The sequence below is a fragment of the Hyaena hyaena genome, unplaced genomic scaffold, assembly GCF_003009895.1.
Source record: "Hyaena hyaena isolate Hyena2069 unplaced genomic scaffold, ASM300989v1 scaffold_274, whole genome shotgun sequence".
In the NCBI taxonomy this organism is placed as follows: domain Eukaryota; kingdom Metazoa; phylum Chordata; class Mammalia; order Carnivora; family Hyaenidae; genus Hyaena; species Hyaena hyaena.
Window position 1 is genome coordinate 1,114,005 of NW_024080907.1, and position 144,179 is coordinate 1,258,183.

Sequence of the window (144,179 nt, forward strand, 5' to 3'; positions counted from 1 at the left end):
TGGCCAGCTTCCTGCTGAAAGCTGCGGCTTCCACACGCATTCCTACTCCTGTGAGAACCTCTGTGAGCTCCAGGTCACCATTTCCATGTGTCTCTGTTTCCTCCAGCACAAATGAAGGACCATTCTCTAGGGCTGTGCTGTCCAGAGCAGTGCCCACTAGCCACACACAGCTATTTAAATTTAAATGATTCTAAAATTAAATTTTAATTAAATTACAAATTAGGCTCTTCACTTGCAGGAACCACATTTCAAGTGTTCAATACCCACATGTGACTAACCGCTACCATACTGGACAGCACAGATAAACACCATTTAAGTCACAGCAGCAAGGCCTATTACACAGGACTGCTCTAGGGCACTCTGGGGTCAGGAAGCTTGAACTCCAGGGCCACCCTGGGACTGGGGGTAGTATTTAGCGAAATTTCAGTGGCCAATTAACACTCAAGTTCATAGACCTTTTCTACCTAGACTCCATCTTCTCTGTTTCTCCACCTCAGTTTTCTCTAGATCCAGGAGGTTCTTCAAGTCCTTCTGGTCATAATCAGGTCACAATCCTGCTGAGTTTCACTTAGTAAGTACAAATCATGGTAGTCAGTCATACCCATGGTTTGAGTGCCAGCTGCACGTGAGGGTTTAGGGGTGTTGAGAAGGCCCATCAAAGTAGATTGTGGAGCCTTTCTTTTTCTCTGCCCGGGACACTCTCCTGTCCCTTTCTTCTGGGACCAATATCCCTGTCCTGTCCTCTTGAAAAATCTACCCCATCTCCCTGTGGTCTAGGGGACCTGTCAATCACAGGGCACCTCCTGTGTTAGGAATGTGTTCAGCTGCAATTAACAGAAAATGCAACAGAGAGGCATTTACAGAAACAGAAATAGGGTTTTATTTGACGTTTGCCAGAGGTTTGGGAGCAGGTGCCATAGAAAGGCAGTGAGGCCAGCCTGCCTTCTCTTCCTGCTCACCATCTTCAGGGTGTTGGCTTTGGTCCCCATGCTGGTCACCTCAGGTGCCAGAGGCAGCCACACCTCCAAGTCTCACGTCTGTTGCCAGCAGAAGGCAGGTAAGTGGCTTGCCCAGGCCTCCCTGGGGACTTTCTGCTGGCATCTCATTGACCATAAGAGTGTCACATGGTCACCATCACCTACAAGGGAGGCTGGGGGCCAGAACAATGCTCTCTACAAGAGTGTGGCAAGGGTGAGAGCCTTCAGATGGTAAGGAGTGAGACCACCTACGTATTGGACCTGGCATCCTCCCTCTAGGCTGGATCACCCATGGCTCTACATCCTCACTGGTCTAAGGGAGGGCACATGCCGCAGGCCAGGGGAGCACCCTGTTGGCCTTACGAGGATCGGGTGTGATGGAGTGGCCCTTTCTTCTTCTGGATTACAAGCTAGGCCTGGTGTGCTAGTCAAGGCAAAGTTATGCAACAGAATCCAGTCCAGCTAGTTTAAGCATAGTAGATTTATTATAGGTGATGATAATAATCATTATTATTATTATCTGACCTGGCCACCTAGGTCACTGACACTGACAGTCTGAGTGAGGTTGCAGGGCACTGCTGCCCTAGTCCCCAAGCAGGGTCTTATGTGCTTGGGAGAGACACTGGGCACTGTAATCCTAAGACGGGCACTGCAAGCAGCCTGCAGGCCCCAGCCAGCCCCCCAGGCTTACATAACTGGCAGACCCAGTCCAACATCACTAGGAGACTTTGCTTTCCTGCGGTGGGACACAGTGAGAATTTGCAGTCTTTTAAAAAGACCTGCTCTATTTCTCCTCCCCAAACCTCATCTGAACAGCCTTCCCAGACCCTGTCCTCGATCAGGTTTTCTGCTTGGCTATAAAACTTATTCATTCTATTTTTGGTCTCTGATGGGCTTTACTCTGTATTTAACCTCAGCTAGCAAATAGCTTGTACATCACTGGGAAAGCCAAAAAGACTCTAGGTGAAGCTCTCAGGACTGACTCTCAAGAGACACACACCCAGAGAGCCAGGGCACTAAGGGGTTGTTACCTCTCCTACAATCGGAGAAGCAGTCGTTTTCATAAAGGTCACCATGATGAAGAAGCCACTCCAGGAAAATCAGACACACTCACTTGCCAGCAGTCGATAGCAGAAGCCTAGGTTCTACCTCCAATCTGCCTTTCAAATCTTGTCCAAGGGCATCTAACATGCAGAATCCACACCTCATCTGATTGGTAGCTGCAAGAGAGTCTGAGGAATATAGTTTTCAGCCTTTTAGGCTCTGCAGGACAGGACAGCCCTCTAGAAGGGGGGTGGATAGGTGCTGAGTGCCAGTCTACTGCCTGCAGGAGCAGCCAGGTGGTAATTGTCCTCCCTCCCTGCAGGAAGAGAGCAGAAAACCACTATGTAAAGGGAAGCAGAGGCAGGCTTGCCTTATTAGCCCAGCTGTGCTCCCCGAGCCTAGTGCCTGAAGTTCTTCCTCCAAATCTGGGAGCCTTCTCAGCTTTCTTCCTATGAGGGCAAGCCCATAATTTCCCCTTTTGTCTATGAACTGAGTTAGGTTATCCTGCAGTTGTAAAAATGTGACCTAACGTCCCTATACCTGGGGTAACTCCTTCCTTGCTCTCAGAGACCTGGAATGTCTTTTGTAGCAAGAGCAACTTCCATGGGAAAGTTCAGTCTTGGAAGGCAGACATCTCTGGGAGAAGGAGTACAATGACATATTCACACTAAAGTGTGAATGATCGGCAGTGGAACCTCTTCCAAGACCAGGTTCTGATGGAGCAGAAGGAGGGGAAAGCCTTGGTTCCTGGCAGATGGAGAAGGGAATCCTACTAATCAGATAAAGGCCACAGTAAAGGCCATTTGAGAACATCATGAATCCACCTTGCTGACTTTGGGCTTCAGAGGACTGAAGCTGAACGTATGCCCTGATACTCCTTTCCTTAAAAGACAAATTTCCGGAAGTACCTGGGTGGCTCAGTTGGTTAAGCATCTCTTTCTTTTTTTAATGTTTATTTATTTTTGAGAGAGAGACAGAGTGTGAGCAGGGGAGGGTCAAAGAGAGGGAGACAGAATCCAGAGCAGGCTGACAGCTCAGAGTCTGACGCAGGACTCGAACTCACAAACCACAAGATCATGACCTGAGCCTTAGTCGGATACTTAACCGACTAACCCACCCAGGCACCCCCAAGCATCTGACTCTTGATTTTGGCTCAGGTCATGATCTCATGGTTGTGAGTTTGAGCCCTGCATCAGGTTCCGTACAGAGCCTGCCTGGGATTCTCTCTCTTCCTCTGCCCTTCCCCTGCATGCTCTCTCTCAAAACAGAAAAAAAAAAAAAAAGTGAGAGACAGATTTTCAGTCATTCCCTGTTACATTTCTAACAAATGCTATCTTCAGCATTAACTTATGTGATGGGGCCTCGGCCAGCCCAACTTCTAATACTATTAACCAAATGCTCCAAGATGCACAAGAGTCTCTCAGTCAGTCTCCCTCTTCCATGTTCCAATTTTTCTAGATTCTCTCCTGAGCCTCCAGAGCCTGGGGCAAGAGGGTTGGAGGGAGATTTCTACCAGCTAGAGAGCACCTCTGTTTCAGAAACTGGGAACATTTGTCCCTCCACAGCCCACTTATCCTCACCTCACCCTCCCCAGTAAGGGATTTCCCTTTCCATTGTTAAAAGTCAAAATAATAAAAGGTGGGGAGGGATTATTATGGCAATTTTATTCTTTCTATACAAGCTAACAGGAATAATGCAAACGCACTGGAGGCAGAATCAAGCCTTCTAGCCCAGAGACATCTTAAGGCGCAGCTTTTTCCTGGGTGTCACAGCTCTGTAACCCCTTCCCCTGAGGGCATCAAAGCCCAGCTCCTCCCAAAGCCCAGTGTGGTGAGCACCCTGTCCTCTCTGCACCACGCTGGCCGGCCTGCAAGCAGACTCCAGGCTGGGCTCACATCCAGCTGTTCCACCACCAGTGTGATTTAGGAGCTTCACTCCTGCTGCAGAAACCAGATCCCAGTGGCCCCTTAAAGGCAGTGCTGACATAAGCCACCTGTTCACAGAAGGCATCTCATTCCCTGCTCCATCTCACCTACTGCACACCCAGGAAGCCAGTGACACAGGAAGGGGGAGCGACAAGAACTGCCCCCGAACTACGGAGGCTTCACTGGCCACCCTTAGCCACGGTTTGGCCTGCCCTCCTGTGTTGCACATCAGAAGGCTGGCTGGAGAAGGGAAGTGACTTGCCTAGGCCTCCTGGTTGTATGTGGGAGAAGCCTAGAATAGAAGCAGATCTGCCTCTGAGATGGGATTTTAGGACATCTCTCCCTCATTCACCACATACAGAAAAATAAGCTCCCCACCAGCTTCTTGGAAGCTGAGCATCAGTAAGACCACCTGCTCTATGGCCTTTGATAGAAACACGGGGCTCAGGTCCAGGCACCTTTTGTTGGGGGGTCCTTAAGACCACCCTCATATTCAATGAAGGACTCACAGTTGTGGCTTATTACAGAGAAAGGGCATAGATTAAAGTCAGCAAAGGGAAGAAGCAAAGACTAGGATCCTGGAGAAAGCAACTGCAAGTAGCCAGTGATCCATCCCAATGGGATCACACGGATGGCACTTATTCTCCCAGTAATGATGTGTGACATGTACAAAGTCTTGCCAGCAAGGGAAGCTCCCCTGAGCCTTGATGTCTAGGGTTTATATTGGGGGTGGGAGGTCAGTCACACAGCCATGGAACACCTGCATGACTGACTGTAGCTACTCGCTCTTCAGCCCCTCCAGAGATCAAACTCATGTAGCACTGGCCAGGGCTCTAGGTGAACAGACAGGTGTTCACCATGAATTGTATTGTGAGTGTACACTATCTGTCATAACACAAGGGCTCAGGTGTACAAGGACACTTCTATAAGGCAAGATCTTCCGACGGCTCAGATATTATTTCCCAAGAGCCAGTTCTTCAGTATGTGTATGGTGCAAGCACTCCAGGCCTACTGGTTGACCCTCTCCTGCACACTTCTGTGCTCACGCCCAGTTGCTCATTGATAGGCAGCCTCTGCCTCCCTGGGTCATGCCAGCAGAGGCCAGTGGCCAAAATGTGCAAGGAGAACAGTGGAAGCCGCTATTGGATCCATGCCTCTCCAAGCAGAATCAGCCCAGACCCCAGCCCCAAAGACTCTTTCTCCTGAACAGTGACCTGAGGGGCTGATGTGTTCTCCTTGGTGGTCATTCAAATTGTCCCCCTGTGTCCATCAGTGGTGACCTTCACTACGCTGTGGAAGCCTCACTATGTCTTGCTCCTTCTACCTGCTGATGCCCCACAGTGAGTGGGGGGCCAACACACATCTTATCCACGGCCACTGCTGACCCTCCTCCACTGTATCACTTTCACACAAATCTCATCTTCTACTCTCTTAGGGGCTAGGGATTCTCTCCCAACCAATGTTATAGTTCCTAAGAATGTCTTCAAAAGGGGCCTGGCTGACTCTTTTCCTATAGCCCTGTTGCTCAAGGAGCCAGGGACAAGCAGGGTCAAAGGGCACCCTTAGGGGACTACCTAGACTCCTACCCAAAAGTGCCTCACCCCACAGAATTACAAGGTTCAGCACAAAGACCTCCAATCTTTTCAACCTGGGGACTTCCTTCTCAACTCCCTGGTGGATAGGAGGGGGCGATCTCTACATCCACTTGGGGGATGTGTTCCAGGAGCCAAGCACCTACTCCAAAGGCCACAAGGCCTCCTGAGGGTCCCTGTACAATAATGGGCCAATACAGCCTGGGTCTGATAAAGCTATCAGGTAAGCAAAGGAGTCCCCCCAGGGAGGCAAATAAAGTGGGTTATAATAACCCCAAAAGACAACATATGTGAAAAAATAATGTCTACTATTAAAGGCCATATGAATAAAAATGATTAGTGTTTTTTGACTGACAAACTTTTTTCTCCACAATATGACTTAACATGTAACCAGGGAAAAACGAGATATTGTGGTTTCCACTTAGACTTCCATGCCAATAAGTGACTGATAACAGAAGTCTTGCAGAGGATGGTTTATGGCAAAGCTTAAGGAAGAAATAGTAGGCCTCACTGGTACCTTAAGGGGGTGGGGAGAGGGGCTTGTGGGGAGTTCACAAAAGCTGAGTAGCTTTATGGTTTGTCAGAAGCTCATAAGCCCCACCTCAAAGAGGATAGAGCAATCAGGGCAACACGCTCCATCAGGGGTGGGCCTGCTGAGGGGAACCCTGCCCCCTACCTCACATCTGTGAGAAACAGGCCCACTTGGTCTGATGGGGATCGGCTTGGGAACCAGGATGCTCCCCCAGAGCAGACCACCATCATGTGGGGAAGTTACACAGAGAATTTAGTCTCCAAAACAAAACCCACAGTGTAGACTCCCAAATCCTGCTGCCTGTTGACTCCCAGCCCTGTCTTTGACAATAACATCAGCTTGAGCCAGGGCTGGCCAGCACTGTTCTGGGGCAGCCTCTGACTTCTGGAATGAGGCCTCCTCTCTCTCTCCTCCTCTGAGACCTGCCATTCTGGTGATATTTGCTCTCAGCTTTTACACTCCACAGTAGGCACTGAGAAGGGTACAGTCTGCTGCTTAGTGGGGAAGGCAGGGCTAGGGGACATGGAAGGGAAGAAGGCCACCTGTCCCAGCATACAGCATCGTAGGACAGGTATGCTGGGGACATGGCCACACCTGTCCTGACTCCTCTGGGGACAACAAAAGAGGGGAGCAGTCATCTGGGGCTGACACTTGAGTCACCTAGGCCTGGAGAGGCCAGCTCCTCCTTCAGCCCCCACAGCAGACCCTCAGTCACGGCCAAGCCCACTCTACATTAATCTGCATTCACATAATTTCGGGGTCAGTGTACTGGCCAAACAACATCGTAAAAGTCAAGTTTTGGTGCCCACTTGGTACTGCATCGACTTTTAGAGTGTGGTGGGTTTTTCATTCAGACTGGTTTGGGTGAGGGTGTCATTAAGCAAATTCTGGAATCCTCTGAGCATCAAACACCTTGAAACGAGAAAACAAACCCACCTGACTACATACGTGGAAGGAATTGAAATGGCTATAAAGTGCCAAATGCAATGTCTAGCAAGGACAGAGACATACGATGGATATCGGTTCCCCTCCTCAATCTACAAGTTCTACTTTTCCTGTAGGAAAGGGGCCATCCATCCACCCATCCACTCACCCACCATGTATTTATATTACATCATGTATTGAACACCTTCCATGTACAAACCACTGCAAGTTGCTACAGAAATAAACGTAGGGATGTGCCGACTAGAGGCAAAAATTAAACATTAAGACCAGTCATAAATAACTTGGCAGAAAGGAAAGAGTGTCATGAGGGAGGTACAGAAAAAGTGCTGGGAGATGAAACATTCCCAGGCCTCTCTTCAAGCTCCAATAGAAAGCAATTGGCAGGATTACATATTATTTAATAAACAATTTCTTTCTCTAATGGAGACCACCAGGATGGGTTTTTTTTTTTCCCCTTCTACACAAGGAAGAAGCCTCCAATTCTAATTATCCTAGCCTGAGCAATGGCTTTGTCTCGCTTTTCATTCTACTCTCTTCAGCTCTTGAGTTGCTCGACTGAGGACAATGCACAGAGCCCAGATTCCTTCCAAGATTTTAATTGGACCCTCCATGAGGGATTTTGAAACCAGCAAATGAGCTAAATGAGAACATGATGGATACGTTAAAGACAGTTGCCTCGGGCCTGATGATCCCTCCACAGCAGCACGCAGGTGTGAGCGAGTGAAGGGTGGCTGGGGGTCAGCAGCCCACCTCCACTCCCTTAGACACCTCTCCCCAAAAAGGGAGTCTGGCCCATACCTAAGTCAACCCCAGGAAGAATTAGGGAGAAAGTCTCTTGCTATAAAAGTGCCTGGAGATGCATTTCTCAAACATGAAAGAGGAAAATGTGACAAATTTTGTTGCCACAGTGAGAAAGAAGGTCCCATCAACATGATAAATGAAACACACGGAAATCTCAGTAGACCACTACTCACCCTGCAGGCAGAATCTGACTGCAAGATCCCTACAGAGATGCTGAGGAGCCAATGTGGCTGCCCACCCTGCCAGCTGAGCAGGGCAAAGTCAAGTTTGGGCAAAGTCCTCCATCTCTGGAATCTCCATGTCCTGCTCGGTGCAGGGGGAGTGCAGCAGCTGGTTTCATTCTGACAGTGCTCTCTCAGTGAACAGTTCACAGGGCAGGAGGTATAGGGGGAAGCCATCCTTCCATCACTCAGCTCAGGGACCTCCAGCAAGTAACTTCCCTTTTCGGAGCCTCCATTTCTGCATCTGCATCGATTGCAGGCTTGTGTGCAGAGTACATGGTGCAGACTGGGTGCTCACTGGCTTTAGTTCCCTTCTCCCAGACCTTTGCTGTCCATGCTCAGTTACCCTCGGCCCAGGACAGGGTCTCCCTGGGTCCCCCAGCTAAAGCCTTGAGTAACACCTCTGAAGCCTTAGGCTGATTTCCACTTGGAAACCAACACAGGCTCAGTAGCTTTTGGCTTCTAGAAAGTGATTTTCCCAAACCTTTCCTCCTTTCACTACACTACCAGCCAGAAATTCACGGTCCCATTCAGCATTCCTTTACAAGATTTTAGAATCATTTTTCCAGCTCTGGCCTTTGTGAGTTCAGGGATTTTTGCACTTTGTGCCTCAACACAAAGACATCTTTTTTTCCCTTAGAGGCCATTGCTGCTCATACAGGGCCTTTGTGGGAATGAGAAGGAGGTGGCCCTCTGAGCAGACAAAGCCTGGGCCGGGGCACATGCAGCCAAGGCTGGCATACATCCCACTTGGCCACCAGCTGGCCACCCTGATGCAAGGCACAGAGCACAGCAGAGCCCTGTTCCTTCCTTTACCTCTTCCTCCTCACTTTCCTCCTCCTCCCCTTCACCACCACTGCCACCACCACTACCACCATCAGTCAGCAGCAGCTGAATCTTACTGAGGGCTGGGGAGCAGCAGACACTGCTCAGTGTTTTCCCTGATGTATCACTTTGAATCCTTGCCTTCTATAAGGAAGTGCATGGACATGCTGTCCTCAGCCCAGCACCCCTTCTTCACCCCTTTGGATCAACATGCTCCCCATTTTCTCTAGGGAACCTATCCTCCCCCAGGCAGGGAAAAGGGGTGAAGCCAGACATCAGGAGACAACCCAGGCAGAACTGAGAGCAGGAAGCTGCTAGGCCTGGGCACAAAGGGAAGATCAAATTGCTTGTGGTAAGGAGAACCTGCCTGAGACATTCAAAGTGGTGGAAATGCTCCAGGAACTCAGTCTTTCAGCTGCCTGGATGAGTAGGGAGCATTTGGGACCAGAACAGCAGAGCTCTGGGAGCTCCACGACAGGAACCAGAGAGGATAAAATCTCCATGTGGAGTGGAAGCAACTCAGCTTCAGGTCAAGGAGACTGGGGCTTTTCTTACTTGGCCCTTGGGGTGCCAGGGTCCAGGTGGGACATACGAGAGGACATCTTAAAGCTAATAAGAAGCTGAGTCCCCAGGGCTCCCAGGAGGCGGTACCCTCTCTGAGCTGTCACCTGGGACCTCACCAAGTGTGACTAGACTCTGGGCAGGAGTCACCATGGGACTAGCGCTGGGGGGGCCGTAATGCCCAAATAAGCTCGCCAAGTAGCTCACCATGTAGATGTGATTGCTCTCTAACCCCTGAGAGACTAGGAGGCAGCACTGCCTTTGAAACCAAGAGGCCAGCTGAGGACAAATAGGAGTCTACTTCATGTAAGAAGGAACCAAGAGACAGTCATGGATTGATTTCAAGCAATCTGAAAGATAATGTCCTCAAGAAAGTCACAAATATCAACTGAGAAAAGTCAGAAGAGAAAAGAAATCATCTCAAAAAACAAAACAAAACAAACAAACAAAACGTCTATGAGGTGACCCTGGGCTTCTGTCAGCGAGTTTCTGGGAAGGCAGGAAGTTGGCCAGTGACTGTGTAAATCCCGAACCGGCCATTCTTCCCCTGGAGTTTGCTCTCCTGTGAGGTGTCCTTGAAGCACGATTTCTTCCCCAAGGGGAGGACGGTATTTACAGCACTGCCCTTTAGAAATATGACACAACTCCTAGAAAAAAGAAACTGTTCTTTCTTCCAGCTCATTTATGTTCTGGCTTCTCAGTTCTCAACACCAAGGGAAAAACTGGTGGGTATGTAGGGGAGAGAAAAGGATCATCTTATTAAGTATTATTGTCTTCCAAAAGTCTATAAACAAGGTACAAAAACAGTAATTACCACTTAGACCTGGTGCTCAAAAAATCAGTTCAGGTGCATTATATCCAGCTAAGTTAATCCCAAGAGGGGAGGAGAGAAACAATTTCTGAACACATAAAAATTTATTATCCATTTCTGTTTTCTTAATGACCCCGCTGGGATGAGGCTTTGCCTTGAATTCAGTGTTTGATGGAGTTCTGTGGTGGGAGGAGGTGCCTGAGGGCCAGGAGGCCCACCATCCAGGAAGCTCTGCCATCAACCAGTGCTGAGACCCAGGCCCACCACCCCAACTCTGCATGCTGGCTTCAACACTCTCTGCAGGGTCACTTTGTTCCAGCCAAGCCCATGTCAAAGTCCTCCACAACTCTTCATGAGAGCCAGAGGGAGAGGTATATACACTGGGGCACACCAGTCCATCCTCAAAGGCGTCAATAATAATCCAGGTGCCCCCGTCCGTGCACAGCTGTTTCCGGAGAACGTACTCTATGCCTACTATGTTCAGAACTATGGACAAGACAGACAAGGACCTGAGTTTGTAGGTTAGTTGCATTCAGTGGAAACAGGATTACAGAACAGAGTGGAGTCCAAGGAAGTTATTACATGGGAAAGAGAAGAACTGAAGCCAAATGATGCTTTGAGAGGAAATACATATTCAAGGTGGGGCTTCAAAGATGGTGGGCAAAAGCAGAAACATAAACACCAAATTAAGAATCCCTTGCCATGTCCAAAATGCGCTTTACAAAATTAATTTTGCTCAATTGCCCGTGGGGGGGGGGGGGGAGATAGCTAAAAGACGGCATTTCCCAGTGCCCTCGGCGCGGGCATGTGACTCAGTTCCAGCCGAGAAGATGCAAGTGGAAGCAATGTGTACAACTTTCATGCTTCCTTGAAGCTAGGAACACCCCTGCAAACTCTTCCTTCCTGCAGCTTGAAACGTGGGTACACTGGTGGGAGCCCTGATCATCTCTTGGGCCATGAGGGGGCCTTGAGAAGAGAAGCCACACACAGTGGAGAAACAAGGGTCTCTGATGCTTCCAGAGCCACCTCCATTTACCCAGACTTCCTACCTCTGGATTTCTCTTACATGAAAGAAATAAATAGTTTTTAAAAATGAAATTGTATTATCATGAGGTTCATAATAGAAAACTGCAGTCCCTTTCTCAGTGCTGCCCTGCTCACTGTCCAGAGGTAGCCGCTCTCAGCTCTTGGAATCCTGTGGCATTTGTCTCCACACTTTATAACATGCTTATACTGCTACTTCTTTATTTTGCAACTTTAGACATTATCTTACAGAAAGTGTGGCAGATTTACTCTCTTAAAATGTTTTTTTTTTACTATTTTTCTTAAATTACTTGGTGTTTATTATAAGTGAGCAAAATTCATAGTTGAAGTGGGCAGTATTCTCGTATTTACTTTTTAAAAATTGTCTTGATGTCTCCAGAGTTAATAATCCAAGTCGCCTTTTTTCTTTTTCTTTGTAGCTATTATTAATCGAACCCCATATTCCACTACTATACTCAGACTCAGCAGGTCCGCCCTTCCAGAAATTCCTGTCGCTCAGCTGGTTGGTGTCTGGATTTGCTTCAAGCTACAATTTTTTTTCTTTTAATATTTATGTATGTATGGATGTACGTATGTATGTATTTACTTATTTTTGAGAGAGAGAGAGAGAGAGAGAGAGGCAGACATAGAATCCAAAGTGGGCTTCTTGCTGTCAGCACAGAGCCTGGTGTGGGGCTCAAACTCATGAACTGTGAGATCATGACCTGAGTGGAAGTCAAACGCTTCACCAACTGAGCCACCCACGCACATCTCAAGCTACTATTTTTCAATCATGAAGGTTACTTAAAAGTCAGAGCCAATTCCAAAGGTAACAGCCTGCTTTATCTCCTCACCCCCTCTTCCCCAAAACCTGGACTTAAGCTCATGGAGGCTTGGAAGTGCTGTTCTGATCCAACCACCTGGCCTTTCCTTTTGCAGGTAACCAGACATCCTCCCCCATTCTATCTGCTTGGAATTCACTGGGTCCTTTTTTTCATGTCCAATTCTAGGGAAGGGGTCTCCAGAAGGGTTTCAGGGAAAAGCATCATCAATGAACATTTCTCTTCGATATACTTGGATGTTAAGATCACAGCTAATCATAGAAAATAAGGCAGCCGAGTGTGCTGCTGCTGCTGCTGCTGTTGCTGGGAGCATGGCCAGCCAGACTGGAAGCATGGTGCTCGGAGAGAGAGGGACGAGGACCAGGTCCACCTCCGGGTAGCTATTCGGAGGCTGGCACAGACAAGCTGCAGCAGAGGCTTGAGTCCTTTTTTTTACCAGGTCTGCAAAAATCATTTCATATCATCAGAAAATATTAGACCACCCTAGAGGACACAAACTGGTGGCCCCTGGACAAAGTCAGACCTACATCCATGTTCTCTTGGCCAGCACTGTTTCTAAGCTTTTGAATGCTTTCAGGTTGGGCGTTCACCTTCACCCTGCTACCCTCCATACCGCCCGCACCTGCCTGGCCCTGAAGGTGTGGCATTTGACTCCAAGAATCCAACCCCTTTAAATTATAGAAGATGGGGGAGAAAAACCCAAGGAGAGGCAGCTTCAAGTCACGCAGCTAAGTGGCGAAGCAGGGACTAAGCCACCCAAACAGCCTTCCGGATATACCACATTGCCGCTCACTTTAACTCAGCCGTGTGTCCTGGCCTGTGCAGGCTTAGTCATCAGTTTACTCACTAGGAACATATTTAGAGCACAGCGATTGAGAGAGACTCCAGGGTTATTCCCCACAGGCGGGATAAAACATTCCTGGCTCAAGAAGGAACATACATAACCTCCAGGTCAAGTGATCAGAACATCTGAGGGCACCAGCTTCAGCGTCATGCTATAAAACACTGCTGACTTTTCAGTTCACCCTCCCATTTTGCAAGCTTCTGGCAGATCGTCTCTTTTCACTTAAACATCATCTTTTGTCCAGAATACAATGCAGTCACTTGATTAGAAGTATTTGGTGACTGGTAAACTTCTGAAAGAATGTAGCTTCTTAGCTGCTCGGCATCCTTTGGGTTAAGAAGCTCCCTGAGCCACCCTGTAGTAGCCAGAAACCAGGTGGGCAGCAGGGCCTGGGTGCTTGGGCACCTCGCACCGTGTCCGCAGCAGACCAGAGAGAAGCTTTCCATGGGAATGCCAGCTTCCGCAACACAATTATAAATACCTAACATCTGCACCACACCTCCCTCTATTTTCTTTCACTCCTGTTCCATTGCCTACACCACTCATTTTGACACTAAATAATATTTAGAAAGATTAAATTTATCACATGTATGCCTTTCAGATTCCTAACTATATTTTAAGGCTCTAAATGGAAAGGAAAAAAGTACAGATTCTGGAGACATGCTCCTGGGGTGCAAATCCCAGCTCTGCCACTTACTGGCTGTGTGACCCAGGCAAGTCACCAAACCTCCGAGCCTAGGTGTCATCTGTGAAACACAGATGGAAGTGTCTACCTTTAAGAGCTTTGGGAGGAACCCACCACAGTGCCTTGTCCTTTTCAGATACTCACCACGGATTTAACATGACCAAATTGTTCATCCATGTTGTAATATTAAGGATTAAAGATCCTTAATATTAATATTAATATAGTATTAAATATATAATATTAAAGATCCAATGTGGAAAGTCATTTTCATGGTTGATTAGGCTAAGCCACACAATGTTTAACAATAAAATACCACATGAAAATTGAATTAAAGAGGAAGCCCTGATCATTATGTGAAGAGAAGATGGATAAAATACATCTTGCTGGTTGGACGGTACATATTAAATTTCCAAATCACTGTCTTAGATTTAACTATGTTTAATTTGGTTTTAAGCTACTCCATTCAAGACTCTGTAAAATCTAACTGCTAGTTATGTGTCACCAAAATTCTAGGAAATAAACACAACAGTAATAGTATGATAATACAGGTTAATGGCTATGATTATATTTACTGGTTGGTTCTGAACACCAAGGAACTCACTGCCATTGTTCTCTCCTTAGAACTAATGAATCGTCTGCTGACAGAATTTTCCTTTCTTCAAAATGTAACCATTTAAAGGAGTTTATAATTTCTCTTTACCTCTTTTGAGGTGAAACAAAGGCAACAGCAGGTCTTCTATCTACTAAGTCTAGAAATAAGATCAGGATGGTCCAGTGAAGGCTGCCCAACATCTCATACTGTTCATGCCACTGCTGAATTTCCCACATAGCTGGATGAGAGATGTGTGTGGGCACTTCTGTTGGACAAACCACAAGCCAAAGCAAAAATACGCTAACATACATTGAATTTGGACCATGTTCTAAATGTTGTCTGACACCATGAAACACTGCTTCCAGGGATGCGGAGAAGCTGTTGTGTCAAAGGCAAGGCGAGGGCTCCCCATTTCCCTCGTTAGAGAAAGGAAGGCTTCGCTACCAGCAGAGATGTCTTCTACAAGTGACTACTTTCTCCCTGACACCCAAGCAGCAGAATTGTCACAGACATCTGAAGGCAAAATGGGTAAATTCTGAAGCAGAATTAAGAGAAAGCAGCAGCTCTATCAAGGAAAACTGGAGTGGGGAGAATATCAGCCAGAAAACTATTAATTTGGGCTCCACTTCCAGTTTTAGCCTAAAACTAAACGTACCACTCTGGGCATTTTCATCCCTGTCCCCAGTCACACCGTATCCCCTTATCCCAAACACACCACGCCTAGGAAGGCAATGATACATTTCCTTACAAAATTTTCTTTTACTCATTTCTTCTTCTTCATAAGCTGATTAACGGTGTTTAATTTATTTCAGATCAGGAACTGGTTTTTCTTCTGACTGTTCGGCGCACCATTTTGATCAACAGAATGTAGCTAACGAGCTTAAAGAGCCACTCAATACTGAATCAGCAGCTCATACCATATGCTGTGGGTAAAAACATACTTCCCAAAAAAGCTAAATGCAGAAAGACCAAGGATAGAAGATGCATTTAATACTTAAGGAGTCTAACAGGATGTGCTTAGTATGTGGAACATTGAGATTTTTAAGGGGAAAAAGTTATTCTTTAAATATATCTATCCTAAAACATCTTTCTTCTGTTCTGTTACAATTTTTATCCTCAAAACAGTATTTTAGGGAAAGAAATCAAATTAATTACAAAAACAATTGCATCTTGGATGGATTCTTAGTGCTAACTTTTAAAAAATGCAAAAATCACGGATTTTCTCAGAAATGTGGTTATGTGGCCAACAGATTTCATGGTAACAGTATGGCTGAGTTCTAAATCTTGGAAAATATATATTCGACTTTACTCGGGTTATTATCCAAGTTCATGTCTGAGTGAGGAAAAACCAAACCACATTACAATTAAAAATTTTAAATGCAACTCTCTTTTGCTTTACATCCACCATTCCAAAAGGAAGGGGACTCTAATTAAAGGCCTGGTTGCTTCATTAGCATATTCATGTAATAAGCGTGGCTTAGGTCTGAAATATCTTAAAGGGCTCTATTATGTGTTTTTCATTTTCAAAGACATCTTACAACTAAACACTAAATCTCTTTTAAAGAAATGAAAGCAGCCTGATTTATCAGAGCTCAATAGACTCCGTTTTAGAAGCATCAACACCCCTCCCCCCCATTTCTTGCAGGGCTAACAACTAAAGCCATGGGCTGATTTCCATTTCATGCCTGCTTCTGTGTAGCAACCTAAAAACACTTTCAGGGCTAACTAGGAGATGAAATATTTCACTGGAATCTTAAAATTGCTTTTGAATTATATAAAAGTCTTCCACTTGGAAGTGACTAAATGATTTTGTCACCAATAAAAATTTCCAGGTTAAAATTTTTCCTCTGTAAGTTCACCTTCTTTCCAAGTCCAGAAAAAAAACAAAAACAAAAACAAAAAAAACGGATATAACTCATTCTAAACTACTGATGATGAATGAGAGCATGGTAAATTAAAATGAGCATTTTAAAGGCCTACTCGCCTTAAATTTTCATTGTTCTCACACCAAACATAATGGCAGTTTAACAAGAACTACAAAGCAAGTACCTGTACAACCAACACCCAGGTCTCCAGAAACAACTATTCTCCTGACTTACATATTCAATATTCTCAGCCCCCATGAATTCACCACTAACAGTATTTTATCTATTCTTCAACTTCATGTGAATGGGAAAAAAACTATTATTCCTTATCTCTCTCTCTCTCTCTTTTTTTTCTTTGCTTACTGTTAAGATTCCATCCAGGTTATTTTGTAGAGCTGTAGCTTATTTCCATAGCTGCGTTGTTTCCAGTAAGGGTCTATCACCAGCATTCTTGTATGCTCTTCGTAGTACATGCATAAGCATTTCTAGAGTATGAATCTAGGAAGAGAACTACTGGGTCATACGCATATTCTCAGCCGTACAAGAGAATTATTCCCACCAAGTGTTGTCCCACATCCTCGCCAACAGCTAGACTGTTGATCCAGTAGAGAGGAAGGGGGAATACAGTTTTCATTTTTCTAAACGGTAATTGAAGACCTTTTCATGTATGGGCCACGTAGATTTCTCTTGGGTAAAGTGCCTGAATTTTTTTTAAACCAAGTTTTATGGAGGTAAAATTCACAAAGCATACAATGCATCCATTTGAAGTATATGATTCTTCAATGGCTTTTGGTATATTCAGGTAAGAGCAACCATCCCCAATTTTAGAACATTTTCATCTCAAAAGGAAACTATACCTCTTTAGCTATCATATCCCCTCCCTAGCTACCCATTTTCTGTGCACCACCCATATGTAACTGCTAACTCATCTTTCCGTGGTATTCTAGATTCACATGAATGGAATGATTTAATACATAAACTGTTGTGCCTGGCTTCATCAACCCATTATCCATCCATGCCTCATCCAAGTTGTAGCATGTATCACTCTTTCATTCCTCTTATGGCCAAATAATATTCCACTGTATAGCTATCCCACATTTTGTTCGTTCATTAATTCATCGACTGGCCTTGGCCAACTGGGGTGCTTCTACTTTTTGGCTATTATGAACAATCCCTGTTAATGAACTTTTGTGTACAAGTTTTTGTGTGGATATGTTTATTTCTATTGGATATATACCTAGGGATGGAAATGCTGAGTCACAGGTAACTGAGAAAATGCCAGACTGTTTTCCAAAGGGACTGCACCATTTACATTTCTCAGTGTGTGAGAATTCTACTTCCTCATCAATGTGTTGTATGCATGACTTTTAATTTTAGCTATCCTAATGGGTGTGTAGTGGTAACTCATTGTGACTTTGGTTTGCATTTTCCTGATGATATCCTGCATCTTTTCATGTGCTTATTGGCCATGTGCATATCTTAGTTGGTAAAATATCTCTTCAGATTCTTTGGCTTTTAACTGGATTATCTTTTTGTTATTAAGATATTAAGACTTTTTTAGGTGAAGACAGACCCATTCTGTCAATCTGGGTTTTCACCTTGGCTGTAGATTCTTGAGTATACCTTTACCCAGCCCAAAATGGTATCCTCTGACTTTCTAAGAAAACTTTTGCCCTCTTTCCCTAACTCATTCTCTGGTGTTTTAGCCTTTAACTCCTCTCATTATCCTTGCTCCCGTTTCTCTTTCATTCCAGTAGGCAAAAACATTACCTACCTAAAACCTGGCTTAGCAGGGAAGATCCAAAGGAAACCAAGGAGGACAAAGGGTAAGTTAAGAAACATATGCTACTTTCTTAAGCACCTACTAGAGAGGCAGGAGATTTGGCAGTGCCTTGATAGTCATGAAAACTACTACTAGGGAGAACTGTGAATAGAACTTGGTTGGGAAAGGAGGTAGTTCTGAGTTCTGCAGAAGCCCCCCTTTTCTCATGGGGGTTAGTAAGCACCACAAAAACCAAAGCTGAAAGGAAAAAAGAAAACTCCACCACCAGCCCTTCTCCGAGTGTGTCTCAGTGCCTGACATGTGAGGTGTCTAAATCCTTGAGGCATTCCCTTTGCAGGTGACAGTGTTTGTGCTATCCCTGTCACTTCGAGCAACTTAATCTGTACCTCCTGGATTGGGGATAGGATTCGGGTGAGCGTATCCACCAGTGCCTCCTTCAATTCTTGTGGCATTGGACCCAGCAGCCCAGGGACCCCACCAGCCACCTCTGCTGCTGCCACCTTTCTTCCCCTCAGCCTGCCAGCCCCAAGGCCAGACCTGTAAGAGTGACAGCTCCCACACGACCGACTCTGTAATAAGACTCTTAAGTGCTCATGTTTTAGGACTTTATGGCCTTTAAAGTATAGTAGTGCTTTATATATTCTGGTAATAAATCTTTGGTATCTTATGTAGTACCAACATATTCTCCCATCATGGATCTAAGTCTTTTCACTTAGTGATGACTTTTAATGAAAAGAAGTGCTCAGTTTCAATATAGCTGAGTGGGTGGTGTTGTGACTTAAGGAATCTTTCCCAAAGCCAAGATCATGAAAATATACTTCCCTGTTATTATTTGCTATAGAACTATAAAACTAAACACTAAAAGATTTGCAGTTTTGCTTGTACACTTAGATAAAAAATCCACTGTAGTTTACTTTTATATATGGACTAGAGATCCAATTTCACTTGGTTCTTTATATGGATACATCATCCCATCACTATTTATTGAAAAGATGGTCCCCCCTACCACCGACCATATTCAGCAGAGCTAGCCACTAACTCTTAACCACTCCATCTCTTTCCTGTAAAATAAGAGAAGTTCACTAAATCAGGGTTCCCTGGTTTATTAAAATCCAGATTTCTAAGTCTCCCCACAGACAGGGATGGAAGAATGGCAGAAGACCACACTGGGACTCTGGGTTCATAATAAATTCCTCGGCTAATACCTTGGCTCCTGCCAACAGACACTCTGGGGATCAATGGAAATAATTTCCATGGTTCCTTCTAGTTGTAAGACCCTTTACTTTTACAAAGACTTTGCTCCTTCCATACCATTTGGGAATAAACACATACAGAAGTCCTATTAGAGGGGAGCCTAGGTGGCTCTGCTGGTTAAACGTCCGACTCTTGATCTTGGCTCAGGTCATGGTCTCACAGTCTGTGAGTTCGAGCCAGGCTCTGCGCCGCCAGTGTGGAGCCTGCTTGGGTCTCTCTCTCAAAATAAATAAACGTTAAAAAAAGTCTTACAAAGAAATATAACACATATCAAATTCCACAAACTACATGATTTTATTTATAAAATTCCACACACTGACTACTATTGCCCATGTCCATTTAAGTATTCCTCAGTTATAGCTCCCATTCTTCAAAATAAAGATCTTTGAAAATGTACTCAAAGTATTACTAAATATTTTATTAAGGTGATATCCCATGGGCATCAAATTGCCAACACTATGAAAAAAGGGCTAATATAAAAACAATACAAAAGTATTACAGACAATAGCTTATCAATATTATCTTCGTTCCTTTGATGGGATTTCCTCATGTAGTAACTTTGATTCGTGAAATGATTTCATTTACAAAACTATTATTCTTTGCTATTACCTCAGCTTTCAGCTGTTTTAACTTTTTTGTGATGTTTTCTTCCGACATTTCAGTAAAAGGCACTTGCTTCACCTTGGATAAAAATTCTTGAATAATTTTTTCACCTTGCTGCAAGACATAGGAATACTCTATTAGTTTTTAAAATGTCTTTTTTAAAAACTCACATAAAATTGTAATGAACTGTTTCTTTTAATTTCAATCTAAGCACACCTCCCAATACTCAAAGAATATTCTTTGTAAGTGTGCACTATCTAGAATTTATACAAAGGCCTTAGTTGACCATATTTCTTCATAGCAAGTTATTAAAAGATATTTATAAATATCTTTTCAGCTGCTAATGAAAGAGGCTGACTATTTTAATAGTTTCAAACCCCTCACCTTTTATAAATGATATATAAACAGTTTTCTGGGAGAAAAAGAATGCAAGGTTTAGAAATACTATAAGGTTTAGGGGCGCCTGGGTGGCTTAGTCGGTTAAGCGTCCGACTTTCGCTTAGGTCATGATCTCGCGGTTTGTGGGTTCGAGCCCCGCATCGGGCTCTGTGCTGACTGCCAGCTCAGAGCCTGGAGCCTGTTTCAGTCTGTGACTCCCTCTCTCTGTGACCCTCCCCTGCTCACGCTGTCTCTCTCTCCTAGAAAGAAATAAAAACATTAAAAAAAAATTTAAAAAAAAATACTATAAGGCTTAAAGGGTCACTGAAAATTCAGTACTCATAATACACACAAAGAATTTTAAAATTAGTACTATCTTACTGGCCAGTTATTGCCATTCTAAAAAACATGGCTGTTACTTGCCATGTCACTTGTGGGCAAATCCTTTAACCCACATTTCTCATCCAAAAAACAGGATGATAATATTACCAACCTCCAGAGGGCTGCTGGGAGAACTGGAGAGTGAATATGTGTGCTTAGAAGTGCTGAGAACAATGCCTGGCAAAGGGTAAGTACTATGTAAATGTTTATCATCACATACGAAGCAGAACTAAAAAGTCTATTTTTATACAGGAATCTAGTTGGTGATAAGTACATTAAAGGTTGAAAGGTACATATTCAAACGGTAAGAAGAAATATTTCTCTATTATATAACAAGTACACTTTTTCAAATAAAGATAAAATCTAGACTGAGCATCTTCCTTAGCTTAAATGTTTTTCAAAATACAGTGTCTAATTAGTATTATCAAAAGTACATGGTTTCTGTTCTAACTGGAAACCAGTAATTACTGGAAACCAGTAATTACATAAAAGAGCCTGCGTAACCCCAGACCACCACTAGCTGTGATGGTGATACCAAGATCATTTCAGAGCAACCTTCCAAACTTAAAACTAGTAACAAGACGTAATACATTTCTCCTGCTAGTACAGGTACAACGGATGAAACTATACTTTTTCAGCTTAAAAGTCAAATACAATCATCTATTACTGTAATAATTATCTATCATTCAATAAAGAACAACATCAAAAACTCACTGATTAAAGCTAAAAACATGACATGAAGTTCACAATGTCCAACTACAGTAAATGTTTCCAGGACCCAGCAGTGAATTAAGATTCTTTTATTTTCATTACTGCAGAGAATAATCCTTTAACTTCTAAAAAATATACTGGGCATACGCTTGTACTTTTCTGTACCAATATCTATCTAAATTTCACGCATCACTTAAAGATAAGGACTAACTTAAGATGAACTTCTCCCATGAACACTGAAACATTCTGCCCACAAAGAACTTTCCAGAGTAAACATTTGTCATATACCACTTTATAGTCTCTATGACATATTTGTTATTCTTTTTTAAGATATAAAAATTTTTTTTTCATGTTGATTTTTGAGAGAGAGCGAGCGAGCAAGCATGAGTGGGGGAAGGGCAGAGAGAGAGGGAGACACAGAATCTGAAGGAGGCTCCAGGCTCCAAGCTGTCAGCACAGAGCCCAACACGGAGCTCAAACTCACAAACTGTGAGATCATGATCTGAGCTGAAGTCAATGCTCAACTGACTGAGCCACCTGGGCGCCCCTAAGATTTTATTTTTAAGTAATTTCCACACCCAACATAGGGTCTGAACTTACAACCCTGAGATCAAGACTCACATTCTCTACCAACTGAGCCAGCCAAGAACCCTATGACATATTCATTATTCTTATCTCCCCAATCAGATTCTAAACAATCGAAAGGCAGGAACTATGTTTATTTCTTTGTTATCATCGTAAGTAAGCACTGAGTAAATATGCAAAAAATTGGATTTGATCTATTTGTTTATGAAGTAATCAAAAAGTGCTTGGACATCTTTAACTCCTTTTAATAACTTTAAACCTAGACTAGGGGTGGCTCACTTGGTTAAGCCTCCAACTCTTGATCTCAACTCAGGTCTTGATCTCAGGGTCGTAAGTTCAAGCAAACACACACACACACACACACACACCCCCAAATAAAACAAAACAAACTAGAAAAAAAATGTTTTTAATTTCTTTCTTTTTTTTTTTTTTTTTAATTTCTGAGAGACAGAGACAGTGTGAGCAGGGAAGGGTCAGAGACAGAGGGAGACACAGAATGTGAAACAGGCTCCAGGCTCTGAGCTAGCTGTCAGCACAGAGCCTGACGCAGGGCTCAAACCCACAAACCGTGAGATCATGACCTGAGCCAAAGCCAGATGCTCAACCGACAGAGCCACCCAGGTGCCTCACAAAATGAACTTTTAAAGGGGATACCTGAGTCTTGTTAAGCATTCGACTCTTAATTTCTGCTCAGGTTATGATCTCATGGTCCTGAGATCCAGCCCATGTTGGGCTCCACACTGGGCTGGAGCCTGCTTGAGATTCTCTCCCTCCCTCTGCCCTACCCAAGCTCGTGCTTGCACATGCATGTGCACTCTCTCCCTCCAAAACACACACACACCTAGACTAATATTCCTATTGCCCTAGGTTTTAAATCTGGTACTTTGAAATGTTCTCTTTTAGTCATGTAAAGATGAAGTCTTTGCCATGCAAAGAAATCTAAGCGAAAGGCAACAATGAATGATCAACAAGTAAATATTAGAATCACACAGGTTAAGAAATAACTCATCTTGGTGACCTGATATACTACAGGATTAAGTAATTACAAAAACAATCTGACAAACCTCTCTTTCCAGATAGCACCTCTTTGCTGCTGGTTCCATTTCACCATAGTCTTGTGATTTTCCAATATTCTGAAACTCCTCTAGTTCCAGGGCCTTTTGTTTAGCACACTCTATTACATGCCTAGGGAAATTTGCAAGCTCTGCAACGTGAATCCCGAAACTTTGGTCACAGACACCTGTATGAAATTTGGTGGTTGTGAGGAACAGCGTAGAAAGAGACATCAATTTATGTAAACAGAACTTACCCATCTCACCTTATAATTAGGAAGCATAATTCTGTATTGCAGATATATTAGCCAAATGTTTCAGAGTAACTTAGATGAAGGAATTTTAATTAGGCCTTAATGGAAAGTAATTAGGACTTGGCACTGTTATATTCTATCCTTGACAAATGTAGTAGGAAAAATATCAGAAAAAAAAGGTTGACAGAGAACCCTCAAAGGTCTAGACAAATTATCAGATTCTGAAGAAAAATTAATCAATTCAATTATTCCTGAGGCCTTCTCATTTCATAAGGGAGGAACTAAATAAAGTACTAAGGGAAAAAAAAACCAAGATAAATGTGTGTCACTAATTAAAGAACATTTAATTCAAATTACACAGACTTATTACTCAATGGTCTATCCTCTAGCTCTGCCTACATAATTTTCTAGAGGTAGTGATTTCAGAAAATTGGCTAGATATAAATATTTACAATACTGGTCTTAGAAAAGTTACTTACCACTCTTACATAATCTTATTCTGATTCTAAACTAGTGCAAACACATGACAATGGAATTTCTGACCCAAATCACGAGTAACTTTATAGACCAGGTAGCTTATCTTCATCCCCATTTGCAGAAAATAAACACATTCCTTCCAGACGTTTAATACAAGTGACGCTCGCAGAAAGTTATCATGGTGCTTCCATTTTTGCCTCAACTATGTATCAAGAATAAAATTTTTCTGGCCTAGTTATGTATCTCTTGCATTCTGGGGCTGAATTCTTTGCACAACTGAGAGAAACAAACAAAAATAAACAGAAGCAATGTCTGACAAACATCCACAATGACGGATGGATTTATTCCTATCATCTCCTCCAATCATCTGGTCTTTTAAAATTCTGAACCCATTTCTTTATCACACAAAACAAAACCTCATCTTCATGCTAAATTCCAGGTCCAACTAAAAGTATCTTTATTTTATATTAATAATAACTCAAAAGGATTCCCACTGAAGCATAAGCAACAAAGAATGAAATAACCCAAAATAGTATCTCACTTATGTGCAACCCACTGATTCAGGAAAATGTGTTCATGGAAAATCAGAAAGCCATCTGAAAAAACTATCCCAATGATAGGTGAAATGTTTAGGCAACAAAAACTTTATAGCACATTAATCCCATCAACTCTGTAAGCTCATTAGCAGCCAGACCCACAAATGACAAACTTTTCTGAAGGGATGAAATGCTAACAAACAAGTCATTCTCTATGTAAGAACTACTAACGATTTCAGAATTTGTGGAACCCCTGTTTAAATGAACCTGTTAAAGGAACACACCTTTTAGGGGTGCCTGGGTGGCTCAGTTGGTTAAGCATCCAATGTCTAATCTTGGCTTAGGTCATGATCTCACAGTCGGTGAGACTGAGCCCCATATTGGGCTGTCAGCGCAGAGCCTGTTTGGGATTCTCTCTCCCTCTCTGTTCCTCCCCCTCACCTGTCTCTCAAAATGAATAAATAAACTTAAAAAAATACAATTAGATAATTATAATATAATAGTTTATTAAAAAGGAACAGTAATTTGTTAAAAAGCCTTGGAAATTCAAAGCTTATTACTGTTATTAGCCAGTAGGTAATCTGATAAGAAATCATGCTGCCATGCTAGAGATAGTACAAAACCCTCTGTGATAATGTTCAAGAGTTATTCTTTCTGCAACTGTGTTATAATGAATGGTCCCTACTATGAGACACAGAAATGTACCATATCCCTATTCCCAGATTATGAATTAAAAGGTAAATGTCTCAATAATTCATACTAGTTTAGAATAAGGCAATTACTGATGATGTCAAGGGTAGTAAATTTCTCATTGTCACACCTGAAATTATAGTACCCCAGCAGTAGACACTCACCTTTCTTCACCTGATACAGCATAGTTAAGGTCTCTTCAGTAGTTAGTGCTGTGACATGTAGATTATTAACAGTTGGTATCTGATTGGCCAAGGCAGTAAGTTCATGAAAATGTGTTGCAAACATGCAAAAAGCACCAATCTTTGTTGCAATGTACTCTGATATAGCCCATGCTAATCCAAATCCATCATATGTGGAGGTTCCTCTTCCCAGTTCATCTATGATTATTAAAGAATCTTTGGTTGCAGACCTGAAACACATAAGTTAAAAGAAAACTCCCCATTATATAATATGTGGCAATGCAAAAAAACAAAATTAAGGCAACAAAATAGGAAAGATGTGCCACAAACATAACAGATTAATTATCTTAGTATATAAAAAAATTCAAGAGTCAATAAAAAACACTGACACTTAGGAAAATGGGCATGGCCATAAATAAACAACTGAAAGAAAAGGAAACAAACAGTGAATAAATATTTTTTAATTACCAATCTCATTAGCAGTAATCAAAGAATTTCCAAATAAATAAACTATCATTCGTTTCTTGCCAATCAAATCAGCCAAAATTTTAGAGACTAATACCACAGAAGATGGGACAAGGCTGTCAGCATATGGACACCTGCGTGCACGCACAGCTGGTGATCATGTAAATTCCTGTGCCTGCTGCAGCCCTAGCAGACATTAGCATTCTTTCTTTTCTCATTTTGCACCAAATGTAAGGAGGGGAATTTTTTTTTTCTAATTAGAGAATGCAACAGTTCCTCATGTGCTTACTGGCCTTCTGTGAATTGCCACTGACATCTTCTGCTTATTTAATTTTTAAATTATGAATATTAGCTTCTTGACTAATTACTATACCAAATATTTGTACCACCTCTCTAATCATCAATACTAATTTACTAGGATACAGCATATGTGATGTATTTCAGAAGATACTAAGAAAAAGAAGGCACAGCTTCCCTACCTTTAAAGCAGCACCTAAAAGTGAAACAAAGATATTTTAGTAACCTCTACAATAAAAAAACTAATAAAACTACAGGCATGTCGAAGAGTTCACAGAAGAAATATCCATGACCCGAGACTTATGTGACAAGGAAAGACATCAGAGAAGTAGAATGTCTGTCACTAAGGCCTTTTAAGACTGAAAAGGACATGGGGAAACATTCCATGGAATCGTGAACAGTACAAGCAAAAGCATGGTACTGGCAGAGTTTATAAGATGAACTACGAGAAATCTTAAGAAGACAAATTTAAAAATCAAAGTAGCTTTCCCCAACTATTATCAATCACTCTTTAAGACAATATAAAGTACATAAAGTTCACAAGAAAACTATTAAACTAGATAAAGGTTCTCAGATGTTTTATAGATGAATCTGCAGATGCACTTCTCATTTTCATTTTGAGGGGACTGGGAAATTCACTTACCTGAGAATAGAAGCCGTTTCCAGCATTTCAGCCATGAATGTGGAGACTCCTTTCAACTGACTGTCGCCAGCCCCTACTCGAGCCAAGATGCAGTCCACAATGGACACTTCTGCTGACTCACATGGCACAAAACACCCAATCTGGGCCATGAGAACTATCACCCCAGTTTGGCGAATATATGTTGATTTACCTCCCATGTTAGGACCTATAAAGTAAATTACATCAAAAAGTGAGATCATTGAATTTATTTCTGCTACTAATACATGTTTTGTCCTCAACTGCACATTTGTGACTAAGTACCTAGGTCATATGATATGGCATATAAACAGCAGAACCACCAACTGCCTGAGTAATGGTATTTTCTCTTCAGGCAAACCTACACTGCACCCTTCATCAAGAGGACCCATGAAAAATATACCTTACCTGTAATTTGCCTAGAAAAGCCATAGATTTTCCCACAGCTCACAGAGCCACCCACATGATAATTTTACGTCTTCCAGAAAAGTAGTATACACCTAAATGATTAACTAACTAAACACTCTAACTCATTAATAAATGAGGCTATTAGTGAATGGGTCAGTATGGTCAAATATTTCAAATCATTTAAACTCCACACTAAAGCCCTAAGACACAATTATGTTTTCTGCAAAAGTACAATTTCTTCGTTTGGATTAGATTAGATGAACAACTTGAAAATCCATTTGGGGAACTAGAATATAATCACTGACTATTCCCCCAATACATTTGTCCAAAGACTGCCATCCACCCTCCATTTTTGCTTTCTAGAATCTGGTTAAAATCTAAAAGCACTTTAGTTTGAGACATGCTACATTAGTCTACAAGCAAACTTTTTTCAAATTTCACATAATATAGTCCCATGTCTTTAAAAGAACTGCTACCTTAACCTGAGATCATTCTAGCAGTCTACTCTACTTGACCTTCAATGACCTCACTATTCAAAGGTCTGGCTAAAGATAATCTTTGAGGCTGAAGGGATGTTGTTGTTTTTTAAAGAAGGCTTCATGCCCAGCACGGAACCTAAGGTGGGGCTTGAACTCCTGTGAGATCAAGACCTGAGGTGAGATCAAGAGTCAGATGCTTAACTGACTAATATACCCAGGCACCCCAGAAAATTCATTTTTAAATGCACTAATACACCCCCTCGACAGAAGTTTCATATAGAGATGACAGGCTCTCATAAGGGCCTCCCCCTCTTTCCAAATCTTCCCTCCAACCCAAATGTGAATATATTACTGACTAGTATGAATACCATGTTCTTTTTCTAACGTCAAGGACTAGAATTTGCTTCACCAGTTCTAAATATTTCCACTCCATAATAAAAAAAGGGAAACATTACCCCCCAAAAAAGCCCATATATTGTGTGTGTGTGTGTTTACCAGTAATGATGTGGAACATCTGTTTATCTTTTTCAAAGTGAACATCATTAGGAATAAATGCAACTTCATCTTGAACTTCAACACAAGCATGTCTGGATGCTTTCAATGTAATCCTTCCTTGTCCCTTCTCCAAAATGACCGGTCGTACATATGGAACAGGTGCTCCATTTGACACATGAGCAAAGCTGACAACAGCATCTAGCTGAGCTAACACATCGTTGAGTGTCTGCATTGGCTCTACATAACCTGTTTAAAAATAGAAAATGTGCATAGGAATACTGAAAAAAATACATATAAACAGCTATAGGAATAAGTTTAACTTCCCTATTTGGGAATTTAAAATCTATGTTCTAATTTATATACTTAAGATATTAACAGAAGTTTGCCATACCTAAACTTGAAAGGAACACCTAAAACCTCACAAGGTTAAAATGTATTACTGTATCTTCCCCTACTATGAAAAGATTTCAAAAACAGAAAGAGTGTGATGCCTTCCCTTAACAAAACCCATTAAAATTAAAAAGCATACAGCTGCTTATCTTAAGAAACACACAAATATTAGATTTTAAGATATAACAGTGAGACCATCAAGGCCTGTGCATGTACAAACTTGACCATACACTGTTATTTGAGTTTTTTCCCATCAGTACCACATGCAGTTGAAATTTAGCATAATTTAGATCCAGAACTATCACTTAAAATACTTTCAACGAGATTCTAGTCCGCAAAGAACATTAATACTAAAAGCTATTATGTACACTAAAAAAAGTCCCTGATACATGCCAGGCAATGCATGTTTAAGCAATAAATATGGTCAAAATTTATAGAATAGATTTTCAATTTTAATAGCTTGGAGGGGTTGGTGTAACACATATACACACATTACGTAGAACTATCACATGGGCATCAATATGTCAAAAGCTTCAAAGGACATTCAAGAAAATAGTGTTTTACAAAAATAGGTATGAATTTAATCAAATGGCAGGATATATGATTCATCTTTGATTCCCTTGTTCCCCATAAAAGTGATAAAATGTTTTGAAATAAAAGTTAACTGATGATAAACAACAGTGGTGAGAGTGGACATCCCTGTCGTGTTCCTGATCTCAGGCGGAAAGCTCTCAGTTTTTCCCCATTGAGGATGATGTTAGCTGAGGGCTTCTCATAGATGGCTTTTACGATGTTTACATAAGTTCCCTCTATCCTGACTTTCTCGAGGGTCTTAATGAAGAAGCGATGCTGTATTTTGTCAAATGCTTTTTCTGCATCTATCAACAGGATCATATGGTTTTTATCTTTTCTTTTGTTAATGTGATGTATCACACTGAATGATATGCGAGTATTGAGCCAGCCCTGCAACCCAGGAATGAATCCCACTTGAGCATGGTGTATAATTCTTTTTATGTGCTGTTGCATTCGATTTTCAAGTATCTTGTTGAGGATTTTTGCATCCATATTCATCAAGTATATTGGTCTGTAGTTCTCTTTATTTACCGGGTCTCTGTCTGGCTTGGGAATCAAAGTGATGCTGGTTTCGTAGAATGAGTTCAGAAGTTTTCATTCAATTTCTATTTTTTGGAATAGCTTGGGAAGAATGGGTATTAACTCTGATTTAAATGTCTGGTAGAATTCCTCAGGGAAGCCATCTGGCCCAGGGCTCTTATTTTTGGGAGATTTTTGATAACTGATTCAATTTCTTCACTAGTTATGGGTCTGTTCAGATTTTCTATCACATAAGCAGTACTGTGTTCTTCCCTCTACGTCACATCAGAAAGCATATATATGATGTCATATGTCCCATTACTGATGATGCCAACTTTGATAACTTGTTTGAAACAGTTCTTTGCTATCTTTTTGAAAGACATAATAAAGGTGTCCGTGATGACAGGCAAAGCCTTCCAGTTTAACACACCATCCCCACCCTGTGCTAGCCATAGCACATTCCGTGCTAAAGGCAATACCATAGTGTCAAGCCATGCAATCTTCTCAAGCAGTACCCTCAAGAATACACTCTGAAAATCTGCAAAATGGCACACAAAACCCAAAATAAGGCTTCTTGTCTCATGTGTAATTTCTTTTTTCAGTGATCTTTATTTCCAAAACTCAGAGCATGAACCCATAGATAATCTAACATTATTAGTACCTTGTAGCCCTCAGTGTTTCTTTTCCTTGTTACAACAAATTTGTGCTTCAGAAACAAAACAAAACAAACAAAACAATAAATTTGTGCTCTTATGCATGTCAGGCTGTTTGCATTCCACTCCTTCACCTGCACTAACTTAGCTTTCTACTTACGAGAGTAACTTCCAGGTACTTGTCCCACCACAATACCTATACAATACTTAAAGGTAGCCTACATAATAAACGGTCATAATGTTTAACAGCTTAAAAAAAAAAAAAAAAAAAAAAAGCACTTTTCAAACATCCGATGTTTCTATTACTAAAAACTAGGTTATATTAAGAACAGTTAATGTATTAGTCTGTTCAATTTACCTGAAGAAATATTGACTATTTCCTTAACAATAGCATCCTGGGCTTCCTCATACTCAGTTTTATTTTTGGTATACTCTTCATTGAGAGAAGTCAGTTTACTGTAAATCAAGATAATGATATTAATAAAAATATCAAAACATCTACTGGAGGTAATATGTACCACATAAAATATATATAGAATATCTATCCTCTAAAGAACCAAAACAACAATTAAAATGAAAATGTTGAGTAGAAGATAGGCAACTCATTAGGGGCAGAAGTGGCTAGAATTCACTATGTTAACATTTATGCTGTTTAGAAGAGCCCTTTCTTTTGATACTGAAGGCTTTCAAAGTAAGGAAAATGTTTTGAAAACCAAATCTTACAGAGTTAAGAAAAAATGAAACTATAGGTTGAAATAAAAAGTGAAGATAGTAAAGTGAAGAAAAAATATTCACTAATATCAAAGGAAGGGAAGGAAATTAAAAACGAAAAGACAATGGGGTGACTGGGGTCTCAGTCAGTTAAGCAATGGACTCTCAGTTTTGGCTCAGGTCATGACCTCATGGTTTCATGAGTTAGAGCCCTACATTGTCCTCTGCGCTGACAGTGCACAGCCTGCTTGGGATCCTCTCTCTCTCTCTCTCTCTCTCTCTCTGCCCCACCCCTACTCACGCTGCCTCTGTCTCTCTCAAATAAATACATAAACGTAAAAACAAAACGACAAGATGGGGGCACAGAGAAGACAAAGAAGGGGAACAATTCACTAGGTGGAGGAGGGCATCAACCAAGACAATAACTGTGAAGTTGATGGGTTAACCAACAGCATAATACACATACACAGCTCACGAACAGTGCATGGGCAAGGAGCAGCAGGTTATAGGTTACAATGTCCAGGTTACAATAAAGATTCCAATGTGCAGGTTACAATAAAGATTCCAGATTTTTCTGGATGGCAGACAGACACTGGAGGTTTTTGAGGAGGAAAATTATAGGGGCGCCTGGGCGCCTGGCTGTTGGCTGAGCATCTGACTTCGACTCAGGTCACGATCTTGCGGTTTGTGAATTGTCAGCACAGAGCCAGATTCAGATCCTCGGTCTCCCTCTCTGACCTCTCACACCCTCACTCTCTCTCTCAAAAATAAACAAACATAAAAAAAAAAAAAGGAAGGAGGAAACTTATATGATCAAAGACTTATACACAGCAAACATTTCATTTGTTGACAAAAAAGAATAAATTTTCTCCAACTTTTGGAATAAATGTGGTCAATCAGTTAAATCTTTTTTACATATATTATAATTAACCAATGGTGTGCTTCAAAGACAGTTATTAACACCCCACAACTTTTGTCTTATCTAAGCCAAAATAAAATCTATATATATATAATATATATATATGTATGTATATTTCTCAAATCAGGGATAGTTTATTGGAAAAAGAGCTACTACTAAATTTGGTGACAGGAGATCTAGGAGTGAGTATCTAATGTTACTAGTTGTCTAATCCTGGGGAATTGAGAGTTTCAGCTTCAAGTAAAACTGACAGGAACAAACCTATTTATTTCAGCATTGTAATGAGAAAACAAACAGATGCATTGTTTTCATTCGTGGAGTGTCTGAACATGTAGAATAACATCTGCACATAAGAGGCACTCAAAGACTTGATAAATAAATGAATTAAAGGGATCACATATACAAAAACTACCTGTGAAGCACAAGGAATATTGGGGGGGGGGGGGGTGTAAGGCTGCCATAATCTAATATACTACAGAAGGAAAAGATAAATGTCCCCACCCAAGTCATGGAAGATTTATTTATTAAAATAAAATTATTTTTATATATTTTGTTTTTATTTATATTTATTTTTGAGAGACACTGAGAGCATGGGGGAGGGGCGGAGAGAATACCAAGCCGACTGTGCACTCTCAGTGCAGGGCCTGACACGGGACTTGAACTCACAAACTGGGAGATCATGACCTGAGCTGAAACCAAGAATCAACATTTAACTGACTGATCCACCCAGGCACCCCAAAAAAGATTTATTTTAAAATAATTCTATTTCACCTATAAATAACTTGCCTCAGAAACTTAACATCAGTGAAGAAAAAGAAAAACTTGCAAAAAAAATTTTTTTTTAAATGCTTTTATTTATTTTTGAGAGAGAGAGAGAGAGAGAGACAGCATGAGTGGGGGAAGAACGGAGAGAGAGGGAGACACAGAATCCAAAGCAGGCTCTAGGCTCTGAGATGGCAGGACAGAGCCTGACGCAGGGCCCGAACCTATGAACCACAAGGTCATGACCAAAGTCAAACACTTAACTGACTGAGCCACTCAGGTGCCCCGCAAACTCTTTTTCAACAGAAATTTTTATAAAATTTTTTCAATGTTTAGTCTTGAGAGAGAGACAGATAGACAGAGCATGAGTGGGGGAGCAGCAGAGAGAGAGGGAGACACAGAATCCAAAGCAGGCTCTAGGCTCTGAGATGGCAGGACAGAGCCTGACGCAGGGCCCGAACCTATGAACCACAAGGTCATGACCAAAGTCAAACACTTAACTGACTGAGCCACCCAGGCAGCCCCAGAAAGAGAAAGTTTTTGAAAAGCAATAATCTAACGAGTGGCCTTGCTAAGGCTAGTCGGCACCTCCCTCTAATTTATAGATCCAACAGAATTTTTTTAAATTGATAAATGACAGCAAAGATTTCTGAGAAAAAACAAATGTGAAAATAATTATAAAGCAGGGATATGAGGGAGAACTAACTCTAACAGATATGGAAGTGTAATATAAATAACTGTAATATAATCTATTTCATATTGACAAAAGAATGGTGGGACAGCTATGTGGAAGAATAATCTTAAAATAGATCCAAAGTGTCACTTTAGTCTGTGAGGAAGAGTTATTTAACAAGGGGGTGCTGGAACACCTGACTAGAGCTCTTATAAAGCTTCACTCTTACCTTATGCTTTATATCAATTAATAAGTAAAGTAAAACTTCCTTATCATAGAACATCATGTTTCAGAGAACAATTCAGTTCCATGCAACTACTGAAGACTTAACAATGTAATATAAACTTACAAACCTGTTGGTAAATTTAACACCATTCTTCTGGATATCTACTGTACTGAAGTTTTTATTGTTACGAAGGACTTTTTCTTCCTTACATGTGACACGAAAGTAATAACCAAACTGTGCACTGGAATCCAGTTTAATCTGTTTGCCAGGATCCAAGCCTTCATGATAACAAAATAAAGAAAGAGTAGGTCATAGAGATCTATAGTCATTTTTCAACATAAATGTTTAAAATAATTAACTCTAAACAGCGAAAAACATACTTTTACAAGACAGTGTAGTAGAAATTATGAAGATTACCTAACTGGAAGAGATTCAAACTCTACTTCATTCAAAAACTACATGAATGAAGGCTATCTATAAAATCCTTAAACTGCTGTATTAATGTTAGCTTATGATGTGGAAGCTCTCTCTGGGTAAACCCATCCAAGGCTGCAGAGCACAGCAGTGGGCTAGGGACATGGGGATGGATTAAGATATGGTCCTTGCCCTTGGAGAGTTCTGCACCAGAGTTCTTTACTTCACTAAAGCATTTCTCTGGAAGTATTACAGAGTATGATTCAAGTGAACAAGTACAGGGCGCCTAGATGGCTCAGTCGGTTAAGTGTCCGACTTCGGCTCAGGTCATGATCTCACAGTTCGTGGGTTCAAGCCCCACGTTGGGCTCTGTGCTGACAGCTAGCTCAGAGCCTGGAGCCTGCTTCAGAATCTTCGTCTCCCTCTCTGACCCTCCCCTGCTCACACTGTCTCTCTCTCTCAGAAATAAATAAAACATTAAAAAAACTTTTTTAAAAACTGAACACAATTTCTAAACAAAAACTTAAGACTCTGACAACAAAACTCTAGAAAAACTAGGACACGTATTTTCTGTTAAGTGTAGGAAACTTCACAAAATAAGCAATCATCAATCAGCTAGACTTTGTCTACCCTAAGACTTTTGAATTTTTGCCAAGTCTGTTCTCATCATCTCATTCATCAGTGTGATCTTTAGAGTACAAACCAGAAGAGAGATCGTATCTACAAATATAATTGATAAAGCATGGCTAAGAAATAGTAGTGGCAAACAACTAAAGACAGACCTCACTGGAATGGGGAGGAAATCACTGTACTGGGGAGGAAAGAGACTGTAGAAAGAATGTAGAGAGAGCTATGAAATGGGAAGGGTAAAGTAAGGCAAAGATTCTTTACCTAGGGTCTAGTCCATACATGGATTCTCCATGGAAACAATTTGCAAAAACTTTTTCTATCTGTAGGTATGGACATATTTCAGGGAAGAGGATTCATAACTTTCATCAGATTCTCCAAAAGTCCAATTAAGTATTACTGCTCAAGGGGTCTTCTAATATGCTAAGATTTATTTATTCATTTAACATACATATGAGAGATGTTCAAAACAAAGAGGTCTACAAATTCAGAACAAATCTGCGAACAGTACAAGACTAATTGGGGGAATTAATAATCTAGTATGGAAGACAGATATTTAAAAAAAAAAAAAAAAAGCTGATGTTAACAAAGTGCTCAGGAACCTCAAAGCCAAATCAGCAAACTATTCCTAGTAGAATTAGGCTTATAGTGGAGGTGACGCTTAATACAGATCCTGTTTAAAGGAAATGATGCAAGTGCCTCTTGGTTGAATTGTCTGGAAGGAATGTGGGATCATCCTTGGGTGAGGGGAGTTAGTAAGAGAGGAGTCTGAAAGAGAGTGAGGCTCTGAATGAAAAGTATTCCTGTATGTTAACCTGAAGTGTTTGTAATTTTACTGTGTAGAAGAAAGGCCTGGCACTTTAAATAAGGAAGTGGGATGATCCATTGTATCTTCCTGGAAAGTAATTCTGGCACCAGTGTGGATACTGTACAGACAAAAACCTTCAATGGCCCTTCTTACCTAGATCTCTCGCTGCACTTATTAATGTTGACTGCATCTTCTTTTCCAAGTCATCCATTATTTCTCTTAATTCACTCAGATTAGGATCAAATGAAGGTTTTACAAGGAATTCATGGTTTTCCACCTACCAACAGAACAAAGAATAGCTACATTTTAAAAAACATTTATTTAGTCTTTGAGAAAGAGAGAGAAAGAGACAGAGCATGAGCGCGGGAGAGGCAGAGAGAGAGGGAGACACAGAATCTGAAGCAGGTTCCAGGCTCTGAGCTGTCAGCACAGAGCCTGATGTGGGGCTGGAACTCACGAACCATGGGATCATGACCTAAGTCAGATGCTTAACCAAACGACTGAGCCACCCAGGCACCCGAAATATAGCTACATTTTATAAATGATGGGTAACGATGGAAACCACCGTGTATTTTCTTTTCTTTCACTTAAATTTCATTGTGTTTTGAGTTAAACTTATGTTCTAAGTTACTCAGCCACTACTTTAAAGAGTTTCTATTTGTTAGGAGAGATAAAACCCTGTTTATAAGGAGCTTAGAGTTCTAGATGTCCAAAAATTACTGGATGAAAAAATGTAGTGCTTCTGTCACTGGTAGCATTCAGTATTTTTTATTTATAGTTCCCTCTAAACAATGTTCAAGATATTTTTCCTAAACATTACTAAACAATGTTCAATGTTTATAGCCTGTAACAGAATGTGTAGTTTTTGCCCAAGTTGAGGATGCATCTTAGGATCTCAAAATTCAAAAAACTACAGAATTTTATTTCTTCAAATGGTAAGTTCATCAAAATCTCTCTTAAGTACTTTGTTTCCATATATTCTTATCAATAACAGCCAGCAAGAAATCATAATGGAAAGACAGATCTCACTTTCAATGGCAAATGTAGACACGAGATATTTAGAAACAAAGTCTTAATTGCAAAGAACTTTCCTTTTAACCTCTTTATTTATTCACTCATATATCTGAGAGAGAGAGAGAGAGAGAAAGGCGGGGGGAGGGAGGAGTGGGGGAATCCCAAGCAGACCTTGCACAATCAGTGCAGGGCCCGACATGGGACCCAAACCCATGAACCTTGAGAGCGTGACCTGAGCCAAAATCAAAAGTTGTACACTTAACCAACTGAACCATCAGGCACCCCACTGTATAACAAGACTTGTATAAAAAAGCCAACTACTTATTGGAATATTTAAAATGACTGGTAAGCAAAACGGTAAACTATGAAAACTAAATCAAACATTAACATCTACTTATTCCTAGTGACTGTCCAATAGGAATCCCTTTTTGAAACAAAATGGCTAAAAACCAGACAAAATCAGGAAAGAATATTTGTAAAAATGAATGAAGCATATCCTTAAAAACATTAAAAACTATTAAAAAGAATTTGGGGAAGAGTGTGTGGTGGCTCAGTTGGGGGAGCATGCAACTCTTGATCTCAGAGTCATAAATTCAAGCCCCATGTTAGGTATAGAGATTACTTAAAAAAGAAAATCTAAAAAAGAAAGAACTGGGGTGCCTGACTGGCTTGGTCAGTAGAGCATGTGACTCCTATTCAAGCCCCACGTTGGGTGCAGAGCCCACTTAAAAAAACAACAAAAAAAAAACACAAAAAACCAAAAACCCCACAACTATTAAAAAGGATTTATGTAAAAAAGCATAAGACATAAGAGTTTTCTAAGAGAAGGAGATTTTTTTTTAACATTTATTTATTTTTGAGAGACAGCAGTGGCACACACGTGGGGGAGTGGCAGAGAGAGAGAGGGAGACAGAGAGGATTGAAAGCAGGCTCAGCGCCATGAGCGCAGAGCCTGATGCAGGGCTGGAACCGTGAGATCATGACCGGAGACAAAATCAAGAATCGGTGGCTTAACTGGCTGAGCCACCCAGGTGCCCCAGGGAGATTTTTTTTTTTTTTTTAACTTAGCAAACAAATGGGGGGCGCCTGGGTGGCTCAGTTGGTTGAGCAACCAACTCCTCATTTTGGCTCAGGTCCTGATCCCAGGGTTGTGGGATCAGAGCCCTGGGTTGTTGGGCTCAGCACAGAGTATGGACCCTGCTTAAGATTCTTTCTCTGTCCCTCTCTCTCCTACTGACCCTCTTCCCCACACACTCTCTCTCTAAAAAAACAAAAACAAAACACCTTAGTATTTCTTTCCAAATAGTTTCTACTTAATGAGAGCATACCTTCCTCACATACCAATCGCAAACACAAGAGAAAAGAATTAAAAGCTAACAAAAAAAGAGAATAAAATATTTATCATATAAATTTCTCAGTTTAAACTGATAAAAGATTTAATTATATTGAATTTAAAAATTTTTAAATAAACCTAATTAAAAAAACAAAAGACTTGTAAAAATAGTTTTACAAAAGGTAAAAATAGAAAGGTTTACATTTTCTTTTATAAAGGAACTTGGTTTGCATGTGTGAGAAAAATATCAAGGTCATTCAATAGGCAAAGATAAAAACATACAACTCACAAATGAGAAAATTAGTAAACTAACTCAGAGGAAAATGCTAAAGCTCAACAGTAAAAGATACAAATACTCAAGCAACCTTAAAATATTATTCCACAGCTATTTTTTTTTTTTTTTTTTTAAGAAAAAGAAACCCTACCACCAAATACTAATGAGGCTATGGCGAAATTAGTGTACTCATTCTTTTATGGGGGAAAGCTAAGTTGTAACAACCTTAAAAAAAAAAAAAAAAGCAATATTCAACAAGATTCAGAGATATTTGTTATACCCTTTGACATAGCAATTCTACTCCCAGGAATTCAACCTAAGGAATAATGCAACAGATGCAAAGCCACACAGAGAAGAATAAGATCTCTGTAGATTTACCTGTTACAGCAAAACCCAGAAATGATAAAACATCACAACATTTGCACAGTGGTACCTCAGTAATATTACACAGTTTATTCAAATGGACAGTGAAGATGATGTAGAAACAAGAACCAAGAATTAGGATAATTTCAGAGAAAATAATGTGACAATAGTGGACTGACTGCTAAAGAATTTGCCTCTTCCAATGAACTTAAAAGAAGTGAGGCAGAGCCAGTTCATGTTCCTTTGCTCAACATCCCCCACCTTCCAGAAGGCCACTGGTAAATCAACAAAGCCCTGAGAATCTTCACCAGTAATCCCAAATCTGGAGAGAATAAAGTTGAACGGGTATCCTTCCATTTTCCTTTCTGAGGAGGGGGAAATACTGCTGTGAAAGCACTGATGAGAAGACTGTAGTGAAACAGGGAAAATGAAATGACTGGGTCCTAATGCACTAAAATAAAACACTCTTGACCCACACTCCAAACAGGGTAGCCTTCAGGAAGACATCACTCCTCCCAAACAATCTGGAATATTAAAATATACCACCCAACTCAGTATTCTAACCTAGAACTGAGACATATGACCCTTAGTCTCTAGTTGTCTTTAAAGCATTACCCACCTATCACCAGGAACACGCATACACTCATTACATTAGACTACACAAAGAAGATGGAGGAAAAGAAACTCAGGCTTGGAACTCCAAAATGGGAAGATGAAATTCGAAACAAGATAAAAGAACGAAGAAAGAAAGTTAGGTCCTAACATTACCATTTAAATATGAATAAACAATATACCAGAGAAGAGAAGAGATACCATTGAATCAAATTACCTGCACCAGGGGTCCCTGGGTGGCTCAGTTGCTTAAGAATCTGTTAAAGCAACTGACTCTTGATTTCAGTTCAGGTCATAATCTCACAGTTCAGGAGTTTGAGTCAAGTGTCGGGCTCTGCACTGACAACATGGAACCTGCTTGGGATTCTGGGTCTCTCCCTCTCTACCCTTCTCTCTCTCTCTCTCAAAATAAATAAACATTAAAATAAAATCACCTGTACTAATATAGTAGAAAGACTTGCTCTAATCAGAGAAACCACATGAAAGATAGATTTAAGTAATTACAGAGGAGAAAATATGGAAGATACTAGAAATCTTAAAACAAGCAAAAAAGCACTCCACTACTCTAGAAATACTAAATATTATAAGCATTTTTCGAAATAAATGTATAGTTGAGTTTGAAAAACTACAGGTCTGGGGCTCCTGAGTGGCTCCGTCAGTAGAGCATCTTACTCCTGATTTCAGCTCAGGTTATGATCCCAGGCTTGCAAGATTGAACCCTGCAACAGGCTATGCACTGAGTGTGCAGCCTACTTGAGGTTCTCATTCTCTCTCTCTCTCTCTCTTCCCCCCTTCCTCCCTCCCTCTGCCTATCTTTCCCACTCATGCTTTTTCTCTCAAAATAAAAAATAAAAATAATAAACATAAATTAAAAAGAATTTTAAAATTTTAAAGAAAAAAACTAGAGGTCAAAGCCCCTTGCAAAGTGGAGAGTTACCAGCACAGAACCAGGCCACTGTGGCTAAAAGCCTGGCTTCATTGGGGTTGGGATTTCAAATGTTTGCTATTTTTGTTGGCAGTGGAAAAAGACTGCTTTGTTACCATTTCTATTATCCCTTCCTTCTACAGTAATAGAACTGGCCATTTCTCACAGGATACATAACTACTAGGAACAAAGAATACATTTCCAGCTTCCCTTGCAGCTAGGCGTGCAGATATGACTAAATTCTGGCCAGCAGAATGTGAGCAGAAATGATGTGTACCATTTCCAAAATGTGTCCTCCTCTTCCCCTTTTGTCCTCTCCCACTCGCTGGAATAAAAGTAAGGTAGTAGGTCAACCTGGAGCTTTCTGGAGCAACAAGGGAGGACTGCAGGCTATCCTGCCAGCCCTGTGCTGTTACACTCACACTGCTCTGGCAGAAAATTAAACCCATGTTCTTACTCAAGGCATCCTATTTATTTGGGGCTTCTTTTTTAGCAGCTAAATCTGCTCCACAAATCAAAAAGGCTCCAGGCTGAGAAATTAACTTAAAAGTGTTCCTGGCCATGGGGTGCCTGGGTGGCTCGGTAGGATAAGTGTCCAACTCTTGATTTCGGCTCAGGTCATGATCACAGTTTGTGAGATTGAGCCATGTGTTACGGTTCTACTTGAGAGTCTCTCCCTCTCTACCCCTCTCTCTGTCTCTCCCCTGCTTGCACTCTCTCTCAAAATTAATAAATACACTTGAAAAAGAAAAGTGTTCCTGGCTTAATTAAACTATGTGATATATGGCAAAAACAAAAGCGAACTTTATTTGGGGGTGATGTATGATCTGCACAGACAGAACCCAAAAGATGAGAATTCATAATCTAAATATAACATATATATAATAATTATATTTATAATTATATTATATAATATAACAGGAGCACTGGCGTGGCTCAGTCAGTTAAGTGTCTGACTCTTGATTTAAGTTCAGGTCATGATCTCAAGGTTCAGGGGATAGAGCCCCACACTGGGCTCTATGCTGACAGCACTGAGCCTGCCTGAGATTCTCTCGCTTTCCTCTCTCTCTCCCCTCCCCAACTGTCTCCAAATAAACATACATTTAAAATAAACAAAGAAAAGAAGACACTAACAGTAAGTATAAAAAAACAAAACAAAACAACAACAACAACAAATACTCTGCAGAAACAAGCAGCAGATTTAAACCAAGAAATTTTAGATCTGGAATATTAAGTATAATAAAATGTTTAAAGTAAGATAGAGAATGGAACACATGAACAAAGAACAAGATACTACTTAAAAAAAAAAAAAAAAAAAGACTAGGTAGAGTTAGAAATGACCCAAATAACTTTTATAATAAAAAATATAATTGTTGAAAAAAAAACCCTATGGACTGGTTAAACAATGTATCAGAACTAAAGAGACGTTCAGTGAACTGGAACATCTCAAGTAATCACAAAGAGAGCAACACAGACACATGGCAGAAAAAAAATGTGAAAGTGTAACATATGTCCAAACACAGTTTTAGGAGAAGAGAATGAAGGAGCACAACATTCAAAGAGGTAATGACTAACTGATAAAAGAAATGATTTCCCTGATTAAGAAAACACAGTAAATCCAAACAAGAAAAAGAAAAAGAAATCCACTTTTGGACTCAGAGCTGTAAAAGGAATCAGTATCTGGAACAAAGACTTCTGAACACTAATAACACAAACCAAAGAATGGCACAATACAATCTCATAGGTATTAAGGAAAAATAACTGTCAATCTCCAATCTGGATTGTACACCCACAAAAATCCTTCAAGAACATGGGTGAAACACACATTTTCAAACAAACAAAACCTGAGTAACAGACTGCCAAGAAAAGAACTCCTAAAGAATATTCAGGAAGAAGGAACAAATAGCAAAGAAATTCGTAAGCATATGGGCAAATCTAAATTTAACACTGACTGTATAGAATGGAAATTTAAGGGGGTAAAAGATAGAACTAAAATACCAGCCAATAATGAAGAAATGTATTCTTCATCCTAAGGTCTCAGTATCTTGGGGGCTAAGTGAGAAGATACTGACAAACTTTGATTTTGATGAGTATGTATACATATTTTGTAAAAATTTATGAATAAATTCCAAACCAGTGCATGTGTGATAGGATGGGGGAGGAGCTATAAGGAAAGGCAAAATAGAATTTAAAAAATCCAATCAATATACAAGAAAGACAGAACTTACGAGTAAGGGGAACCAGGAAGACTAGGAATCACAAAATAATGCAGAAATAAATCCAAATTGCCACTTAAAAAAGATTACGAAAGGGGCGCCTAGGTGGCTCAGTTGGCTGAGCGTCCAACTTCAGCTCAGGTCATGATCTCGCAGTTTGTGGGTTCGAGCCCCACATGGGGCTCCATGTCTCCCTCTCTCTGCCTCACCCCCAGCTCATGCTCAGTCTCTTCCTCTCTCTCAAAAATAAACATTTAAGAATTTAAAAGATTATGAAAATAAATGTAAAATAAATAAAACCTAGTTATAAGCTTTTTTACCATAAAGACTCACAAAGGACAGAAAAAAATATATCATGTAAAAAAACTAAATAGAAGGACTCTGTCATAGCCCTCTTACTATCAGACAAAATATATCTAAGGGCAAAAAGCATTACCAAAAAAACTGTCCCTAAAGAATGATGAAGGTTCAGTTCACCAAAGAGACTATAGCTCTGTGCCTTAAAAACATATCAAGCAAAAATGGAATGAACTATAAGAAATCCACACTTCTCTCAGTAACTCAGCATATCAAAAATTAGCAAGCATGTTACAGACAATGTGAACAAAACAACTAAAGCCCTATCTAATCTAATGGACATACAGAAAACTGCAACCAAAACTAGGGAGCACAAGTGATCCTCCAATACATGGAGAACTTTTATGAAACTGACCTATACTAAAAGCTCAGAAAAAACTTATGTATTTCTAAATAAATAAAATTCTTAAAACTGAGTAAGAGACTTTACCTTTAAAACTTAGCAGGATACTTTCAGCTAAAGCAACATATAGAGAAAAAAATGTAATCTGAAATGCTTACTGAAAAAGGCTGGAAAAACAGTGAACACTAAACTAAACAAGTAAAAAAAAAATAGATGGAAAAAATACATAAGAACTGAAATTAATGAAATAAAAAAGCAAAAATACAAAAGAGGATTTAAAAAACCACAAGTTGGGGCACTTGAGTGGCTCAGTCAGTTAAGAAGCAGATTCTTGATTTCAGAGCAGGTCTTGATCTCAGGGTCATGAGTTCAAGCCCTTTATTGGGCTACATGCTGGGAGTGAAGCCTACTTAAAAAAATTTATACAAAATAATAATTAAAAGTCACAAGATGATTCTCTTAAAAAAACAGATAAAACTATGGAAAGGAGAAAATGCTGGGGGGAGACACAAATTATATTAAAAATAAGCGGGGAATATATCTGCAAATGCAGTAATATCTTTAAAGCATAATAATCGAATCACTATGAACAACTTGTGGCAAGTGGAAAACCCAGAAAGAAGTATTTATTTCCTAAAAAAAGGGTCTAGTATCCAGACTATATATAGAACTCTTACAACTCTACCACAAAAAGACAACCCAATTTTAAAATGAGCAAAGGATCTGAAAAGACATTTCTTGGAAGATTACAGATAAATGGGCACCAAACATTAAGATACCAGACATCATTAGCCACTGGGAAGTCCAAATCAAAATCATAATGGGGGTGCCTAGGTGGCTCAGTTGGCTGAGTGTCCAACTTCAACTCAGGTTATGATCTCTTGGTTTGTGGGTTCAAGCCCCACGTCAGGCTCTGTGCTGACACAGTTCAGAGCCTGAACCTAATTCAGATTCCATGTCTTCCTCTCTCTCTGTCCCTCCCCTGCTCACACATTCGTGCGCTCTCTCTCTCGAAAATAAATACACATTTAAAAAAAATAATAATAATTAAATATCACTTCACACCCACTAGATTGGCTATTAAGATAAACACTCCCCCAAAAAACCCAGAGAACAATAATTATTAGCAGCAATGTGAAGAAATTGTACTCCTCCCATATTGCTGGTGGGAATGTTAAGTGGTGCAGATACTTTGGAAAACAATTTAGTGATTCCCCAAAAAGTTAAACAAAATTAACAGATGACCCAGCAATTCCATTCCTGAATATATACCTAAAAGAACTGAAAAGAGGTACTCAAATACTTGTACATGACTGCTCATAAAAGTCCTAATCATAATAGCCAAGAGTTAAAAACAACTTAAAGGTCTACCAACAAATGAAAAGCAGAAACAGACCCATAAATACAAAGAACTGATAACTGCCAGAAAGGAGGGGTGTACGAGATGAGCAAAATGAATGGAGGGAGTGGAAGGTACAGGCTTCCAATTATGGTACAAGTAAGTCACAGGGATAAAAAGTACAGCTTAGGAATTACAGTCAGTGGTATTATAAAAGCACTGTATGATGAGCATAGCACTACTCATTTGAGTTGTATACTTGAAATTAATATTAACGAAGCGTGTCAACTATAATAAAAAAATAAAAATAAAAAACAGAAGACAAGGATAACTATAAGCAAAAACGCCAACATGTATTTAGAGTTAATTCTAGGTGGGAGAATATGAATACTTCTTTTTTATATATATATTTTTTATTTCCAAGAACGAAAATATTGAAGCACTTATATACTACAGTATATACAGCTTACATTACGCATACAATAATAATATAAGTGTAGTAGGATCATGGAACTGTGGCTTTTTAAAAACTATTTCAATTTTTTCTGTTCCAGTATTGTCAATAAAAATTTATCTAGGGGTGCCAGGGTGGCTCAGTCAGTTAAGCATCTGACTCTTGATTTCAGCTCAGGTAATGATCTCATGGTTCATGAGTTCAAGCCACATGTCAGGTTCTGAACTGGCAGCACAGAGCCTGTTTGGGATTCTCTCTCCTCTCAAAATAAATACACTTAAAAAATTTATCTAATATTACTACTTTTCCAATAATAGAGGAAATATCAATAATAAGTATATGTGAAAACTAATATTCAGCTCTTACCACTCTTGTTCATCACAGTTTTGGAAGTCCTAGCCTCAGCAATCAAACAAAATGAAATAAAAGGCATCCAAACTGGCAAAGAAGAAGTCAGAACTTTTACTTTTCACAGACAACATAATACTCTACGTGGAAAAACCTGAAAGACTCCACCAAAAAACTGCTAGAACTGATACATGAATTCAGCAAAGTTGCAGGATATAAAATCAATGTACAGAAACTGGTTGCATTTCTATACACCAATAATAAAGCAAGATAAAGAGTTATCAAGGAATCAATCCCAATTACAATTGCACCAAAAACCATAAAATACCTAGGAATAAACCTAACCAAAGAAGTAAAAGATCTGTATGCTGAAAACTATAGAAAACCTATGAAAGAAATTAAAGAAGACACAAAGAAATGGAAAAACATTCCACGCTCACGGATTGGAAGAACAAATATTGTTAAAATGTTGATACTACCCAAAGCAGTCTACACATTCAATAAAATCCTAATCAAAATAGTACCAACATTCTTCTCAAGAGTTAGAACAAACAATCCTAAAATTTGTATGGAACCACAAAAGACTCCGAATAGCCAAAGTAATATTGAAAAAGAAAACTAAAGATGGAAACATCACAATCCTGGACTTCAGCCTGTACTACAAAGCTATAATCATCAAGACAGTGTGGTATTGGCACAAAAACAGACACATAGACCAATGGACCAGAATACAGAACCCAGAATTGGGCCCACATACAAATGTATAGCCAACTAATCTTTGGCAAAGCAGGAAGGAATATCCAATGAAAAAAGGGCAGTCTCTTTAGCAAATGGTGCTGGGAGAACTAGCAAGGTGCTGAAGAATGAAACTGACCACTTTCTTAGAGCATACACAAAAATAAACTCAAAATGGATAAAAGACCTAAATGTGAGACAGGGAACCATGAAAATCCTAGAGGAGGAAAACAGGCAACAACCTCTTTGACCTTGGCCATAGCAAATGCCAGAAAGCAAGGGAAATAAAAAGGAGGTCTCTGAAAGCAAGGGAAATAAAAGCAAAAATGAACTATTGGGACCTCATCAAGATACAAAGTTTCTGCACTGCGAAGGAAACAATCAATAAAACTAAAAGGCAACCAATGGAATGGGAGAGGATATTTGCAAATGACATACTGGATAAAGGGTTAGTATCTAAAATCTATAAAGAACTTACCAAACTCAATACCAAAAAACAAATAATCCGATGGAAGAAATGGGCAGAGGACATGAATGGACACTTTTCAAAAGACATCTAGAGGGTTAAACAGCATGAAAAGCCACTCAACATCGCTCATCATCAGGGAAATATAAATCAAAACCACACTGAGGTACCACCTCACACTCAGGACTCACAACTCAGGAAATGAAAGATGTTCATATCGATGTGGAGAAAGGGGAAACCTCTTGCACCTTTGGTAGGAATGCAAACTGGTGCAGCCACTCTGGAAAACGGTGTGGAGGTTCCACAAAAAAATTAAAAGTAGTATTACCCTACGGCCCAGCAACAGCACTACTAGGAATTTATCCAAAGGATACAGGAGTGCTCATTCACGGAGGACATGTACCCCTATGTTGATAGTAGCGCTATCAATTATGGAATTGATGGAAAGAGCCCAAATGTTCATCAATTGATGAATGGATAAAGATATGGTATATATAAACAACGGAATACTACTCAACAATGAAAAAGAATGAACTCTTGCCATTTGCAACATTGTTCATGAAACTGGAGGGTATTACGCCAAGTGAAATAAGTAAGAGAAAGACAGATGTCATTCATTCATATGTGGAATTTGAGAAACTTAACAGAAGACCATGCGGGAAGGGAAGGAAAAACAACAGTTACAGAGAGGGAGGCAAGCCAGAAGACGCTCTTACATAAAAAGAACAAACTGAGGGTTGACTAGGGGTGGGGAGGGGAAAATAGGTGATGGGCACTGAGGAGAGTATGTGTGGGGATGAGCACTGGGTGTTGTATGTAAGTGATGAATCATGGGAATCTACTCCAAAAGCCAAGAGCACACTGTATACTCTATACATTAGCTTACTTGACAATTATATTTTTTTTAAAAAAAAGAAAAAGCATAATATTCAAAGATAAAATGGCCAAATTCAGTATAGAATGATTTTATAATTTAATACATCTCACTGAATCATCCAATCTAACTGAAATTGTTTACTTTTTGTGAAAAATCATTGCTATTTTGAACCTTGTCCTAGGGGTGGTAGAGATCTACATTTATGTGTACTTCAGAAATAGAAAAATCTTTCTATAAGTATGGAAAGTAGACACAAAAATACTTTAAGTATTATATATGAAGCTAAGCCTAGAAAAAAAAAGAAATAACCCAACCACTCCTATAAATGACTGTTCCTTTCATCAGATAAGCTCCTAAGTGCACAGCTGGAAAACATCAGGAAAGCTTTCAGGAATCATACATGAAATGATTGCTATCCTCTGAGGTTTGCTCAAAGTAGTTGTGAGTCATGTAATTTAAATTCTTAAATTCATTACAAATATCTACAATGACAGTGAAGGGGTGAATTCACTTTATAACCCCAAGGTAAGTTTAAAGGTTTATAACGGAGAATAAAGAAGGTATTGTATCTGGCCAATTCTCTAGAGAATCCAGAGCAGGTTTTAAGTAGGAATTGTATTTATTTAAAAGACAGCATCACACTATAAAACAGGAAAGCCTTCAGTTACAGGACCCTATCTTAGCAGACAAGACTGGTAGACTACATAACAGTCTTTCATTCCCTCCTTCCTCCTTCCTAACAGAGCTCTCATTTTGTTTACCTCCAAGAGAAGGATGACCCACCCCTAGTTATCTTAAGCCAGGCCCATCACATTCTAGATCTCTGGCCATAATCACTGCTTAAATGGTCCCATCAAAACAAACTACAGGACTCTTCCTAGGACTGTTGTATGAATTACTACTGATAGATAATCAACCTAAGGCCAAAAGAAGAACCAGCGTTAGGCTGGAATTAAAATCACAAAATACATGAGATCAAGAAGTAAGATTCTTTGCGGCGCCTGAGTGGCTCAGTTGGCTAAGCTTCAGACTTCAGCACAGGTCATGATCTCAAGGTTCGTGGGTTCGAGCCCCGCATGGGGCTCTATGTTGAGCACTAGCTCAGAGCCTGAAGCCTGTTTCAAATTCTGTGTCTCCTTCTCTCTCTGACCCTTCCCTGCTCACATTGTCTGTTTCTCTCTCTCAGAAATAAATAAAACATTAAAAAAAAGAAAAAAGAAAGAAGATCCTTTGCATGGTATTCTTGCATTGGTGGATAAAGCAACTCTAAATTAAAGCCTACCCTATCTCTAGACTTTTAATTTCATGAGCCAGGGTGTATTGAGTTTCAGGTTATGTGCAAAATAGAGTCCTAAAGGACACTTTAACCTCAGATAATCTACGAGGGGTTGGGGGGTGTGGAGGAAATCCACAGCTCACATCTTACTGATACATTACTTAACAGGGAAGGGGGGTTCAGAATATATTATAGTGGCATAAAAATTATTCCAAGATGAAAGCATCTGAGAATAGATTTTGTTTCTGAACTCTCTTATCTCCCTAAAAGCAAGCCTCCCAAAAGAACTCAGTTGTTGTAAATCCCCTCCTAGGGAGTTTCATAACCAAGGAAGTAAAGATTATCATATCCTCAATCTATTCTCCAAAGGGCTCATTAATCACTTGTAAAAGTCATTTGTTTGCCTGGAAGTGCCCTTTCTCCCTCTCCCATTCCCCTACTAAGATAATATATAAGCCCCAAATTCTAATAGCCTCCTTGAGTCACATTTTTCTGTGAACCCAAAAATCTGTCTGTTCTCTTGCTAATCTGTTTATCAGTTTAATTAGCAGACCTTCAAACAATGAACTGAAGAGAACAGAATAAAAAGGTTTTTCTCCCCCATAAAGTTAACTACTTTCAGATTAAGAAATCAAGTTTTGTCATAATCTTAAGTGACAGTGTAAAAGTAGGACAAAGGACCTCTCCCTTTCCAGTCTTTATCCATATAATTACACTGCTTGCCTTCCTAAAATCTACTCTTCTCAGACACAAAATCTTGTAACATTCTAATCCCATAGCATCACTCAAAAATTTACACTAAAAAGGGGCACCTGGGTGGCCCAGCCAGCTCAGGGTCTGACTCTTGACTTGGCTTAGGTCATGATCCCAAGGTCATGGGACTGAGCCCTGAGTCGAGGTCAGGCTACATGCTGGGAGTGGAGGAGGCTCCTTAAGATTCTCTCTCTCTCCCTCTACCCTCTCCCTTACTCGCATGCTCTCTCTCTCAAAAAAAAATTTTTTTCTCTTAAAAAACATTAAAACTATTTCACAGTAAAGTCTAGTTTAACAGATATATGTCATGTATTTCAGATAAAAGTAAATCTTAACCAACAATAAGGAAGAGGGAGCTGGAAGAAGCACATTAGGCTGTCAACACTGTTCATTCTGAAGAGGGAAGAATGGTCACTTTTGCCTCTATATTCTTTGTATTGTTTTGTTTCACTTGTTTTTTGTTATTTTGGGTTGTTTTTGTTTTTTTTGAAAGAGAGAAAGAGAGGGAGATGGAGAGAATGGGAGAGAATCCTAAGCAGTCTCCATGCCTAGCATAGAGTCCAACTCAGGGCTTGATCTTACAACTCTGAGATCATGACCTGAGCCAAAATCAAGAATTGGACACTTAACCGACTGAGCCACCAGCGCCTGATTCACCTGTCTAATAGATGTGTTACCTTTATTAAGTAGAAAAGCTTCAAATAAAGAAAATACTTTAAAAATTTACATTTTGGTATTTTGGTACATCATCATTTGTGAAGGAATGTTTTGGCTTATTTGCTGTCAAACAGCTAGGTATCCCAAGGGCTGTTATCTATGTAGTCAGAATACTGTATGAAAGGAGGGAAGGAGAGCAGAAGAGAGGGGAAGGTAGAGGGGGGGAGAAAAGGAATAAATCAAAAGGCAAAATATGAAGCAAAAGTATCCCAACATCAAAAATAAATTTTATAACATTTATTCATTTTTGAGAGGCAGAGCATGAACAGGGGAGGGACAAAGAGAGAGGAAGACACAGAAGCTGAAGCAGGCTCCAGGCTCACAGCTGTTAGCACAGAGCCCAATGTGGGTCTCAGGCTCACTAATAGCAAGATCATGACCTGAGCCAAAGTTAGATTGCTCAACTGACTGAGCCGCCCAGAAGCCCCAAAAGTATCCAACATTTTATCATCCTGCTGCTTCTTGTAGTTATCATAGTAGTGGCTCACATCTTGTGTATGTGGAAAACAAACAACTGCTTATTGCCAGTGACAGCTTTTACTGTCCACGTGCAGGAGAGGAAGAGAGGCCCTAAAATGCAGGGCCTCCACGTCTACTGGACAGGCTGTGAATGTGATGACCCAGATAAAAAAACAGCTGCACAGGGTTTTCAATAGAAGATCTGTACACTGACAGAGGAGCTACAAATTTTAAGAAACTCTTGAGCATTCTCAATTTATATATACCAACTTGTGGCCAGATAATGCCCAGTGATTGCCTAAGAGCACAGCATTTGCAGTAGGCTGCAAATTGGTAAGAAATCACACTTATTTTCACTTTGAGATGTGATTACACTCCTAATTTATTAGGAATAGCTTACTTTATTAGCAAAAAGTTCTCAAAGTGTGATCCCCAGACAAGCAGCACCATTTGGGTACATGTCAGAAATGCAAATTTTCAGGAAGGCAAACTGGTGTAGCTACTCTGAAGAACTATGTAGACGTTCCTCAAAAAAATTAAAAATAGAGCTACCCTATGACCCAGCAATTACACTACTAGATACTTATCCAAAGGATACAAAAATGCAGATTTGAAGGGGCACATACACCCCAATTTTATAGCAGCACTATCAACAATAGCCAAATTACGGAAAGAGCCCAAATGTCCATCCATTGATGAATAGTAAAGAAGATGTGATATGTATATACACTAGAATATTACTCAGCCATAAAAAAGAATGAAATCTTAGGGCACCTGAGTGGCTCAGTTAGTTAAGCATCAGACTTCAGCTCAGGTCATGATCTCACAGCCTGAGTTCAAGCCCCATGTCGGGCTCTGTGCTGACAGCTCAGAGCATGGAGCCTGCGTCAGATTCTGTGTCTCCCTCTCTCTCTCTGCCCCTCTCCTGCTCACTCTGTCTCTCTTTCAAAAATAAACATTAAAAAATATTTTTTAAAGAATGAAATCTTCCATGTGCAACAATGTGGATGGAATTAGAATGTATTACACTACGCAAAGTCAATCAGTCAGACAAAGACTAATCTATGATTTCACTCCTATTTGGAATTTAAGAAACAAAACAGATGAACACAGGAGTAGGAAACATAGGAAAAACAAAATAAAACCAGATAAAATCATAAGAGACTCTTAAATAAGGAGAACAAACTGAGGGATGTTGGGAGGAGGGATGGGCTAAATGGGTGATAGGCATAATTAAGGAGGGCATCTGTTGGGATGAACAGTGGGTGTTAGATATAAGTGACAAATCACTAAAATCTACTCGTGAAACCATTACTACATTGTATGTTAACTAACTTGGATTTAAAAAGAAAAGAAAAGGGAGAGAGAGAGAGAAAGAGAAAGAGAAAAAAGAAAGAAAAGAAATGCAAATTTCTAACCCTGCCCCAGACCTAAAGAATCTGATTCTAGGGATGCAGCTCAGCAATCGGTTGCAACAAGCCCATCAAGTGGATCTGATACATGCTTAACTTTGAGACCCACAATATTAAAGCATGGCAACTTTTAGAAGAATAAAGTTGGCCACAAGGGCAAAATCAATGGCAGCATTTCAGCAACGCTAAGCTGTGGTGACAATGAGGCATCTAGATTCCTGCCTTCCTACCTCCCTAGGCTGATAAGAGTTTTTGTTAACCTCCAAGAACTATGCCTCTACAAGCTTTCATTTAAAGATCGTTTACAAATGTCCAACCCTGGCCAATCTTGGGGGGCAGTGGTATTTCAGAATTAGATGTTTCTAAACAGTATTTCTGCCTCCCATTGATCTGAAGGTTGCACACCTTAAATCACTCCACTCATAGCAACATTACAGAGGTAAGAATAGCTAAAATGCAAGTTTTCCCAAATGAGGGGTGAACAATCCAAGTCTTTAGGCTACTTAGGGCCTGACAAAACACCAGAAAAGTGAAGCATCTACACCTATATGTACATATTCATCTACTTCTAAAATCCAAAGAGCATAGAGTAGATGAGGTTTAACTTTTTTAAACCTCAGTTAACAATCCAGTAAAAACAAAATAAATCAACATCACATGGGGCAAACATTAACTCAAATGCAATCATTAAGAATGCAAAGAATCTAACAATTTGCAAACCAAACTGTTACCTTAATATGAATAATATCAGAGCACATATTCTCTGCATGATCAGTTTTGACAGAAAATTAGTGTAGAAAATATTTTAAATATTATTTTTAATGTCACAAAATTGGAAAGCAACATTCAGCGGCCCCATCATATTAAATTTGTTCTATAAACAAGCTTTTAACAGAGTAAAAATTACTATTTCATAAAATTTGCTTTCAAATTCATTCATAAAAGGATACCTTCAACTACTTCATAAACTATTCCTACTTTATGCTTATATATATAAATTACTATTTAACATTTTTAAAGACCCAAGGTACAGACTGCTTATAACCTTCTCAACTCCCAAGAAATTTGGAACTAAACAGTATTTAGACTATGGTTAATTTTTTAGTTATAGCAACAACTACTTAGGAGACACATACATAATCTAACCCCCTGTCCCAAAGACTTTCCTACATGGAAATAAACAAAAGAGAAAATTGCCTTCTCTTGTAGATGTTCCAGATTTACCATTATACTCCTCTCTTTTTCAGTGACTACTCTTTTCCTTCTCTCTTGAAAGTAAAACAAAATTCAGATCACCTATGTGAAAACTTTTATATGAGATTTTCCTTAACAAGGCCAGTTGGGCCCAATATTCATTTCCTCTGTTAATCTTCTTTCACCCACTAAAACAATTCTTTAAAAAAAAAAAAACAAAAAAAACCTTTCTCCATCACTTAATCTTACATCTACGGTTTCAAAGGTGCCTCAGGGCGCCTGGGTGGCTCAGTCGGTTAAGTATTCAACTTTGGCTCAGGTCATAATCGCATGGTTTGTGGCATGGTTTGTGGGTTCATGCCCCACGTCAGGCTCTGTGCTGACAGTTTAGAGCCTGGAGCCTGCTTCAGATTCTGTATCTCCTTCTCTCTCTGCCCCTCTCCTGCTCATGCTCTCTCTCTCTCTCTCAGAAGTAAATAAAACACTGAAAAAATTTTTTTAAAAAAGGTGCATCACAAAAATGCCAAAATAAAAAAATCTGAAAAGGTTTCTGCTGTGCATTTCAAAAATATTCTGCTGCTCGAATTAAAGAGTACATTACAAGGGCACCTGGGCTCAGTCAGTTGAACCTCCAACTTCGGCTCAGCTCATGATCTCACAGTTGTGAGTTCGAGCCCCTGCATCGGGCTCTGTGATGACAGCTCAGAGCCTGAAGCCCATTTCATGTTCTGTTTTCTCCCTCTCTCAATCTGTCCCTCTCCCACTCACACTCTCTCTCTCCTTCAAAAATAAACAAACATTTAAAAAAAAGAGTACATTACATACCTGATCCATATCTAATGTTGTTTCTATCATTTCCTGAAACTTGGAGAAATCAGAACGAAGATCAATAAGAGGAGTCACAAAAACTGCCAGGAGTAATCTCTGGTGTTTTCCTAAAAGAAAGCAAAAAATAATAAAATGGTCTTATTTAAAAATTATTTTAATGTTTACTTATTTTTGAGAGAAAGAGGAGATACAGAATCTGAAGCAGGCTCCGGGCTCAGCTGTCAGCACAGAGCCCAACACAGGGCTAGAACCCACAAATTGCAAAATTATGACCTGAGCTGAAGGTGGATAGTTAACTGAGCCACCCAGGCGCCCCAAAATGGTCCTATTTTTAAACACTCGTCTATAAGAACAAACAGCATTTGATCCAAAAAGCACAAATAGTGGTCACCAAAGTTACTATTTACTCCTGTATTTTAATTCAAATGTGTTAAGTATTTATTTTATAGAAAGGGAAATGATCTGGCTCTCAAAGCTTCCTACTAATAAAATACTACCTTCCCTGCCTATCTGTAATCTACTTCATCAAGACCAACTAGAGATGCAGAAGCATGACTTAAATTACAACTAAATGAATTGCACTTCTTTGCAGATTTAATAACCTAAAGTCAAAGTTGTTGAAATAAAATGCCTCTAACTTACCTTATATCCCTAATTTCCATTACTAATACAGTGTTCCAATTAACAAAGATTAAATCAAGCCAAGTATTTACATTGGCACTTTACTTGATGCTACTTAAGAGCACATGCTGGGGAATTACATGAGAAGGAGTAAGTGAAGCAACAGAGTGTAGAGCGTGAAAGGCCTGAGTACAGACCTGGGTGAAAATCCCAACTCTGTTATCTACTGGCTCTGTCATCTACAGCATGTTCTCCAAGCCCCTTTCCCTTGTCTATTACGATAGAAGTAATGACAACAGCCACCCAGAAGAGGAATAAAGGAGATAACGCTATACAACACTTAATATAATGCTGGACGCTTAAGAAAAGCTCAGCTATAGTAACCATGTATTGTAATTGGTTACCTTGAAAGGATTTTTTTCTAATCTCCAATAAATTCTTTTATAAGAATTCTGCAAGTGATCTCTAGCATACTGCATTTTGCTTCAAAGCAATCGTTCCTAACCTTTTCTAGAAATATTAGTAGCTCTTGATTGAGAAAATGATGAAATCTACTATGAAGTCAGCAAAATTGTTTTAAGAATTCATGTTTTATTAATCACAACAGCATCTACACATAGTTAGAAAATAGTACCTATGTGTGAAACATTATTTAGACAGTCTATAACCAACACTTTGCCCAAATAATGTCTGTCGTGCTTCAACGTCTGGTTCTTTATTCTGAATTAGTTCATATGCTATTGGTAAATAGGGGAATGATGGAAGCAAAGCGTGGAGGTGGCACTGGTTCACAAATGATCCTTTTCCTATCCCATTAATGTTTTGAAGTGATCAGGGCAAGCGTCACACAACTGAAGAGTCAACTTAGCAATATATAAAGACCTCAGAGTAGCGGGCTTGGTGGCCAGTGTACTTGTCACTATGCTAAGATACAGAGAAACGTAGAGTAGAGATGAAAAGCACAAAAACATCTGCCGGTGTTATTACTAGAATATTTTTTTTTACTCCATTCTTTACCCTGGTTCAGATTTTTAACTTTTGTGAAAATGACCTTTATTAGAAGCAAATGCCCTCATAGGGCATCTCAAAGGAGGAAACAAGAACCCTAGACTTTATGGCTGCAAAAAGTCACATGATGTGGGTGCTGGGTACAAATGCAATGGAGACTTATGTAGGCAACTGTTTTATTAAAGTTTGCTACTGCTTTTGTGAATAGTATTTTTATGTTTATTTATTTGAGACTGTGTATGTACATAAGCCAGGGAGGGGCAGAGAGAGAGAGAGGGAGAGGGAGAATGCCAAGCAGGCTCCATGCTGTCACTGCTGAGCCTGACGCAGGGCTCGATCCCACGAACTGCGAGGTCATGACCTGAACTGAATTCAAAAGTCAGACGCTTAACCAACTGAGCCACCCAGATGCCCAATTAGTAATATTTAAAATTTTTTCATATATTTTGAGGCCTATCTTAACTCAGAACTTTTTTCTACAAGTTTTATTATATTTTCTAAGATGACTCTGAAGAAAGTAAAACATGCCAAGAATAAACACGTGGTATTATTACAGAAATACCTGTATAAACTTCAGAACCTGTCATCCTCAACATGTCCTTTAGTCCCCCAAACATATAGGCCTACCTTGCTGCAGCTCTTCTGAAAGTCAATAGGCCCCTTCTGAGCTTCCTGGCTCCCTATCCTGCAAATTTTCAGTAACATCTTGAATTCTTTCCCCTACCTATATTTTGTACTGAGCCCCAGCAACTGATTTCCAAATGGGGGGTTCCCCCTCCAATTGGTTATGGTTTTTTAAATTAAATTAATTAAATTTACCGAGATATAATTCACATAGCATGCAATTCTCCATCTTAAAGTGTACAATTCAATGGTTTTTATTTAGTTTATTCACAGATTTGTTCAACCACTGCCACAGTCCATTTTTGAACGCTGTCACTGCCCCCCAAAACACTGGGAACCAGTACCCATTAGCAGTAACTTTCAAATTCCCCCAACCTCTGCCACTCCTCCAAGTCCAGGCAACCTCTAATCCACTTTTTGTATACAGATTGGCCTATTCTGGATACTTTACATAAATGGATATGATACTGTGACTGCCTTTTTTCACTTAGTTTTCAAGGTTCATTCATGTTGCACCATTCATCAATACTTCATTCCTTTTTATTGACAAATATATTCCATTACAGTAATAAGGCACATTTTATTTATCCATTCATCTAGTGATGGCACCAATTGTTTTTTTGTAAACTCTATTTTTCACTAGTTACTACAGCCTAGAAGGCCCTGTATGATATTTCAGGGTCTTAACACAAGGACTACAGACCCTTAATATCAAAGTACTACATAAACACAGAAAAGAAATAAATTCCACATTTATTTTCTCTAACCTCTAACTGGAATCTGGCATTACCTTCCATTATTAATGTAGGCAAAAAACCACAGTAATACCCCCAGTACCTAAGTCTTTGTCATTAATCAATATCCCAGATATATTTTCATATCATATTACAGTTTTTGGAGATAATTTTAAGTACCATTTAAGCTCATTATCAGTTCAAAATGAAAGATGTTAATAGAACTTTACTCCAATCATGCTATTTAATGCATTAATAAAAAGGACTTATTTCTTTATTAAGAATTTGTTTTAGGGGAACCTAGGTGGCTCAGTTGTTAAGCGACTGACTGTTGATTTCGGCTTGGGTCATACACGATCTCACGGACTGAGCCCTGCATTTGGCTCTGAGCTGATAGCACACAGCCTGCTCAGGAGAGGATTCTTTCTCTCCCTCTCTGCTGCCTCCTCACTCGTGCTCACTCATCCATGCTCTCTTATTCTAGCTCTCAAAATAAACTTAAAAATTGTGCTTTATATTTGGATGAGTATATTTCAATATAATTGGTTTCTTTTGCAACTCTATGCTTTATTTAATGCATTTAAAAAACATTATTCTGAAGAAGGGTTCACAGATTTTATTTAGGGTCCACAGCAAAAAAAAAGTTAAAAACCTCAGCTAGGCTTTACCTCTCTGGCCTCTACTCCTAACATGGTCCTTTTTCTCTATCTCTATGCTTGACCACTCTAGCTCTTCTTCACTCCTTCAACAATTCAAGCCTTAGGCACTTGCACTGGCTGGTCCCACTAGCCTTCCCCCAGATCTTAACAGCTGGCAACCTCTCATCATTCAAGTTCTACCTCAGACAGCAATTCGAGAGAGGCTATCCTTGACCAACAGACCTAGTACTTCCCTGGCCCCAGCCAAGTCACTCTATCCTATCAATATATTATGCTTTCTTTATTGTACTTATTATTATTTAAATTCTGGCTCATTAATTTGTTTATTGTCTGTCTCCCTCTACTCTTCCACTATTTCTGACCCTCCCTAAGAACAGGGACCTTATCTGCCACATCTACTACTGTACCTCCTAGAACAAGGCCTGGCATAAATTAACTATCTGTTGAATGAATGACTTATCGAAGGAAGGAAGCAAGGGACTGATAAAGCAATCAATCACAGGTTATTTCTTTGTTTACTTATTTATTTAGAGAGAGAATGGGAGGGGCAGAAAGAGAGGGTGAGAGATAGAATCCCAAGAAGGCTCCGCACTGACAGTGCAGTCCCCACATGGGACTCAAACTCACAAACCACAAGACCATCACCTGAGCAGAAACCAAGAGTGAGACGCTCAACCAAAGGAGACACCTAGGTGCCTCTGGTCATTAGTTTTGATACACACAACACTCATCTAGCAAAGACACCAGAGGTGACACCAAGAAATAACTGTTAGCTTCTTAAATACAACAAAATGTGAAATATCTAAGTAATCAAATCAGTAAGTAATTTCTGTAGTACCTCTAGAATTACTGCCAGCTAGGGGCACCTGGGTGGCTTAGTCGGTTAAGCATCTGACTTTCGCTTAGGTCATGATCTTGAGGTTCGTGGGTTCTAGCCCCGCGTTGGGCTCTGTGCTGACTGCCAGCTCAGAGCCTGGAGCCTATTTCAGAGTCTGTGACTCCCTCTCTCTCTGACCCTCCCCTGCTCACGCTGTCTCTCTCTCTCTCTCCTAGAAATAAATAAAACATTTAAAAAAAAAAATTTAGAATTACCGCCAGTTGCTAAAAGGTTATAATTTCTTGAAGTTGCTGACACCACACACAAAAATAAATTCAAAATGGATTAAAGACCTAACTGTGAGACATGAAACAAGAAAACTCCTAGAAGAAAACATCGGCAGTAATTTCTGTGACATCGACCGTAGGAACTTTTTCCTAGATATGTCTTCTAAGCAAGGGAAACAAAAGCAAAAATCAACTATTGAGACTATGCCAAAATAAAAAGCTTTTGCAGTGAAGAAAACCATCAACAAAACAAAATGGCAACCTACTGAATGTGAGAAAATATCTGCAAATGATAGATTCGTTAAGGGGTTAATATTCAAAATATATAAAGAACTTACACAACTCAAGACCAAATAAATAATCAGATTAAATTGGGCAGAGGAACAATCCCCATCAAAATAACACCAGCAGTCTTCACAGACCTAGAACAAACATTACTAAAATTTGTATGGAACAGAAAAGACCCCGAACTGCCAAAGCACTCTTGAAAAAGAAAACCAAAGCTGGAGGCATCACAATCCCGGACTTCAAGCTGTATTACAAAGTTGTAATCATCAAGACAGTATGGTTCTGGCACAGATCAATGGAACAGAATAGAGAACCCAGAAATGGACCAACAAACTTATGGCCAACTAATCTTTGACAAAGCAGGAAAGAATATCCAATGGAACAAAGACAGTCTCTTCAGCAAGCGGTGCTGGGAAAACTGGACAGCGACATGCAGAAAAATAAACCTAGACCACTCTCTTACACCATACACAAAAATAAACTCAAAATGGATGAAAGACCTAAATGTAAGACAGGAAGCCATCAAAATCCTAGAGGAGAAAGCAGGCAAAAACCTCTTTGACCTTGGCCACAGCAACTTCTTACTCAACATGTCTCCAGAGGCATGGGAAACAAGACCAAAAATGAACTATTAGGACCTCATCAAAATAAAAGGCTTCTGCATAGTGAGGGAAACAATCAGCAAAACTAAAAGACAACCAATGGAATGGGAGAAGATATTCACAAATGTCTTATCAGATAAGAGGTTAGTATCCAAAATCTATAGAGAACTTATCAAACTCAACACCCAAAAAACAAATAATCCAGGGAAGAAATGGACAAAAGACATGAATAGACACTTCTCCAAAGAAGACATCCAGATGGCCAACTGACACATGAAAAAATGCTCAACATCACTCATCATCAGGGAAATACAAATCAAAACCACACTGAGATACCACCTCACACCTGTCAGGATGGCTAACACTAACAACCCAGGCAACAACAGATGTTGGCAAAGATGCGGAGAAAAAGGATCTCTTTCGCACTGCTGGTGGGAATGCAAACTGGTGCAGCCACTCTGGAAAACAGTATGGAGGTTCCTCAGAAAATTAAAAACAAAACTACCCAGCAATTGCACTAGTACATATTTATCCAAAGGATACAGGTGTGCTTCTTCAAAGGGGTACATGCACTTTCAACAATAGCCAAATGTTTATAGCAGCACTATCAACAATAGCCAAAGTATGGAAAGAACCCAAATGTCCATCGATGGATGAATGGACAAAGACGATGTGGTATATATACACAATGGAGTATTATTTGGCAATCAAAAAGAATGAAACCTTGCCATTTGCAGCTACATGGATGGAACTGGAGGGTATTATGCAAGCAAAATTAGTCAGAGAAAGACAAATCCCATATGACTTCACTCATATGGGGAATTTAAGATACACCACAGATGAACATAAGAGAATCAAAAATAATACAAAAACAGGGAGGGGGACAAAATATAAAAGACTCCTCAAAATGGAGAACAAACAGAGGGTTATTGGAGAGGTTATGGCAAGAAGGATGAGCTAAATGGGTAAGGGACATTAAGGAATCGACTCCTGAAATCACTGTTGCACTATATGCTAACTTGGATGTAAATTTAAAAAATAAATTAAATTTTAAAAATTAATTTAAAAAAGAAAAGAAATCACCTTACACCTGATGAATAGTTAGAATAAAAAAGATAAGAAAAATAAATGTTGGCAAAGATATGGAGAAAAAGGAACCTTCATGCACTATTGGGAGGAATGAAAACTAGTGCAGCCATTGTGGAAAAGAGTATGCAGGTTCCTTAAAAAATGAAAAATAGAAATATTGTATGGTTCAGTAATTCCACTGATGTTTTATCCAAAGAAAACACTAATTTGAAAAGATATACACAACCCTACATTTACTACAACATTATTCTTTTTTAAGTTTACTTATTTATTTTTGAGAGAGAGAGAGAGCACAAGCAGGGGAGCGGCAGACAGACAGACAGACACAGAATCCGAAGCAGGGTCCTGGCTCCCAGTTGTCAGCACCAAGACCAATGTGGGGCTTGAACTCATGAACTATGAGATCATGACCTGATCCAAAGAACACTCAACCAATTGAGTAACCCAGGCACCCTTACAGCATTATTTACAATAGCCAAGATATGGAAGCAATGTTAAGTGTCCGCTGATAGATGAATGAATGAAGATGCATTATGTAAGTACACACACACACACACACACACACACACACACACACACACACAAATACACATACACACACTGGACTATCACTCAGTCATTAAAAAAAANTGTTAAGTGTCCGCTGATAGATGAATGAATGAAGATGCATTATGTAAGTACACACACACACACACACACACACACACACACACACACACACACACAAATACACATACACACACTGGACTATCACTCAGTCATTAAAAAAAAAAAGATGAGATCTTGCAATTTGTGACAACACGGATGGGTCTAGAGGGTGTTATGTTAAGTGAAGTAAGTCAGACTGAGAAAAACAAGTATTGCATGATTTCACTCATATTTGGAATCTAAAAAACAAAACAAATGAATAAACAAGCAAAAAGTAGAAGCAGACGCATAAATACAGAGAACAAACTGATGGCTGCCTGAGGGGTAAGGGGTAGGGAAATGGGTAAAATGGGTGACGGGGATTAGGAGATACAGGTTTCCAGTTATGGAATGTATAAGTCACAGGGATGAAATGTACAGCATACGAAATATAGTCAACAGTATTATAATAGTATTTATGGCGACAGGTGGCATCTACACTTTTAAGTATAGCATAAATACAGGGTTGCTGAATTACTATGCTGTATACCTGAAACTCATGCAACACTGCATGTCAACTACACTCAAAAAAAATTTTAAGTGAAGTAAAGAAAGACTGTCTAGTCTCAAGTTAAATGAGCAAGTAACACTAAAAATCAAAACAAACTACAGGACAGTTCTGGACAGCAGATAGGAGGTACCTCCTTACACATGCCTTAGGGACACTAACCTCAGATCCAACGCCTGCCTGGCACTAGTCACAGGTCTGCTAAATCAGACTGTTCAAAATAGTCCATGACTAATAAAGTCAACTGGAAGTCTAAATTAATTGTGAAGTTGATATTAACATTTTATTCTACTAAATACTTTGGTAAATGGTAATAAAAAGACCTGAGTTTTAATTAACAAAGATTTAAACAATTTATCCTTTGTATTATCAATTCCAATCTAGAAGTTTTATTAAGCATAATTAAACTTTATCTGACCTTTTTAATAGATTTATGAAATGGGATTTAAAAGTTCAGGTAAGTGGAATAAATACTGGGAAGATACTGCTAATGAAAGTTTAAGTATTCACACAAATATGAGCCTGGAGCCAATAAAATACCAAATTAAACAAAGACAACAGAAGTAGAAGTGCAGGTGAATCACGGTAAAATGTCTAAGTAATCAGACAACTCTGACGGATGACCTCTGGTACATGGCCGTCCCCACTCTTCCTTCACTGTCGCCAGCACTGGTCAGCACTCTGGAGTAAGGGCCTCTCTCCCTTCCTCATGCCCCACCCCGTTCGTTCAAGCATCTTCTCTGATCAGCTTCTCCAGCCAGGGCATCCCTTTTGTTTAAGCACAGCCACCTCAGTGCCCTCACGTGCAAGTAATACTTTCTCTGGTGCCATACTCCTTCTCCTTTATCACTACTCTCATTTTGACAATATAGTACTTTTCTTTCCTATATTGACTTTTTCTCTGATTCCACGGATTATTTATGAGTATCATTTTATACTTGTGCCGGTCCCTGTGAGACAAAAGGAAACAGATTTGTCTCTGCCCCCAGTTCCTGGCACAGTGCTACTATAAACCTTGTAATTTCCTAAGTGGTTTTTTTTTTTAATGTTTATTTATTTTTGAGAGAGAGAGAGAAAGAGCGGGTGAGAGGCAGACAGAGAATCCGGTTTGGGGCTCAAACTCAAAAACCATGAGATCATGACATGGGCAAAATCAAGAGTCAAACACTTAACCGATAGAGTCACCCAGGCGCCCAATAATTCCCTAAGTGTTAAGAGTGCTAGGAGCATCTCATTCTAAAAGGGTGACTCTAAGGGTGCCTATCAGGGTTATGAGTTGAGCCCTATATTCGGGTAGAGTTTACTTAAAAAAATAAAAATAAAGGTGGGCTGCTGGATGGGGGCTGGTCAACAGAAAGACCAAACCATGACCAGAAGCTCTGGATGTTCATTTGTATCCTTTAATGAAACTGGTAAATATGTTTCCCTGATTTCTGTGAGCTGGTCCAGCAAATTAGGAGTCCCTGGGTGGCTGGGTCGGTTAAGCGTCTGACTTTGGCCCAGGTCATGATGTCATAGTTCGTGAGTTTGAGCCCTGCATCAGGCTCCCTTCTGTCAGAGGGAGCCCACTTTGGATCCTGTCTCCCTCTCTTTGCCCCTCGCACACTCGTACTCACTCTCTCAAAAATAAATGAACATTAAAAAAAAAAAATCCGGGGCGCCTGGGTGGCTTAGTCGGTTAAGCGTCCGACTTTCGCTTAGGTCATGATCTCGCGGTTCATGGGTTCGAGCCCCGCGTCGGGCTCTGTGCTGACTGCCAGCTCAGAGCCTGGAGCCTGTTTCAGTCTGTGACTCCCTCTCTCTCTGACCCTCCCCTGCTCACGCTGTCTCTCTCTCTCTCTCTCTCTCATAGAAAAAAAAAAAAAATATAAAAAAAAAAAAAAATCCAAGGAGGTTATCACAGGAACCTTCAATCTGCAGCCAGCTGGTCTGGTGTCTTGTGGGACTATGCCCTTAACCTGAGGAATCTGGTGCTATTTCCAGGGAGACAATATCAGAGCTTGAGTTACATGGTAGGACACCCAGGTGGTGTCACAGAAAATTGTTGCGTGTGGAGGGAAAAGTTCCACACATCTGGTGACTAGAAGTGCAGTGTTCTATATGAGGGAAAAAGAGATACAGGACAAAGACTCATGAGAAAAACTGAGTTTTCCTTTCCAGTCCCAAAAATAAGATTATTTTTCCTTTCTTTCACTCATCACTTACAGCAATTTTCCCATTTTATCTTTTGGTATCTATTCTTGGGCTAGGAGTCATATTATTCCTGCATCTCTGTCCCTCCATCAAATGACTTACATCCACCTCTCACTAACATTTGCAACAGAATATAGTAACTAACCACTAAAATATACTAACTAATCACCATAAGAAAAACCAAACGGTGTTGGTGAGGATGCAAAGTTTGCTTATAAATCCTGTGATGGGCACTATAAATGAGTACAACCTTCTCGGAAAAGTAATTTGTCAATATAGAATTATTTGCTGTTAAAATGCAGACCAGGGGACTTCTTATAGGTTACAGGATGCAACAAACGTGTTCTGAAGGGAAGGGGAAGAAATGACATGATCAGATGAGCTAGGAAAGATTACTATGGTTTCATTGAGCAGGATGCACAGAGCAGAGGAGGGAAAAATAGCAAATGTGAAAATTTTAAGAAGTGTATTAAACAGAAACAGACAATTAATTGGATACAGGAAAAGGGAAAAGTTATGCACCTCAGCATGATAGCTGGTACAATAAAAGTTATCAATGAAATCATCTGGATACTTATAGGAGCTATCTTAAGCAATATCCAGGAATTTGCCCTAAATGCACGATACCATTATTTTAGGTTTTGCCTCAAGTTTTAATTTTAAAAGATACAAGGAGGCACCTGGGTGGCTCAGTCAGTTAACTGTCCAACATCGGCTCAGGTCATGATTTTACAGTTCTATGTCAGGCTCTATGCTGACAGCTCAGAGCCTGGAGCCTATTTCGGATTCTGTCTCTCTCTCTCTGCCCCTCCCCTGCTCACGCTCTTCTCTCTCTCTCAAAATTTAAACATTAAGAGAAAAAGATACAAGGAAGAAGGAAAGCCAAGGAAAGTTTTCTTTTTTCTTTTTTTTAATGCACAGAGCCTGAAGCGGGGCTTGAACCCACAAACCATGAGATCATGACCTGAGCCGAAGTTGGACACTTAACTGACTGAGCCACCCAGGCGCCCCAAAGACAGTTTTCAAATAACTATTTCTTACAGGAGAAAGATGATTTAGAGTAGTGCTTCTATCACTCAACCCAGGTCTGCTTTCTAGACTGTTGCTGCCCTCTGCTGTCTCTGAATTTACTTTTATTTATTTATTTATTTATTTATTTATTTATTTATTTATTTATTTAGGAATAACATTAATGTAACTTTAAACCTAGACTTAAACAAGGCGGTAGGAGAATATACTCAATTTCTAGCAACATACTCATATACTAAAAAAAAATTTTTAAGTCATGATTCTGCTTTTAAAGATAGTGCATTTGGTTTATTTTCCTCAGAAGTTGGACTCAGTTTTGGCTCTCTCCATGAAATCAGTAGACTAGGAGCTATGTTAAACTCAGTAAAATGTCATTCTGTTTTGTTTTGCAAGATTTTACTTTTAATCAATCTCTTATATCCAACAATGGGCTCAAACTCATAACCCAGAGATCAATAATTGCATGCTCTGCTGACTGAGCCAGTTAGGCACCTCCATTCTGTTGGTTTTTTTTTTTTTTTTTTTTTTTTAAGAAAAAAACTCAGATCAGTTAGGTTCCTAATGATTAGGGCACAACTGGAGTCTCTAATTTTCCATGTGTTAGAAAGAAAAGAACATGGTCCTTCGCACCACAATACCTCAAACAGTCTTCCTTCCCCAATGTTTTCTAGGCTGGGTGACTTAAATACCTTAAAGCAAACATCAGTTGCCCAAGTAGATAAAGTGAAGCATTTGATTTAGATAGTGTTATGATCTCTCAAAGGTCTATATAACTTAAGTGTAACCCCCAAAACAGTAGGAAATTACTGACCTGTTGCAAAACTCTCAAGTACATTAAGCCCCCTATATGCCGGAAGAAGAGAGCCAAGCTATTCTCAAGTCCAATTCCTAACTTCTGTGCTTATCCCAGGCAATGAAAGATTCCCCAAAGAATGAGCATGACAGTATTTCTTACCCTTTCTCTTGGACGGGAGGGGTAATTTACATATGCTTTTGAATATCTGATGAAATTACAGATCTCTGGCCAGAAAAGACACGTATACAAAATCTTGTATGAAATGTCAAGACACTCCTAAGAACTCCTTCAAAAATTCCAGCTTTAAAGTTCCTGGTATTGAATGAAAAAAGTGCCAAAAACTGAAATGGGGTGGGAGACTCTTAAGAGAAAGGCAAAATATAGAAAGATCCAGCAACTCTACTTCTGGGTATATATCCAAAAGAAATAAAATCATAATCCGAAAGAGATATCTGCACTTCCTTGTTCACTGCAGTAAACTTACAAGTACCAAGACAGAAACAATTTAAGTGCCCAATGATGGATAAATGGATAAAGAATGGGGTGCCTAGGTGGCTCAATTAAGCATCTGGCTTCAGCTCAGGTCATGATCTCGCCATGAGTTTGAGCCTCATGTCGGGCTCTGTGCTGACAGCTCAGACCCTGGAGCCTGCTCAGATTCTATCTCCCTCTCTCTCTGCCCCTCCCCCACTCACACTCTGCCTCTCTCTCTCTCTCTCTCTCAAAAATGGATAAACGTTAAAAAAAATGTTTAATGGATAAAGAAAATGTGGTGTATATATACAATCCTGCCACTTGTTATAACATGGTGGGCATTATTCTAAGTGAAATAAGTCAGACAGAGAAAGCCAAATACTGTAGGATCTCACTTATATGTGGAATCTAATAAAACTGAACTCACAGAAACAAAAAAGAATGGTGGCGTCTGACTCTTGGTTGCAGCTTAGGTCATGATCTCTTGTTCGTGAGACTGAGCACTGCATTGGGCTCTGCACTGACAGCACAGAGCCTGCCTGGAATTCTCTTTCTTCCACTCTCTCTGCCCCTCCCCCCTACTTGCTCTCTCAAACTTAAAAAAAAAAGGGGGGGGCACCTGGATGGCTCAGGTGGTTAAGCGTCCGACTTTGGCTCAGGTAATGATCCCGTGGTTTGTAGGTTCGAGCCCCACGTTGGGCTCTGTGCTGACAGCCAGCTCAGAGCCTGCAGCCTATTTCAGATTCTGTGTCTCCCTCTCTCTCTGACCCTCCTCTGCTCACGCTGTGTCTCTCTCTCTCTCTCTCTCTCAGAAACAAATAAAACATTAAAAAAAAATTTTTTTTTAAATGAGGGGCATCTGAGTGTCTCAGTTAGTTAAGCGTCTGACTTTGACTTAGGTTATAATCTCATGGTTCATCAGTTCAAGCCCTGCATCAGACTATCTGCTATGAGCACCAAGCCCTCTTCATATCCTCTGTTCCCCCAACTCTCATGCATTCCTTCTCTCTCAAAATTAAACATTTAAAAGTAGAAGAAAGAGGTGTGCCTGGGTGTCTCAATGGTTTAAGCGTCCAACTTCGGCTCAGGTCATGATCTCATGGGTTCAAGCTCCACATCGGGCTCTGTGCTGACAGCTCAGAGCCTGGAGCCTGCTTCAGATTCTTGTCTCTCTCTCTCCCTGCCCCTTCCCTGCTCATGCTCTGTCTCTCTCCTTCAAAAATAAATAAATAAAAGATAAAAAGAAAAGAAAAGAACGGTGGTTTCCAGCAGCTGGGGGTGGGGAAAAAAGGGAAGGTGGTCTAAAGGTACAAACTTCCAGTTAGAAGATTTAAGTTCTGGGAACGTAATGTACAGCATATGGTGACTTATAGTTAAAAATACTATACTGTATATTTGAAAGTTGCTAAGAGATTAGATCTTAAAACTTCTCATTGCAAGAAAAAAACTTTAACTATGTGAGGTGACAGATGTTAACCAAACTAACTGTGGTAACTACTTTCCAATACATACATGTGTCAAATTATGTTGCACAGCTAAACCTACACAGTATTATATGTCAGTTATAACTCAATAAAACTAGAAGGAAAAAAAATGGTCAAGCTCAGCATTTAAAGCTGGTGTGATAAGGACTGGACTGTGCTGGCTGGATTTAGCAACAGTAAGTAATTTAGCAAATGCCATTTCAGTGCTGTGGTCAGTGCTGGAAGGCAGTTGAGCAAATGGAAGACAGAAATGTAGGTGTTCAGAATCCTGACTAGGAACGGAAGGCAAAAAAGAGATGCAGGTACAAGAAGAGGACAGGAATAAGGATGCTTTCTTTTTTTTTTACTATGGAAAGGAAGAGATGTAAGGTTCAAAACAGATAATGTAAGTGGTTAAGAGTGAATTAATTGTTTAGAGAGCCTATCTCCATGATAATCTGATTATTATAGCCCTAATCCTGGTCAATCCTCTTGTGCTTTCAATGGATTCTGTTGGAATGGAGCCAGAGGATATGGAATCAGAAAAGCACAACACTATAAAAGATATTCTTAGGGGCGCCTGGGTGGCTTAGTCGGTTAAGCGTCCGACTTTCGCTTGGGTCATGGTCTCGCGGTTCGTGGGTTCGAGCCCCGCGTCGGGCTCTGTGCTGACTGCCAGCTCAGAGCCTGGANCAACAGGAGAAGAGTACACAGTCTTCTCAAGCACATATGAAACATTCTTCAGGTTGGATCATATGTTAAGCTACAAACAAGTCTTAATAAATGTAACAAGATTGAAATAATGTCAGTCATGTCCAGGATCCTCTTTGACCAAATGGTATGAAACTAGAAATCAATTACAAGAAGTAAAGTGAGGGGCGCCTGGGTGGCTTAGTCGGCTAAGCGTCCGACTTTCCCTTGGGTCATGATCTTGGGGTTCGTGGGTTCAGCCCCGCGTCGGGCTCTGTGCTGACTGCCAGCTCAGAGCCTGGAGCCTGTTTCAGTCTGTGACTCCCTCTCTCTCTGGCCCTCCCCTGCTCACGCTGTCTCTCTCTTTATTTATTTAGAAATTTATTTATAAATTATTATTTATTTATTTAGAAATAAATAAAACATTAAAAAAAATTTTTTTTCTTAATTCTTTTATTGGATGAGGAAATTGAAGCACAGGGAAGGTAAATGGTTGCATAAGCCACACTAAAGAATGTAGAAACAAGAAAGATAAGGACCCATTTTCTGTAATTCCACCTTAGTGTAACAAAATGCAAGGGCATTTAAGTTTCACCAGTCTGCAGAGGAGCCTTGGCTAGAAGAGGAATAAGTCTTCCATAGAGGTACTTTAAGATAAGCACTTAGGTGTCTTATACACTTTAAGGGATAAGGTTATCATGAAATTTAAATTAAATCTGTGCTTATTTTAAATCCTGTCATCATAGAGTTGGGTTTTTATGTCTGTCTGCAGAAAAAGCTTTCTCATAGTATTGAATGGTTTAACAGTCCTAAGGGATGATTTTTAACTCTGAAACTTAAAATGCTTTCTGTATGAGACATATAACTTCATAATCACTGAGCTGTTGTAGAAACTTAGGATTCACTTAAAAGTTAAAAACTACACTTGTAAGAGCAAGCTGATTTTATCCATACTATATTAATATGTAACTTTGCTCTCATCATTCTGGTAACTTCACTGTGACGTCAACTGTTAGAGATTATCAAAACCCTTTGTCTTTACTTGTTTATACAGATGTGCTGGAAAGGTTCACTCCAGCAAGCCTGGAATTAGCCTGAACGGTTTTCTTCAAGTTCCTTTACTGCAATGTTCTCTGGTCAAGGCATCAAATGTATCATGTTGTTCTGTAATCATGGATCTGAGGAAATTCAGGTTTGTTTGTTCAGCCTGTCAACACTGTTTGTGATTCATGATTTGCATGAGTGTCAATGAGGCCTCCTTGCACTAGAAGGTTCTGCTACACAGGCTAATCACAGAACAGGAAAATGCCCACAAGATCAGCAAAACATGAAAAGTCCAGACAACCTGGCTCTTGGTTTCAGCTCAGGTCACAATCTGTTTAACGCGTTTGAGCCCTGCATAGGGCTCTGCGCTGAGAGTGTGGAGCATGCTTGAGATTTTCCATCTCTCTCCGACCCTCCCCCCTATTTGTACTCTCTCTCTCTCAAAATAAATAAACTTAAAAAAAAAAAGAAGAAAAGAAGTCTAGCAAAATTCCATTTTAAGCTCCCTAGTTCCAAGGTATTCTGTACACACTGGTGGTCCCTAATGTGAGAGACAAGTGTACCTCGCCAAGGACTTTCCAAAAGGAAGGACAATAGGAGCCTACACCTGATCTCCCTGGACCCCTGCTGTGAAACTGGCTGTGATAGAGCAACCTTACATTAGTGCTCTACTAGACTGCACCCCTTTCCTTCAATAAACTATAGATTTGAAAGCAATATCATTTTGGGCCCTGTGAGTCTTCTTTAGCTACTGAACCCTGTTCAACTGCCACTGCTAGTGCAATAAATCCAAATACCCTGACATTCACTTCTAAAAAGCAAATATTTTAAGTTGTCTCATGATTCTGGACTTCCACAATGTAACTATAGGTCAATACAAACCTGTTAGAAAAACTTGGAGTGAGTTACCAGACCCAACATTATAAGGATAGTTCATTTGCTAAGTATACTGAGAATGAAGGACAACAAAAACAAAATCATTGTTACCTTCATATTTTTCCAGAGCCCGAATAACATTAGGGAGTTGATTTATCCCCTGATAGAGTCGGTAACAATCTTGTAAGTTTGCTGCCTGTCTTTGAAATTTCTTCGCAAGTCGGTTAAGATCTGGAAATCGACGAAGTAAATCTTCTTGTAAACTCTGCCTCAATTCTGCATCTTCTACAAAAGCTTCCACTAAATTTAGTCTGAAATAAATTGCATTAGAATTAATCTTAAATATTTTGGCATACTACTAAAATTTTGGCATAATACATAATACTAGGGGGGCGCCTGGGTGGCTTAGTCGGTTAAGCGTCCGACTTTCGCTTAGGTCATGATCTCACGGTTCGTGGGTTCGAGCCCCGCGTCGGGCTCTGTGCTGACTGCCAGCTGAGAGCCTGGAGCCTGTTTCAGTTTGTGACTCCCTCTCTCTCTGACCCTCCCCTGCTCACGCTCTCTCTCTCTCTAGAAATAAATAAAAAAAAAATTAAAAAAATAAATAAATAAAATCTGTCTACTAGGTACATAAGAATCAACTAACTGGGGGCGCCTGGGTGGCTTAGTCGGTTAAGCGTCCGACTTTCGCTTAGGTCATGATCTCGCGGTTAGTGGGTTCGAGCCCAGCGTAGGGCACTGTGCTGACTGCCAGCTCAGAGCCTGGAGCCTGTTTCAGTCTGTGACTCCCTCTCTCTCTGACCCTCCCATGCTCACGCTGTCTCTCTCTCTCTCTCTCTCTCCCTCCTAGAAATAAATAAAACATTAAAAAAAAAAAAAAAAGAATCAACTAACCGAATTCAGAAATTCCATGGATGAACCTTAAATCTATTCTGAAACATAAGCTTCTTAGGATGGAAAGCTCCATAATACTGTGATGTAAGCAGTTTCTGATTAGTTAATAACCAAATTAATGTTTAATTAAGTAGCAGTATCAGAAGATACGACATATACCCATTTCACTTGCTTTTCATCAAATTGCCAATTTTTAGGCAGAATTTCATTATTGGGATATTGTTACTGACACGAGTGCACATGTAAATAATGATCTTCAATAAAACAGAATTACAATTCAAGAATGCTGCCAAATCCAATCCTTACTCTATCAGAAGTCTTATAAATTTTCAGAATGCATTCTAAAATTGTCTTTTCACATTACAAAGCCCAAAATTTCTAATTAAAAAACAAATAACTTTATTGCTTCCCCAAGTCAATAAATAAAACCTTGGTTGTACTAAGAACTATAAAACATGCAGCTCATATTGCTTTTGCAATTTATTGTAATCCATGGCTTTGCATTTTCTTCCTCGTAACTCACAGCAAGAGATGTTTTTACATCATGATCCAGCCATATGCATGCATATTGTAGGAGGCAGAATACGCCACCTCAAAACATGCTACTTCAGTGTCCTTAAGGACTATTTTGAGCTGACAAATTAAGAAGCAGAAAGAAAAGCTCTCTGCCTTCTCCCCATTTGCCTAAAAGCAGGATATAAATTTACAGATGTCCTCTCTCCTCTTTTTACCAGGAAGGACAAAAGTTAACCACAACTTTAGACCCTTATCAGCCTGGAAATGGTACCAGAGGAATCCACACACCAAATTTTACTTACTAGCCTTTATTTATCATTACTTTCCCATCACTTGCAGTGCTAGGAACTCAAAATCCTTCTCTTTTGTTCTCTTCTCTGAAAATGTATTGTTCCTTTGCTAAGATGCTATATATGCCCAAGTTCTAATCAACCTCCAGAGTCACTCATCTGAGTGCTCCTACATATAAGAATAAACTTCAGTTTGTTTTTCTCTTGTTAATCTGTTTTGTCAGTCTAATTTATAGGGTCTCAATTAGAGAACCTAGTAGGAAAAAAGAAAATTTCCTTCCCTACAATATGTAATTAAAATAGGTTGGGATGCCTGGGTGGCTCAGTCAGTTAAGTGTCTGACTTTGGCTTAGGTCGTGATCTCGTGGTTCATGAGCTCAAGATCCACATTGGGCTCTGTGCTGACAGCTCGGAGGCTCGAGCCTGCTTTGGATTCTGTGTCTCTCTTGCTATCTGCCCCTACCCCGCTCGCACTCTGTCTCTCACCATCTCTCTCTCTCAAATAGACATTAAAATAAATAAATAAATAAATAAATAGGCACGTCTGGGTGGCTCAGGTGGTTAAATGTTCAACTCCTGGTTTCAGCTCAGGTCGTGATCTCATGGTTTCATAAGTTAGAGCCCCACATCAGACTCTGTGCTGATGGGTGTGGAGCCTGATTGGGATTCTGTCTACTTGCCCCTCCCCTACTCATGCTGTATCTGGCTCTCTCAAAAACAAATAAATAGGGGCGCCTGGGTTGCTCAGTCGATTGAGTGTTAGACTTCAACTCAGGTCATGATCTCATGGGTCCCCAGTTTGAGTCCCACGTCAGGCTCTGTGCTGACAGCTGAGTCTGGAGCCTGCTTCAGATTCTACATCTCCCTCTTTCTCTGCCTCTCAAAAATAAACATTGAAAATTTTTTTTTAATGTTTTATTTATTTCTGAGAGAGAGAGAAAGAGAGAGCATGAGCAGAGGAGGGTCAGAGAGAGAGGAAGATACAGAATCCAAAGCAGGCTCCAGGCTCTGAGCTAGCTGTCAGCACAGAGCCCGACGTGGGGCTCGAACCCACGAACCGTGAGATCATGACCTGAGCCTAAGTTGGAACCTTAACCAACTGAGCCACCCAGGTGCCCCAAAAATTGAAATTTTTAAATAAACTTCTATTTACTTTATAGGTTTCACAAATAATAGTTACTGTATGTAATAGACTGTCATTTTTCTCTCAATTTAACCTGTAAAAAATAAGAGTTTTCACCTACTACAGTAATTTCATAACCCTCCACCATGTCAAAACTTGCAGTCTGAAAAACTGTATTGTAGAGATTATTGCAATAACATATATTTCATTACAGCCAAGAGGTAAATTTTAGTAATCAAAGGTAGAGAAGGGGCACCTGGCTGGCTCAATCAGTAGAGCATGCAACGCTTGATTTCAGGGTGGTGAATTCAAGCCTCATGTTGTATGTGAAGCCTACTTAAAAAAATTAAAAACATAAGGAAAACAGCCACAGGCATAGCAGATGGTCCTACGTTCAGAAGGCTACCAATGAGCAACCATTTTCCTTATATCTGTAAACTATATGAGCAGTAAATTAGCTCTCAAATTACATAAGGACAGAGAAAGGAAACAAATCAGCTTTCTAAATTTCTTAAGTATTTACTTAGCTCTTCATCAACAGTTACAATTCCTCTATTACCACAATGTTCATCCAGCGTATTATATGAGGAGAAAATTATGCTGCCCCCACAGCAATCACATGATGACCACCTATATTTAAAGCAAGATTTCTGAATCGCAACAATACTGACACTTAGCCTAGACAATTCCTTGTTCTGAGAGGGCTCTTCTGTGCTCTTTAATAGCATCTCCGAGTTCTACACACTGCTCTCTCCAGTGACAGCCCAAAATATCTCCAGGCACTGCCACATGTTCCCTTGTGCAGGAAAGTGCCCCAGACTGAGAAACACTGGTTTAAAGAAACTTGAATAAAAATTCATTTTAAGGGGCGCCTGGGTGGCTTAGTTGGTTAAGCGTCCCGACTTTCGCTTGGGTCATGATCTCGTGGTTCGTGGGTTCCAGCCCCGCGTCGGGCTCTGTGCTGACTGCCAGCTCAGAGCCTAGAGCCTGTTTCAGTCTGTGACTCCCTCTCTCTCTGACCCTCCCCTGCTCACCCTGTCTCTCTCTCTCTCTCCTAGAAATTAAAAAAAAAAAAAAAATTTAAAAAAAAATTCATTTTAAAAGATAAAAATTAAGAGAAAAATAACTAAAATTCTATAGAATGTCAAGATAATATCTAGGCAGCTGGCAGCAGATATATGTGGTATGGCAAATTCGTGGAGAGTAAAAATCTGCTACAGAGCTGGTATTATATTGTGTACTAGGCCCTGGGGCTATAAGCACTCACTACTCCAGAAAAGATCTCTAATGGTGGTACTCTAAATTTAAAAGACAAACCAGAATTTGAACAGTTAAGTCCCATAATCCAATAAAGCAAATTGGATAATAAAGCCTTCCTACCTAGGCCTCTGGCTCTAACTGGGCATCTCCAAGGTTGGTCTAGATCACCAGCATGGAAGTCACTTGGAGGTGGATAGTACAACATTCCTGGGGCTGGGACTCAGCTGTGAAATTTCTATGAGCTTCTTATGCACCAACATTTTGATAAAGCCTCAGTCCTAACAATCACAAGAAATCCCTGAGTTCTCATGATAAAAGCAAGGAAAGCAGTGTAAGGGGATGAGGAAAGGATGAAAGAACCTGATGCTTGGCTGACTGACCCCTCAACTTTCTCTTTCTCATTTTCCCAAGACTCTCAGGTAAATGTTAAGAATCCACAGAGAAGATATTTCTTTTTTTTTTTTAATGTTTTATTTATTTCTAGGAGAAGAGAGAGAGAGAGAGAGAGAGAGAGAGAGAGAGACAGGGTGAGCAGGGGAGGGTCAGAGAGAGAGGGAGTCACAGACTGAAACAGGCTCCAGGCTCTGAGCTGACAGTCAGCACAGAGCCCAATGCGGGGCTCGAACCCACGAACCGCGAGATCATGACCTAAGTTAAAGTCGGACGCCCAACCGACTAAGCCACCGAGGCGCCCCTCCACAGAGAAGATATTTCTGATTAAGAATCTTCTCATGCTGGGGCACCTAGGTGGTTCAGTCAATTAAGCGACAGACTTCGGCTCAGGTCATGATCTCACGGATCATGAGTTCGAGCCCCGTGTTGGGCTGTGTTGACAACTCAAGAGCCTGGAGCCTGCTTCAGATTCTGTGTCTCCCTCACTCTCCGCCCCTCCCCCTGCTCACTATCTCTTTCTCAAAAATAAATGAACATTAAAAAAAAAAAGGAATTTTCCCATGCTTCTTCCTTATTCCAACTATTTAATCACTGTTTCCTCTCAAACTGACCAGGGAATGGGTCTTAAGTCATCAACACCATCTTTTGGCACATACCACCATCTTCCAGTAATCCACCCAAATGACCAAGACAAAGGACAAGAGGGGCACCCGCTATGTTCTCTAGGCCTTTTAGAAAACAGAGAGATGATCCTTTAGCCACATACATGCACATGTACAGGAAAGATGATCGTGACGCTGCAGACATCAAGGGAATGGCACTGTTCAAAAAAGAACACCCCCAAATGTTACCATGGCAAGACTGGAAGAGTCTCCCATGTTATCTACATGCTGTAAGCAATGCTGTAAACAAACAAGGGCAAGATTCTTGCCAAGAGAACTAGTGCCTATTGAGTGTATTAAGCACTCAGCTTCCTGAAGCCCATGAAATAAAATGATCAGAGAGAAAAAAGAAGCCACAAAAAGGATACGTGGGTCCAAATGAAGCACCAGCCTGTTGCACACAGAAAGGCATGCTTTGAAAGAATGAGAAAGAGCCTGAACTGCTGGAATCCATTCCTTATGAATTTATGACACGACATAAGTAAAAAAAATAAAGACCTCTGAACTGTAAAAATGTTTCTCTTCATTGTGTAGAAGTGTATCCCCTCCTCCAAGGAAATATTTAAAGCAAACTTTGTGTCCTTAAAAAATAAATGATTAACACTACATAAGAACATAAATTTTCAGTATGAGAATTAAGAAGTTAAATAGGACAGGAATGAAACAGCTTCTAAAACATACAGGACAAGGCAATATATACCACTCCCTCAGTCTCTGGCCCAGGTATCATTAAAAGCCCAAAAAAATTACTAGTTTCACAAGTCTGTTCAGTACACCATTTCAGAAATAATTACAGTGTCAGTTTATGTTCTGGCTAATAAAGCTTTTAAAAAGGACTGCTCTGCTGTTTCTATGACAATGCCACTCTTAGAGAATCACAATTTTAGAAGATCCAAAGTTACTGTTGACATAACATAGTATACCTGTCAATCCTCAATACAATTACTCAGCTATACACAATTTGACACATTAATTTGCAAACTGACTGGAGTACAGATAATTTTTTAGGGTCAGTTCATCTCTAAAATTCAGACAGAATAAATCATGAAATTAATCATAAAATGTTTGGTATTTTAAAATCCACATTCTGTCCTTTCTTTAAAACTAGCATTTCTGATCTCTCATTGTAAAAATAGTCGACTAGAATTTCATGACAGCATATTTATATGGCTGAGAACAAATTTGGTACAGTTAAATGTAGCCAGAGCCACTCATCTGATGCATATTCTGGTAGGTTTGAGAAGATTAAAAAAGAAAAAGCATGGCAAGATATAAAGAGAGGAAATGCTTTTAAGGAATATTCAATCGTGGAGAAGGACATGCTCGATCTTACAGTTAGTGCTGAGTAACAACTGAGATACAAAATGCAATGAAATGTGATGTGGATAAGTAAGGATTCCTATGGGAGCTAGGAAACTTCACTTTGTGGTATTGTATTTGCCTATATTTTAAACAGTTGGGATTTACAGAGATAAGACTTGGGGAACATTACTTGGGATAGGAGGCCATAGTAGAGACTTGAAGGGAGAAAAGTATAGAGTGCACTGGAAAACTGAAGCACAGAAGGATTAGGGGAAAAGTATGTCCAGACATAAAATGAAAAGGTTGATTTTGGAAAGAAAAAAGCAACATCTCTTCTAAGAGCCATAGAGTAAAAGATTTAGGAGGAGATTATTTGCTCAGAAGTGGGAAACAACTGAAGACTTTCAAGGAAAGTAAAAATTTTGGGTTGGTCCCTGTAACTTGTCATGTAATAAAATAAGAGGAGACATGCTCCAGACCTGGGGAAAAGGACAACACAATGTGCTGCAGGACCCTTGGCCACGTGGACTGTGGATGGGATGGAGGTGACCTTGGAGCAGCACTCGAAGGACACAGTGAAAAATCCATCCACTGCTGGGAGTCCTGTGCAGATTCACAAGGACTTAATCTGGGCTGCCGCGGGGCCCTCTCAGATGAGCATGCTGAGGTGCTGTTTTAGCCCAACAAGTAGCAAGCTAACCTCAGACCCTCCTGATGCTCCTGTGGTGTGTCTAGAATCAGATAATAGGAACATTATGATCCAAAAACATGACACGATCACAGTGGCAGTGCACAAAATGGCCTCTTGACATCTCAAATTAGTTCTCCAACAGCCTGTCATAGGGGCTCAATCCTACCTGTACTAATGTTAGACCATTTATTTGGTGTGCATTCGGCACCTTTCTATTAATTTTAGAATTTTAAACTGCTTTTTGATACTCAATGGACTTATCAAAATATTAGTAAGAAAGGTTCATGTTTTGAAGCAGGAGGTTTAAGGTCACTTCGTACACCGAATTTTGATATGTTTAATAAATATGATTGGAGGAAAAAAAGGTAAGAATCAAGTAGCAATGAAAGCCAGCAACTCTTAATGGAGAAAGACAGCTAAAGAGAGAGGCCAGTATGACAAAGGGCCAACAGAGCACAAGAAATTCCGTGGACCCTATGAAAGCACCGGAAACACAGTTGCCTTTGTGGTGCAGGCTGGACAGGAGACAAATGAACTTCAAAGGGCCAAGCAGATGAGCTCAGAGCAGAATAAAGCACTGCCACTAAACTTGATTTAGAAGCAGAGAAAATAATGGTGGGAAAGCGATGGAGTGCAAGCCCTCTGGCTCTTCCTCAGAGGTTAGAGCAATGCTTCACCATTATGAAGAAACTATACTCCCCTAATGACCTCCAAACCACTGTTTCCACAAAATATGGACTATTAACTAAAGTTGCCCTTCCACAAAAAGATAATACAACCTGGAAAGAAGTCTACGGACCCTAGGAGTACACTGCCTCAAAAAGCAGGACATACTATCACCTAAGCATCACCATCATTTATCTAAATTTACAGGACCAATACTTTTATTCAGAGACTTAGGTTTCTAATTTTTTTTAATATTTATTTTTGAGACAGAGAGACACAGAATGTGAGCAGGGGAGGAGCAGAGAGAGAAGGAGACATGGATTCTGAAGCAGCTCCAGGCTCTGAGCTGTCAGCACAGAGCTCGAACCCACAAACCACGAGATCATAACCTGAGCCAAAGTTGGATGCCTGGTTGACTAAGCCACCCAGGCGCCCCTAGAGACTTAGGTTTCTAACAAGACTGTTACAGTAATCATACTAAATTTCATATAAAAAGAAATAATTCAATTTTAAACTAGAAAGCAGTAAGAATACCGAAGTCAATATAAAAAAAGATTTCATCAGCAATTTCTTTAAAAAATTTTTAATGTTTATTTGAGAGAGAAAGAGCACAAGCAGGGGAAGAGTAGAAAGAATCACAGGCAGACTCTTCACCATCAGTGTGGAGCCCAGTATGGAGCTGGAACTCACCGACCATGGGATCATGATGTGAACTGAAACCAACAGTCAGACTCTCAATGGAGTGAACCACCCAGGCTCCCCCATCAGCAATTTCTTAACAGTGAACTATTTAATATGCTCGCTATCATGTATTCGATGTTCTTTAGAGAATTCTAACTTTAAAATTACCAAGGCTTCATATGAATCTATGGAAAGACAAAAAACAAAAACGTACAAGATTAAAAGCAACAGTCCTAGTATATGAGCAAACATGAGGACTCCTTGGGACATATCAGAAAACAAGTGATAGGGCACCTGAGTAGCTGAGTAGGTTAAGTGTCTGACTTTGAATCTTGGCTCAGGTCATGGTCTAATGGTTCTTGAGATTGAGCCTTGCATCAGGCTCTGAGCTGACAGTGCAGAGCCTGCTTAGGATTCTCTCTCTCTGCCCTCCCTCCGTCACTCTCTCTCTAAATAAACTTTTAAAAAAAGAAAACAAGTGAAAAAAATAGTAATGTGAATAGTTCTTTTTTTAATTCAAGTATTTTTAATTTACGTACAAAAAGCTAGCTAACACTAGGGTAGATGTATCCTGGACATCTGCAGTAAGATAAGTCCCGTGGATGACCCACTCAAGAAAGCTCACTTAATTCAACTTCATGAAGCCTATATCCTTTACATACTGATGGAAACTCCAGTGGCACACAGATATTGAGGCTGTATTTCTGGTGGTATCAGACCATGATGGCTTATGCAAATGTGGCAAGGATGAGAATCCTGGCTGAATTTTTTTCTGTATATATACTTTTGGTTTTTTTTAAGTAAACTCTTTCCCCAATGTGGGGCTAGAACTCACTACCCTGAGATCAAGAGTCAAATACTCTACCTACTGAGCCTGCCAGGCAGCCCTGGCCAATTTGTTTTAGAGGACTCCAGTAGAGTGACCTTTCTTGCTCTCTCAGAAGCAACAAGGCAAAAGGTGGCAGAGTTATTATAATTCCTAATTTGTTAAAAGTACAAAAAAGGAGAAATACCTAGATACTCACTCCTAAAAGGTAATAACTTATCATTCTCATTGGAGATAAAAATAATTAACCCATTAGCTAAAAATAAAAATATTTGTAGTCTCCATACAAGTAGGTTTTAGTGAAATGGAAACATGAGCATGACAACATATAAAGCGATTCCATGGCTATAACTTGAATGAGAGGCAAAATAATATGTTTCATTTCTGATGTTAAAATCCAATTTGGATCAAATTAAGTATCAGTGATAGAAGCAATAAATACAGTTCAGCAATTAAGGGCAAGGGCTCTGGAGTTAGGCCAGCCTGGCTTTAAATCCAGTCCCCACCACAAGAGAGCTGATGAAGATGCTCAGCAAAGTACCTGGCACAAAGTTGATACCAGTCTTAGCATCCTCCTCCCCCTAACAGCTTGGCAATAATGTAAAAGTAATCCCACTTTCTTCATTATTCCTGAACCTATCAACTGGGCTACTGTCCTTGATAAGATGTGTGCACCAAACTCAGAGATCTAGTGACATCTGTCCCTACTTCTTCTCTAATGAAAAAAGAAAAAGAGAAATCTTTGCTTTCCTTAACAGAATTCACCCAACAGCAATGTAATTTCCATTTTTTTTTAATGTTTATTTTTGAGAGACAGAGTCAGCACAGAGCCCAATGCGCAGCTCGAACCCAAGAAGTCCAAGATAATGACCCAAGCTGTAGTCAGATGTTCAACTGAGTCACCCAGGCACCCCTAAAATGAACCCTTGGGGCACCTGGCTGGCTCAATCAGTAGAGCATGTAATTCTTGATCTCAGGTCATGAATTCCTCCATGATGGGGGCAGAGTTTACTTTAAAAATAAAATAAAATAAATGTATTAAAAAAAGAAAATTAAATTAAAATGAACTCTTCACTTACAGACTTCCACAACTTACTCTTCTATAAATAACCCCTAAATAATGATAAAAGAAGCAGAAAACTTGATTTGACTGTTACCCTGAAGAAAGATCAATCCTAAATCCTCAGAGGGAGGCAATGGATTCGCCCTAAGAGCCCTGAAGGTGTAAACTAGGAAGTCCGAGGTATCACAGCAGGTAGAACTGAGAAAGGGAGATAATACAAGGAGACTGTCCAAACAAGAACTCGTATAAGGAGTATAACTTTCTCCTCCTATTTTGTGATTTTCAGCATTTGGTCTTGAAAACCAAGGGCTTTTCTAATTGCTGGCAAACAATAAATTCTCACCAAGATGAAAAGGAGAAAATATTTCTTCTCATCTTACAGGTGCAGAAAAACAGATCATATTCTGACTTATTAAAGCCATCCTAGCAAATACTATTCTAATTAATAAGTCTTTTTAGACTACCAGATTTGGAAATTATTGCTATGTGCTGCGAAGAAACCTTTATTTATCCTCTAAAAAAGTCTAATTTTCAAATCTTCTAATGTAATTTGTTACTCTGGCAAATAATATAAAAATGACATCTCAGGTTTCAGAAGAGGGTAAACAACATAGGTGTTCCAGTTGTTAAGCCAGACGGGTACAAGTGACACTTGCTCTGTTCACACAAGACCAAAGTTAAAAATATAATCAATGATCTAGCACTTGAGAGTTAAATTACCTAATTTTTCTATTAAAAAAAAAAACACTGAAAGATGAGAGACAATAGCATAAATTTTTGCTTGTTATATTATAGAAAGACTCTCCATGAAAGGATACTCAAAAAACTGATTAAGACTGATTGCTTCCAGGGCAGTCATGGCAACTCACATACAGTACAATAAGAAAGGAGTCCCTTGAGGAGTTCCTGGGTGGCTTTGTCAATTGGGCGTCGAACTTCACCTCAGGTCATGAGCTCGCATCTATGGGTTAGAGCCCCATGTCGGGCTCTGTGCTCACTTCGGAGCCTAGAGCCTGCTTCGGATTCTGTGTCTCCCTCTCTCTCTGCCCTTGCCCTGCTCATGTTCTGTCTCTGCCTCTCAAAAATAAATAAACGTTAAAAAAAGGAAAGAAAGAAAGAAATGAGTCCCTTGAGCTGTCAAACACAGAGGCCCTGAGGAAGAGATTCTAGTAAAGTTGGGGACAAGAGAATTATCACTGTGTAACCTTCTGTTCTGTTTGAATCTTGAGATGTGTAAATGTTATCACTTATTCACAAACAAAATTTAAAACTGTAAACCACTTTATTTACTTGCAATTGTCTAATCCTTCCTATTTCTTCCTTTAAGTTATTAAATCCCCTCTTCTTCCCCAGTAAATCTGCCTTTAGAAAGTCACCACAGCATCTCAACTTCTGCATTTTGTTGTTTTTTCTTTGTTTTTTAAGTAGGCTCCATGCCCAGTGTGGGGCCTTAACTCACAACCCTGAGATCAAGACTCACATGTTCTACCGACTCAGCCAGCCAGGTACCCGTCAACTTCTGCATTTTCAATAAAATACCAGCACATCCACAAACCACTAACCTCCTGAGTTATTTTTATTGTAAGGCTCTTCCACAGGATTAACACTCAGTTTGATAATTATTTACAGGGTGTCTTATCATACTGCCCAACTATTTTATGGATGCCTGGCAACGTCCCAAATAGTCAAAAAATCATTATGCTTTTGTATATCATCAGCATTCAGTAGGTATTCAACAAATTCTTGAGTGATTTGACATCACAGCCATAAAAATATCACATCTTTTACCTATTCGGGAAATGATCACATCTTTTACCTATTCGGGAAATGTCAATTTGCCCAATGGAAAATTAGGTACAAAGTACGGTCATTAGAAATAACCTAATTAGGGGTGCCTGGGTGGCTTAGTCGGTTAAGCGTCCGACTTTCGCTTAGGTCATGATCTCGCAGCTCGTGGGTTCGAGCCCCGCGTCGGGCTCTGTGCTGACTGCCAGCTCGGAGCCTGGAGCCTATTTCAGAGTCTGTGTCTCCCTCTCTCTCTGATTCTCCCCTGCTCACGCTGTCTCTTTCTTTCTCTCTTAGAAATAAATAAATATTAAAAAAAAAAAGAAGAAAAGAAATAACCTAATTATTGGGACACCTGGGTGGCCCAGTCAGTTGAGCATCCACCTCTTGATTCAGTCTCAGGTCATGATCCCAGGGTTACGGGATCAGCCCTGTGCTGAGCGTGGAGCCTGCTTGAGATTCCCTCTCTCTCCCTACCCCTCTCCCTCTGCTGATTTCCCCTGCTCACTCTCTCTAAAAAAATAAAAACAAATGCATTAAAAAAAAAAAAAAAGAATCTTGGGGCGCCTGGGTGGCTCAGTCGGTTGGGCGGCCAACTTCAGTTCAGGTCATGATCTCATGGTTCGTGGGTTTGAGCCCCATGTCAGACTCTGTGCTAACAGCTAGCTCAGAGCCTGGAGCCTGTTTCAGATTTTGTGTCTCCCTCTCTCTCTGACCCTCCACTGCTCACACTCTCTCTCTTAGAAAAAAAAAGTAAAAAAAAAAAAAAAAAAAAGAACCTAATTACTAAGAAAGGTAAAATAAGGGTAAAATGCTATGTACTTAATAAAAACTCTTAAGTGAATGAGGGGTGCCTGGGTGGCTCAGACAGTTAAGCAACCAACTCTTGGTTTTGGCTCAGGTAGATCTCACAGTTCACAGGATTTAGCCCAGTACCGGGTTATGCACTGACGGTATGAGCCTCCTCCGAATTCTTTCTCCCTCTCTCTGCCCCTCCCCCGCTCGCACCCTCTCCTCTCTCAAAGTAAATAAACTTCAAAAAAAAAATGCCGAACGAGAAGATAAAAGAGCAACAGTAAAAATTGTTTATGATAATTTAAGTATAAGTGGGGAAAAATTGGGGCACATAACTATATTACGATTTACAACTATGTTTCAAAAAAAGACTAATATAAGAGTGAACCATCTAAAATGACACATTTAGGGGCGCCTTGGTGGCTCAGTTGGTTAAGTATCCAACTTCAGCTCAGGTCATGATCTCGCAGTTTGAGTTCGAGCCTCGCATCTGGCTCTCTAGGCTGACAGCTCCAAACCTGGAGCCTGCTTCAGATTTAGTGTTTGCCTCTCTCTCTGCCCCCCACCCCGCCTCCCCACTTGTGCTCTGTCTCTCTCCCAAAAAATAAACAAATACTAAAAAAGTCATTTATTTTTTTTTTATTTTTATATTTTTTTATTTATTTCTAGGAGAGAGAGAGAGAGAGACAGCGCGAGCAGGGGAGGGTCAGAGAGAGAGGGAGTCACAGACTGAAACAGGCTCCAGGCTCCGAGCTGGCAGTCAGCACAGAGCCCAACGCAGGGCTTGAACCCACGAACCGTGAGATCATGACCTGAGCGAAAGTCAGACGCTCAACCGACTAAGCCACCCAGGCGCCCCCTAAAAAAGTCATTTAAAATTACTCCATTTATATAAAGTTCAAAAACAGGCAAAATTAATCTGTGATGTTAGAAGGACAGTGATTACTTTGAAGTGAGGAGGGGTAATAACTAACAGGAGATTCCAGGAGTTACTAGGATGCTACCTATGTTGTTTCTTGATTTGACTGTTGTTACACTGCTGTATTTACTTTGTGAAAATCCACCAAGCTGCACACTTAGCATTTATGTTCTTATATATATTTCTTTTAAAAGTCTTATAATCCTTATCTAAAACAAAAGATAAAAATAAAATATACCCAAATGTCAATCATATTCAAGTAGCCAAATTATAAAACCTTTCTTTTTCTCAATTATAGTGATTTTCTGGAATATATGTTTAGGTTGCCTTAAACCCCTTCTAAAATAATTAAAAGGAAGTGCTTCCTATGCGCCAGGCCTTCATCAAAGTACTTTATGCATACTAAATTACCCAATCTTCATAACAACCCTAAAAAATAGGTGTGTCATTACTGTCATTTTAGAAGGAAAGGAACTGCAACACAGAGGTTAAATAACTGTCCCAAGATAACACAGCTAATAAGTGCTAGAGACATAATTTGCACCAAGGTACTCAGGCTCTTAAGTTTATGTTCTGAAACACCATCCATCTCACTGATAAAACTTTACTTTTTTATAGCAGAAATAATTATTAATAAAATAAGTTATCAAATCAATCTAAATCCTTACTACTCAATCTCTATGTAGCTAGCTCTCTGTGCAATCAGATGCTAAAATACAGGAGCAAATGTGCCTATTAGAGTAAAGGCATAATCTTGTGGAGTAATGAGAAGTTACTCAAAGCTTACAGAAGTGTACATTAGTAATATACCTCTCTTCTATTCTGTTCTTATCCATGAGAGGCTGCTTAATCCACTGGTTAACCAGCCTTTGTCCTTGAGGGGTTTTGCATTTATTTAGCAATGCAGCCAGAGACTGAGAGCCAGTGGTGTCTTCAACAGAACCCTAGTAAACAAAAAAAAAAAAGAAAGAAGAGCATGCTCATTAGTGAAAACTTTACTGTGCTACACTTAATATTCTTCAGATATTAAATGAGAAATTTGCACAGAAGTTCCTCTTCCTTAGCCGGCTCACTGTCAGGCTGGGTGTCCGTCTATACTACGGCACCTGGGTATTTTGAATCCACATGGTCAAAATGGAGGCTTCTAAGATGCCATCTCACGTTTAGCCTAGCAACCCTTATTTCCATTCTTTTATGATCTCCAAAATGTGGTGACCCATTTGTCATCCTAACTCCTCTCTGGAGAACTGGGATTAATGGCCAGACCAAGCCCATGTAAAGTCTTCAGTAAAGCACACCAGTGACCATTTGCACATGAAAGGCCCCCAGTTGTGTGAAAGTGTAGATTGTGTCTCATTGTGCTTCAGAATGTGTGTAAGTGTGCATGATAAATGCATGACACATACTCATATGTGTTGCTACGGCCATATGTTGAAGGCCAACATAACTGGTAGAAAGAGTCCATTAGAGGAAATGAAACAGTTCTGGTGATTCTTAAAGTAAAATGTGTAAGAGGGCCTGGGTGGTTCAGTCAGTTGGGCATCTAACTCTGGGTTTCAGCTTAGGTCATGACCTCACGGTTCATAAGTCTGAGCCCCATATCGGGTTCCTTGCTGCTGGTGCAAAGCCTGCTTGGGATTCCCTCACTCTCCATCTCTCCCTCTCCCCACACACATTTGCATATGTTCTCTCTCTCTCTCAAAATAAATAAAGTTTTAAAAAATGTTTCTGGGGAGCACATGGGGGGCTCAGTCAGTTAAGCCCAACTCTTGGTTCAGCCTCAGCTCATGATCTCATGGTTCATGGGTTACAGCCCCGCATCAGGCTCTGCACAGTGCACAGCCTGCCTGGGATTCTCTCTCTCCTCCATCTCTGCCCCTATCCAACTTATGCTTGCTCTTTCAAAATAAATAAACTTAAAAAATATATTTTTTGTTATTTTTTAAGTGAAACATATATAAAGAAATAAAATTTTTTCTTAAAACAAAACCTCCTGTTCCTAAAATCAAACTTTCAACCTATTAATATAGATTTTCTGCTGTGTAATTTTCCCCAAACCAAAATCACTTTATAATTACTGTAGTTTTAGGGGTGCTTAGGTGGCTCAGTCGGTTGGGCATCCTACTTTGACTCAGGTCATGATCTCATGGTTCGTAGGTTTGAGCCCCGTGTTGGGCTCTGTGTTGACAGCTAGCTCAGAGCCTGGAGCCTGTTTGAGATTCTGTATCTTCCTCTCTCTCTGACCCTCCCCTGCTCATGCTGCCTCTCTCTCTCAGAAATAAATTAAAAAAAAAAAAAAAAAAAAGTTAAAAAAAAAAACTAATTACTGTAGTTTTAGACATAAAACTTTTCAAAATTAATTTTTTTAAAAACTGCCATTAATATAATAAACTTGTTCATAAAGCCAGGACGAATACTATTTATATAGCTTGCAACTAGAAAAATATAGTAATTTAAAGCTGTATATGTATTCTAAGCATAATATTTCAAAATATTTAAGCTCCTTAATAATATTTTTCAGTATAGAACAAAGGAAACATTTTTTAACCATTAAATGTTTTTAATACATGTTATTTTTTTACCTGGAAAAGGTTAAGGGCTCTGACTGCTGCAATATCCAACCTCATGTACTGGCTGAAGTCAAAAGTAGTCAGTTCAAACTGTCCGAAGTTTGATTCATCTGATAAGAGTTCTAAAAACTTGATTACTGCAGACAATGATGAAGCTGCAACCTAAGATTAAAAATAAATTTTGTAAAAAAAATTAAAGATTCTAGGGGTGCAGCTGGTTGAGCATCCAACTTCAGTTTAGGTCATAATCTTGTGGTTTGTGGGGTTGAGCCCCACATCAGGATCTGTGCTGACAGCTCAGAGCCTGAAACCTGCCCTGGATTCTGTGTCTCTCTGCCCCTTGCTCCCCACCTCTCAAAAATAAACATTAAAACAAATTAAAGATTCTATCACTAGAATCCTAGAGGTATTTAAAAAAAACAAATAGCAAAATGAAAATAAATTCTGAACACTATAATTTTCCTTGGTGTTACTTCCCAATCCAAACCAAGAAAAATCAGACAAATTTTAAATAAATCTCTTAAGATTAAAAAATTGGTTTTAGAAAGTGAAAACTTACTGTTAGAGTAGAATCATTTATAATAGTCAAAAGTGGAAATGACTGAAATACCTACCAAGAGTAAAATGAACGAAGTTCGGCATGTTCTCCTCTATGGAATACTACCCAACCAAAGATAAGAGTACAAAAACACACAGTGGGTAACACATGACCATATGGATAAATCTTACAAACAATAATGAACAAATGAAACCAGACACAAAAGAGTATAAACTATATGATTCCACTAATATAAGCCACAAAAATAGGCCAAACTAGTCTCTGCTAGCAAGAGGTGAGAACCACGGTTACTCCTGGTGGGGTAATGACTGAAAGCAAGCATAAAAAAGGTCTGAAGCCTTGATACTATTCTGCTTCACGGATGCTGGTTATTTGGGGATCTAAAATTCATGAAAATCCAGTTATACACTTAGGACATATGTACTTTCCTACATGTATATTTAAATAATAAAAAGTTTAAATAATCTATGTCGTTACTGTAACATAAATAGTTCAGGACATCAAATCAACAGCCCAATGACAAATCCTACATATTAAAATCTACTTGAGACTAGACTAGATTCCTTGTGAATTGTACCTGCTTTCCCTAACTGAAAAGAGTCATCTACCTGTCCCTGCCAAACTCCAGCAAATGTATAAGGCTGTCATAAGAACTTCCTGCAGTGTCATCATTAAGTACAGATAAAAACTTTTTAGTAGCCCTGAAAGCTTCTTCATATTTTCAAGTGATAAGTTTCTAATACTAGCATTACTGCTTATACATACTGGCTTTTGATTATGTTAAACAAACAAAAAGTAAAACAATTTCGTAGTTTATAAGAATCAAACTATTACATGATAAGCAATGACCACAAAATCATGACAGTCAATGATAGTCCCATTCTAGTTTAAAATCTACTTTGAGGGGCGCCTGGGTGGCTTAGTCGGTTAAGCGTCCGACTTTCGCTTGGGTCATGATCTCGCGGTTCGTGGGTTCGAGCCCCACGTCGGGCTCTGTGCTGACTGCCAGCTCAGAGCCTGGAGCCTGTTTCAGTCTGTGACTCCCTCTCTCTCTGACCCTCCCCTGCTCACGCTGCCTCTCTCTCTCTCTCCTAGAAATAAATAAAACATTAAAAAAATAAATAAAAAATAAAAAATAAAATCTACTTTGAGAATTCTAAGGCATACAGCTTATCCTGTCTTTTTAAGAATACAACAGAACTTTCCATTTCACTGGTCAGGGACCGACAAACATCCTGTCAAGAGCTTCCAATGTTTTACAATAAAACTATATCTCAAGCCATACCGACCACGAAGATTTAAACAAAGAAACGTTTCAACCACTGAAAAATCCCATAAAAATTACATTGTTTCCATATTCACTTCTACTATTACACAGACATAATCAGTGCCAATTTTTTAGCCAAACTGTTTAGGTGTAGTATTTATTATGCATTATGTGCGTGCACTCACTTGCACGCGCGTGCTCGCGCTCTCTCTCTCTCTCTCTCTCTCTCTCTCTCTCTCTCTATATATATATATATATACACACATACATACTTTGACTCTTCTTCCTTCCTGATCTCCCCAACAATCCCTCAAGATTATCTATTTAACAAATAATGAAATTCCCTCTCAGAAAGATGAAGTAATTTATTAAAGGCTCTACAACTTGTACATTATAAAGCTCTGAAAGCTCTTTTTTCCACCCTACAATCACTATGCTATCTCATCCACTTAAGTGACCTTAATCAGGCAGGCTCTTTCCTGTGAAATCAATAAAACTCTTTCTTGCCTCAAGGATGTATGTTGTATAAATATAATGCAATTATATTTAAGGTTATGTTTCAATTTTCCTAATCATTTCCTTAAATTTTCCACAAGTTTATCACAGTAAAAACAAGTTTAATTAAAATCAGTGATCCACAGTTGAGACTTTTGAGAGATATGAAAGAAGTAGCCTTCCAAAAGCCATGATTATAATTTAAGAGTAAATTCACATTGTAATCTACATACCTGATTCTCCATTTCTGGCAAGACAGCACTATTCATCTGCTCTCCTTTTTTGCCTTTCAACAACCGGTTGAGGTCCTGATAAATATCTTTTGTAAAAAAGTCAGCTCTTTTCCTTTCTGTGATCAGAATTCCTCCTCTCTGAATAACCTATTTTACAAGAAATAAGTTAACTTACTTTGAGAAAAGGAATGAAAATAGAAATGAGAAAAAATTATTATCACCTGACAAGTATAGGAAGAACAATTATTAACCCACATTAAATTTTTATATACTGTGCAAGACATTGGGAAGATATATATACTAACACATATTTTTAAGATCTATATAAACTAAGTTTTTATGGAAATTTTAAAGTATGTTCATATAAAGGTTTTTAAAAAGAGCCCCCTCCCCAAAATAGTCCCAATAGTAAAAAACTCTTAATAGAATAGTATTTATGGAAAGTTGCTTAGATACTATCTATACTAACAATGCCCAGTATAGATTTTCTATTTTCCAAAGCAGTTCTTACAGTATCTGAAGCCCATGAAAAGAAAAGAATCCTTAAGGGCTACAACATTCCTTAAATACCTAAATAACCCATATACTTACACAAACAGTATAATCAAACAGTATAAACAGAATTTTTTTAAAAGACTCAAATAAGAGGCTAAAGGTCCCACTTAAACTATCTTAAACTGAAGATCTACATCTTATTTACTTGATAAATCCATGCTAAATACGGTAATAAATTGTTTTTCTTTTAATGGACCTAAATCATCTCCCCTCACAACTGTGAAAGCATTCCTTTCATCAGCTGTGATCCCTTTAAGATAGCATTCTCTTACTCTTTTAGGAAGGAAGGAAGGAAGGAAGGAAGGAAGGAAAGAAAGAAGCAAGGAGAGAGAAGGGGAGAGGGAAGGAAAGAAGGAAGAAGGGAAGGAAGGAAGGATGGATGAATCTGAAGTAGAATAAGTCTTAAACAAGAAACAGCTTGTTCTACAGTCCTCTTAAAGATACAAAGTTTCTGTGAAAGATAAACATCAAGATAATCCTCAAAATAAAAAATTACTGTAATTAAATACCAAAAAATTTGACTTTTAAACTATTTTTTTCCCTTAAATAAAACAACAGCATGTTAATTAGAACCTTTCCTAGACTGAGGTTCTCCATCACTAGACTTGATTCCCTTACCTGCCTCAGTTTCCCCATGTCTCCAGCAGTCTCTCCTCCTGGTAAAACACATTCCTTTGGTCCAATCTGAATTAGGAGGGCCTCCAGATTGGAGAACTGATCATTATCAGGGAACTCACAAAGTCCTAGCTTCCTCTGTATGGAGTCAACATACCCAACGCCGACCTGTCTTTGGCCATCAACTATAGATATTTTAACACCCACAACACCAATGGAAGCTGACATATCGTTGTTACCAAAAAGAATGTCTTCAAACTGAGAAAGATTACCTGGAGAAGCCTTAACAAAAATAAACAAAAATTTTTAAGAATTGTTGAATGCACTTTAAAAATTTAATAAGAAATAAGAATTATCCCCCAAAATTATTTATAACACTATATTCCAATTACTATTACCTTATTTTCTATAAAGTACCCTTCCTATTTTTCCAATTATTTTCAGGACATCTGGGCATATCTAAAAAATAAACGTTATCAAAAAAGATTTTCAGTTTGAAATCTGGCAGCTGGAGGGGTACCTGAGTGGCTCAGTCAGTTAGGCATCCAATTCTTAATCTTTGCTCAGGGTCGTTGAGTTCAAGCCCCACGCTGGGCTCTGCACCAGATGTGAAGCCTACTTGCAATTTGGCAGCTGGATTTATACACACGCAATCATTAAGGTATCCAAAGTAATAATGCTGTCAATGATATGCTTACATTTCTACATCCTGCAAAAATGCCTACCTATTGGTTGCACATTGTATTTTTGTCAACTAGCTATACCACATAGGAGAGCAGTATTATTGGCTAAAAATACTGACTTTGGAAAGTCAATTCTCTATTAATATATTTATCTGTAAAATGCAGAGACAGTTTCACATCAGTCATTTCCAAATAAAGGGTCCCTGACCTATTTTCAATATTTCAAAAAGATCAGAAATCTCTCTGTAAGACTGTACAAGTCGGGGCGGCTGGGTGGCTAGGTCGGTTAAGTGTCCGACTTCGGCTCAGGTCATGATCTCACAGTTCATAGGTTTGAATCCCGCATCAGGCTCTGTGCTGACAGCTAGCTCAGAGCCTGGAGCCTGCTTCGGATTTTGTGTTTCTCTCTCTCTCTGACCCTCTCCTGCTCACGCTCTCTCTCTCTCTCTCTCTCAGAAATAAATAAAAATATTTTAAAAATTTAAAAAAAAAGACCGTACAAGTCAACTAAAGGGTCAAGTTTCTTCACTTTTGGCTGGTGTCAGCCAGTGTCACTTCACTTTTGACCAGTGTCAAGTCAGTGGGTGAGAATACATATTTCAACCTGATCAGAAGCTGATAGGAAGCCGTTAATAGGAGGCATTTTCTGATACAACTGAGCACCCATGGTATGAAACAGGAGTCACAAATAGTCCAAATGACCACAGTGACAGCCAAACTTAAGCAACCAATATTCAAGAGTTTTTTGGGTTTTTTTTAACATTTATTCATTTTTGAGACAGAGGAACAGAGCACAAGTGGAGGAGGGGCAGAGAAAGAGGGAGACACATGATCTGAAGCAGATTCCAGCCTCTGAACTGTCAGCACAGAGCCTGATGTGGGGCTCGAACTCATGAACCATGAGATCATGACCTGAGCTGAAGTTGGACGCCCAACCAACTGAGCCACCCAGGTGCCCCAATAGTTTTTGAAGGATTTTAGCATCATAATCATGACAATCATTTATTTTTTCATAATATGATTCTAAATACCCTGTAACTATGGATTGTTGATTAAAATCTGGATCAAAAATGAAAAGGAATGGGGAGGCTGGGTGGCTCAGCCGGTTAAGTGTCTGACTTCAGCTCAGGTCATGATCACAGTTTGTGGGTTTGAGCCCCGTGTCAGGCTCTGTGCTGACAGCTAGCTCAGAGCCTGGAGCCTGCTTCAGATTCTGTATCTCCCTCTCTCTCTGACCCTCCCCTACTCACGCTGTCTCTCCCTCTCAAAAATAAATAAAACATTAAAAAAATTTTTTTAAAGCATGAAAAGGAAGAGGGTGTCTGGGCAGCTCAGTTGGTTGAACATCTGACTCTTGAGTTTGGCTTAGGTCATGATCACAGGGTAGTAGGATCAAGCTCCGTGTCAGGATCCATGCTAAGTATGGAGCCTGCTTGGAATTCTCTCTCTCTAGGGGTGCCTGGGTGGCTTAGTCAGTTAAGCGTCCGACTTTCGCTTAGGTCATGATCTCGCCGTTCATGGGTTCAAGGCCCGCGTTGGGCTCTGTGCTGACTGCCAGCTCAGAGCCTGGAGCCTATTTCAGTCTGTGACTCCCTCTCTCTCTGACCCTTCCCTGCTCACGCTGTCTCTCTCTCTCTCTCCTAGAAATAAATTAAAAAAAAAAAAAAAAAAAAGGAATTCTCTCTCTCTCTCAATCTCTCTCTCCGCCCCCACCCCTGCTAGTGCTCTCTGTAAAATAAAAAGAAATAATTTAAAAAATGAAATGGAGGGGTGGGTGCCTGGCTAGCTCAGTGAGTAGAGTATGTGACTCTTGATCTTGGGGTTGTGGTTTGAGCCCCATATTCGGTGTAGAGATTATTTAAAAATAAAATGTTTCAGGTTTTAAAAATTGAAATGGAAAAACAGTGTTACTTTGCAATCAAATTTTAGAAGCACCAATTCAATTGCACATGTAAACATGCTTTTGCACAAATTTTTTGGATTTGCACACACAGTTTATGAAGCACACCTTTCAACTTTCTAAAGGGAAAAGTAGCTAATAAAATTGGGTTCTTAAGGGTCCTTGAAAATGATAAGACTGGTAATCTGTGAACTAGATTGTATCCAAGATCTTTTCCCACTCTGTACATACCATTGAGAACATAGGAAAGAAATCAATCATAGAGACTACTTTAAATATCATTAATACTTTACAAGAGAATAAGCCAAGAAAATGTCATGATACACCAGTTTTTGCAGTTTTAGATCTGAACTTCTTAAAATGTCAGGATTAAGATACCATCTTTTTAACCTGATAAAGATATATATTTGAAAAAAATTCCCCATGACTTAAAAGGTAGGAGTTACAGTGAATTCATCTTGAAGGATTCATACAGGACACAGAGGAATGAGGTATGATGGGATAATCATGGTAATCTCTTAAATTTAGGATTTTACATTTTGGTGTTGTTACTAATGGAGTTCTGTGAAAAATGAGATAGAAAACATCACTTGGTGGTACCTCAATTTTCCACCAAAAACTTTCAAGACACAGACTAAAACTTAGTAAAAGCCCCAATTTTCTCAGTAAAACACCAATGAACATTCCCAGTAAACTCTGTTAAGGTAGAAAGCTAAATTCTCCCAGATATAATCTTCAGTAACTGACTGTATTTACAAAGGCAGGTGGGAGAAGCACACAATATGGAACAAAGACCGAATATTATATTTGAGGTAATACGAGGATCAAATGTTTAGACAGACTATTAAATCTCTCAAGAAAAAACTCACAGGACCTTCATGTTGGAAAACAGAATTAAAAACCTTCTAATTTTACTGTTTAGGGAGAAAGAGATACAGGAGAAGGTTGGGAAGTACACCAAGGACACCCAGAGGGAGAGAGGAGAAAAGAAATTAAATACGCTGACTATGAGCCCAGAGCATTGTCCCCGTTACCACATTTATTTCAAGAATAAATTAAAACTTCCCAACAACACTTTAACCACTCATTTATTCCAGTATTTACCCAGAACCTACTCTATAGGCACTGCAGTTGAACAACCAAAAACAGCACCTTACAGACTGGCAATGAAGACACCATTATACAAAATAAAATAGCACTACTATCTCCTAAAGGCACAGGTGCCTTTCTAGAGACACCAAGGAATGATCAGCATTAAACCAAGTATCTGACTTATGAAATATTATAAATATAATGGAAGAGAAAGGCACATACAAAGATATAAACATATTACAAATGTGTATAAATGAGATATTTGGAATACAGTAAATCTGTACATTACTTTAAAAACAGTAAAATCAAATCTCTGTCTAATGCTGGCATTCAACTTTATGTAAAGTCTCTTATATCATTTAGGTTTCAGGGATACTGACAAAGCTCAGAGTATTCATACTCATAGTAAGGATTTAGTGAATTTCAAAGTCACTATTAAACTGTGATTTTTAAAACCACATGATAAAGAATATTAGTTTCTCAAAGTATTTTATTACCACAACCTGGTTAAAACATTTAAACACACAGACTTCCCTTATATCTTTATTTTTTCTACTCTTAAAAAAAAAAACAAATTAAAAAGGAAGATAATTACCTTAAATGCCAAATACCAATCATTCTCCTTCGAGGCCTTATTTCCAGCTCTATTCTTATAAACTTCAACTCTATACTGACGAACTAGAAGAAGATCTTTTACAAAAGACTCAAAATTCATTTTACTAAGTACAACACTCTCCAGAGTCTTTGTTCCTAAAGAAAAATATTAAAAGTACATGTTACAGATTTGTGGATTTAAAGTAGTAAGTGTTCAAGTACTTAACACAATGGTTCCCCCAAGCTACATTCTTCTCTCAGTAATTCATTCCTTCAATAAACTGTTTACCAAGCACTTTTACATGTCCCATGGTGGTGGTTGAAGGGTATAAAATGAACAGATATAGCCCCTCTGCTTCCATGGAACCTACACATCAAAATAAAAAATTAAGAAAGATAAAAGAATAAGTAAATACATATATAGCTAAACTTACTTGTCCTTTCTTACAATTAGTTTCTCAGAAGTCTGAATAAAGTCTAACTAACATGGAGTGACTTAATTGGTTGAGCAGCCAATTCTTGGTTTCGGCTCAGATCACTGTCTCATGGTTTGTGGGTCTGAGCCCCACGATGTGCTCTGTGTGCTGATCATGCAAAGCCTGCAAGGTATTCTTCCACTGTGTGTCCCTCCCCCACCGGCTCTTTATCTTAAAATAAATGAACATTAAAAAAAGTCATAACTATATAGTATATATATGTATTTACATAGTATTTATATGAAATTAAACTTTTCCCAGAAATGTCCATAAAAACAAAGTAGTCATTATTCATTGCAAAATATTCTAGGTAACACATATCAAAATTCAAAAGTTCAAAAAAGTGGGAATGCAAACTGGCGCAGCCACTCCGGAAAACAGTGTGGAGGTTCCTCAAAAAATTAAGAATAGGAAAAAAAAAATTAAGACTAGAACTATTCTTTGACCCAATGATTGCACTACTAGGTATTTACCCAAAGGATAAAGGAATGCTGATTCAAAGGGGCACGTGCACCCGCAATGTTTATAGCAGCACTATCGACAATAGCTGAAGTATGGAAAGAGCTCAATATCCATCGACTGATGAATGGACAAAAGCAATGTGGTATACATATACAATGGAGTGTTGCTAGGCAATTGAAAAGGATGAAATCTTACCATTTGCAACAAAGTGGATGAACTAGAGAGTTATGCTAAGTGAAATAAGCCAGTCAGAGAACTACAAATATATTTCACTAACACGTGAAATTTAAGATACAAAACAGATGAACATAAGGGAGGCAAAAATAATATAAAAACTGAGAGGGAGACAAACAATAAGATACTCTTAAATACAGAGAACAAACTGAGGGTTGCTGGAAGGGTGCTGGGTTGAGGGCATGGGCTAAATAGGCATTAAGAAGGGCACGTGTTGGGATGAGCACTGAGTGTTATATGTAAGTGATGAATCACTAAATTCTATTCCTGAAATCATTATTATGCTATGTTAACTAACTTGGTTTAAATTAAAAAAAAAAAAAAGTACAGCAAAAAGGAGACTTCCCTTTCACACTAATCCCTTACACATCAAGTTCACCATCCAAGTACTATCAGTTTATAAATTTTATTTCCAGGGTGCCCGGGTGGTTCAGTCAGTTAAGCGTCCGACTTCAGTCTCACAGTTTTCACAGTTCATGGGTTTGAGCCCTGCGTCAGGCTCTGTGCAAACAGCTCAGAGCCTGGAGCCTGCTTCAGATTCTGTGTCTCCTTTTTTCCCTCTGCCCCTCTCCCATTCACACTGTCTCTCTCTCTCAAAAACAAAAATTTTTTAATATTTCCAAACACAGGCTATGCACACACAAACATTACATTGTTCCTCTCTTACATAAATGGTCGCATACTACAAACACTGTTCTGTGTCTTAGCTTTCTTTTAACTTTAATATATTTTGGAGATTGTTCCATCAGGACATAATCAGCTTCTTTCTGTTTACGGCTACAAACATTCCAATGACTCAGGATGCACTATAATTTAGTCTTACTGATGAACACACAGGTTGTTTCCAGTCTCTGCTATCACAATGCTGCATGAATAATGAAGGAATATCTGTAAGATAAAGCCCCCAAACTGGAATTCATCAAAGAATACAGTGATTGTGATAAATATTCCCAAACTATTCCCCTTGGTTGGCTGTGTAAATTAACACTATCATCCATAAAGTATGAGTGCCATTATTTCCCCTATCCAATCAACAAAGAGTTTTCAAACTTTCTAGTCTTCATCTTAGATTATTGGTTCTGAACTGGGAACAATTTGCTTCTCTACCAGACATTTGTCAATGCCTGCGGACATTTGGGTTGTCAACTGGGGGAGGTAGGATAGCGGAGTACTAATGGAAGCTAATAGGTAAGGCAGGGATGCTGTTAAACATGCACAGGATGGACAGTCTCTCACAACAACAAATTACTCAGTACAAAATATCAATAGTGCCAAGGTAAGAACTCTTACTAGAAAACAGTGTCTCACCTTAGTTTTGACTTGCAATTAGCAATTATCAATTTCTTATAAACTTAATAAAACCACCCACACCAAATGGAATAAAAATTCAATTTTCATATGATAGGAAATACCAGTTATTCACCTAAAAGTATTTACAGGGTCCCTTGGGTGGCTTAGTCAGTTGAGCAACCGATTCTTGATTCCAGCTCAGGTCGTGATCTCAGTGGCCCGGGATCAAGCCCTGCAATAAACTCCACACTGAGCATGGAGCCTGCTTAAAATTCTCTCCCTCTCCCTCTGTCCCCTCCTCTGCTCACACTTTCTCTCTCTAAAACAAAAAATAAGTAATTCAGAATAGGGATGCCTGGGTGGCTCAGTCAGCTGGGCATCCAAACTCTTGATTTAGGCTCAGGTCATGATCTCACCTTTTAGGAGTTCAAGCCCTGCATCTAGCACTCAGTTCTTAGCAAAGAGCCCACTTCAGATCTTTTGTCCCTCTCTCTCTGCACCCCCGCCCCCAGAACTTGTGCTGTCTCTCCCTCGCTCTCTTTCTTAAAAATAAATATTTAAAAAAAATAATATGAGCACCTGGATGGCTCAGTCAGTTAAGTCTCCGAATTCAGCTGAGGTCATGATTCCACAGTTTGTGGGTTCAAGCCCCATGTTGGGCTCAGTGCTGACAGCTCAGAGCCTGGAGCCTGTTTCAAGTTCTGTGTCTCCCTATCTCTCTGCCCCTCCTCAGCTCACACTCTTTCTCTCTCAAAAATAAACATAAGTTAAAAAAAAAATTCTTTTAAATAATAGATATCAAGTATAAATATCAAATACAAATCAGCATGAAGAGTAAATGACATAATTCAACTGTTTTATACAACTAAACACAACTGATACTTCCAATATTCCTTCATTAGTTATAAGTACTAACAAGAATCCCCACTGTCTGACACCCTGAAAAGGGGCTCAAATCTTGCCTAAGGTTCTTCCCTAGAACATTCCTCACGATCTCACTCAGGACTGACAAGTATCTACGGGGACCAGGCCAGTTATCAAATGAGCAAAGGAAGCCAAAGGAAGAGAACAGACCTGACATGACAAGTGGCTTCAAAAGAGACCATGGAGTAGAGACCATGGAATGGTGGGAACAGTGACAAAACAAGGAAAGCCTATCAGGGTAAAGGACAAATCTAGACCACATCAGAGAGCAGCCACTCCGCTCTGAACTCACTGCTGAATTGTGGGAATATTCATACCCAGAGTTTTCAACTATGTAGACTTTTCAAAAGCAGCTCAAAATATGAATCTTTTTCATGAAATCTCCCAATGTTTAAAATACAGGCAATCAATTCAAAACTAGAGTAAAACACTATTTAGGCCACCAGTCTTCAACTCAGTCACATTTTCTTACAGACTTGAATAAACTGTTGTTTCTTTAGCTTGCATTTAGAAAGCAAGTTGCCTGAAAATTATGTTTACTCTAGACTCTCATTCAACAAGGCCTGTACTCACATTTCTCAGAAGCATGCTCCAGAATGAAGGCCTCCAGCCTGCAACAGACTGCTATCGCCCAACTAACACTCACTCACCATGAGTACCTCAGAGTGGAATGGGAGGTCCCATTTAAATTATTTCCTGGTTTGACCTAGCATTCATCTCACTTTGCGTTAAGACTCTGGTTTTTTTTTTAAGTTTATTTATTTTGAGAGAGAGAGAGAGAGAGAGAGAATCCCAAGCAGGTTCCATGACGTCAACAGAGCCCAATATGGGGCTCACTCCCACCAATCAAGAGATCATGACCTGATCTCAGATGTTCCCTCTGCCTTCTTTAATACTAGAAGTCCCATATTCCAGGAACCCTCTCAATCCCAAGAAAACTAGAATGACTGGTCACCCTACCAACCCATCCAGTTGAATTCCACATGAGTAACATTATTCATATAATAAAACATCACAAAAACAAAAATAAGAAAAACAGGTGCCTGGGTGGCTCAGTTTGTTGGGCATCCGACGTCAGCTAAGGTCATGATCTCATAATGTGTGTTCAAGCCCTATGTCAGGTTCTACACTGATGGCTCAGAGCCTGGAGCCTGAGCCTGCGTCAGATTGGTCTCCCTCTCTCTCTGCCCCTCCCCTGCTCACACTCTTGTCTCTCCAAAAATAAAAGAGAAAAAGAAAAAACAGAAAAGAAAAAAATTTGCTCAAGGAAGGAAAGCACTGATAGGAAAACTTGCTCAAGGAAGGAAAACACTGTTTTTCAAATCATCCTTTAGATTTTAGAAGGCAAAACGTAAAGTCTAACTCAGCAAAAACAATTCCAAGAGAGGGAAAAAAACAATAGTCTGGCAAAATTCTTTTTTTTTTTTTTAAATTTTTTTTTATGTTTTATTTATTTCTAGTAGAGAGAGAGAGACAGCGTGAGCAGGGGAGGGTCAGAGAGAGAGGGAGTCACAGACTGAAACAGGCTCCAGGCTCTGAGCTGGCAGTCAGCACAGAGCCCGACGCGAGGCTCGAACCCACGAACCGCGAGATCATGACCTAAGTGAAAGTCGGACGCTTAACCGACTAAGCCACCCAGGCGCCCCAAGTCTGGCAAAATTCTGAAACAGTTCTTAAATCATCAATCCAGTACATGTGCCAACAGAACTGTCTGGCCAGCAAAAGGTTTTTAAAATATCTGAAATTAAATGCTATTAAGCATTGAATTGAATTGAATAAGCAACCACTCTCAGATCCACAAGCCCCACCACTCCCTATTATCCAACTACTTTGCACATCAATGTTATCTACTTGGTTCTGGGTAGAAGGATCCAGAGCAATCCGATCAAATCTTTCAAATGACAAATTCAACAGAACACAGGTTCACAACTGTGGTGATTTCTTAAAAGTGGGTGGGGTAAAGAGACAAATGAGACAATTCCCCACCCCTACTTCCATTGCTAAGGTATGGACAGGGTGCCCAACTGCCAAGGTTATCCTCCAAAGATACCATTTCTCTCAAAGGAGTTTGTGTGACATACTGGGTGGCAGTGCATTTTAAGTCTTATTTACTGACAGACATCGAAAATATAGCTACTTAGGGTGCCTGGGTGGCTCAGTCGGTTAAATGTCTGACTTCAGCTAAGGTCATGATCTCAAGGGTTCGTGACTTAAGAGTTCCATGTCAGGCTCTGTGCTGACAGCTCAGAACCTGAAGCTTGCTTCCGATTCTGCATCTCCTCTCTCTCTCTACCCCTGCCCCCATTCACTGTTTGTCTCTCTCTAAATAAACAAACATTGGAAAAAAATAAAATAAATACAGCTACTCTATGTTCCCAATGAAGAGACTGGCATTGTATTCTTTGTCTACCAGCTGGGAGGTAAAACTGACCTTCTACTATGAAATAAGGGAACAGGAACAGAAAGCTGTTCTGTCCCCACCTGGGATATAGCAAAAGGAATAGCTTCATGTTCATACAAGATTTTTCTCTTCAAGAGTAATTTGGAGCCCCCAACCTCATTCTGCTGACAATTACCATGTGTCTGCTACACGTGGGCAATTATACCATCAGGTGCTGGGGTTCAGAGGCAGACATTGGTTAAAACAAAGTTCCTGCCCTCTAGGAGCTTTCAGTCTACTGGAATAGATGGGCACCAGGGTAGAATAAATGCTGTGTCTAGGGCAGGGAGAAGGTCCCAGGGCAGGGAACACCTAAGAGGCACAGCTAACCAGGCAGTCCTAATGTGGGAATCAAGAAAGATTTCCAAAAGGAGATGCTTTCTAAGCTGAGATATGACAGCAAAAGAGGCAAAAAGTTAAGGAAGTTTTTCAGTGATTCAGATTCCCTATCCACAAATTGGAGCTAGCTACTAACCCATCTCACAGGGCTTTATTACAATAATGTTATCTCTAGATGTTAAAGATTAAAAGTAGTTAAGGGGAGCCTGGGTGGCTCTGTCGGTTAAGCGTCTGACTTCAGCTCGGGTCATGACCTCACGGTTCACGGGTTCGAGCCCCGCGTTGGGTTCTGTGCTGACAGCTAGCTCAGAGCCTGGAGCCCGTTTTGGATTCTGTGTCTCCCTCTCTCTCTGACCCTCCCCTACTCATGCTGTCTCTCTCTCAGAAATAAAAAAAATTTTTTTAAATAAAAAAAAAGTAGCTAAGAAGATGCAAGTAAGTCTAAATGCTAACAGAATGAACCAGATAGAAGAGAGAAGATACAATCAACAGAAAGCCACCTCTGAGAAGAGGGGATGGGATCCAGACCACAGCAAAAGGCTTACCTCCTCAATGACACAACAGGGAAGGAAAGAATGGGTACAGATGAAATTAATAAGGATAAGTTCAAGGGATGCCTGGGTGGCTCAGTCGGTTAAGCATCTTGATTTAGGTTCAGGTCATGATCTTGTGGTTCTTAGATCTGAGCCCGTAGGATTCTGTCTCCCTCTCTCTGCACCTTTTCGTTTACGTGCTCTCTCTCTCTCTCTCAATTAAATAAACTTTAAAAAAAAAAGTATAGGTTCAGGAAATAACCCAAATGTCTGTGAACTAGCAAATGGATAAAAACAAGGTATGATATATCCATACAATGGATTATTATTCAGCAATAAAAAGGATTAAGTACCGATAGCAGTGATGAATCTTGAAAATATTGCTAAGGGAAAGAAGCCAGTCATGAAAGACCATATATTTTATGGTGCCATTTCTATGAAATATCCAGAATAAGCAAATCTAGAGAGAAGGCAGGTTAGTAGTTGCCTAGGTTTGGGAGAACTGGAGAGGGTGGAAGGGGGGGAGTGACTGCTAATTAGGTACAAGGTTTCTTTTTGGGACTCATAAAAAATGTTTTAAAATTTACTATGGGACCACCTGGCTGGCTCAGTCAGTAGAGCATATGACTCTTGATCTCAGGGTCTTGAGTTTAGAGCCCCATGCAGGCACAGAGATTACTTTAGAAAGTATAAACCAACACACAAATAAATAAATAAATAAAGTGTTATGGTGATGGTTGCTTAACTTTGTGAATACACTAAAAACCACTGATTTGTTTAAAAAAATGAATTGTATACTTTAAATGTGTGAATCATATTGCATATGAATAATATCCTAACAAATCTATTACTTAAAATCTAGGTTTAGGGGCAGGAAATTGAGGAATTTCTAATGATTTTTACTTTCTATAGTCAGAGGCAAGTTCAACTGCTAAATAATGTGGGAAAAGGTTACAGGGTCCAAGATTTGCATAGAGTGCAAATACATGGGGTCCTCATCATGCATTACAGTCCAGACATAATTTACCAATCTAGGGTCATTCCTGCAATAAGCAATGCTGCCTAGAAACATAACTAACCTTAACTTGATCAGGTTTCTCTCCTCTCTCTACCCCTCCCTTGCTTGCATGCACGTTCTCTCTCTCTTTCAAAATAATAAATAAATAAATAAATAAATAAATAAACGTAAAAATAAATTAAGGGGTGCCTGGGTAGCTTAGTTGGTTAAGTATCTTGACTCTTGGTTTCGGCTCAGGTCATGATCTCATAGTTCATGAGTCTGAGCTCCACTCTGGGTTCCGACTGACTGAGCCTTCTTGGGATTCTCCCTTTCTGCCCCTCCCCTGCTCGCTCTCTGGGTCTCTCAAAATAAATAAATAAATTCCAAAAAAAATTTTAATAAAAAAATAAAACTGGGGTGCCTGGGTGGTTCAGTCAGTTAAGCGTCCGACTTTGGCTCAGGTCATGATCTCACGGTGTGTGGGTTCGAACCCCATGTCGGGCTTTGTGCTGACAGGTCAGAGTCTGGAGCCTGCTTCAGAATCTTTGTCTCTCTCTCTGACCCTCCCTTGCTCATGCTCTCTTTCTCTCTCTCAGAAATAAATAAAACATTAAAAAAAATTTTTAAATTAAAAAAATAAAAAATAAATAAAACATTATTTAATAAGATCTTGACTTATATATATTGCATCATACCTTACACACTGAAAACTGCAAGACACTAGCTTTGGGGATCTATGGTACATTTTTGCTTTTGAGTCACTCCCTCTTTATTTCAACCCATTTCTAATAACAAATGATCGATCCTTTTATAACGGTTATTATCCTACCCAAACATATATTAGGACAATTTTTTACCTAAAATGTGTATTTGGCATAAATGTCTAACAGAAGAACTAGATCCTTAGGAATAATTCACATTTACCTGCTAATCTCTGAAAAGTTAAATTCACCTTTTTTTAAGTTTATTTATTTGAGAGAAAGAGAGAGAGACCATGCGTATGCACACAATTGGGAGAGGTCAGAGAGAGAGGGAGGGAGAGAATCCCAAGGAGGCTCTGTGCCATCAGTGCAGAACTGGACTCAGGCTCAATCACATGAACACATAGGATCATGACCTGAGCAGAAACCAAGAGTCAGATGCTTAACCAGCTAAGCCCCTCAGGGAACCCAAGTTAAATTCACCTTTAACGCCATTCTCAAGATGACTAAGAGGAGGGGACAGTCTAGGTTACTCTATTCAAATGTGCCCAGTAAACACATTTCAACCTTCAAGAGCAATGAAAGGAAAATTTTTGTTTTTTAAAAGTCTACACTCCAGTATAAAAGATTCTTGGATATTTATACTAAATGTTCTTCCCAGTAAATAGGTGTAATGCTTAGTATCCATTATTCCTTTCATAATCTAAAATAGAAAAAAAGAAGTATTAGAATCTTCAACAGATACTTAGGAAAATCAGTGATTCAACTTACACAAACGTACAAGTAAGTTTAGAACTTTTTACATTTTAAATGCTTAAACCATTCTAGACTGCACAATACAAAAATAAGAGTTAAGTGCACTAGCCTCAAATAACTTTAAAACTGGAAAGCAGCTTAGACCATCCTTAACTATGATGCCATCCATAAGGATCGCTGAATGGTCTTCATTGATCCCAATACCTCTACTCTCACCCCCTCTAACAACCCCTACCCTACAGCCAAATGATCCAACATAGCACTTCACTTTTTACTTACATCATCCAACCGCTCAGAGCCTACAGCATAAAAAGTCCAACAAATCAGTACAACATAAAAAGCCTTTTATCATCTGATCCCATCCACCTGGGCCACTCTCCTCAGGGGTTTCTGCTCCAGCAACAGCAATCTGCCTCTTTTCAGATCCTCTCCATTGCAAACACCCAGTCCTTTAAGACTCAAGTGGAATTTAGCTTTTCATACCGTGCTTCTCCTGAGGTCTCCAATCTTTGACATTTCTGCCTCTTTGCCTCTTCAACAACATGCTGTGGAGCACACCTCCACAATTTTTCACCCTGAATTATTTATTATTTCTGCCTTGCTCGCCACTAGAGAGATCTCTGTGAAGGCAGGGATACTGTCTTTCCCAAGGTCCATAACCCTGAGTGATACAGCAGCACTGGATAAATTTTTGTCCGAGAAATGAAACATTCTTTTTGTCAGTAACATCCCATCTGCATGTGGCAAAGGCAGCACTAGAAGCCACGACTCCTCACTCCTCCCAGAATGCTCTTTCCATCATTAGAATGGAGCCTGGCAGTCAAGATCAACATACAACATCTAGAACATCTAGCTCACGAAGGGTGAGAAGTTTGTAGCCTTAGAGAGAAAGATGATGCTGGAGCCACGGGGCTGGATTACAAAGGACACGGAATGACGAGCTGAGGCACAGACATAAGTGACTAGCCCAAGGTCACACAGCTAACTAAGTGGAGGAGTCGCGACTTGAATCCAGGCAATTTGGCTAGAAGCCGAGGTTCTGACCACTTGGCAACAGTTACTGCCCATCAACAGTAACCCATTCCAAATCCCTGCACCGAACCAGAGGTACAAGCAGTGTGTGGGCAAAATCACAGTGGTGACATAAAATGGTTCGCCAAACACTTTCTATTTTAAATCTCATTCCTGGTCGGAGTTGGTGGGAGATCCATAAGGCCAAGGCGGGGCGGCAGGCAGACACCCACGCGACTACTCGGCAACAACAATGTATTAAAACACATCGCCCAACGCCTGGAAGTTGGGACGCTCTCTCGGTGCCCGTTGTTCAGGTCTGGGGCCGCTGCAGAGGAACAGACTTACGGCGGGGGCAGGGCAGGGGCAGGTGGCGCCCCATTCGGCCAGGCAGTGGCCGAAGCAAGCGCCATCCCCGGGAGGCACCGACGTCTCCGCCCCGCGGTGCCTCCTCGCCCGAGTCAGTCGCACGCCGCCCACTGCTTGAGGGGAGCCCACTCCGCGGGGTACCCCGAGCCCGCGCCGTCCCCGCCCTCACCTGCCGGCCCTATGTACTTGACCACCCCCTGGGTCTTGAACACTTCTCGAGCGGCCAGGAGCGCGTCCTCGTGGTGCGCCGTGTAAAAGTCGCCTCGGTCGAAGAGGCGCACCGTGGTGGTCGGCTTCTCCGGCATGGCCTGGAAGAAGCGCACGAAGCCAACCTCGGCCGCGCTCTCCAGCTGCAGCGTCTCCTTCGGCAGCACCGCCATTTCGGAACCTCTTCACCGCCTGCCTGAAAGAACTGCGCGACCCCGCACCCCCTAAGCTGTTTCCCGCCTCCCTTCCCTCCCTCCCGTGCGACGTCCGGCCTCTGCGGAACCACCCAATCAGCACCGAGCGCTGCGTTTCGGTGGGTGGGAGTCCGCCACGACAGCCAATCATAAACGGACGCGGCCCAGCTTCCCGCGCACGCTGGTAACTCTGTCTACTGCGCATGCTTGAGCCTAGGTCGCTCGCCGACCCTGGCAGACAGCCATCCTTAAAAGATTTCAGATTTTCTTATGCTGCATCCGCAAAGAATTCAGGTAAATGGATAGCTAGGGAAGGTGGCTGGGTGAGGCGTTTTGGCTGCTTTGAGTTTATTATGTACCCGGAAGTATGAATGAAATCAGAAAGAAACATGAGAACAAGGAAAAACAGGTCTGTCTTCCCATCCTAGTACATTTTTTTTTAAAGTGCACCCCTCTCTGAGCAGGGAGTAACGTTTAGACTCGTTGAGTCACTATATTGTCCACTTGTAACTAGCATAACACTCTACGTTAACCTGGAATTATACGGAATTAAAAAATAAAACTGCACCCCTCTTTCCCTGTCTCCCTTTTCCTTTTAAGCAAACTGCCAACATCAAGATTACAGGTTTCTTCCACAATCTCCTTATTGTTCTGTAGTAGCCAAATTCTTTCTCCTTTCTCCACAAAACATTTATGTGGCCTTCTATGTGCTAGCCTCGTCTAGAATCCGAGGATCACTAGAAACGGAAAGAAAAACCACTGCCTTTGTTCAGTTTGCATTCGAATGAATGAATTCAGATGATAAGTAAATTTATGGTAAGAAATTTGTTAGAAGATAACTGTTTAGGTGAAAAAGATAGGGTGAAACTACCTCCTGAAGGAGATAAGGATGCGTCCTGCACTGTTACCTGCCCTAGGAAAGGTATGGCACTCTCTTGTTTGGCTCTCTTCACCCAGGGAAGCAGCCCCAACCCTGATTCAACTGCAGAATTACCCCAGGGGCTTTTCAAAGGTATACTTGGGCCACACCCACATACAAAAGCTTGGAATTTATAAAGGTGGGGTCTTGGATCTTTTTAAAAAAACTCCTTGGTTGTTCCTGACAAACAGTTCTGAAACCAGTGGCCTACAATTAAAATTCAAATACCTTGGGAAGCAAAGAAAATTTGGGTCCTCTGACTGCTGACTAATTTTCCCACAGACTTACATTTCCCACTGCCTCCAGTGCTCCCTGCCTCTCACCCCAGCTCTGTGATCTAAGCCAATAAATTCTTCACAGGTTCCTGGATGGCACAGTCCGTAGAGCCTGAGACTCTTGACCTCGGGGTCCTGAGTTCAAGCCCCATGTTGGGTGTAGAACTTACTTAAAAATAACAGTCAAATTCCCCTTACCTTTCAAGGGTTGTGGTTCCAACACAAACTTGTCTCTCTATTCCAGAATGGCCCTTTCCTGCCCTTTGTGTAGCAAACTCCCAGTCACCATTCTGTCTTCATTCCCAAATGTCTCCTCAGTCAAACCTGCCCAGTTTCCCCAGGTGTAGTCAGTTGCATTATCTTCTGTTCATACCATAACAATATTTGCTGCATTGTTTTAATTTTTTTTAATGTTTTTTTATTTATTTCTAGGAGAGAGAGAGAGAGACAGCGTGAGCAGGGGAGGGTCAGAGAGAGAGAGGGAGTCACAGACTCTGAAACAGGCTCCAGGCTCTGAGCTGGCAGTCAGCACAAAGCCCGACGCGGGGCTCGAACCCACGAACTGCGAGATCATGACCTAAGCGAAAGTCGGATGCTTAACTGACTGCCACCCAGGCACCCTGCTGCATTGTTTTAGAAATACCTGTTCACCCCTTTTACTAAACACCTGGAAAGGACACCAGTGGGTATTTACAATTAATGATAATGGCTAATGTTCATCAGCATTCGCTGTCTGCCAGGTGTTTTCCTTATTTTTACATGTGTTAACTGTTTTAATCTTTGAAACTCTAGGTATTAGGTACTATTGTTATTCTTATTTTACAAGGAAGAAATGGAAACATGGCGATGTGAAATAACTTGCCCAGGATTACAAAGCTGGTAATAAGTGATATACAATTAGAGTTCTGTCTTGTTGCAGATATGGTATGCTTAATCATCTGTATGCCCTAAGGCCTGGCACCTATTGAGTATGCAGGAAATGTTTGTGAATCAATGAGTTGTGGATCACAATAACTGCCTCTATATGATAACTTGGCTTTGAGTGTCATCTCATCTCCCCTTTCCTAGTTCAAGTTCTAAATATTTCAGAGAGAAACATCTTGGTAATAATATCCACTTCCAGGATTGATGTGAGGATGAAAGGAGGTAATAGCTTTGAAAATACTTTGTAATCTTTTGTATAAACAGCATTTATACTGTTTATAATATTTCCCCTCACCCAGACTATGCCTATCTCTTACTCGTTGAATTATTTATCAAATGAGTCTATTAATTCTAAAAATAAAGAGAATGTCCAAATTTGCCCTGATTTGTCTAGAGAGTTAGAACCTAGACACATATTAGAGGACAATTCAAGGTAATGGAGTGTCAAACCATAAGTTTTGCAAGGCAGTTTAAGAAAGAGGGGCATCTGGCTGACTCAGTCAGCAGAGCATGGGACTCTTGATCTCCAGGTCATGAGGGTGTAGCGATTACTTACAGAAAGAAAAAAAAAAGGCAGCTTACATACAGGTTGGGAAGTAGAAGGCCTCAGGTAAGGGGGTTTTGGTTAAACTAGGTGAGGACAGTGGGTTTTTGTGTGGTCTTTAAAGATGAAGAAGACAAAAAAAATCCACTCTAGATTGTGAGCTAAAGCCCCATTTCAGAATATTCGTATAGTTTAGGGGCAGAGCAGCATGCTAATTAAGATGGATCTCCAAATTAAGAGCCTTCTAAAGACCATCACCTTGGTGGGTGCTCCTGGGCAGGAGGGGTTCTACCAGCAGCAGGAATCAGGACTTTTTCTGTACATCCTTTTGTTCTGAGAGAGAAAATGTGTTTGAAACCTGAGTTTTGTAGTCTGATGTCATTAGCTATTCCTTTTGAGACATTATTACCATTTATTTTTTTTTTAAGTGTATTTATTTATTTTGAGAGAGAGTTTGGGTAGAGCAGAGAGAGAGGGAGACAGAGGATCCCAAGCAAGTTCAGCACTGTCAGCACAGAGCCCGATGTGGGGCTTGAACTCATGAACTGTAAAATCATAACCTGAGCTGAAGTTGTATGCTCAACCGACTGATCTACCCAGGTGCCTGTTATAACCATTTAAGGGGCATGAAGTCCAGAAAATTCCTCTAGAGGATTATCAGCCTTGGCAGAGGACACTGATCTTTCACATAGAAGATACCTAATGATCCTTTACTTTGTATCCAGGCTAATAACAATGATCCTAACATGCTTTTTTCCTAAAAAATGTCTTTTTTTTCATGTTTTATTTTTTCAAAATGTTTATTTATTTTAAGAGACAGAGACAGAGCATGAGAGGGGGAAGGGCAGAGAGAGGGAGGCACAGAATTCTAATCAGGCTCCAGGCTCTGAGCTTTCAGCACAGAGCCCGAGCCCCACTATCTACGAGATTATGACCTGAGCCGAAGTTGGATGTTTAACCGACTGAGCCACCTAGGTGCCCCTCTTTTTTTTTTTTTTTAATGTTTATTTATTTTTGAGAGAGAGAGAGACAGAGCATGAGCAAGGGAGGGGCAGAGAGAAAGGGAGGGGCAGAGAGAGAGGGAGACACAGAATCTGAAGCTGGCTCCAGGCTCCAAGCTGTCAGCACAGAGCCTGATGCGGGGGTCAAACTCACGAACCGTGAGATCATGACCTGAGCTGAAGTCGGAAGCTTAACAGACTAAGCCACCCAGGCACCCCAGTGTTTATTTATTTTTGAGAGAGAGAGCACACAAGAAGGGGAGGGTCAGAGAGAAAGGGGGACAGAGGATCCAGAGCAGTCCCTGTACTGACAGCATAGAGCCAGACATAGACATGGGGCTCAAACTCACAAACCGTGAGATCATGACCTGAGCCAAAGTTAAATGCTTAACCAACTGAGTCACCCAGTCACCCCCTTACAAAATGTCTTTGAGAAGAGGATTCTTTATTTTTCTTAGTAACCTCTATACCCAACGTGGAGCTAAAACTCACAACCTGAGATCAAGAGATCATGCTCTTCCAACTGAGCCAGTTTAAAATTATCCTGTTTAAACACAAGCTTGGAATAAAACTTTGACATGTGCTTGTAATGAATTTGTCTAAGAGTTTGTCTTAAGAGCATCCTTTTATCTTGTTTCTATCTTGTTTTTAATGTTTATTATTTATTTTTGAGAGACTGCAAACAGGGGAGGGGCAGAGAGAGGAGACACAGAATCTGAAGCAGGCTCCAGGCTCTGAGCTGTCAGCACAGAGCCCAATGCGGGGCTCAAACTCACAAACCCTGAGATCATGACCTGAGCCAAAGTTGGATGCTTAACCAACTGAGCCACCCGGGTACCCCCAGAGCATCTTTTTGTTTGTTTGTTTGTTTTTTAATAAAGCCATGTGCATGGATTCAATGTTAGAGTTCAGTGCAGTATACCCCAAGCTATGCCACAGTGGAATATTGATTGCTTTAAATTGAAGTTACTCAAAAAGCAGCAATGCAAGAAGGGCCTCTTGACCCTTTATCTCCCTGAACGCAGGATATAAATCTCCCATGTGAAAGGTGTCCCCCACTTCACGTGGAGACTGAGAGAAGCATCCTTATCACCAGAGGTGGGAATTCAGGGCTGAGGAAGCCTATATAAACAAATCTTGTCGTTTTTACTAATTTACTGCCCCAGCCCAAATTCTGGTTAGAATTCCTTACTAATTGAAACTCCCAAACATGTTTTCTTTGTCCTGTCAGTTCCTCACAGATTTATGTTTCTTTGTCTAAAACGTAGAAGCACTGCATACACTTGTCATTCTTTTGGTCTCAATATTATTATTGAACTTCTGTGCCCATGTAATTAAATTTTGTTTTTTCTTGCGTTAATCTATGTCAATTATTAATCCAACCAGAAGAACTTCTGAGAATAAAGGAAGTAATTTCCTTCTCTCCAACAATGGAGATAAATTATGATAAATTTCTGAAGTTATGTCAAATAGTTGCATCTTACAGAAATTTCATGGTTTCCAGCCCTACATAGGAAACTATGCATTTCTAAAAATAACTGGCAAGAGGACTTTCACAAAAATATAACTGGAAGACATGGTGTGACTGATACGGTGCAAAAAAATCATTCCTCCAACATGGTCTTTTTCATTTCCTCCTATATTTTCCAAATTCACAATAAATGACTATTACCTTTTTATAGTCAGAGTAAGTGTTGGGTAAAAAAGCATATGTGCTAACAAAGAGGCTCATTAAAGAAATAATAATTACGGTTTTATTTTTAATTAATTTTTAAGTTTATATCTAAGTTAGTTAGCATATAGTGCAACGATGATTTCAGGAGTAGATTCCTTAAGGGCCCTTACCCATTTAGCCCATCCCCCCTCCCACAACCCCTCCAGTAACCTTCTGTTTGTTCTCTATATTTAAGAGTCTCTTATGTTTTTGTCCCCCTCCCTGTTTTTATATTCTATCTGCTTCCCTTCCCTTATGTTCATCTGTTTTGTATCTTAAAGTCATCATATGAGTGAAGTCATATGATATTGTCTTTTTCTAATTTCGCTTAGCATGATACCCTCTAGTTCCATCCATGTAGTTGCAAATGTAATTAAGATTTTGTTTTATTTTTCAATCTTTTTTTTTTAAAGGGCACAGTTTTAAAATATATCACATATGGGGCGCCTGGGTGGCTTAGTCGGTTAAGCGTCCGACTTTCGCTTAGGTCATGATCTCGCGGTTCGTGGGTTCGAGCCCCGCGTCGGGCTCTGTGCTGACTGCCAGCTCAGAGCCTGGAGCCTGTTTCAGTCTGTGACTCCCCCTCTCTGACCCTCCCCTGCTCATGCTGTCTCTCTCTCTCTCTCTCTTTCCTAGAAATAAAAATATTAAAAAATAAAATAAAATATATCACATCTACAGGGGTAGAAAATATTAAGGCTAACTCCTGGATCAGTATTTCAGAGTCAATAGAAGAGGAAAACAAGGGGAAACTAATGCTAGTTATGCCAAAGAAGAAAATCTGTAAGCAACATACTAGGGTAGGAAATGGGAGTCATGGTGGTGAGCTGTGGAAGAATCACATGATTAACTGCTGGGGAAAAAAGGCAATTAGTAGGTCAGTGTTGTCTTTAGGAGGGTAGCTTCAAAAGAGATAGGACAGAAACTTGAGGGCATGGGATTGAAGAATGTACCTTATTTATTGCCTCTTCTCTGTAAATTCACCCTTTGCCTGCTCTGTAAAAATGCACCTGAAGCTTTGCCAGTACAGGGTGCAGGAGACACAGTGCAAGAAAAGGGGTAGTTTGTTCCCCTTGCAACACCTGCTGTTTCCCTGGTTTGCAGAGCCCAGGGCTTCTCCAGCACACTGCTGCTCCTCAGCCTTACAGAGTGCCTTTGGTGTCTGGTGGGACATCTCCCTATGAAGTTTTCCCCAGCACTCTAAAGCAGGGGTTCAGCAAACTTTGTCTGTAAAGGGCCAGAATGAATATTTTAGGCTTTGCCAGCCAGTGGGTCAGACAGTATTCAGCTCTTCTGCTAGAGTGCCAAACAGCCCCACACAGTAAGCGAACATAGCTGTGCTCTAAGAGAACTTTATTTATAGACACGGACATTTTTACTTCATGTAACTTTCACATACCAGGAAATATTCAATCATTTAAAAATGCAGAAGCCGGGAGCGCCTGGGTGGCTTAGTCGGTTAAGCGTCCGACTTTCACTTAGGTCATGATCTCGCGGTTCGTGGGTTCGAGCCCCGCGTCGGGCTCTGTGCTGACTGCCAGCTCAGAGCCTGGAGCCTGTTTCAGAGTCTGTGTCTCCCTCTCTCTCTGACCCTCCCCTGCTCACACTGTCTCTCTCTCTCTCTCCCCTAGAAATAAATAAAATATTTTTTTTAAAAAAATGCAGAAGCCATTCTTACCTCCCAGGCTATATAAAAACCAGTGGTAGGCCAGGCTGCAGGCTGTAGTTTGAGGACTCCTGTTCTAGAGGGCAGATTTTCAGGAAGTCCTTCCAGGGCAGCATCATAGCAACTTCGCTGCTCTTCAGTGAGCTGCACCGGCCTCTCCCACAGGGTCCGATCTCAGCCCCGGGAGTGGGGCTCAGGTGAATGTAGAGTCTCTTATTTGGGTGCTCTGTCTCAGCTCTGGGGGTAATGGCTGATCCATATTATCTATTCCTTGTCTTTAACATTCTCCTTATTTTCCACTCGCTGTATAATTTCTACTGTTGCATAACTAATTACCACAAATTTAGCATCTTAAAACAATAAACACTTATTATCAGTTTCCACGGGTCAGGAGTTTAAACATCACATAAGTGGGTCCTTTTCTCAGAGTCTCAAGACTGCAGTAATGTCGGCCAGGGCTGTGATCTCATCTGGAGCTGGGGTCCTCTTCCAAGCTCAGCGGTTGTTGGCCGAATTCAGATCTTGTGGTTGTGGGACTGAGGGCCTCCTCTCAGCCTGCTGTTTCCTGACAGGTGACCCTCTCCACAACTGGCAGTTTGCTTTAAGGCTAAAGCCCATTAGGGAGAACACATCTATAGTTTGTTTCTACTTCGTCTCCTACCTTCAAGCACTCTTTTGTAATCTCCCTTTTAATTCAGTAAAGCTTCAGGGATCTTAATCACATCTACATCTAAAATCCTCTCCCTTTTGAGGCGCCCAGGTGGCTCAGTTGGTTAAAATCCCCTTGCCTTTGCCATAAAATGTAACTTAATCTTGGAAGTGACTGCTCATAGTACTCACAGACCCTACCCACACTGTAGTGATTATATAGGGCATGTACATCAGGGATAAGTAATCTTGGCGGCCAGCTTAGACCTGTGACTACTACAGAAGGGATAAAAATCGTTGGTAAATGTTTGATCTAGTTTTTATATTTTCTTTAATGCTGTTCTCTTCATAGTGTTTTTTAGAAATTTCCTACAAAATGCAAACTATTTCAGGATACTCTAACTTACACAAGATATGTCTTACTGTAATTATCCATCACGTAAGATGTTGAATGTCTGGTGCTTTAACTCAACGAACCATACCATTCATGGTTCACAACGTTATCCACCAATTCTGCCCTAAGGTGTATTTGTCAAAATGCCAAATTGTTTAAAACAGAAACCCAGATTCATTCAGAATAAAATTGTTTGATTTTTCTGTGTAGAAGTTACATATTACAGATTATACATTTTATATTGGATACACGTAATTATAAATTCTCATACAAAACTCTGATTTGCAGTTAGCATCCTGAGCATTTCTTAACCAGTTATCTTATTTGTATACTACGAAATTTGATTCCGTGTGATTCAAACAAAGTTAGGAAATTTAGTTTTAAAGTGTTTTATTTCAGTTTGTAAAAAAAAAGTTTGTATGTACAAGACTCAGAGTAAATAGAAAGGCAGCATTCAATCACAAATGGCTGAGACAGTAGTCATTAAGCCTCTACTGTGGAAGCATATTTAAGGTACACAACCTCAATGTCAGGCAGAAACAATTTTAACTCTGCAGTCCAAGTTCTGAGTTTTATATCAGATCTGCATACATAAGACACTTGTGGTCAAATTTTAAGATTGGTAAAGTCAATTGAAGCTGCTTACATACTGAGTACAGGTTTCACTATTACAAATAGAAGATGTTAACTAACAAAACAATAGTCCTCAAAGATCGCTTTGTCTCATGTTCGTACATTTGTAATCTGTTTGCTAACTTCCCTTCTTGTAGTTATTCTTCAAATTATAGTCATTATGCATTGAGTTCCCTCTGCATCTCACCCATTTCCTTTATCTGCAATAAAGGGAAAAAGAAGAGAGAGAAGAAAATTTAAATAATTTTCCAGTTTTTTGTTAATCCTGAAAATAGTTAAAAAGAAAAAAAAAAGAGGAAAGTTAAGATTCTTCCCACATTTATGAGCCCCATTTGGAAAAAGAAAAAATGTACAAAGAAGCACAAACTGAATGCATGACCAAACTGCTATTTGGAGGTAAGATGGCCAAAGTGACAAGGAAGTAACAGGTGAGCTAGATCTTTAAGAATGGATAAAGTCTGTTAAATGGATGCCATTTTACATCCAGTAAGAACCAATATATTTACTATTTTTCAGATAAGGAAATTAAAGTTCAGAATTAAGTGATTTGTCGCAGATCATACAATTAGTTACAGGCAGAACTGAGACAAGATGATGGAATACTACTACCACTGGCAAACATTGTGCTGTGTGCCAAGCAGTGGACCAGCACTGTATACAGACTATTGTGTTTAATCGTACAATGGGTCTGTACTAATAACCCCATTTTACAGATGAGGAAACATGGAGACTTAAAGAAGTTAAATAACTTGCCCAGCTAACAAGTAGTCAGACCCACATCTATATTGCTCTTGACCACAATCCTACATTGTCATTCCAACCTTCTGTTATGCTTCAGTTCAGGGGGAGACTGTCCCCTAGACCTGTGGTCACCAAAGTAGGTAAGCCAGATAGTCAACTATGGTTTATGAAAAAAAAAGTTACAACTTTCTAGTTCTATTCAATATTTTTTCAATATTGTTTAAATTTCTGTGTTTCTTGGTAAAAGATTAGTAAAAAGCACATACACAATTACAAATAAATGCATAAATATATAAAATTGGTGGGTGTGCTGAAAATGTTCAGGAACAAGTGTGGTTCACATTCAACTCCAAGCGACTGACACGCTAACAATCTCACGCTTTGTCTTCGCACTAACGTCGGTGACTAGTTAGATGGAAGAGACTCACTAGGACATATATTAAGCTCTTTTTTTAATGACTATTTCACTGGAATAAAAACAGTAAGTCAGGTCATCAGCCACACTAAGTTTCTGTAATGTGAATCCACAGAGTACGTCTCTGAAAGATTCCATTAAAAGTTGACACTTGTCAAATAAAAATTGCAGGTCTCCTATCTCACTATGCTTTGAGGCAGAATTCAATATTAGCTGCTCTGCCATGGAACTCATGCAAGAGAATTTAAGGAAACATTGAAAGGCTGTCCCTAAGACCTTACGGCATATACTATAAAGGGGCTCCAGTATAATTGAGTCCTATCGGTATCTAGGTAGGTACAGTGATTATCAGGAGTAAGAGATTTACAAAGGGGCCTTTTTATTAAGTAATCTGTTTACCTCAGCCTTCTCATACTTTGCCATTCTGTTCTTTCTGGAGATAACCTGAATGGAAGAAAAATTGACACATAAATGTTTTTAACGGACATAATTCCTACCTGAACAAATGTAATTTTAAAATTTACCTGCAGATACTATTTCTTAAATTAAAATTTCCCTACTAATAAGAAAAAGGGCCTATACTTACTATGATGAGCACTAATACATGAAATTAAAAAGTTTTTTTTTTTTAATATTTATTTTTGAGAGAGAAACAGTATGTTATGCACGCATGAGCAGGGAAGGGGCAAAGAGAAAGTGGGATATAAAGAATCCCAAGTAGGCTCCATGCTGTCAGTGCTATGCGGGGCTTGAACTCACAAACTGTGAGATCATGACCTGAGCCGAAGTCAGACACTTAACCGATTGAGCCACCCAGGTGCCCCTAATATACAGAATTGTTAAATTGTACACCTGAAACTAATATAACACTATCTATTATAGTTCAGTTAAAAACAACTTTGAGCCCTCCTGCCCACCAAAATCTTTTGGAACAATAACAACAAAAAGCCTATAACATCCAGTTAAACAAACCTAAAAAAAAAATGCATTGAGAAAACAATGAATAATCTTTAATAATAAAATCTAACAGCCTGCTACCCATTCTTCCACATTTTGCTCCATCTTAGTACAAATATACACAAAAACATACATATGAGTTTTGGAAAAGGGGGGCAGTCTAAAAAAAATGGGATCATACAATATTGTTTACCTCTATGCACAGCCTACTTTAACATCATAGGAACCTTTCGGGGAACAAACGCTATAAATAGCACTCATTCTTCTTAATAGTTTTATACCATAACATGAATTTTCCACAATCTCATCTGTTTTCCTACAGACGTGCACTCAAGTTGTTTCCAGATTCACCCTTACAAGCAACACTGCAATATATAACCTATACTGTCCTTCCTGTGTACCTGTGCTTTCATTTCTATAGGACAAGTTGATTTCTAGGATTCTCTCAGGTGTTTATTTCCCATCTGGATTTCTTCTGTAAGTCATCTATCCATGCCTTTTGCTATTCTTGACTTAACTTTCTCCTCGGTTTGTAAGAATTCATATATTATGCATAACAACCTTTTTTGTTTTATGTATCATGGATATTTTCCCCCAGCCTATCATTGATATTTTTCACTTTATAGTATTTTTGCCATAAAAAATGTTTACTTTCAACTTAGTCAAATATGTAACTTTTCATTCATGAATTCTAGATTTCTTGCCTTACTTGGTTTTCTTTACCACAAGGCTGTACAAACATTTCCTCAATTAATTTTGAGGCTCGTTCTATTTTTTTTAAACATTTTTAGCTAAAATCTAGCTGGAATTTGTGTTTGAACATGGGCGTACTACTCCATAATGTACCATTCCAAGAGCTGGGCAACATGGCCTGCCCTGGTGGGGGGAGGGGTGTGGTGAAATAGAATTTCAACTTTTATTTTCATCTAGATATGGATAGCCAAGTATGATAATTACACTGAACTGAAAATCTAAGTTCTCACACACCCTCAAATCTATTTCTGAATTATGGTATGTTGTTAACAGTTGTTAAGACTTCTTAATGCTAAGCATCCTTGTATTTCTAGAATAAATCCTGTCCAGGTGGTACCTTCTTCTGCTGAAGCACTGCTAAATTAAATGTGCTAATCTTTTGTTTAGAATTGCTCCTCACATTTACCACTTTTAATCCTTTCCATGGTAACGTTAATAATTGGTGTTCTGCTGTTTCATTTCACTGAACAGTTTGTGAGTTCTGGTATTTTGCACCAATGCTGGCAGGGCTGTTGGACTGTTTGCAGCGAGAGAACTGAAGGACGTTTGCTGCTTGGTGGAAACGTAACTGACCTGTGAGGTGCTCAGCTATGAGCTTTTTTCAAGTTAGTATTCTCTCTTGCTTCATAAAGTGACTGCTTTATAAAAAAGGACCAGATGCAAGAGATTCATTCACCATAGAGTATTATAAAAACTGAAGATTTTGCTTCATTAAAAGTTCTGGAACATGGGAGTAGCTCTTTCATACTGTCAACTTTTCTTGAAAGAATACGCCTTTAAATGAAAATGGACTTGTTCTGGGGCGCCTGGGGGGCTCAGTTGGTTGAGTGTTGGTTGAGTGACTCTTGATTTCAGCTCAGGTCATGATCCAGGGTCATGGGATCAAGCCCTGCACTGGGCTCTGCACTCATGTGCAGAACCTGCTCAGGATTCTCTTTCTCTTTCTGCCCCTCTCTCCCTCGTCTCCACTCCCACATGCTCTGTCTCTCCCTAAAAGAAAAAAAAAAAGAAAGAAAAAGAAAGTGGACTTGTTCTATACTTACCAGCACAACGATTCCAGCAATAACTGCTAGTGTCACAACCACAATGACAGCAATAATACCAGTTTGCAGACCCTGCATCGAAAATTCAGGTGGTTTTTCATCAACATAGTAAATTGCAGTTCGACTGGGATCCAGATCCAATTGCTCCCCGTTTATTCTCAGATCCATTTTCTTGGAATGGAACAAGGATTCGTCTTTAACCTATATCAAGAAGGAGAAAAGCAATTGAAAATATTTAAGAAAACCTACCATGGCCATATACTATTAGATCCCAATTATACGTGGAAAGAACTGCTGCCAAGGGTTTTTGTAGTTTCAGTGGTAACAATCCCATATGCTGAAACTTCAAAAAAACTTATTGTGGCAAATTCTCACACACACATGAAAGCAGAAAGACGAACATAATGAAGTCCCATGTACCTATGACCCAGATTCAACAATATAAAGCAAATAGCCAACATTACTTAATCTATTCTTCCTTCTATCCTTCATCCCTTCCCTCTCCCCTGGGCCAGATTATTTTGAAGCGAACCCCAGGTTTCATCAGAAAATGGCTCAGTATAGGGATGCCTGGGTGACTCAGTTGGTTAAGCTTCTGACTTTGGCTCAGGTCATGATCTTGTGGTTCGTGAGTTCGAGCCCTGCATCAGGCTCCGTGCTGACAGCTCAGAGCCTAGAGTCTGCTTGAAATTCCGTGTCTCTTTTCTCTGCCTTTTCCCTGCTCACTCTCTCTTTCTCAAAAAGAAATAAACATTAAAAAACTTTTTTAAAGAAAAAAATAGAATGGCTCACTTGATGTTAAAGGTTCTTTATTTTTTTGATGATATATTAAAGTTGAAACAAACTATTTTAATCATACTAGTTATACAACACTTCTTATATACCCTCTTGTTCATGGACATTTTAATGGGGAAGAGGCTATCAACATAAACTAAGTAACTACCAAAGATGCAATAGGGTAATAATTATGAGAGAAGATATTCTAAGTAAAAGAATTTGATAAGAAGGCATAAATATAAATAGATCAGAAAGGTGTATGGTGGGGATGAGGATATTGTTCATTGCAGCACAAGAATCATGTGGAGAACAGAGGTGTGGTTGGTATGCAAGTGGGGAAAAAGGTAACAAAAGATGGGGTGCCTGGGTGGCTCAATTGATTAAGAGTCTGACTCTTGATTTCAGCTCAGGTCATGAGCTCACGGTTTATGAGACTAAGCCCCGTGACAGGCTCTGTGCCTAGCGTGGAGCCTTCTTAATTCTCTCTCCCTCTCTCTCTGCCCCTCCCCAGCTCACATGCTCTCTCTCAAAAGAAATAGATAATCTTAAAGAAAAAAAAAAAAGATGATGAAAGATCTTGAATTCATTGAGGCATGACAGACAATATTAGACTTCTAAACACAGGAATAAAATGAGGAAGATTATACTCACATCTTTTTCAAAATAATAAGCCACATCAGCTATGTCTACTTCATTCTGAGTTTTCTGAGATGAATTTTGCACCAGATCAATAGTGATAAGATCATTCTCATACTGGGGGAAATATGAAAAATATAAATTAATACCAACACAACCAAAATCATGTGAAAATATTATTGTTCAATAATCAGAATATTCAGTTTTTTATTTTTCTGTAATATACATGTGTCAGCATTCCTTTCCACTAGTGGGTAACCGAGTTTATAACTAATAATATAAACCCCTTTGGGACATTTTAAAATCTATCCAAGGGAAATAAGAAAGCAATGCAACTTAAAATAATTATGATGCATATATTCTTTCCAAGAGAGAATTTTTTTCTACCCAAAAGATTTCAAAATAAGATCTTAAAGTATCTTAGTTGGGTGGTGCCTGGCTGGCTCAGTCAGTAGAGCATGTGACTCTTGATCTGGGGGTCATGAGTTCAAGCCTCACACTGAGCACAGAGCTTACTTTACAATAAAAACTAAAGAAAACAAAAAACACAAAGAGGACCCTGGGGGGCTCAGTCGGTCAAACGTCTGACTCGATTTCCACTCAGGTCATGGTCTCACAATTTGTGGGTTCAAGCCCTGCATTGGGCTCTACACTGACAGTGTGGAGCCTGCTTGGGATTCTCTGTCTCTGTCTCTCTCCGTCCCTCCCTACTTGTGCTGTCTCTCTCACTCTTTCTCTTTCAGGATAAATGAATAAATTTTCAATAAAAACAAAACAAACAAACAAAAAAAGCATCTCATTTGGTTAGAACTACTTTTAAAATAAAATGCTAAGAAAATACAATCCAAAATTCAGTATGCATTTACCATATTCTGCTTTTAAAGAGCAAAAAAGTATATTCCTTCCTGTCCTTAAAAATGACATGGGGCGCCTGGGTGGCTCAGTTGGTTGAGCATCTGACTTCGGCTCGGGTCATGATCTCACAGCTCTTGGGTTCAAGCCCCACATTGGGCTCTGTGCTGACACACCAGAGCCTGAAGCCTGCTTCAGATTCTGTTTCCTTCTCTCTGCCCCTCCCCCTATCATGCTTGCGCTCTCTCTCTCTCTCAAAAATAAACAAAAACATTTTTAAAAAGTGACATAAATTTTCTGCCTTGAAAAAGTTCCATCACACTATTCAAGTATTTTTCAAGCAGAGTTGAAAGAGTCAAGGAAAGGGTAATTGATTGAGAACTAGCTTCTTAAACCAGAGAAGATGGAAGCTAGGTGGCATCCTAAAGTAAAAGTGTGTACAAAAAACAATCATAGACACAGGTATCCCAGGCTAAGATGACTGGCATGCATGACAGATACCAGAGATACTACGTTTTCCTTAGGGTAAACCTGAGGTTTTCAAAGGCTATAGAAGGAAAAGAACAGGAATTTTGAATTATTAAGTTTAAACTGTTATTCAGGGGTGCTTGGGTGGCTCAGTCGGTTAAGTGTCCTACTTCAGCTCAGGCCATGATCACACAGTTCATGGGTTCAAACCCCGCATCAGGCTCTGTGTTAACAGCTCAGAGCCTGGAGCCTGCTTCAGATTCTGTATCTCCCTCTTTCTCTGACTCTCCCCTGCTCTCATTGTCTCTCTCTCTCTCTCTCTCAGAAATAAATAAAAATGTTAAAAAAAATTTTTAAATAAATAAACTTAAAACCAAATAAAATAAATAAAAAAATAAACTGTTATTCAAATGCAGTTTAACCACTTCCAAAAGTCATACCGAAACCATACTATCCCACCAACTTTCTGCTAAAGTTCATTTATAAAAAACAAAAATCTTACCAGAATGTTTGTGATATATTTTGGATCTAGTTGATAACGAGTTGTGATTACCTCCTTAAGCGCACTGTAAAGAATTAAAAATCTGTTTAAAAAAAAATGTACTACACAACGTTAAGAAGCACTACTTTTAAACTAAGCAGGTAGCTCAAGCTCTAGAATTCTTGTTAACCAAACTTGTTTTAAAAATGTCATGCCATTTTGCAACTATTAATAATAATTGATTCAGGGGGCGCCTGGGTGGCTCAGTCGGTTAAGTGTCCAACTTCGGCTCAGGCCATGATCTCATGGTTCGTGGGTTGGAGCCCCGCGTCAGGCTCTGTACTGACAGCTGGCTCAGAGCCTGGAGCCTGTTTCAGATTCTGTATCTCCCTCTCTCTCTGACTCTCCCCTGCTCATGCTGTCTCTCTCTCTCAAAAATAAATAAAACATTAAAAAAAATCATGAAAAGTTTTTAAAATTAATAATAATAATAATTGATTCAGGCTAGAATGGTCCACTGATGCTAAAATAGTTGAGTTCTAGTTTGATTAGAAACAGAATATTTAGGGGCGCCTGGGTGGCTCAGTTGGTTAAGCATCCAACTTTGGCTCAGGTCATGATCTCACGATTCGTGGGTTTGAGCCCCACATTGGGCTCTATGCTGACAGCTCAGAGCCTGCAGCCTACTTCCGATTCCATGTCTCCCTCTCTCTTTGCCCCTCCCCTGCTCATGCTCTGTCTCTCTCAGTCTCTCAAAAATAAACAAACATTAAAAAAATTAAAAAAAAAAAAGAAACAGGATATTTACACAGTATCCAAGTACTTGCCCATATATTATATTTATTAATTACAAAGAAGTAAACGGTAACTCTACATTACAAACTTGATAGATTCCCTTTAACCACAGTTAACATCACTAATAAAGAGACAAAAAGACATCAGGTGCTTCCTAATGTGAAGTACTAAGAAGGACATAAGATCACTTACATAATTTTTCTGTCAAGAATGTTTAACCTGCATTTAATTATGAGGAAACATCAGATAAATCCTAACCTGAGGGACATTCTATGAAATAATTTGCCTACACTCTTCAAAAATATCAGTGTAATGAAGGACCAACAAAGGCCAAAACAGGGTTCCATATCAAAAAAGACTAAAGAATCACAACTAAATGCAATGCATGATCTTAGATTGAGTTCTGAGTCAAAGGGGGAAAAAAACTGCCATAAAGATCAACCCTGGGAAACGTGGCACAATATAGTTTAACATTAAATTTCCTGGATTTGGTAACTGTAGGGTGGTTATATAAGGGAGTGCCTTTCAGAGCACCTGGCAGGCTCAGTCAGTACAGCATGCGACTCTTATCTTGGAGTTGTGAGTTTGAGTCCCTCGTTGTATGCAGAGATTACAAGAAAGAGAAAGAAAGAAAGAAACTAAGAGAGTGCCTTTTGTTCCTAGAAAAAGATACACTAAAGTAGTTAGGGGTAAAGGGGTATGACATCTAAAACTTGCTCTCAAATAGTTCCGGAAAAAAAAAACAAAACATCTACATGTGTTTAGATAGATATAAGAAGTACACACACGTACACATTTAAAAAGAAAATGGGGCAAAATGTTCATTGGTGATTGGTGAATGTGAATTAAGAGTACTGTAGGAATCTGTATTATTCCTGCAATTCTATTCCAAATAAGGTTAGGGTTGCCTGGGTGGCTCAGTCAGTTAAGCGTCCGACTTTGCCCCAGGTCATGATCCTGTGGCTCATGAGTTCGAGCCCGGCATTGGGCTCTGTGCTGACAGCTCAGAGCCTGGAACCTGCTTTAGATTCTGTGTCTCCTTCTTTCTCTGCCCCTCCCCTGACTGTGTTCGGTCTCTCTTTCTCAAAAGTAAATAAAAACATTTTTAAAAATTAAGTAAAAAAACAAAATAAGGTTAAAATATTACTTATAGTATCTATTTTTCATAAATATAAAAAACATTAAGACTTGTTTTCGTTTTTCTAACGGTGTAGAATGAAGATCTGTATACCAACAGTGCAAATACAATGTACTTAAGAGTACGTACGTCTGCAAACTTTGAATATCATAAGGTGTTTCTCTTGTTTTGTGTTTTAGTTCAATGATGATCCAGCTGTAAAGTAAAAAGACAGTATTTACTGATTGACTGATAGTAAAATTCCCAAGTTAAATTATAGTATAATTAACAGAAAAGGGTTTCTACAATAGGTATGACCTTAATTTCTTCCCTGGCCCTCACACATTGCTCATAAAGCACGCATCCAGGAAAGAACACCCTTCCAAATAGGTCAACCTCTGGCGTTGGGCCACTATACTCAAGGTCACATAAAGCCAAGGCTTAGCTGCTCATTCTGGGCCACGTTCAAAGAAGGAAGAGACAAAAAAGTACTGAGAGAAACAGAGAAAAGTGACCAGGAGGCTCCAGAACACCAGAGAGAGTGTCTGCCTTGGTCTTGATAAATTTCCAGCTCTAGTCACTTTTTAAATGAAAATTTTTTCCCTTTAGCTAGCTTGAGTATGCTTCCATTCCTTTTTATTGCATAAATGCGAGAAAACCACACCTCGTTTTTAAGACACAATAAATGGGCAAATATAAACAGCTTAAATTTTTCATATACATTTAACACTCATCCAACATTAAAATCTGAACAGTGTTAAGTAAAAATATAAGAGGAAAAATCATGTTTAGGAGGCTACCAGAAGAAAAAATTCTTCAAGTAAGAAAAATATATTGCTAGTGAGTTCATAAAAGTATCTCTGGAAAGTTACGTAATAAGCTGGTGACATCAGTTCTGTGGAGGTAAAATGGATAGCTGGGAGGCTGAGGAAAACAGCTTTTCGTTGTATACTCTTTTCTATCTTTTGAATTCTAAACCACTAAATCATATTACATATTCACAAATAAATGTCATTAAATGAATCTGAAAAGCATGAAAACAAAGAATATTTGACAGCTCAACTCACTAGGTCCTCACGCGCTCGGAGCAGGATATTTCCGTGTCCTTATCAGTTCTTCTGACCCCAGCAGTGTTTACACACCAGCACGTGCTGGTGCCATTGCACTGCTTAGCTTTAAAGAGCCCCTTCTCATCACAGTCGGGATCATAGAGCCCATCATTGTTCTGGAAAGCCCCCTCAGGTTTCGCTCTTCTCCCAGACTTTGTACCAGTCATTTCTGCTTTCATCACCAGACATTTGGTTGCCACTGAAAAGAAAGCTTCGTGTCACACCGAAAAATAACTGCAGTCTTATGCCTAAGGAAAAACATTTTAATTTAACTCAAACTCCCAGAGCCAAAGATTATTGCAGACTTACACAGTTCCACATTCACTAAGTTTTAATGCTTCAGCTATAGGAGATAATTTTGACAAAATAACACGATTCAAATTTGAACCAAAAAAAAACGCTTCCCAACTCAAGACACATCAATTAAAGAAGGCGAAGTCCAAATACAGTTTAAAGGCAATGAGGATATTCTACTCACGTTTTGAGCAAATGACAGAATTTTGTGCACCAATTGAAGTACACTCGCACTGACCGTGTGTGTTCAAAGAGCAGTTTGTGGTCAGTTTGTAGTTTTCACAGACACATCCTGGATAAATTAAGAAAACAAATCCCGCTTTAAAATGTGGATCCAACCATGAACTCTGGTGTCCCAGCTACATTATGTTCTAATACTAATGCTTAAGTTATAGGGCCACAAAGCCTTCAAAAATGATCCTGAATCCTTCATTTTTCAGCTGTAATTTGATTGCCTGAGATCATGGCAAACAGTTTGTATATATTACACAGACACATAATCTAATTTGCATGCATTCCCATTTTGATTTTTTTAAACCAAGCCCTCCAAACATCCTATTCAGTAGTAGCTCCTTGATGATACTCCCAGTCTCAGATCCTTCCTTCCTCCTTTTCTGCTAGTTAAACCCTTGCTTGTCAGCTACTGACTTATTTCCCGAAAACCAACAATTCCAATTCTAGGATCTGTAAATAACTCACATTTCCTCCCTCCTCCCAGCTAATTTTCTTAAAATCTGAATTTCAAAGCTCTAAGCTTAATGGGAATATTATATCCAGACCTTGGATAACTTTGTATCTTAGAAAAATTATGCTTTCAGTGAATCAGGGGGGAACTTTTGTTTGTGGGCTTCCTAACTAAACTGAATTCTAAGTACCCAATTCTGAAGGTGATATTAAGCAGTTTATCCTGGGTATTAATGCCAGTTTAATAGTTCTTTCACTATCTCAAAACTTCATTTTAATTTCAAATTGGCAAGCCCCTCTAATTCCTTGTTATTTGTTTAGCTAAGAGAATACAATCATTAACAACAAAAACTGCTGTGACAAACCAAAGAATTGTTATACATTGATCCTTCATCTCATGTTGGCTTTAATTATTCCCTATTTAAATTATAATTAAATGAACCACCTATATAATCTGTCCAGCAGTGAGCTCCGGTATTGGAATCACAAAATGAGAGAGTGGCTGTCCTCAAGGAGTTAAAGTCTTAGGCAGCACTCTACTATACCTGATTGAAAGCGCATTTTCATGCCCAAGGGATGTGAGATTTAGAACAGATCAGTCTTGTACAGGCTTTCTGAACATACCCTATAGCAACTATCATCACTTTAAAACAATTTAAGATTAAGTACTTAGCCTTAGACGGGAACTAGAAAAACATGAGTTACTTACACTGCATATTTTGAAAGTGTAATTAATTAGGCCCAAGCCCTGTTGGTAAAGGCTAAAGGCCTTTCCAGAAAGCTTCCGCTAACTGCGACTTTACTTCTGGCCACCATCTTACAAATACATAAAGAGATGGCAGCCAAGATGTTTACTCCAAACTAAGAAAAATGTAATCAAACCACACGTTCAATGTTCGGATAACAGCGTGACTTTCCACACCAGACTGTTCCATCACCACTTAAATCGTGGTTTCCAAGATTAAAAGAAATGGAAAAACTGGATGTTACGAGGGAGTAAACACACACACGCACGCACACACACACACACACACCACGATATAAAACTGCTTCGGTTTACGGCATGTTTAGAGCAAAAAAAGTTTACTCTAAAAAATATACTCAGTTATTAATTAGAACATTCTTTTAAGGTGGCGGGATTTTTCTTTTTACTCTTTACAATTATCGATATTTCTGGGTTCCTACAATAAACTTGGAATTATCTACACGATCCTTAAAGAAGTGAAAACACCCACTCTCACACCCCAAGTAGCCGAGGCGCAGGAAGACTTGCTCCCTGCGCAGGTGCGTAGCGGGCCTGCCGCCTCCCCGCAGCCACCTGCCCCCGCCCGAGACCCACATCCGGGGCCAGCCACAGGTGCCCGGGGGAGGGACGGGACGGGCCAGCTTCGCCGCCGTCTCCCCACCCGGCCGCGGCTGGTTCCGTCACACGAGGACCCGGAGCGCGCGCCTCGGCGGCGGTAGGTGGGCGAGCCCAGAAGTAGCGCGGCCGCTGCGCCGCCTAAGGGCCCCCTGGCCCACTCCGAGGTCAAGGAGTCCCCGAACGTGGCCATTTCGTTCACTGCCTCCCAGCCTCTGCTCCGGGCCATGTCCCTAAAGGGCGGTGCAAAGCGGCAAAGTGAGGAGGCTCCCTCCTCGCCGTACGAGCGGAGGTCTTCCCGTCGCCTTCAGCGCGCGGAGGGCCTGGGCTGCTGCAGCCCCGCGCCGTCCGCTCCAGACAGGAAAGCGCTGCCGGCCGCCCCTGCGCCACCATCTCCGACTCAGATGCCGGGGGACGTCCCCACCAGGCCCCAGCCCACAACTCTGCTGCTTACCTTTCTGCGCCGCAGCCACCGCCGCGGTGGCCGCCGCGAGCAGGAGCCCGAACGCGAGGACCTGGGGGCGCGCCATACTGTACGCGCACCGACGAGAGGCGCTAGGCGGACTGGGGTCTCGCGGGAGGGAGCGCGGAGGGAACGGGGCGCCGGGAGCCCGCGGAGCGGCCTGGAATGCGGCGATCCGCGTCGGGAGGATGGCGGAGAGCTGCTCCGGGACCGCGCCGACGGTGCGAGCTCGCCGAAGGACTACTCACTATGCGCGCGCGGCGGGGCAGAGCAGACCTGCGGGACCTGGCGGCTCCGCCTCCCGGGCTCGGCCCGGGGCTGCACACCTCAGTCCTCAAGTCCCCGGCGATGAGTCAGCGCCTGGGGGCGGAGAGTGAGAGAGCAAGTTCCCCTCCCCCACACCTGGTGCGGCCGTTGCGGTGCCACCTCCCCAGGTGAACGCGGGCGGCGCCCCGCCCCACGCCGCCAGCAGGTGCTTCCTCGCGTAGCAGCGGGTGGGGGCTGGAGGGGCGGTGGGCTGCTACCATGACCGCCGGCAGGGACCCTTGGTAGCCACGGAGAAATTCTGAGAAAACAACTGAGTCTTCCCTTTACGAGATGGAGCAAGAGCAAGACTCTGAAACCTTGAAGAAATGGGGCCTGAAGGAAAGAGTGAGGCGAAGGCGGAAACTGAAAGGGACGCAGGAGAACCGTCGGAACCACAATAAAAAAGTCGACCTTTGAACTTTACCTGGCAGTTTATTCCTTTGACGCTAGAAAAGAAAACGCTCCCTGGCTGTCAGAAGATGACAAACCCGTGTGTTCTTTATAATTATTCTCATTCTTTTCCCATTTTTATAAGCATTTTAAGCACCTGAAAATGTAAGAAAATATGATCCCAGAGCGCCAAATGCTGAGAACTGAGATGATTTCAACTTAATATTGAAGAACAATGTTGATAGTCCTTTGAAAACAGAGGGAGAAGCGAAGGACAATTTATTTCAGCAAATGAATTCAAATTACAACACGCTATTATTACAGTCTTAAAATAATTGTAATGACGAGTGTTTTTAATGTTACTTGGACTAACTGTAATATGATAGCCTATTTTTAAAAGGCGTTTTTCCGGGAAAAAAAAAGCTTTTTTTCTGTTTTAGAGATCAGAGTAAGTGCAAAAGAGGAAAGGTGAAAAAACGATTTTAAGATTCAACTAAAGTTGATTTTTATTGAGTATCAAGTAAAAAATTATGCTTTTATTTAGCAGTAATTTAAGTTGTACCCTATTTCCAGTTGATTACTGTAAATAGTCACTGTGTTACAATGACTACCTCTATAATTTGAATTTTACTAGGACATTAAATAAACTATTTAACTATTTGATTATTGACTTCATAAGGAAATCTTATCAATCTTTTGAACCTGTAAATCTGAGTTGCTAGACCTGGTTTTGGAACTTTATGATCTGTTCAGCAATTTAAGTGAAAAGAATAGTGTCAAATCAGGAATAAGTTATCAACCTGATTTTTGTTGTTTTTGCATTTTGGATATTTTCAGGAAGTTGCACACTGCCAACCCCCAAACTGTACATACTGTTCTCAAGAATCTCGTTGATTTTTGTGGCTTTATTTGCAATATGTTCCATTGGCAGTTAATCAAGAAGAACCTCATCTTCTTATAACTTGAAGGCTGTTTATTAAATCGTTCATCAAAATTAAGTGAATTGAGTAAATGATTATTAAATGACAAAACGCCCCACTAATCTGGCTCACTGTATCTGAGTACACATCCAAGATATTACTTATTTTTTATTTAAACATATTTTAAAGTTTATTTTGAGAGATAGAGAGCACAAGCAGGGAAGGGGCAGAGAGAGATGGAGGCAAAGAGAATCCCAAGCAGGCTCTGAGTTGTTAGTGTGGAGTCCCGATGTGGGGCTCAAACCCACAAACTGTGAGATCATGACCTGAGATGAAACCAAGAGTCAGATGCTTAACTGACTGAGCCACCCAGGTGCCCCATGATATTACCTGTTGGTATAGCTCTTTAATACCCTTGTAATTTCTCACTCACTGCTCAAAATTACTCTCATTTTATGCTTTGGTTGTTAGTCTTTTGTGATTCCTGTGCCATATGGAAGAAATGTCAATATTTTTGCAAGATTTCAGACCCAGGTATACTCCTAAAACTATTCTCAAATTTTACAGATGTTGCTTTTAAATTTTGACAGAAGCCAGTTTGATGTATGCCGGAGACCAAAACTGCAAGGGTCATCTCTGATGGCAAGGCCCAGGGAAAAACCTGTGTGAAAAGACTGCGAGGCAGTCAGAAGAACCCCCTGAAGAATTCTTCTTCTCTGCTTAGTCTGTGCCTTTTACTGTCACTTCTGCTGTTAGTCTATTCTTGGGTTAATATGAAACCAGAATCGCCCAAAGTTCCCTCTCTTCCTCCAAAATGGAATGTACCTAAATATCATGTCTGCCCCCCTCAATCAGATGTTGTCTAATGAATATTGTAGCAATTAGCAAAATTGGGGACAGTCTGGTATGCATGGGGTCTATGAGAGACCTGGAACTCATGTTCCTTGTAGGGGTCTAATTGCCAATAATACTACATATTATGCTTTAAGCAGAGACAAAACAAAACTTATTAGTTTTAGAGGACTTTCTTGGAAAAGTGTTAGAGAAATATTTGCCTGTTGTCCCTGGTTTCAAGCCTGTGAGGCAACTTACAGATTGTTCTGACCAAAGAATGAGACCTGTAAATGCAGAGACCAAACTCCAGTTGATCCACGTGAAACAATTCCACATGTCCTTTATGATAAATGTTGATATTGTTCTTTCTTAGTAAGGGGTTGTGAAAGTCTATCATCTATAACTGCGGGTACAAGTAAATCCTATTCTTGCTTGCCCACTAAACTTAAACAATTAAAGGGCACTGTGTTCTCATGTATTCTGGCAATATGCTTCACTTATCCTTAGATACCCTGCCGTACGAAGTAAAGAATATGTAGAACTTTGTTATGACTCCCTGGTTAAATTGTATTGGTTTAAGTGGAAATCATGTACCGTGGAATCACTGTTGCCAAGAAAACTTAGATGTTAAGTCCCATGACTGCTTTCTAAAAATGTAGATCGTTTAAGCATGATTGATTAGATTTGCTATAAATACCCTAAGCTGAAAAATAAATTTGAGCAGTGCACTTGAAGAGGCTAGCTCCATGTCTTCTTCACTGACTCCAACCCTCACTCTCTGGGTCAACCCTGGCTTGCAGAGGCTGGACCCCTGCAGATGTATATATTTGACTAAGAAAGAAATAGGACAAGATTAAAAATTAAACTTAAAAAATGTGTATTTTTAAAGAGAGTGAACTGGGAGGGGCAGAGAGAGGAAGACAGAGAATCCCAAGCAGGATCTGCGTTGTCAGTGCAGAGCCTGATGTGGGGCTTGATCCTATGAGCTTGGGATCATGACCTGAGCCAAAATCAAGAGTCAGATGCTTAACTGACTGAGCCATCCAGGCACCCCAAAATTGAACTTTTCTGACCAAACTCCTGCACTCCATCAAATAAGAATCAAATTTGAAAGCCAACATCAGGGGCTCCTGGGTGGCTCAGTTGATAGAGCCCCTGACTCTTGATTTTGGCTCAGGTCATGATCCCAGGCTCATTGGATCAAGTTCCAAGTCAGGCTCCAGGCTGTATATTCAGCATGGATTAAGATTCTTCCCCCCGCCCCCCCCCATCCCTCTTTCTCACTCTCATGCTCTCTCCTTCTGAAAAAACAATGTAAAGCCAAAAAATGGACGGAAAAGGAGAGAAAGTAGTTAATAAAAATTTAATGGGTGGGGGACCCGAGTGGCTCAGTCATTTGAGAATTAGATTCTTGATATTGGTTCAGGTCATGATCTCACCGTTGGTGGGATCAAGTCCTACCTCAGGCCCTGTGCTGACAGCGCAGAGCCTGCTTGGGATTGTCTCTCTCTCTTTGCCTCTCTCCTGCTTGCAGGCACACACACTCTCTCTCAAAATAAATATTTTAAAAAATTTAATGGGGGACGCCTGGGTCACTCAGTCAGTTAAGCATTGACTTTGGCTCAGGTTGTGATCTTGTAGTTCATGAGTTCAAGTCCCACATTGGGCTATGTGCTGACAGCTCAGAGCCTGGACCCTGCTTCAGATTCTGTGTCTCCCTCTATCTCTGCCCCTCTCCTACTCACACTGTACCTCTCAAAAATAAATATTAAAGGGGCACCTGGGTGGCTCAGTCAGTTGGGCATCTCACTTCGGCTCAGGTCATGATCTCACGGTTCGTGGGTTCGAGCCTCGCATCGGGCTCTGTGCTGATAGCTAGCTCAGAGCCTGGAGCCTGTTTCAGATTCTGTGTCTCCCTTTCTCTCTGACCCTCCACGGCTCATGCTGTTTCTCTCTCTCACAGAAATATATAAAACATTAAAAAATAAATAATCAATTTAAAAATAAATATTAATAAATGAATAATAAAAAGAAAAAAATTAGTGAGTAATACAAAATATTAATTGATTGAATAGGGGTTTTTGTTATTACTTTTCTATGACGTTTTCTTTTAAAGCAAAAAATATTAAATATAATTAACATTGAAGAAAAGAATCATGGTACTTAAAAGAATTAGAAGTATTCTTTAAGAACATTGCCTAGTTAATATCCTATAGTAGTTTCTTCACATAAGTTTTAGAGCGTGTGTGTGTGTGCACATACTCATGCACACACACATGTAATATGTGAATTTAATGAAACCTTAAATGGGATAAATGTTATTCTTGCAGATGGCTAAAAGGAAGTGTAGTGTGTAAACATTTACTATAATGGGCTACTAGTTCTTAAAATTTTTGCTATTTCATGAGTAATATATTGGTAGAAAACAAAAGTACATTGTATAGAATGAAGAATGAGGGGCGCCTTTTTGGCTCAGTGGGTAGAGCATGAAACTCTTGATCTGGGGGTTGTAAATTTGAGCTCCACGTTGGATGTGGAGATTACTTAAAAATAAAATCTTTTAGAATATCTAGATGGCCAACAGACACATGAAATGATCCTCAGTGTTCCTCATCATCAGGGAAATACAAATCAAAACCACACTGAGATACTACCTCACTCCAGTCAGAGTGGTTAAAATGAACAAATCAGGAGACTCTAGATGCTGGTGAGGATGTGGAGAAACAGACACCCTCCTACACTGTTGGTGGGAATGTAAACTGGTGCACCCCCTCTGGAAAACAGTGTGGAGGTTCCTCAAAAAATTAACAATAGAACTCCCATATGACCCAGCAATAGCAATGCTAGGAATTAACCCAAGGGATACAGGAGTGCTGATGCATAGGGGCACATGGACCCCAATGTTCATAGCAGCACTCTCAACAATAGCCAAATCATGGAAAGAGCCTAAGTGTCCATCAATGGACGAATGGATCAAGAAGATGTGGTTTATCTATACAATGGAATACTACATGGCAATGAGAAAGAATGAAATCTGGCCATGTGTAGCAACATGGATGGCACTTGAGGATGTTATGCTGAGCGAAATAAGTCAGACAGAGAAGGACAGATACCATATATTTGCACTTGTAGGTGGATTAGGAGGAACTTAATGGAGGACCATGGGTGAGAAGAAGGGGAAACATAGTTGGGGAGAGGGAGGGAGGCAAACCATGAGGGACTCTTGAATACTGAGAACAAACTGAGGGCTAATGGGGGTGGAGTAGAGGGGAAGGGGAGTGATGGGCATGGAGGAGGGCACTTGTTGGGATGAGCACTGGGTGTTATACGGAAACCAACTTGACAATAAACTAAGGAAAAAACAATAAAATACTTTTTTAAAAAAGAATGAATAATGAAAGTTCTTCTTGACCACTACCTAGCAAACCGGTCTCTCTCCTAGATAATCATTGTTAAACAGTTTGGTGCTATCTGTTCATTAAGTCTATTCACATATCCTAAAGAACTGGGTATCATAGGATGTCCTCTTGATAAAATGGGGCTATTACTTAGTTTGGTTTAGGTTTCTAAAACTAGTTTGCATTTGTATATTAAGACCTTGCCTTAATATATACATATATGTATGTGTATAATTTTCATCAAGTGTCATTTTATCTGTCACTAAAAAAATCACCTTTGTCTCCAAATAAAAACTTCTAACCCCAACCATGAAAAACCTGATTTTTATATCTTTTGACCCTTGAAATTCTTTTATAAAATATAATGCACGACATAATAAGTACTTAGTACACTGTTGAGTATATTAATATGTAGATACTTCTTAGGTGGTTATTATAATTAAAAATAATTCAGTAGATTTTTTACTTTTATCAAATAATTGCATGTATATAGTATAAAAGTCAAGTAGTACTACAAGATTTAAAATAAAAACCATGAGCTCCCTTCCCCACCCTGATTCCTGTTCCACTAGAGACAATCACTTTCTTCAGCTGCTTTTTCTCCCCAGCTTCACATGGTACATGTTCATATCCTACTGTACAAGACCGTTCTTACAAAGTTCTCTTACATGCGTCTCTCCATTATTATTTATGTGGAAATCGTCCTGCTTTTTGTTGTCCTCTCAACATTTTCTTCTAGAACTTTCATAGTTTTAGTTTTTAAGTTTAGATATGTGATCCATTTCAAGTCAATTTTTATGTCTGATACAAGAGAAGAGTCAAAGTTTTTGACCACCTGGGCTGGGAGCTCATCTGTGGCAACACGGCTAACCGTACCAGGAAGCCGTTCAAGTGCCTTATTCAGAGAAATGGTGAAGAAAATGGAAATAAGCCAGCACACCAAGTACACTTGTTCCTTCTGTGGCAAAACCAAGATGGAAAGATGAGCTGTGGGGATCTGGCATTGTAGGTCCTTCATGAAAACGGTTGCTGGTGGTGTCTGGATCTATAACAAACACCATTTTTGCCGTCACGAGTAAAATTGGCCCCCAGCTAACTGAAGGAATTGAAAGACCAGTAGAAGCTCCACCATTTGAAACACTGATGGCCTATAATAAATACATTAATTTATGTTAAAAAAAAAAAAAGAATCAAGCTTTTCGTATGTGTATTTGTTTTTTTGGTTTTTTAAACTCATATGTCTGGCTAGTTGTTTCAGCATCATACAGTGAAAAAACTACCCTTGCCACCCATCAAAACTCAGTTAATCATATGTATGTGGGGTTGATGTCTGAACTCTCTGGTTTTGTTGATGTATGTGCTTGTCCTTGCTCTGGTACTGCACCATCTTGGTTAAGGTGGTCTTGACATCAAGGAGCAGAAGCCCTCCAATGTTGTGGTTCTTTTCAATGTTGTTTGAGCTATTCTTGGTTCTTTGCATTTCCATATACATCTTAGACTATGCTGTTTTTCTACAAAAAAGCCTGCTGGGATTTTGACTGGGGTCATGTTAAATATATATATCAGATTTAGGGGTGCCTGGGTGGCTCAGTAGGTTAAGCGGCCGACTTCGGCTCAGGTCATGATCTCATGGTTCGTGAGTTTGAGCTCCGTGTCAGACTCAGAGCCTGGAGCCTGCTTCCGATTCTGTGTCTCCCTCTCTCTTTGCCCCTTCCCCATTCGTGCTCTGTCTCTCTCTGTCTCTCAAAAAATAAATATAAAAAATTTTAAAAAATCTATATATCAAATTTAGAGAGAATTAACATTTTAGTCATATTGAGTTTTCTAGTCTATGTTCATGGTCTATCCATTTATTTAGACCTCACTTTAATTTCTCTTAAAATGTTTTGTCATTTGCAGTGTAACAATCTTATGCAGAGTTTGTTAAATTTAACCATAAGCATTCATTTGATTGATGTTAAAGCTGACCCTTGAACAACACAAGGTTTAGAGGTGTTAACCCTTAACAGTCAAAAATCCCCAGTGTAAATTTTGACTCCCCCAAAACTTAACTACTAATAGCCTACTATTGACAGGAAGCCTTATCAGTAATATAAACAGTTGATTAACATAATTTTATATGCTATATGTATTAGATACTGTATTCTCACAATAAAGTAAGCTAGAAGAAAGAAATGTTATTAAGAAAATCATAAACAAGAGAAAATACATTTAAAGTACTGTACTATAAAATTTTTTTTAATAAAATACCTTAAAAAACCCACTTATAAGTGGACCTGTGCAGTTCAAACCCATATTAATCAAGGGTCAATTGTATTGTAAATTCATTTTCCAGTTGTTCATTACTGGTATACATAAATACAATGTATTTTGATATATTGACTTTATATCCTTCAACCTTGCTAAATTCATTTTAGCAAGCTTTTGTGTGTGTGCAGATTTCTTAGGCTCTGATATGTACACAATCATATCATCTTCAAAAAAAGTTTTGGAGTGCCTGGGTGGCTCAGTTGGTTAGGCGACTGACTTCAGTTCAGGTCATAATCTTACAGTTTGTGGGTTCAAGCCCTGCATCGGGCTCTGTGCTGACAGCTCGGAGCCTGGAGCCTACTTCAGATTCTGTGTCTTTAGTATAATATTAAATAGAAGTGATGAAAGTAGACTTTCTTCCCTTATTCCTGATTCTAGAGAGAAAACATTCAATTGCTTGATTTAAAGTATTATATTAGCTTCAGGTTTTTTATTATGGATGCCCTTTTTCAGGTTGAGAAACTTTTTTTTAAAATTCTTGTTTCCTGGGAGTATCATAAATGGGTGTTAAATTTCCTTTTTAAGATTTTATTTTATTTTATTTAAACAGTTTTGATTTATTTAATTTTTTAAGAATGTTTATTTATTTTTGAGAAACAAAGAGCAGGAGCAGAGGGGGGGCAGAGAGAGAGGGAGACACAGAACCCAAAGCAGGCTCTAGGCTCTAAGATGTCAGCACAGAGACTGACACAGGGCTTGAACTCATGAACTGCAAGATCATGACCTGAGCTAAGTTGGACACTTAAGCGACTGAGCCACCCAGGCACTCCTGTTTTTATTTATTTTTGAGAGAGTGTGAGTAGGGAAGGGATGGGGGAGGGGGTGACAGAATTGGAAGTAGACCCAATGTTGGGCTGGAACTCATGAACCGTGAGATCCTGACCTGAGCTGAAGTTGGATGCTTCACCGATTGAGCCACCCAGGCGCCCCTAAGTTTATTTATTTTGAAAGAGAGAAAGAGAGAGAAGGAGCACAAGCAGTGAAGGGGCAGCGGAGGGGGGGATCCCAAGCCTAATATGGGGCTGGAACCCACGAACTGTGAGATCATGACCTGAGCCAAAACCAAGAGTTGGGTGCTCAACTGACTCAGTTGACTGGGAAAGAGGAGCCAGGAAATAACATTGAGGAGCAATGGCTGAAGAAGTAGCAATAAGGTAGGAGAAGAAGTGTCACAGAAGCCAGGAGAAAAGGGCTTTCAAAAGACAGTTAATGGTCAACTGTACCGAATGCCAGTGAGAAGTCACTAAGATGATAGAGAATGGTCCATTGGATTTTGATAATTTTGGCAGAATCAATGGTGAGCCTGGAGATAAATTGTCAGGAAATAGTAATTGAGAAGAAAACACATGCAGGTAAGTCTTGCAAAATATTTTCCAAGGGGATGAGGAAAATGGGGTAGTGAAATTAGAGACACAAAAAGTCAAGGGAGGGGCTTATTAACCGAGAGATAGCACATGTTCACATGGTGGTGGAAATGATCCAGGAGAGAGGGGGACTGCTGATGCAGGACAGAAGAGGAATAGGTAAGGGAGAGGCATCCTGGAGAAAGGGAGAAGGGAGAGAGAATGGGGCCTGGTGTGGAAGGGTTAGTCCTCTGAAGGTGCAAGGATGGCTTTCCTCTTCCACCAGAAAGGTGGAGGCAGACACAGACACAGAAGCTAATGCGCTATGAGAGAATGAAAGTTCCAATCTGATACTTTTATCTTATGGAGGTATGAGGCAAGGTCACCAGTCAAAAGAAGGGTATGAAGATGAGATGTGAGAGTTATTAGTTTTAATTTTTATTTTGACATAATTTTAGATTTACAGAAGAGTTGAAAATACAGTACAGAGTTCCCATATGCCCTTTACCCAGTTTCCCCTAGTGTTAACATCTTTTTAAAGTTTTTTTTTTAATGTTTTATTTATTTCTAGGAGAGAGAGAGAGAGAGAGAGAGAGACAGTGTGAGCAGGGGAGGGTCAGAGAGAGAGGGAGTCACAGACTGAAACAGGCTCCAGGCTCTAAGCTGGCAGTCAGCACAGAGCCTGATGCAGGGCTCGAACCCATGAACCGCGAGATCATGACCTAAGCGAAAGTCAGACGCTTAACTGACTAAGCCACCCTGGCGCCCCCCTAGTGTTAACATCTTACAGGCACAGAAGAACTTACCATTGGTATGATATTATTACCAGTGCTACAGACTTTATTCAGAATTTCCTGGTTTTTCCACTAATGACTTTTTCCACTAATAACAGGTTCCAGGTTCTGATAAAAGATTCCTTATTGCATTTAATCAACCTATCTCCTTAGCCTTCTTTGATCTGTAACCATTTCTCAGTCTTCCCTTTCTCTGATAACTTTGACACTTTTTAAAAGTACTACTAGCCAGTACTCTTTGGTATAATACCATTTTGTGGAATGTCTCTCAGCTGGGGTTTGTGGATATTTTCTCATGAGAAGAGTTCATGGGTTTAGGGAAGAATGCCACAGAGGTGTTAGGCCTACCTCATTAAATCATATCCAGGGTACACGATATCAAGCTGATTTGTTACCTGCATAACAAATGCTTTATTACTTAGATCACTTCAATCAAAGCATTAAGGTAGTGTCTGCCAGGTTTTCCCACTGTAAAGTGGCAATGTTTCCCTTTTCCACTCCATTCATTTGAAACCAGTCACTATGTCTACCCCATGCTCAAGGGGAGGGAAATGAAGCACCACCTCCCACATGGACGAATACAATTTGTGGACCTATGTTAAAACCATGAGAATTATTTTTTAAAAACCCATCAGTGGGGCACCTGCGTGGTTCCGTCAGTTAAGTGTCTGACTCTTGACTTCAGCTCAGGTCATGATCTCACAAACCCCTTCTTTGGGCTCTGCATTAACAGTGTGGAGCCTGCTGGCAGTTCTCTCTCTCTGTCCCTCCCATGCTTGCATTCTCTCTCTCTCTCAAAATAAATAAACTTCTAAAAAACTTTAAAAAATCAGAATTATGATAAACATTCTGGGGCAGATACTTTGCAGCTATTAAAGATTTGCAGTATGGAAGATTTTTAAAAATTGTTTAATGTGTATTTATTTTTGAGAGAGACAGAGTGTGAGATAGGGAGAGACAGAGAGAGAGGGAGACACAGAATCCAAAGCAGGCTCGAGGCTCTGAGCTGTCAGCGCAGAGACTGATTCGGGGCTCAAACTCACAAACAGTGAGATCACAACCTGAGCCAAAGCCAGACACTTAATCGACTAAGCCCTTACAGTGTGGAAGATTTTGAGGAAAAAAAGGAAAGCATGAGAAAATCATTTTACTTTTTTATTTAAAAAAATTTAGAGCAAAATCTCTGACAAATCTATCATCTATCTATCTATCTATCTATCTATCTATCTATCTATCTATCTATCATCTGTCTTTACTGATCTTTACACCCAAGGTGGGACTTGAACCTACAACTTCAAGATTAAGAATCTCAAGTTCTTCCAACTGACCCAGCCAGACACCACCGAGAACGTCAGTGTAGCATGGGACAGTGAATGTTCCTGGAAAACTTGATAGTATTTGCCAGGCAGTGCAGAGTGTTCCTTTGAGGTTTCAGGTCACAATTCAAAGTGAAATCAATCAGCTACATGGTGTGATTTCCTCTAGCAATAACTGGCTGCTTGGGTGTAAGCTCTGAGAGCCAGGGAGTTGGGGTCAACAGAATGGGATCTTCCAAGCCAAGAGGACAGACAAGTGAAGGATGAGGTTAGCGTGGAAGGTGTTTGCAAAAGTGGGAGGCAGTGCTGGACCATGGCACCTAAGCAGGGCTGGGAAGTAAAGATGACAGGAGCCAGAAGTATCTGTCAGACAGGGGTGAAGAGCCGTGACAACCACTCAGAAGTGAGGAGCCTAAAGGGTAAGGGGTGACCACAGGGAATTTGAAACAGCTGGACATTTAGAAGGATTAAAGAAATAGTTTGGAAATGACAAGCAGAACACCTAGAACCCCCTGGCCCTGAGGTGCCTGGGAAATGAGGGGGAAAGTGAAAGCAGCTTCCATCTGGGAAGGAGGCCTGGTTCGCTCACTGCCTAGGGGTGGAGGGGATGGCCGAAGAGGAGGAGGCTACCAGGATGTTTGATGGTGACAGAGTAGGAGTCAAGAAGGGAGCAATGGGAGAGTTTCGGGAGGGCAGAGAGGGACTGGATCAGATTAGGTGATGAGCCCAGGGGTACTGGGATGAATGGCCCATGTGATGTTGGGTAACCTCGAAGGCTTGCTCTTCTGGCAGTGACTGAGGCAAATGGGGTAGAAGACGTGGTCTGACTAGCCTGACAGGCTCTCGCAGGGAAATGGGAAATCAGCCTGAGCTGTGCAGAATTGGAATATTAATACGAAGGTCAAGGAACTTCAGGATGACTGCCCTGCCCTGCAGACTATAGTGGTGGGTGGTGATAATCTTTGTAGGGAGGGGTGGAAGTGCTCTCTCTGGCAGGATATGGTGAAGTGGGGGCTCTGGGGTGACCAATCTTGGCTTAATAACCACCTAGATGATGAGTCATGGTCATTAATAAGTATTAGGCACTTACTTTGTGTATGAGTTAACCATTCAACACTGAGAAAGAATACAGTGTTCTTAGAGCCAGCTGAGAAAGGAACTGATTGGTTCCAGAAATTGTATTGTGGGGGCGCCCGGGTGGCGTAGTTGGTTAAGCGTCCGACTTTCGCTCGGGTCATGATCTCGCGGTTCGTGGGTTCGAGCCCCGCGTCGGGCTCTGTGCTGACTGCCAGCTCAGAGCCTGGAGCCTGTTTCAGTCTGTGACTTCCTCTCTCTCTGACCCTCCCCTGCTCACGCTGTCTCTCTCTCTCTCTCCTAGAAATAAGTAAAACATTTAAAAAATATATATATATATAAAAAAAAAAAAGAAATTGTATTGTGGTCTAGACAGAAGGAACTAGAATGTGGAAAACAGAGATGGACCTTAACCCTCGCCTTATCAGGATCAGAGAGGGGTGGGGTCTTTATGATGGGTCATTTACAGTGTATGCAAAGCCCTGATGAAACCTAAGAGCTTATTTTAGACAATGTTCAAGTTTAATGACATCTCTGATACAACAAAGTATACATACACAATTCTGAGGAAGTTCTCTCTCCTGATAACTGGCCACAGTCAAACAGGACTGTCGCCTGGGCTCTCATATTGCTGGCTGAGAACGAATACATTGGCAGCTTGTAAGGCATGAGAAAGAAATAAAAAAAAGGAACGTACGCATTTCCATGGCTCTCCTTTCTGGAATTATCTATATGTCCTGATAGTGACAGCAGAGATGTTCCTAGAAAATCAAGATGTGTGATAAGAATGAGCTAAATATCATGAACTTGATTTTATCAGCACTCCTACTCAGGATGAGTAAGTTATCAATGACATGAGCTGTCATGGCCCAGCTGAACCACATGTAACGTACATCACTGTGTACAATACTGACTCAGAATGTACCCAGTTTGATAATGTCCCTGGGAGTTCTAGGCTGTCCACTGTCCTAGTGCTAAGGATCAGCAGTCATTGAGAACTGAGTGCATTAGAGGGAGAATTATGGCCATGAATTGGTAGAAGGAAGTGAAAGAAGGAAATAAAGGGGTATGGACAGAGGAGAGAGGAAGGAGGATATGCCACCTCTTTGTTGGTTCCTTGTTTATTAAAAAAAAAAAAAAAAAAGAAGAAGGGAAAATCCAGAAGTCTGTAGAGAACTCTGTGAACCAATAAAGTAATGACCACATTTCTATTTCCATGTAGGATTTATTAGACCAAAAAGATAGCAAAAAATATAGATATAGATGATATAGATATATAGCCCAGAAAAAATCGCATGTGGGTCTAAATGCTACAAATAGTTCATTGAATATCTCAGGCTGGTAAAGGGATAGTAAGCCATCTTGACATGGAGGAATCACACTTTGCTCCTATCCTTGGGTGCAAAAGGCTTTGTAGGAGAAAGCTGTGGGTCCACAGAATGGCAATCACTAACCAGTGGAATTACAAGAGTATATGGGGTATAGATAAGAATGCAGGCATAGCTTGGCTTGTACGTCACCCAAGCGGCTCACTCCTATAGAAATCATCTGCTGGAAAAGCACACATAAGTTTTTTTGATGCATGTTGTTGGCCTTACAATGGGGGCAAAAATGTGAAAGCTGGCCTGTAAGTAAGCCTTTAGGGGCTCCAAAATTACCTAAGGAGAATTGGATTTCAGAACCAATGGGCAAGGAGGGGAGATAAAATGATTCAGTTTTAAACAACCATCAAACTAAGAGGCTCCATAGCAGTTCTGTGGAGATTCTGGTTCAACAAGACAGGGGTCTGAGGTTTCTCAGTCCTCATGCCCTCCCTTGAAGAGTTTCTAACTTCAGGGGTGACATAGATACCCACAAGGAGAACTCAGTACACAAAATTAATAATATTAGGATTGGTCTGACTACTCTCTAGTTCTAAACTATTATACGTGCTAATGAAACAGATTACATTCTTTTTGGCAGCTTATTTTTTTAGCTTCTTCTTACCCTTGAGGCCTTTAAGAGCCTTATTTATTTATTTATTTATTTATTTATTTATTTTAATCATTCTCCAACACTTCTCTTGTAAACTCACATTTTAGGTCCTTTGGAGTAAAACAAAGTCTTCACTGTTGACAGGGTTACTTCTGAGTTGCAGGAATTCTCTCCCATGTTTTTGCACTGTGTTCCCCCATTCAATCTTAACTGCCACAACCAGACAGATAGAAAGTGCGAGGACACTTTTTTCTTGCATCTCTACCTGAAACCTTAGCAGCAGATGGGAACTGCTTTAAGAGCCTTATTTGGATACTTGCCAGAAACCTTCCTCACCAGGGTGCCTGGGGGGCTCAGTCAGATTAAGCGTCTAACTCTTGATTTCGGCTCAGGTCAAGATCTCACAGTTCATGGGATGGAGCCCCGTGTTGGGCTTCACGCTGACAACATGGAGCCTGCTTGGGATTCTCTCTCTCCCTGCCCTTCTCTCTACTCTTCTCCAGCTTGCTATCTCTCTCAAAATAAATAAATAAAAACTTAAAAAAAAAATCTGCCGCACCAGATAGTTAATTCAGCTGAGCATCTGGAAAGGAAGAGAAGGGGCAACGAAAATTTGGTAAGCACTCACAATGTACTTTCTTCACATTATCTTATTTACTCTTCACAGAGACTGTGTCACTTATTTGGTTTTTACAAATGAGAGACCCGGCTAAGCACAGTTCAGTAACGCCCAAGCTCCAGTGAATGGTTGGTAAATGGCAGGCCTGAGGCTTGACCCTACCTCTGGGCAACTCTGATACTCTTTCCTCACCCCACACAGTTTCCATGCTACCCACCCTAAGAGTTATGTCTTAGCAGTCACAAACCTAGAGAAATATTTGTGTATCAGATAAGCTCTCATACTTAATAATTTGATTGATTCCCTAAGAAACTTTTAGTTAGGGGCTCACCTTTACAGGGGTCTTCATTCTTTGAAATGGGATATCATACTTTTTAGCCCAAGGGCTATAAAATATTTGTACTTTGCTTACTTCTTGTAAAAACGCCCAGAAGAATGAAAGTAATAAAGCAGCCAAGCCCTTGTAACCACAGGACCTACCTGGCCTGTCTGCTTCCTCTTGGGGGTTGGTAGAAGAGAGGGGACCTGCCTGGTGCCTATAACCCCCACTCACTTTGGGATGCTGCTGACTTCTGACTCCTAGCAAACCCTTCACAGAAAAAAGAAATCCTGGATGTACCTATGTGGAAGCACTGAAGCACAAGTATGCTGAGCATGGGCGTAGGTTATGTTTATGTACAGATTGCTCAGAATCCAGAAACTATACGGGTTGTGGGTCAAGAGCCATACCACTTTGACCCATCCTCCCTCCCATGGGTCTCCCATGGAACTGGAGAGCAGTTCCAGCTGGGAACTTGAATTAATAAAACCCTCTGGTTCCCTCAAACATTGCTTTCTCCTCTGTTCCCTGCCCCTTTGGTTCTCATTGCAATTTCAAAGAGATCAACAGTTATTTCTGAAAAGTAGACCAGCCTAGCTCTTCATCACCACTCAGACAGTGCTCTGGGTGTAATCTTGGATCAGTCACTCATTTGCCTTGATCAGAGGGGAATTCACACTAAAACTTGGTTCCTATCCAGCAGCGTGGCTCAGTTTGTGTAGGCTCTATACTACAGATCGATTCTGGTTGTATGGAAATGCACTCTAGCCCAGTTGGACCTTCCCTGCCCCACCCCACAGATACCCAGCCCAGTGGACTCATGCTCTACGCTCCCTCCTTCGTCTGTCACTGATGTCCTTGGGCTTCTACCCAATTCACACCCCAAAATGGGACCATAAGTTCTCTGGTCCTTTCCCTGGATTCAATCCTAGGCCCAAGCTCCCTGCTAAGAAACTATTAAAGACCAGGTGCTAGTGATGACAACCTCCCAGGTTAGATATTTACACTGAAAAAAATAAAAAAGTTTTTTAAAATGTTTACTTATTTTTGAGAAAGAGACACAGAGCGTGAGCAGGGTAGGGACAGAGAGAGAGGGAGACACAGAACCCAAAGCAGGCTCCAGGCTCCGAGCTGTCAGCACAGAGCCTGATGCGAGGCCTGAATCCACAAACCACAAGATTGTAACTGAGCCAAAGTTGGACGCTTAACCTGCCACCCAGGCACCCTGATATTTACATTTTAATATAGTCCTCTTGGAGACAACGTTTTATCCAAAAGAGACAAGTGAGGGGCGCCTGGGTGGCTCAGTCGGTTAAGCATCCAACTTTGGCTCAGGTCATGATCTTGTGGTTTATGAGTTTGAGCCCTACATTGGGCTCTGTGCTGACAGCTCAGAGCCTGGAGCCTGCTACATATTCTGTGTCTCCCTGTCTCTGTCCCCCCTACTGTCAAACACATACACTCTCTCCACTCTCTCTCTCAAAAATAAATAAACATTAAAAATTTTTTAAAAATAGAGAGAGATACGTGATGGTGGGATTCTGAGGCACAGAAGCTGGTTGAGGGAGGCCTTGAGACTGCATGGTCCTTCAGTACCTGTCAGATCACCTCACTGAAGCACAGGGCTGGCAGAGGATTAATTTGTTTACTTAATACATATTTACTAAGGACTTAACTCTATGCTAACCATTGGTGCCCAGGAAGTAAAAGACACAGGCCCTG

At 40.2% G+C, this 144,179-nt stretch overlaps 2 protein-coding genes, 1 non-coding gene and 1 pseudogene across 3 annotated transcripts; 1 reads left to right on the forward strand and 3 right to left on the reverse strand.

Moving 5' to 3' along the window:
* Positions 1 to 19,397: 19,397 nt before the first annotated feature.
* MSH2 (mutS homolog 2) lies at positions 19,398 to 105,216 on the reverse strand. The gene is made up of 16 exons (XM_039245949.1): positions 104,966 to 105,216; positions 94,263 to 94,417; positions 89,996 to 90,274; positions 88,823 to 88,969; positions 86,281 to 86,430; positions 84,509 to 84,642; positions 69,944 to 70,143; positions 53,341 to 53,450; positions 35,202 to 35,325; positions 33,327 to 33,477; positions 30,267 to 30,364; positions 27,774 to 28,019; positions 26,377 to 26,581; positions 24,954 to 25,201; positions 22,845 to 23,020; positions 19,398 to 19,839 (listed from the first exon to the last, which is right to left on the reverse strand). Exons 1-16 carry the CDS (start codon positions 105,174 to 105,176, stop codon positions 19,669 to 19,671), a joined length of 2,805 nt encoding a protein of 934 aa, XP_039101880.1. The 5' UTR covers positions 105,177 to 105,216; the 3' UTR covers positions 19,398 to 19,668.
* LOC120241030 lies at positions 76,812 to 77,081 on the forward strand (annotated as a pseudogene).
* An 8,439-nt stretch (positions 105,217 to 113,655) lies between the features above and the next one.
* Positions 113,656 to 127,182, reverse strand: EPCAM (epithelial cell adhesion molecule). Its single transcript, XM_039245950.1, has 9 exons — positions 126,852 to 127,182; positions 124,538 to 124,645; positions 124,018 to 124,258; positions 123,101 to 123,166; positions 121,060 to 121,123; positions 119,253 to 119,354; positions 117,825 to 118,025; positions 115,471 to 115,515; positions 113,656 to 114,115 (listed from the first exon to the last, which is right to left on the reverse strand). Exons 1-9 carry the CDS (start codon positions 126,925 to 126,927, stop codon positions 114,074 to 114,076), a joined length of 945 nt encoding a protein of 314 aa, XP_039101881.1. The 5' UTR covers positions 126,928 to 127,182; the 3' UTR covers positions 113,656 to 114,073.
* Positions 127,183 to 141,703: 14,521 nt separating this feature from the next.
* On the reverse strand, positions 141,704 to 141,837 carry LOC120241037. Its single transcript, XR_005530821.1, has one exon. It is a non-coding gene; the product is annotated as a small nucleolar RNA SNORA31 (small nucleolar RNA).
* Between the last annotated feature and the right edge of the window lie 2,342 nt (positions 141,838 to 144,179).

What these genes read in the sequence shown, in the direction of transcription:
- MSH2 (XM_039245949.1), bottom strand. Translation starts at nt 105,176, where the DNA reads ATGGCGGTGCTGCCGAAGGAGACGCTGCAGCTGGAGAGCGCGGCCGAG. An exon ending in CAAGTACATAGGGCCGGCAG is followed by an intron (nt 94,418 to 104,965) that starts GTGAGGGCGGGG and finishes ATTTTTCTTTAG; the next exon opens with GAACAAAGACTCTGGAGAGT. An exon ending in GCTGTATCAGGTGAAGAAAG is followed by an intron (nt 23,021 to 24,953) that starts GTGAGTGTCTAC and finishes AATTTCATACAG; the next exon opens with GTGTCTGTGACCAAAGTTTC.
- EPCAM (XM_039245950.1), bottom strand. Translation starts at nt 126,927, where the DNA reads ATGGCGCGCCCCCAGGTCCTCGCGTTCGGGCTCCTGCTCGCGGCGGCC. An exon ending in TTCTGTCATTTGCTCAAAAC is followed by an intron (nt 124,259 to 124,537) that starts GTGAGTAGAATA and finishes CTTTCTTTTCAG; the next exon opens with TGGCAACCAAATGTCTGGTG. An exon ending in CAAAGTATGAGAAGGCTGAG is followed by an intron (nt 114,116 to 115,470) that starts GTAAACAGATTA and finishes CCTTTATTGCAG; the next exon opens with ATAAAGGAAATGGGTGAGAT.